We start from the raw sequence: 144,179 nt of genomic DNA, 5'->3' as shown, positions 1-144,179 counted from the left end.
GTTTGGTGAGAAATACAAATGGTAGAGCCCCCACTTCCTTGTCTCTTACCTTACCCTGGCTGTCTTTACTAAACCAGTCCTGTATATCCCATCCTGTAGTTCTCTGAAAGTCTGTTTACTTTCTGCATCTATTTATTTTTGCTATGTGTATCTAAAATAGAAACCAGTTTGTATAAATTGCATTCTTGATCTGTGTATGTATCTGTGTCCTTGAAGGAAAGTAAAATCAGGCAAAGCAGAAGATACAGAAAAAGAGGAGGGTTTTTTTTCTTATCTACTCTGACCACCAGCTAGGGACTCCAGACAAGCTGAAGAGGCTTTCTTGATAATTAGTGTTATAACTCCCCCAAAATGGGTCGGAGCCAGGAAGGGGAGGAGGAGAATTAAATAAAACCAGACCTTCCTGAACTCCCCAGGGCAGGAGAAAGTGAATCAATACAGTTCAAGGGAAAGGAGAGTTTATAAGTAGAGTCTTTCCCTGCAAGACCCTCTGGGGTAGTGGTCAGGGCAACTTTCCCTTCCTATTGTTCCAACCCAGAGGTAGGTTCCATAAAACCCCTTCCCATTTTCCCCTGGGTTGGAGCTGAAGGCATCAAATAAAGAAAGGCCTAAAAAGAAGATGTGGAAAACTGAGGCTGTGCCATCCCCACGAAGGGTAGGGGCCACAGAGGGAAAGAAACTAGTTTTCCTCTTTAGACAACCACTAACAACTACCTCACTCTGTTAGAATTGAAATATGAACATAATCATAAAGGAAAGGGTAGTTTATTAGCCTCAAGCATTTTGAAGTATAAATTAATCAGCCATACTTGAAAGATGAAACCATATTAGTCCTGTTCCTTTATTTAGTGATCCAGGGAATCACTTTATGTATACATTAAAGAAGAAAAAAAACTCCTGGACACCTGAAAAAGGGTTCAAAATTGCTAATATTCAAGGGAGTGACATATACAGTACAGAGAGTTCAGGTTCTAAAGTCAGAGCACCTGAATTCAAATTCTGCCTCCAGTGCCCAATACCTTTATGCCTTTGGAAAAGTCATTTAACTTCTTCAACTCTAAGTTTCCTCATCAGTAAAAATGAAGGTGTTGGACTAGATGGCCTCTGAGACCCCTTTTGCCCCTAGAACTATATGATCTGCGAAAATGATGCAGTTTTAGGAGTACAAGGGGTACCCCAAAATACTGAGGTTCAGGGCAGAGATGTCTGGAAAGAATTCGTGGACTTGAATGGTCTTACAGTCAAGGGGCAGAAAGTTTATTGTAATGCCATATAGTGGGCAGAGCTCTTTTAGGGAACTCTCAACCTAACAGGAGTGATGCTAAAGCTTATATAGAAAAAATACAGTGAATGGTGTGCCAAGTATGCTAATTAGATGGTGAACATACAGTTTCTGTACCTTGGGCACAGGCACCATTCACTACTGGCATGACCTGGGCGGGGGCGGGGGTGAGGGGTGGCTTCTAAGGGGTCTGTACATCTACTTCTGTAACAAGATAGCCTTGGGAGTTGATGTCTGTAGCTTGACCTCTGGATTGTATACCGTAACTCTGTGAATTAGGACATGACAGTTCTGCTGGGATAAGATAGTCCTGTTCATACAAAGGAAGTTCTATAGAGGTCAGCTTGTTCTTGTAACAGGGAGAGATAGTTTGCCTCACTGGGCCTACTCATCAATTATTGCCATAAATAGGGTCTTTGGTCTGGGAAGAGGTATGGTCCTAGGGCTGGGGTCTAAGCACCCCATCAAATATAGTTGTGAAATATCATGTTGTATGCCTCAAATTGGCAAAGATCCAAAAATCAAATTTAATGTTGGCACAGTGTTAGAAAATTGGTACATTGATATACTGGTCATGGACTAAAAACTGGTTCAGTTTTTTTGAATGCAATATTAAACAATACAAAGTTATAAAAATGTTCAGAGTCCTTTGATCCAATCATTCATCTATTAGGTCTATACCCAAAGAACATTATTGACAGAAAAAAAGGACTATTTGCAACAAAAAAAAATATATTCCTAGGAGTACTATATGTAATTGCAAAAAACTAAACAATTTGAAAATTATGGCATATTAAAGTAATGAGACGCAGCATGGAACAGTGGATAGAGAGCCACCCTCTAAGCAAGGAAGACCTGGGTGCAAATCCTACCTTGACGCCTTCTGGATTGTAACTGGTTAAGTCCCTTAACCTCTCAGAGCTCCAGGCAACTGTCTAAAAATATAACTTGTATCTCTAATAAAGGCCTCATATCTAAAATATATGGGGAACTGAGCCAAATTTATAGGAATACAAGTCATTCCCCAATTGAGAAATGGTCAAAGGATATGAACAGGCAGTTTTCAGAGGAAGAAATTAAAGATATCTGTAGACATATGAAAAAATATCTAAATCACTATTGATTAGAGAAATGCAAATCAAAACAACTCTTAGGTACCACATCTCTCCTGTCGGATTGGTTAACATGACAAAACAAGAAAATGATAAATGCTGGAGAGGATGTGGGAAAACTGGAACATTAGTACATTGTTGGTGGAGTTGTGAACAGATCCAGCCATTTTAGAGAGCTATTTGGAACTATGCCCAAAGGGCTATAAAAATGTGCATATCCTTTGACCCAGCAATATCACTCCTAGGGCTATATCTCAAAGAGATCACACAAGTGGGAAAGGGACTGTATGTACAAAAATATTTATAGCAGCTCTTTTTGTGGTGGCAAAGAATTGGAAATCAAGGGGATGCCCATCAATTGGGGAATGGCTGAACAAGTTGTATAAGGTATACACACACACACACACACACACGTATATACATATATATATATATGGTATAAGGTATATGAATGTAATGGAACACTATTGTGCTATAAGAAATGGGGAAGATATGGACTTTATAATAACGTGGAAAGACCTACATGATCTGATGCTGAGTGAGAAGAGTAGAACCAGGAAAACATCATATACAACCACAGACATATTGATTCTGTGATGACTAACTTTGATAGACTTGGCTCTCCTCAGCAATACAAGGCTCAGGGACAGCTCCAAAGGACTCATGATGGAAAAAGCTATGTGCATCCAGAGAAAGAACTGTGGAATCTGAATGCAGATTGAAGCAAACTATTTGCTCTTCTTTTTTTTTCTCTTTTGTTTTTGTTTTTTTGGTTTTGTTTCTTCCCTCTCATGATTCATTCCATTGGTCATAATTCTTCTTTGCAACTTGACTATTGTGTAAATAAGTTTAATGCGAAGGTTTATAGTAGAATCTATATTGGACTGCATGCCGTCTTAGGGGGGAGGGGGAAGGGAAGGGAAGGAAAGAAAAGAACATGTAAAACTAAGTGCTGTAAACTAAAAATAAAAAATCTAATTTTAAAAAATATATAACTTGCAGAGAAGTTACTAGTTAGTGATAGAAGGAACTTCTTCAACTGGGACTTCCCTATACTAATGAAATTACAGGCCTAGTTTTTATCACCGTGAAAGTAATGGAATGTTATTACATCAAAATAAATGGCAAATGCAAAAAAAAAAACCTCAAAGAAATATGAGAGATAAGAATAGTTAATATTGGAGCTATTTTGGAAAGACAGGCATGCTAATCTAAGTTGGTGGAGCTGTAAATATATTTTGGAAAGTAATTTGGAACCATGCTAAGAAAATAACTAAGATATCCATATCCTTTAACCACAGATTCTGCTGTGCATATGTCCCAAGAAGATCAATGATTTTTTTGTCTTTATATATACATATATATACATATATATGTATATATATATATATATATCAAAATATTTATGGCAATGCTTTTTATACCAAGATTTTTAACACACCCTGCATATACCTATTTATGTATTTTTACATTATCTTCTCTATTAAAATACAAGCACCTTAAGAGCAGAGAGTGTTTTGTTTGTTTTTTCTTTGCACCCCTAGCTTTTACTACAATGCTCGGCACATAATAAGAACATAATAAATGCTTGTTGATTAAATGAAAAAGGATTGCCTTGTGGCTGGGCCTGATTGAGATTGGATAATATACATTTACAGGGCTCAGTATTTGTGTGATTTCTACCATTTCTACTGAGTAGGAACAGAGGAGGCAGATGGTGGGAATGATCCAGCTGTGGCATTTGAATGATAGATTTAGAGCTGGAAGAGACCTTAGAAGTCATCCAGTCCAACTCCCTCATTGAAGAAATCAAGGTTAGTTGGATATATAGACTCCAAATTTAAAAGGAAGGAAGGAACAAAAAGGTGACAATTGAGAGGAAAGAGGGGAAATTGATTTGAGAGGAGAGGACAGTATGTAGTTGAACTGGTTAACTATAGCAGGAGTACCAAACTCACATAGAAACAGGGCCACTAAACTATACTATGGATCCCTGTGAGCAACATACTGTCTTAGGAAATCACATATTAACATTATCTATGTTCTATTCTATTTCATTTTGTTAAATATTTCTCAGTTAAATGTTAATCTGCTTCTAGCACAGAGACTGCAGCTTGCAGGCCAAGTGTTTGATACCTCTGAACTATAGAATCAAGATTTAAAGGAAGAAGGGCAAAATTTGAGTAGAGGTGATCCTGGGAGAATACAGAGGGGTGAAGGGATTACAGATCACTCTGAGAGTGAAGGATCTAATAAGAAGGAGTAAGGCACAGAGAGAAATGGAAAGATGAGAGTTTGTGATCTGATAAAGGAATTTCAGAATTTATGATCTTACTTGAGGGTAATGGTGAGATCGGAGATGTGGTCATTTCTATGTGCAGCCGAAATAAATTGGAGGAGTAGGTCATGGGAGTTACTATTGTTAAAATAAGGAATAAAAAAGAGAAAAAAAAACAGTTCAGCCAAACTAACCAATATAATAACCAAATTAGCATAATATGTAGGCTTTCATTCCCAAAGTCTCCCACCTCTGCAAAGAAGAAAGGAAATGCTTTATCATATCTCTTTTGGTGGGGCCAGGGGCAAGCTTGGTCATTATAACCCCACAACATTCAATTTCATGGAATTTTTTTTAGATGAATAGAGGGATTAATGTTCTTTTGATTTGTAGAAATTGTTGTTTACTTCCCTTTGCATCAATTCAAATATGTTCACTGTGCATGGCATTTTTGTTTCTTTTTACGAATCATTAAATAACAGAAATGTTTTGTTTAGTTGGATTTTCTTGAGGGGAAGGGTTAAGACTAATGCTTTCTTTCTTTTGCTTTTGTCCGTGTATTCAAATGCTTTTTTCCAATGGAAGTATTAAAAATATTTTGATTTTTAAAATATTATTAGAACTAGAAGATCTTCTGTGTACTATATAGATACTCTATGGAGCATTTTCTGGAAGGAAATAATACTAATCGCAACAAAAACAATAAATAAATCACATTTATGTAGGACTTTAAGATTTGTAAAGAACTTCCCTCAAAATAACTTTATGAGGGTATCATTATTATTCTTATTTTACTTATGAGAAAACTATGATTCAGAGAGGTTAAATACATTGCCCAAAATCACACAGCTAATATGCTTTAGAGGGAGGATTTGAATCTGGATCTTAATTGACCCCAAGTCCAACATTCTAGAATCATACAGTATCAGAACACATGGATGGGTCGCAATCTGCAAAGGAGACCTAAGACAAGCCTGCTTTCACAGAACTTTGACAGGAGAGTAGGAATATTCAACTAAAAACTTGATAAACAAGTATTTCCAAAAGGATTGGTGCATATTACAGTTGGAATCCAGGCAAGACTGGGTGTTCCCCCAGGGTTCTGCCCTGTTCCCTCTTTCTTTTTTTTCTCTACACTCTCTCTCCCTTGGTGATCTCAACTCCCATGGGTTCAATTATCAGTTCTATGCATACAATCTATATAACCAGGTTATTCTCTCTCCTGAGCCCCAGTTCCACACTCCCAACTAAACTAAATGCCTGCTAGACATCTCAACCTTTCAAACTCAGCATGATGTAAATGGAATCATTATAATTTCCCTACAATCCATAATGTCCTTCAAATTTCCCCATTTCTATTGACCTTCTCTTCATCTGAGCTCAAAAGCTTGGTGTCATTCTTGACTCTTCCATCTCCCTCAACATCCTCTATCCAATCTGTTGCCAAATCTTGTTGATTCTACCACCATAAGATCTCTCCTAGCCCTACCCATCTCTCTACTCAAATAGACTAGGTCAGGCTCTCATCATCTTTCACCTGGGCTATTTCGGGAGCCTCCTAATTGTTCTCTCTGTTTCAAGTCTTTCCTTTCTCCAATTCATCATCCACTATCAAATTGATAATCTGAAAACAGAGAGCTGAATACATCTCTCTCCCACACCTGCCCCCCAAAATAATCTTCACTGGTTTTCTCTTGCCTTTGACAAAATATAAACCCACCTTAGCATTTGTTTAATTTGTTGTCTTTCAGTCATTTTTCAGTCATGTTCAACTCTTTATGACTCCGTTTGGGGTTTTCTTGGCAAAGATCCTGGAGTGGTTTACCATTTCCTTCTCTAGCTCATTTTACAGATGGTGAAATGGAGACAAATAGGATTGAGTGACCTGCCCAGAGTCACACAGCTAGGAAGTGTCTGAGGCCAGATTTGAACTCAGGAAGAAGAGTCTTCCTGACTCCATGACCTGCACTCTACCCACTGCTTCAACTACCTGCCCCTTAGCATGTAATTCCAAAATTTTACTCCCATTCGTCTTGCCTATGTTACTCATAGTATTCTCCTGTCTGAACTTTGTTCCAATCAAATTGGCCTACCGTTTCCCTCCATAATATAGTGTCTTCAGTCTCTATGCCTTAGCACCAAAGATCCCCTCCCCCCATGTCTGGAATGCATTCTCTTTATACCTCCACCTCACAGAATCCCTGGCTTCTTTCAAAGCACAACACAAGTAGCCAAGGCTCTGTGATGTTTATCTTTATTCCTTCATTCCCACCCCTGTTATTGGCACTTTCTCCCTATTAAAATTACATATGCAAATAAACATGCATATGTAGGTTACTCTCTCCCTTTTAAAACTACATATTCATATACATAGGTATAGTCACAGGTTCACATACATATATCATATATATATATATCATGACATGTACCTATATTCACAGGTATAAACATGTACTATACCTAATGTATTTATATAGCATATATGATATATATTTGTTCATTTCTATGTTATATTGCCCAGATAGAATGTAAGCTTATTGAAGGCAAGGACTGTTCTACTCTTGCGCAGTTTTTTAATTCCCAGAGCCTAATACAATGCCTTGCACTTAACAGGTCTTTAATAGATGCTAGCTGAATTGAATTGAATTGGTAAAAAAGAATGAGCACTGATTCGAAGTACAGAGACAGTTCAGAGACAGACTTAGTGACTGCTATGTCTTCACTAAATCACTTTCTTTCTCCGGGCCCCAGTCACCTCCTGTAAAATGAGGAGAATGATATTTTCACTGCACACCTTACAGGATTTTTGTGTGGATAAAATGAAATCACGTGTGAAAAATGCTTCAAACCTAAGCTTTTATTTCTCTAATTTAGTCACAGTTTATCTATCTGTCTTCCTTTGACTTTCATTACTATAACAAAAATTGTAAATACATGATGGTGGACACTAGATGGAAGTAACTTTCCAAAAAAAAGGAACTCTTTCTTCTGCAGCTAACATGTTCTCAGCTAACAGCATCATAAAATGTTGCCTGAATGATATCTCATAACTGAATTGAATCTGGCAAAAGCTGAGTGCCTATCATGTGAAAAGCACTGTACTAAGCCCTAGGTGAGATATAAAGATTAAAACCATAATCACCACTCTTGGTAACTTTACAATCTCAGGATAGGGATAGAAGGAGAAAGAAAAGATAGTGTGGCATAGTTGAAAGAGGAATGGACTTGAAGTTAAAGGACCTGTGGAAAAGAACAGTTATTCAAGAAGACCATTTCTGAGGATGAAATCTGGATATATCATAGAATTAGAATATGATAAATATTTATTAAGTGTCTGCTATGTGCCAATCGTTGTGCTAAGCACTAAGGATACAGCTGACAGTCCCTACCCTCAAAGAGCTTACAGTCCAATGGGAGAAGACAACACTGGCTAAAAAGCCAGAGTATGTTATGATGATAGTGGAGTAAAAATCAAGCAGATTAGCAAAGGAAGACACTGAATTCTGAGCCTTCTATAAAGGAAAGCTATGGGAGGACTATAGTTAGAAATATATGAATAGTGATGGACTTTGGGCCAGGAATGGAGTACATTGAACAAAGGCAGGTAAAAATATGTTTTCCTAGAGTCTTTCAAATTCAAACAAAATGGTTTTAAGTGGAAAAAGAAAAATAGAAAACTGACTCCATCTATGCAACAAATTAAATTAGAAGGTGGTTAAAATATAAGAAGAATACTAGCAGTGGAGATGCCCAGAAAGTCACAAGAAATAAAAGTCTGGGAAAAGAACAAATCATAATCACTAACAATTTGTCAGCCACTCAACAAGCATTTATTAAGTGACTACTGTGTGCCAGGTGCTGTGCTAAGCTAAGATCATACTTAAGTTCTTAACATCATAGGATCACAGGTATGAGAAATAAGCTAGGTGAACCAGAGAAGTTGAGAAAAAGATTGTCCAACCTCAGGTATCTTGGGACCTGGGTGGGCTGTTACTGCTACTACTATACAAATAGTAACAATGGGTAGAATGTATATCATAATTTAAAATTTATACATCTTATGTATATTACCACATTTTCTTATTTGATTGAATGGAACCCATGAATGGAATATAACTTTAGGAGAATATGTTTTATTTAAAAGGTATAGCATAGGTAAAAGTGGGAGGGGCAAGGCACAGTAGTATTGTGTGTTAAGAAGGTAGACTAATTTGAGAAAATTCCAGAAGCAGACAGGGGAAGTGTGCTAGAAAATACTATGCATCTGTTTCTTCGTCTGTACGTAAAATGAGAGTGGTTGGACTTCATGATCTCTAAGGGTCTTTCCAATTCTACAGCTACGGTCCCATGATCCAATAATCCTATAAAGATTAAAGGAAGAAGAAATAGAAGAGATACTCTCATCAGACTAGGCTAGAGACTGACAAGACAAAATAGGTGGAGTATGGAAAACAGATCACTAACAGGATATACTGGGATAAGTCAATTACCTGGATGTGCTTTAGGGAATTTCTCTATGCCAAAAGCAGAGCAGCCAGTACATTTTTGACTTGCCTCAATCATAATTTCATCCTTCAAAATATGAGGATGGAAACAAGTGGAACTGTATTTTTTTTTCTGGATGAGACTTACCAACAAAGAGGGAGCAGCTACTGAAGTAGAAATGATAGGAATCTTTAGGGAGGAGTAACCATTCCATCTTGGAACGTAACAGAGAAGGGGAAAGAAAGGATATAGTCCGACATGGCCCCAAATTTCAAAAGGTTAGTCAGTCCACCAAAAATGTGTTGTCTTTATTATGTGTTGGTCACTGTGCTAAGTGCTGAGGACACAAAGAGGGACAAAAGACAATCTTAATCCTCAAAGAGCTCATAATCTAAAGGGGGGGGTGCGGGGCAAAAAGTAAGCAAATATCACAAACAAGCCATATATACAGGATAAATTGTTGTCATTGTGCTTGTCCTTCATTTTCGAAGACAACCATGACATCAGGGAAATGACATGACTTGTAATTGACTTTGATTTGAGTGAGGGAGGGCTATGCAAGGTCACCTGCCTCACTTTCTCCTCCAGAGCCATCTGGATCCACTGACCTGATATTCACCAGGAGGACTGGAGATGGCCCTGAATGCAATGGGAGATCCTGGTCCTTTTAGGCTAAGGTCTTTTCAGGTTCTCACTTTGAGTGAGGGAATGCCCATTCAGTGAATAGGCCTCTTTAACAAGTGAGTCAAGGGATGGGCCCTTTAATCAAAACTCAAAAAAAAAAAAAAATAAAACCGGGAGGGGAGGATAAATAGGAAATAAATAAAAGAGGGAAGGCACTAGAATTAAGAGCAGTTGGGAAAGGCTTCCTGTAGAAGCCTTGCAGGACCCCAGGAGGCAGAGTTGAGGAGGGAGATCATTCCAGGCTTAGAGGAAAGGTAGACAAAATGCCTGGAGCTGAGAGATGGAGAATTCCATGGATAGAACATTATGTGGGAGAGCATAAGGTATGCAGGGGTAGGGAACCTGTGGCCCTGAGGCCACATGTGGCCTTCTAGGTCCTTGGGTGTGGCTTTTTGACTGAGTCCAGATTTTACAGAACAATCCTTTTATTAAAGGGATTTGTTCAGTGAAGTTTAGATTCAGTCAAAGGGCTGCACTTGAGGGCCTAAAGGGCCATATGTGGTCTCAAGACCTCAGGTTCCCCACCCCTGGATGAGACAGGAAATATGGGGGGAGCAGGAGGGCTAGTTTATGAAAGGCTTTGAATGCCAAACAGAGGCATTTATATTTGATCCATAAGGTGATAGGGAGCCACTGAAGTCTACTGAGTAAGATAGTGGTACAATTAGAATTGTACTTTATGAAAATCCCTTTGGCAGTTGAATAGGGGAAGACCTGTAGCAGGCAGATTAACTAGCAGGCTATTGTAATAGTCTAGGCATGAAGTAACAAGGGTCTACAGGAAACTGGTGGCAGTATCAGAAGAGAGAGGAAGGATTATTCAAGAGATATTTCAAAGGAAAACTCAACCTTGGCAAAAGATTGGATAGCAGGTAGACTTCAGAAAAACCTGGAAATCTTATATGAACTGTTGCTAAGTGAAGTGACCAGAACCAGGGAGAACATTGTACATAGTAATAGCCATATTGTGCGATGACTGACTTTGATAGACTTAGCTGTCCTCAGCAATGCAAGGACCTAAAACAACTCCAAAAGACTCATGATGGAAAATGCCATTCACATTCACAGAAAGAAATATGGAATCTGAATGCAGATTGAAGCATACTATTTGCTCTCCTTTTTTGTTTAGTTTAGTTTTGTTTTGTTTTCTTTCTCATGATTCCTCCCATTTGTTCTAATTCTTCTATACATGACTAATATGAAAATATGTTTAATAAGAATGTATACGTAGAGCCTATATTGGAAGGCACACCATCTTGGGGAGGGAAAGGGGAAGGGAGGAGAAGAAAATGTAAACTTATGGAAGTGAATGTTGGAAACCAAAAATAAATTAATTAATTTATATAAAAAAAATTTTTTTAAATATTGAGGGTAGAGGGGAGAGTGAAGAGTCAAGGATATTGGGGGTGGGGAGAGAGTGAAGAGTCAAGGATGACACATAGGTTGCAAGCCTGATGGACTGGGATTGTAGAGAGTTAAGAAAAAAATGAGAAGAGAAGGCACCTATTGTAGATGGCCTTCTGAAGGAGTTTAACCACAAAGGGCAGAAGAGAAATAGGTTAGTAGTGAAGGTGGAAGGATCAAGTAAGGTTTTTTTTTTTTTTTTAAAGATAAGAGAGAGATGTGCCTATTTGTAAGCAGTAAGGAAGGAGCCAGTAGACAATGAGAGATTGAAGATACGTGAAAGAGTGGTTATGATAGTGAGCAATGCATTGGGCCAGACAAGATGGAATGGGACAGTTTGTGCAGGTAGAGAAGTTTGTCTTATGGAGGAATAGGGCCACCTCCTCATGGGAGTGTAACAACAATGCTACTTGTGCTACTGTGGCTGTGTAAGGCCAACAACACTAGCACACACAGGAGGGCTATTAGCATAGGTTCTTTGATCTGCTTTTCTAAGAAAGCAACTTTAAGGGGTTTACAATCTCACTTTAATTAAACATACATATATCATTCACTTAGTATAGGGGAAAAAGTCAGCACCCTGAACCTCAGAGAGAATACTAACAGAAATTGCGAGCATACATTATATAAACAGAACAAACACAAATCAGTAGACAGGTTTCTATCTGTCCATAGCAATACAGACAGTTACCAGAGAGAGAAGCATCAACATCTGGGTTTTCAAAGTGGGGGAAGCAGGGGTGGGGTGGGGGGGTGCTCTATGATGGCTACCCAGAGTCTCATCCAGTCAAATCACACGACATTCTTCCATGAGTGAGAGCCCCAAAACAAAATTCCAATCTCAGAGCTTATATACTCTGTTCAGGGTCAGAGGGCATCACAACCATGCAACTTAAACCCATGTGACCTAAGCCTTCTCATGGCTTGAGCAGGTCATCAAATACTTGTGATCCAATCAAAGACTTTTGATTCAAACAAAGGCAAGACTCAAAGGTACTTGATTGCTTTAGTGCTGAGAAGCACTCAAACAGAAGACAACAAAAAGTTCACTTGGACTGATATTACATTTGAAAGGTGTAATGGTAATCAGAGCAGGATTTTTTGCTGTTCTTCTCTTTTGGGATGCTAAGGCTATCAAGTGCCTTTAATGAGTCTGGCCTTTGTTTGAATGGGGCAAGTAAAGTGGGATCTTTTTTGTTTTGGAGTGTTTCTCAGCACAAAGGCAATCAGGAGTCATTAATTTGAAACAATGTCTATGATATGGTGGTAGTGATTGAAGAATTTTACCACACCCTAAATGCTAAGTTGGCCCCAGCCCTCAGGGTCCTGAACAGGGTATAAGAGCTCTGAGATTGGCATTTTGCCTTTGGGGGCACATTCATTGAAAGAGTGTTGGTGACAAGACTCTAGGAAAGCCATTGAAACAGTCCCCCTCCCCCGCACCCCCACCCCAGGTCTTGGTCCTTCTCTGGTAACTACGTATTGCTATGGATAGACTGGTTTGTATTATTTGCTCTGTTTATAATGTTTGCTCGTAATTTCTGTTTGTATTTGCCCCGAAATTCAGGGGGCTGATCTTTTCTCCCTGAACTAAGTGGATGATACATGTATGTTTAATTAAACTGATATTGTTAACCCCTTAAAGTTGCTTTCCTTAGAAAAGCAGATCAAAGAACCTGTGCTGGCAGCCTTTCTGAGTGCTGGTGTTATTGGTCTTACACAGCCACAGAAACTGCTAGCAACATTGTTGTACAAAAGGCAAGACTCAAAGGTATTTGACTGCTTTAGTGCTGAGAAGCTCTCCTTAAGAAAACACAAAGGCAAAAAGTCCCACCCTGATTACCATCACCAGGAGACAGATAAAGGAGGAGAATGTGACAGAAGGCATCTGGGGGATGTAAGATGAGGAAAGGGGAGAAGAGGGAGTTCATGGAAAATGGTCTCAATGTGTTTTTTTTTAAATATAAGTCAAGGTTCAGAAAAATATGAATTAGGGTTTTATAGACTAAAATTCTATAAGGGAAATCAAGCTAGAAAGGCTAGAAAGCTTTTAAGAATGAAATTTTGAACACATAAAGAAAAACAACTTCAATGAAAAAGAAAAAAGAACCGTCTAAAAAGATAGCCATATCACTTTTTTTGTTCAGTCTTTTTTTCAGTCATGTCTAATGACCCCATTAGGGGTTTTCTTAGCAAAGATACTGAAGATGTTCTTTCCTTCTCCAACTCGTTTTACAGATGACAAAACTGAGACAAACAGGGTTAAGTAATTTGCCCAGGGTCACAGCTAGTAAGTGTCTGAGGCCAAATTTGAACTAAGGAAAATGAGTCTTCTTAACTCCAGACCCAACACTCTAGTCACTGCACCACCTCGTGGCCCAGCTACATCACAGGATAATAAAACATCTGTCAGATTTTGTTACTGAGTGACTGTCAGTGATCTTTGAAGGACAGTGGAAAACTGAAGGAATGTTGCAGGACTGAAGAAGAACACATCTTATCCCCATGTCCAAAAAGAGAGAAAAGGAGAGTATCTTCAACTATAGGGCTCTGAGCTTGACTTTGTCCCTGACAAAAAATGAGAACATATTTTTAAAGGGATAGTTAGTGAAAAGGAAGCAACGATAGAAAAAAAAAAGGTAGCATGGCATCACCAAAAACAGGTCATGCCAAACCAGCTTCATTTCTTTTTTTTTTACCAGGATACCAAAATTGTTAGATAAAAGGAATGATAGGGATAATGGTGTAGGAAAAATGATTTATTATGTTGTTCAGAAAAGTTATTATACTGGCTGAATCCAACTGTATATGTTTAAAGATTGTCTGCACCCAGAGTGTCACCTGACCCTAGTAACTCTCCAGGAATGCTAGAAATAGCTACAAGGCATTTTGGGTTCCCCCAGGTGGTAGATCCACCCAAAGCATTCTTCTTTGGGGTTCCCCCAACCCAGGTCTTATTTTAGGTCCACCCAAGTGTGTGTTTTGGATTCCCTTGTGTCTTGACTTCACCTCAGTTTGGTTGAATGTTTATACTTACTCATATCTGTCTCAGTCTACCTTGCTTTTGAGTTTCCCTCTTGGCAAAAATTGCTTAACTGTGTACACGCGGCTCAGGTACGGGCACCCTTGTTGAAATCCTATACAATGTAAACCTTCCAGAGCCTAGACAGGAAGGAGCCACACCTCCTTTCCAGCTGACTCTCTTTTACCAAACAACCTAATAAATTTCTCTCTAACATTATTTCAGATTTTGGGAGTTGTTCTTACGAACAACATTAAATGAGCATTAAAAATTGTTTTTATATATGATTGTGGAAAAAATAAAATATTAAATTTTTAAAAAGGAAAAGCCAAAATTGTATGCTTATCAAATTTGTAGATGAATAAAATTTGGGGATCTAAAAGGCCATCTACTCTAACCCCTTCATTTTATAGATTAGGAAACTGATATCCAATGAGATTATGTCATTTGATCATAGTCGTCCAGCTAGTAAGTAAAAGACACAGGGGATCATGGTACAGTAGAAAAAAAGTATTGATTTTGGAGTCCAAAGTCCTGGGTTAAAATCTTGATTCTGATGCTTAATGCCTAGGAGATGTTGGGCATGTCACCTAATTTCTTTGTGCCTCAGTTTCCTTATATGTAAAGTGAGGCAGTTGCAACAAATGATCTCTGGGGTTCCTTGCAACTATAGACTTGTGATCCTGTGATTTGAACCCAGATCCTCTGACTCTAAGTCAAGAATAGTTTCCATATACCATGTCACTTTTCTTAACACACTTATCAGAAACTTAACAGGGATGAATGTAAATTCTTGGATTTATAACTTATGAACCTAGATCTACGCTTTAGTCTTCCATCACTATTGAAAACTCTGAAACCATGGAGAAATGTCTTGAAATGACTCCATAACCTGGGGTCTATTGCATAAGGTAAAATTTAAAAAACCAAGAAGAGAAATAGATAAATGGGAAAGGGTGTGTGTGTATATCAAATCATTACTTCCAAACCAAGAATTTGCTGATTCTGCTACTCCTTAAATATCAGTAACAGATTTAGAGCCAGAAGGGACCTTATCTAGTCCATTTCCTCTCTTACCCAGCTCCATTTTACAGATGAGGAAATCTAAGCCCAAATAGGTTAAGTGATTTGCTCCAAATTATGAAGGAAGTGGGTGAAAGTTTAGTGGTGGGGTTGCAAAGCAGCCGACAGGCTAAACCAGCTTGAGGTCTCAAACAACAGGCCTCAGATCCATCAGTGTCTTAGTGGGGTGTCCACTCCAAGTATGTGAAGATTTCCCCTGGCAGAATGAGTGCATGAGAACCATTTGTTCCAACAGCCATGGAGGCAGCTGAAACAGGCACTGAAGAGCCCTCAGAGCTTGGTCAGACATCTGAAGATGCCGTGGTCATCCACTGCATCCTGAGCCACGGCCAGTCATCTTGACTTTGGTCTTGCCACTGGACTTCGATGACTCTGGAAGGGAGAGTGAGGCTGACAATTTTTCACAACTCTGCCTCACTTAAATCCAGTTCAAGGGCAAATGAAGATGTCACCCATATCCTGATATCGTTGGCCCTCTTAGAAAAAGAAGGATCAACAACAACAGTGGTAGGATTGGAAACAATTAAGTTTACTAACAAAGAAGGGAAATGATGAATTTCATATTCTCAATACTACTTATTCAGTCTGTCTTGTGCATTCTAATTAAATTCCCTTTTTAGTCAAGCATGGATTAATGAAGCTGGACTCCTCCAGTGTTACTGTTCTCAAATCAGTTTCCAAGTTTCACATCATCATAATAATCATCACCAACATGAATATTTACTGTGTCCTGGTTTAATGGAAAGAACGAGGGACATAGAGTCAAGAGACCAGTGTTAAAGGACTGGCTCAGTTGTATCTTAGCCTACGATTACACACACATCATTTATCTATCTCTCGCACATCGGTATCATAGGGTCATAGGATTTAGAATTGAAAGGGAACTTAGAGGTTGTCTATTTCAACCCCTTCGTTTTATAAATGGGGAAACTGAGACCCAGAAAATGGACATGATTTGCCCCAAATTACACATATAGTAAGCAGAGAAGTTAAGGTTAGACCCTAAAGTCCTCTAACTCCAAATCTAGTATTCTATATAATACTGACCATAGTTATTTGTGTCATAGTTAGTTCTCTCACCACTAAACTGCCATTTCTGTAAACTAAGGTCTCTATTGTATATATTTTCATAGCCCCAAGATAAAGCACAGAGGCTTGGCCATAGTGTTGACTTAATGTTTGTTAAATCTTACAGATTTTACACTTACAGAGCCCAGTGTCCTCATCTGCAAAGTGCAGATAATGTATTACTTACCTTGCTGATTTTTTTTCTGAGGAAAGTGCTATATAAAATATGTTATATTTTAAAATAAAGAACAGCAAAATGAAAAATAAGATAAGATAAATTTGGCTACAGTTCCCAAAGAATTTCTTACATTTCCAGGGATTCCTGGATAGAAATCCTCAGTTTAAAATGCCTAAAAGAATTTTAAAATAAAGATCATAGGCTTAAGATCATTTGAGAGCAATTAATGATAATCACTAATATTTATATTGTGCTTTGAAGTTTGCAAAGTGCTACATATGTATGAGTCATATACAGTAGTGTGCTGGTAAATATATAACAGCCAACTCTCAAAAAAAATAAAAACCAATAGTTTGTGGGAAACATTTTTAACCTTTCTTTGCATTATTAGTATTTTCCCCATTACTTTCTAAGTCTAGATAATCAACAAAAGAAAAAAATTAAGCCCTGATTTGTAACATTTGCCAATTTCTGAGGCTGATCCTCAAAATTTAACAATGAACTTGGTTTGAGCTGACTCTAGTACATCACTGGTCTTATACACACACGCACACACACACGCACATACAATATATGTATGTATATGCATGTGTATGTTATGAGTACATGTCTGTATGTATATATATATGTGTTTCTGATTTCCAAATATATGTAAAAGAAATCTGAGAGCTGAAAAGTCAGGTAAAGCAGAAATGTTATCATTGTTTTGATTTGAGATATCAATAAAATTGAGATAATCATACTTGTCTTATCTCTTCATAGAGATGCAGTTTAGTTTGCTGGGAAGCCTGAAATGTCAGGGTACAGGACAGCATCCCCCTGGAATGAATTCACACACTCAAACCATCTCTCAGTCAAATGACAAGGTTTATCAAAACACCAATAGTGCAGGCTGAGATTCTTAGGGAATTTGATGGGGATTCCATCCACTTACTCATTTGGCATTATTAACTTTTTCTGTTAACACAATTAATTATTTCCTTCTTTCTTTCCTCAAATCTTATTTCAGTGTGCTACCCGTAGGGAGAGAAGTTCATTGGTTTATTTGTTCATTCATTCATTGATTCACAAATATTTTAAGTGCTTATGCATAAGACCCTATGCTCCATCATCTTGCCTTTGTCTCTTTCACTTTACATTTGATCCTTACAACTACCCTATAAGGGAATTGTTGTTATTTGTTATATCCATTTTACAGAGAGGCAAAGTAGGGTTGAAAAAGATCAACTGACTTTACTGGAGTTCCACACTCAGCAAGTATCTGAGGTAGAATTTTAAACTCAAATTTTCCCTAAACCAAACCAAATCCAAGGCTCTAATCACTATACCACCTAGCTGCTCTATAACAATTTCCCTAACAAAAGAGGAAACTGAAGCCCAGAGGTGGATCATCTTAGCCAAAGTCACATAGGTAGGATATAGGTCTTCTAGTATTAAAACAAGCAACCAAACAAAAAACCCAAGTCCCCTAATTCCAAGCCAAATGCCCTTTCTACTCCACCACACTCCTCTTAAAAGTCATGATATTTTGCACATTCCTTCACTATTAGGTGTATGTGTATGGACAAACCAGGATCCATCAGTCCCTAGGTGAAGAAGAATCGACATTTTTACATCAGAGTCTAAAGGTCCCCAACTAGACAACAAAAGGGAGTCCAGCAGAGAATTTTAACATTCACCCCACACTCAGATAGTTTTAAGTTCAAAAAGGCAAAGCTTATTCTGGGCCTTGGGCCTGGACTTAGCTCCCAAACTGATGCAATCAGAAACTAAGGCCAACAAGTGTTTACCAAAGGATATGTCCCAGGAGAGGAAGATTTCTAAATCTCCCTAAGTGAGGTACTACCTTGGGACCCAGAGACTAGATCCTGCTTACGTCGGTGTGTTATTGTTGCTTTTTTTTTTTTTAATTCTTTTCTGGCAGCAAGTGCCAGGAAGCTCCACCCTTCCCTTTCCCACTCCCTTTGAGTAAAAGAGGAAGCTAAACTCCTTGGTTTAGATGGTCTTCTTGGTGATGGGTGGGGCTAGTAACTCCTGGAAACTGGAAAAGAAAAAAGGAGGGAAGAACCAACTAGAAGGGGTTGTACCGACTGGGGAGAGGAAGACTCTGGAGATTTTAACCTCATCTTACACCAGGGAGACGGCATTTGAAAGACTGGGTTTCCTTTTCATCTAAAATAAGACCAGGATTCGCCCTTACAACATGCAGTTTTACTCAGATTTCACTCTCTCCCCTTGTTCCCGAGCTTGAAGATTTTATTTGATCTTTCTGAGAATCACAGTACAAATTGCAAGTTCATGCCCACAGGGTTTCTTCATAGCAGAATGGAAAAAGAAAAACTGTGAACTTTCTCAAGGATGACTCACAGAAGAAGGGTCATTAGATTTGCTCTCAGGCCCAGCAGGCTATAAATCCCAATGACCGAGATTATTTTCCCCACTCCACCCCCTCAGGGTGCAACGGTTACCTGGGGACTGGAGCCATCTGGAGAAATGTGCATTGTCTTCCCTTCTTCTTGGCTGCAAACACACACCCTTTGTATATTCTATGTCCCCTTCCTTATTACCTGCTTTGATGGGGATTCCATCCACTTACTCATTTGGCATTATTAACTTTTTCTGTTAATACAATTAATTATTTCATTCTTTCTTTCCTCAAATCTTATTTCGGTGTGCTACCTACAGGGAGAGAGTTTCATTGGGTTATTTGTTCATTCATTCACAAATATTTTAAGTGCTTATGCATAAGACCCTATGCTCCATCATCTTACCTTTGTCTCTTTCACTTTACAATCAGGTTGCAAGATTAAAGTTGGAGACAAATTCTGTCATTTCATATTTTCTGAGTGCCTTGAAGTGTTAGGTACTGTACAGTAGAATAGATGTATTAAAAATGCTGTAGTTCCTTCCCTTTTGTCAGAGGAAAGGGATGGCAGATAATCATAACACTTATAGAGCGAGTTAAGGTTTGCAAAGTACTTCCTATAGATTATTTCTGATCCTGACTATAACCCTATAATGGGCAGCTAGATGGAGAAGTGTATTGAGCATTGGGCCTGGAGTCAGAAAGACTCATCTTCCTGATTTCAAATCTAGTCTCAGATACTTACTAGCTGGGTGACCCCTGGATAAGTCACTCAACCCTGTTTGCCTCAGTTTCCTCATCTGTAAAATGAGCTGTCAGAAACAAATATCTTACCAAGAACTCCACCTGGCCATTAGTAAATTTAGGGAAAAAAGATTTTTATTTTACATCCTTTCAGATGGTTAACCTCTAAGAAAAAGGCACACCAAGCACTGGGCACAGCCAGTTTTTTAATTCCTCTTCTCGACTGCCAGTCCTTCCCACTTTGGGAACCTATGTTCCAGTCCAACCCAAACCTGAATTGGAATCCTCTATCCAGCCTCTGTTTGAATACCTCTTTAGTCACTACATTTTTCTATAATTAGGGAAGTTATTGCTTGCTCATTCTGCTTTCTAGATTCAAGCACAACATATCCAGTCCCACACTGATCCACATTCCATCACTTCAAATGCTTGCAGGCACTTATGTCTACCTAAGTTTTCTCTTCTTCTGGTTGAACATGTCCATTCCCTTGAACTACTCTTTGGGTTGTGATGATGTGGATCCCTAAGGATTTAAAATAATATTAAGGGTTCCTTTTTCAGTACCTTGTAAGACCCCTCCTGAGCCTGAGCGCATCTTAAAGTCTCTTCCCTTTATCTTGAAATGCCACCTGTTTTAACAATCTGGGTAGCAGCTTCTGTGGGGGTAGAAGATTCACCCACAGCCAGCACCCAGAAAGCTGCCAACAGCACAGGTTCTTCTGATCTGCTTAAGCAAGGGAAGCAAGGTGAAGGGGTTGACAAGCTTACTTTTAATTCAGCATTCAAATATTATTCAGTTAGTTCAGGGGAAAAAACCAGCACCCTGAACTTCAAAACAAATGCAAACAAATTACAAACATCAACAGACTTTGTCTGATTCAAATCCTAACACAGTTACCAGAGTTCAACAAAGTTTCAGCATCCGGGTTTACAAGCTGGAGGGCTCCTTAGCTACAGCTGCCCAGAGTCTCCTCATCAACACCATCCCCAGAGCCCTACACAAATGGCTCTGTCCTCCCTTCTTATAGGGCTTCAGACATCAAACATCATCTGAATCATCAGAGCTAAGGCTCTGGTGATTGGTTCTTGAGTTGGCCCCTCCCCTTGGGAGCTTCACATCCACATGGATTATGTTAACACCTAATGGGGTTTAGGCCTGGGGCTTAGCACCTAGTAAAGCTCACTGAGATAAATTGAGTCACTCAAACAAAACAAAGGCCATTCTGGTTATACCACCTAACTTACCATTACCCTGGGCTATGGAATTCTTTCTCTCCCCCATCTTCGGTCACAAAAATTCCAAGTTTCCAAGTTTCGGTCTCCCTTATCTTGTGTCATTGGTTGTTGCCCTCTACCTGTGTCCTTATCTCATAAGACTTTTCCTATCCCTAAATCTCCCACCCCCATAAGAAACCCTAAAATCACCCTGCAGGCCGTTTCTTTCTATATAAGTCTGGTCCCTTCCCTACATCAGTGCTTTTGTTTAGCTCCTTGCTAAATCTCAGGCCATCTGCTTTTGCATCAATAAAGCTCCCAATGGCTACAGAGAAGGTCTAAGTGAATTCTTTCATATTTGATGAACCAGCTCTCCCAACTCTGACCTCATCAGTGAGGTCTCCAGTTCTTTCACCACCTTCAGCACACTCTTCTGGATGGCAAACAGTAAGCTATAACTATTATTTTGACTAAATATATTAAATTATCAGTGTCATCAAAATGTCTGATTTCCAAATATACCCAAAAGGAATCTGAGAGCTGAAAAGTCAGGTAAAGCAGACATGTTATCATTGTTTTGATTTGAGATATCAATAAAATGGAGATAATCATACTTGTCTTATCTCTTCATAGACATGCAGTTTAGTTTGCTGGGAAGCCTGAAATGTCAGGATACAGGGCAGCATTCCCCTGGAACGAATTCACACACTCAAACCATCTCTCAGTCAAATGACAAGGTTTATCGAAACACCAATAGTGCAGGCTGAGATTCTTAGGGAATCTGCAACTTAATGAGTGTGAGACTGATGTTTATATGCAAAAAAAGACAGTGAAAAGATCTGGATGGGATTAAGGAGTGGTAAGTAGTCTGGGGTGAGCCTAGAGTGTCCTTGAAAGGACTGTCAAGTAAGCTAATTAAGTGATCTAGGTAGGCTGGGATGCCTTGGACAAAGGCACCAGTGATCTGGGCTACAGAAATATATGGGAAAATTCAGGGACGGGGTTGCTTTCAAAGACAGAGTCTTTTCCTTTTAGGGGTCCAGGTCCCATCACCCCATCAATAGGACTATGACAATGATAATAATAATAATTAGCATATCACACTTGAAGATGTCAATCTCAATTAAAGAGAAGGCAGCCAATATAACAAAAATCATGATCTTTAGTCAAGGCAAGGAAGTTGAAACTAGGGTTCCATGAAGCAGCAAGTGCTTGGGGAGCCCAGAGACAGGGGTAGATGTAAGGTTCTCATAAAGTATTTGAGCAGAGGGAGAGTAGCTTCAGGTTCAAGGCAGTTGGGACATTCCCTGGTTTCACAAGGTAAGTTGTTCTACATAAAGACTGAATGTTCATTGAGAAAGCTTGGGAATCCCTGAGGAAAGAGTTAGAATGTTTACAAAATTTCTGAGGAGGCTGGGAGTGATAATATCTGGTCAGCCTCAGGCAATTCATGGGTCTGGAAACAAGGTCTAAGACAGCTTCAGTTACCCGTGCTTTACAAAGGTTTGTGCAAAAAAAAAAAAAAACAAACAAAAAAAAAACTTTAGCAGTATGTTCTCTCATTTGATGTTATTATTGTTTCCATTTTAAAGATGAAGAAACTGAGGCCCAAAGAGATTAAGTGACTTACATAAGGTTACATGATTAGTAAATGTCTGAGGCAGGATTTGAACCTATATCCTTCTGATTCCAAGTCCATCAGAGGTTTCCAAAGTGGGCAATACCACCCCCTGGGGGGAGCTAGAATGATCCAGGGAAGCAGTAGTAGCCTCAGGTACAATTGGGAAGCGGTTTATAAAAATAAGGGGACGGGGAAGCATAAGGAAGAAAGAAAAGAAAATTTTGAAAAACTGTTCCTACGTGTTTCATCTGTGGTGTAACAGAGTTAACATCATAGTGATTACATTATTTTCCAAACAAACACACAAAATGCAAGTTATAACAGATCAGTGGTTAAGTGCATTGACAGGTCTTAACAAACAAGTGTTGGCAGGCAAGTGTGTAGCACAGTGTCACACACTGTTGGGAAGTCTAGCGTGCATCTGCAGGAATATGTGTGTGTAATGACTTGTTTACAATACGATACTATATGGTTACATGATGCAATATTGTATCATCAAAATTTCAATGCAGGAAAAAAGCCACAAATTTACAATAAATTATTAAATTTAAGATGTGGCATTTCACATATATATATATATGCGTATATATATATATATATATATATATATATACATATTTATATATACATATATATATGTATATATTTATATACAAATATATATATATATTTGAAATTACATAAAAAGCTGTTAAAGGGTTAAAGAAAGTAGATTTCCAGGGAGGCACTGAGTAATTTTTTTTTGAACGAGGTGGTAGGCCAAATGATTTTGGGAACCTCTGCACTATACCATTGTAAGCAAAGTGCAATATGTTGCTATAAAGGTTTATTACCTAAGTTGCTTCACTTCTACAAGTATCCAAGTCAATGACAAGTCTTTGTGCAGTAACAAAGTAGCATGGTCATCTTCATGGGCAGAATCCCTCCAGTTTTCAAGGATCATAACAAAGGCCTATGGATTCTGTCAAATAACTAGACCATGGATTATGATGAACACTGGAATATGAGTAATGAAGAAAGTCCCCAATGCTACCTCAGCCAGTCCTTTGGCCTTAGTGCTTCTCTGCCTCAGTTTCTTTTCTAAAAATATATTTTGATTTATTTCATTAAATATTTCCTTATATGTAAAAAAAAACCTTTTAACATTCTTTTTTTCCTTTTTTGTCTTTTATTTTTTTCCAATTACCTATAAAAACAATTTTAATATTCTTTAAAAAGAATTTGAGTTCCAAATTCTTTGACAAGGCAAGCGATTTGATATAGATTATACATGTGCAGTGATGCAAAATATATTTCCATATTAGTCATGTAGCAAAAGAAAACACAAAAAAAATTAAACAAGAAAAATTTTTTAAAAATTGAAAAGTATGCTTCAATCTACATTCAGAATTCATAGGTTCTCTCTCTGGAGATGGATAGTTGTTTTTTTTTTTTTTATCATGGGTACTTTGGAATTGCCTTGGATCATTTTCTTGATCAGAGTAGCCAAGTCTTTCACAGTTGATCATCCTTACAATAATGCTGTTGCTATGTACAATGTTCTCCTCATTCTGCTCACTTCACTTACTGAAACGATCTCCCTCTTTATTTCTTACAGCACAATAGTATTCCATCACAATCGCATGCCACAACTTGTTCAGCCATTCCCCAATTGATGGGCATCCCCTCAATTTCCAATTCCTTGCCACCACAAAGACAGCTGCTATAAATATTTTTGTTCAAATAGGTCCTTTTTTTACTTTTCTTTGATGGCTTTGGGATACAGGCGCAGTAGTGGGTCAAAGGGTATGCATAGTTTTGTAGTTCTTTAGTCTTCCTCAGTTTCCATGGGAATAATAATAAGCACCTCCTCACTTCTCTGGAAGTTATTCTTGATCAATAGCCTTCCTGCTTATGAGTCTTCTACAATTTATTTTTTATATTGGTAATTTGGTTTTCCTCTTTTTTTATATTCAAGTTAGCTTTTTTCTATGTTATTGCAATTGTGTGTGTGTGTGTGTGTGTGTGTGTTTGTGTTTTTAGAGCTCCTTACTTCTTAATTTAAATTTTGTTAAGAAGAGCTCTTTCATTTTCAGAATTTCTATTCTGGTATTTAATTGGTTTTTATTTCTTGGTTTTCTAGTTTTTTAGTTGTGTTCCCAATTCATCAATCTGTTCTTCCTCTTTTATTTATGCAATTACTCCCCTTTTCCCACTCTCTTTTCCTTGTTTCCCTGTTGAATGAAACGTAGTTCTACATCTAACTACGTGTCTGTGTGTGAGAATTGTTCCCTCTTTTAAACAGTTCAGATGACAATGAGGTTCAAGTTTTGCTAACTCCCCTCATCACTCCCTCCCTATTTGTATAGTCTTCTATCTGCACATCCCAGTCATATATTCTTTCCCTTCCTTTTTTCTTACTTCTCATAAGATCATCAATACATAATAAAACCACTCCTAGATCTTCTGTCTTATTTGACTCCTAGATCCCTGAAAATATTAAGGCTCTGAGCAGATATTTGTATCATTTCCCACTGTTAGAATGTAAACACTTGTTCTGTGTTTAGTCCCTTATGATTGCGTACTTATATTTACCTTTCTATGTTTCTGTTGACTTCTGTGATTATATTTCAGAAGTTCTACTCAGCTCTATATTTTCATCAGGAATGCTTAGAATCCCTCTATTTCATTAAAGATCCATTTTTTTTCCTTTTAGGATTATACTCAATTTTTCTGGGCAAGTTATTCTTGGTTGTATGACTTTATCTTTTGTTCTTCTAGGATATCATATTCTAGTCTTTCCACTCCTTTTTTAGTGGTGACTGATAAGTCTTGTGACTAAATTCTTGTATTTGTATTGCAGTATTTTCTTCAATGACCTGGAAATTATGGATTTTGGCTATGATATTCCTGGCAGTTTTCATTTGGGGGTTTCTTTTAGGAGGTGACCAATTAATTTTTTTCTCTTATTTTCATTTTGCCCAGTACTTTTAAGAGAACTGAGCAATTTTTTTAGGTGATTTCTCGAAATTTGATGTCTAGGCTCTTTTATTTATTTATTTATTTTTGGTCATGGCTTTCAGAAATTTCAATGATTGTTAAATTATCTCATGGTGATCTGTTTTCCCTCTCAGTTGTTTTTGAAATAACATATTCTTCCTCTTTCCCCCCAGTCTTTTGACTTTTACTATTTCTTGTCTCATTTAGTCATTAACTTCTATTTGATCCATTCTCACTTTCAAGGCGTCTATTACTTGGGTAAGGTTTTGTACCTCTTGTGATAACCTGAGTGATAGAACCAGGGTTCTCCAATTTGCCTACTACAGGAATTAGGTTTTTTCCCCTAAAAGATAACAATGCTGTCCCTGAAACCTGATTGTCCCCTTTCTCCATCCATTCACATAACTTTCTAGCTACCTAAAGGCATTAAAAACTCTAACTCAGTGGAGTCAGGGCCCCTCCAACTTGGTTGATTTCTGTAGACCCCACCCTGCTGACCAGGCATATTTCCATATGGAGATGAGGGGGGGTCACATTTACAGAGGCTAAGTAACACTGTGTCTTTATTGCATTTCCTGCTTTATTAGAGCACCATAAACTACCTTTTTTTTACTGTTCAATGACTTGCAAATATCTCATTTTGTCTCAAAGTAGAATCTGAACTAACAGGGTGCTGGTATTAGACCTGCCACTAACAAGCTGTTAGTTCTCTTTCCATGTCTTTCTTCCACAGCTAACATTTGTTTTGTTTTGTTTTTCAATATTTTTCTCTAGCACTCTCATTTCATGTATAAAATCATCTTAAATGATTTTATTTAATTTTTTTTGCAAGGCAATTGGGGTTAAGTGACTTGTCTAGAGTCACACAGCTAATAAGTGTCAAGTGTCTAAGTTTGGATTTGAACTCAGATCCTCCTAACTCTAGGGCTAGTGCTCTATCCACTGTACCACCTAGCTGCCCCTTAAAGGCTTTTATAAATTTTAAATATTCTTTAAAAAAATAACTCATGCTTCATTTCTTCTAGGAATTATTTCTTTGAATTCATGCCCAAGTTATGTTTTTCTTTGAGGCTTTGTTTGTACATGCTTTGGAACTGCTCTCTTCTGAGTTTGTTTTGACCATCTCTGTTATAACAGCTTTTTATGATACAATTCTTTTTTTGTTTGCTTGTTCTTTCGGCCTTTCTTACCAAATTCAGACTTTTTGTTAGGTCCAAGCTCTATAATACTTCTGGAGGGACTATCTGGACCATGCTTGGACCTGTTTTGTATTCTCTTGGGTTCTGCTGCTTCTTTTTCTGGATATTGAGTGCTTTCAGTGCATCTTAGATGGTTTGATCCAAGAAAAAGTCTAATTGCTGCTTTTCTGGTCTGAGTTTTGCAAGCTCCTAACCTGAGTTTGGGCCTGAGCAGCGCACCTGTAGCCTTAGCCCTGGTTAGAGTCCCTGTAAATTGCTGGTGGACCTAACTACAAGCAGCTAAAAGGCACTACAGGTGCAGAGTGACTAAACTGCAGGCTTCCCTTTGATAGAAGCTCTCTGTTCTGGTCTTCTTGCTACAGGCTTCAAAATGGACTGTGGATTGGATCTGAAAGCTCTCTCTGCTCCCAAAGTCAGAGTCACACAACTGCTGCCCTCTTCTGTTCCTAATATTCAGCCTCAGACCCACACCTACACCTACCCCTGTGTACATGTCTCCTTAGTTCATATTGGATCTATGATCCAGCTCTGGAGTATGAGTGACAGAACTGTCAATTGGCACCTGTTCTTGCTCCCTATGCAGCGTCATGCCCTTCTGTGCTGGATCGGAGATCTGTTCTTGATCAAGCACACAGCTGCCCACCCCAGTTCATTCCCTGTGTGGAAAGGCTCCATCTAGTTTCCTCCTCGGTAGACTCTGTTCTATGCCTATGTCTGCAGACCTTTTTCTCCCTTTGCCAACTTGGGCTCTAAAAATGAATTAATGTGATTTTTCCTTGGATTCCTTGATCAGGACTCATTTTTGGTGTTTTCCTTAGGTCTTTGTGGAATAGTTCTGTGGGGGAGCTGGGTCACAATGCTTCCTCTACACTACCATCTTAGACAGCCTTTCAGGATCTCTCCATCTCAAAGGTGAAGCAGAGATGGAGGCAAATAGATCTTTTCCTTCATTTTGCAAAAAGATCCTAAAAGGAAACTAAAACACCAAGTGAACAGAGTGCTGCTGGACCTAGAGTCAGATGACCTAGGTCTGAACCCTAGCTCTGCTGCCAACCCCCTGTATAACCATGAGGAAATCATTTCATCTCTCTGAGCCTCAGTTTCCCCAAATATAAAACGAGGAGATTGAACCAAATGTCATGAAATGTCCCTTCTAGCTCTAATTCTATGATGCTAAACTCCCCTCATAGAAACTCTGCTAGCGATATTCTAGCAAGCTGTATTTCCTTAGCCCAGTCACTGTCACAGCCTCCTCATCCTCTTCAACACTAGTCCTTCATTGTAATGATCAAATCCCTAGGTACTTCCCTTTAAACACTTCAGCCCCTTCCCCTGAAACTACATAGATTACTAAATCCTTCCTTCTTCAGTCTCTCAGCCTTTTCCCATCAAGCTTCTTAGCTGCCTATCTACATTTTTTTTTTTAGCTATTCACCCCTCCTCACATCCCTTAGAACCTTGTTAGAATTACAATATCTCCTAGTTGGAAGAGACTTGAACAAGAATCATTTTATAATAGAGAATCTTAAACTTTTGTGTGTCATAATGCCTTTTCAGTCTGACGAAGCCTGTGGCCCCTTGCTCAGAATAATGCTTTTAAATGCATAAAATAAAATGTATATGATTATAAAGGAAATTAATTATATTGAAATAAAGACGTAATTTTTTTTGCCATTCCAATTCACAAACTCCCCTAAAATTGATCCATGGTCCTTCAAAGTGGTTTAGTGGATGGATTGCTGGTCTGCAGTCATCTTACCATCTAGGTGACCTCGGGGAAGTCATTTAACTCAGTTTGCCTCAGTTACCTCTTCTGTAAAATGAGCTGGAGAAGGATATGGCAAACTACTCTAGTATCTTTGCCAAGAAAACTCCAAATGGGGTCACAAAGAGGTGGACACAACTGAAAACAACTAAACAATAAATCTGCCCACTTTGCTAAGCTGTTTTAGAACTGTGCTAAACTCTTTTTTTTGAAATTTTTTTTTTTTTGCAGGGGGGAAGGCAGGGCAGTTGGGGTTAAGTGACTCGCCCAAGGTCACACAGCTAGTAAGTGTGTCAAGTGTCTGAGGCTGGATTTGAACTCAGGTCCTCCTGACTGCAGGGCCAGTGCTCTACTCACTGCACCACCTAGCTGGCCCTGTGCTAAACTTTTTACAAATATTAAATTATTTAATCCTCACAACAGCCCCATGCGGTACGTGCTCTTATACTCTCTACTTTACAGTTGAGGAAATTGAGGCAGGCAGAAATTGAACATCTTGCCCAGAGTCACATAGATAGGAAGTCACTAAGATTGGATTTGAACTCAGATCTTCTTGACTCCAACCTCAGCACTTTGTCCACTTTGTCACCTAACTTTGGAGGACAGTGGGACTATCACTTCTCTTGTCCTGAGCACTATCAGTTTAGTCTAGAATCACATTGGCTTTTTCGGTTGCTGTGTCACAGTATTGACTCATATTGGGTTTGGAAACCAGTAAAATGTCCAGATATTTTGTCAAATAGCCTTCTACCTACCCTTCACCCAATATCTACCAGTAAAACGTAAAACACTAGTCACTAGGGGAATCCACCTAAGTATATTATTGTCTAATCCAGTGCTTCTTAAACTGCGGGTTGCATAACTGAATGTGGGGGTCTCAAAAAATTTGACAATAGTAAAGATTTCTGAACATACAATGACCAAAAATTAATTCAAAATCAAACGATAATCAGTCCAAGGTGTTTCTGGCAGCTCTTGCCCATGTTGCATCATGTGATCTCTCTGCAGCCTTGGCTCTGAATACACATGTGCACTTTGCACTGTGCATGCCTTCACTCCACGAAACACCAACGAACGCTGTCAGCTCACATTCAAGACTGTTGTATGTTATGAATTGCAGTGTTTTTACTGTACATACAAAGTTTTCTGCTCTTACAGAAACATAATAGTTTAATTATGGAAAATAAAGATGTTTCATATTTTCCTGCCATCACTCCTCAGCATGTAAGTATCAAATTAGTATATCTTTGGATTATATTGTGTTAGAAAGTTTGATTTTTAAAATTGCTGTTATCTCCTTCTTTTACAGAAACTTAACTGTTTAATTGCAGTAAATAAAGACAAAAGCCCTTTAACAATATTTCTCCACTATCACCACTGTATGTGTATATAAGTGTGGACATCAATTTTTTAAATTAAACACAAACCAATGTAATTTCACAAACTAAAGCTAGCATTTATTTGAGAAACTATTAGCAATATTTATTTATATTTTAGGACAAAAATATTTTCCAGTTATGGATAAATGGCTAACTTTAGGCAGAAAAGGTAAAAATAATGATAATGTGACAGAGTCTTCACTACCAGGTTGTATTACACCTAAATTGACAAGAAAAAGAAACTATGTCAAATCATTTTTGCAATATGGATTTACTTCTAATAATGATGATAGTGTGGAAAAAACCTCTTTGCTTAATTTGTAATGAAGGTTTGGCTGGAGAACATGAAACTAGCCCAACTAAAATGGCATCTTAATACCAAGCATGCAGCATACTATGATAAATTGAAGGAATACTTTGAATGACTTTTAGAATCTTTAAATAAAGAAAAACCAGTGTTGGGATTCAGTAGTTCGCTCTGGTTCCCTAATTTTAGGTTGAGTTCCAGGAACAGGTTGTTAGCTGTCAGCAGTAGGGGTAGGAGGAGGTAGGGTGGGGGGCACCTTGGCTCAGTTCAGTGGAGAACCAGTTGTTAATTCATTTGAATCCCACCACTGAAAAAAACAGTGTTTTGAGAAATTTGTTACTGTCAAAGAAAAGTATTTAATTGCATCTTATGAAACTTCTTATTTAATTGCACAAACTAAAGAGCCCTAAGATGATAGGAGAAGATCTCATGTTACCCACTGCTATTAAAATGTCAGAAATAATTCATGAGAAAAAGTATGGAGATGAAATTGGAAACATTCCTTTATCAATGATCCTGTTTCCAAAAGAATTTCTGAAATTAGTAATGAGCAATTCCAGTAGCTTATTACCAGGCTTAAGGGCAGCCCAAAGTTTGTAATTCAGTTAGATGAAACAACTGATATTTTTAACATGGCAAATGTTACTTTATGTAAGATATGTTTATTAAGGAAGCATACATGAGGAAATATTGTTTTACCACCCTTTGGAAGGGCACACAAGAGGGGAAGTTATATATCTTAAAGTCAATGAATTTTTCATAAATGAAGGTTTACAGTGGAAAAATTGTGTTGGAGTCTGTACAGATGGTGCTGGAGCAATGATGGGTGAGAATGTTGGGTTTGTAGCAAAAGGTAAAGGGGTGGGGGGGATGAACATATCACTTTTACTCACTGAATGATCCATCAGGAGGCACTCATAGCCAAGAAAAATATCACCAGAGTTAGATGTGCTTCGAGAGACTATCAAAACCATCAACTTCATTAAAAGCCATGCCCTTAACAGTTGTTTATTTTCAAAACTTTGGAAAGACATGAATTCCAATTACAAAAGTTTGTTACTACAGGCAGAGGTAGGATGGCTCTCAAGAGGGCCAAGTTTAAACATGTAAGAAATGAGGGGAGCAGTTTTGTTTCCACAGAGTTGAAAGCATTCCTCTTCCTCTCCCCACCCCTACTCCCCCAGCTTTAGCAGAATGTAAGTCAGGTGACTGATTAGAACTAGTTCTAGTCAAAGCTCTGGGGTGAAAGGTTAGACATTTGAGGAGGGCATGACATAGGCAGTCAGGGGGTTGTATCCGGCCAATGAAGAGCCTGGCGGGAGATTCAAAGGGGGAGTCAATAAAAGGACTGGCATTCATCTGAGTCCTTTGTACTCTCCTGTAGCCTGTTCAGGGGATGTACCCATTTATAATTAAGGCACCCCCAACCTCTACTGCATGGGTGGCATCATTTCTCAGGAGAAAGCAATAAAATTCCTTTTTGCCTTCTCTCAAGAACAGTCTCTGTCTATTTTTAACATGAGTAGTGGTCTCAGACCCACACAAATTATTGAAATTGAAAGATTAAGTTGTTATATTTTTGACTGAGCAGAAATCCAACTTTTTTTTTTCATGGTGACTTATGGCTTTCAAAACTGTGATATTTGTCAGATTTTTTTTAAAAAAAACTCAATGATTTGAACATGTTTCAAGGAAAAATTCTTAACATATTTATGTTACAAGGTATAATTGAAAGTTTTACTAAAAAAGTTAGCATATGGAAGAATAGAGTGGAAAATGTTTCTTTAAAAATGTTTACAGCTACAGATGATTTTATAAGTGACAATAACTTTACCAAAGTTTTAATTGTAAGAATTATCTTACTTTATCTGAAGTATCAGGAGACACAGTTTCAAAAATACTTCCCTTCAAATTTTGATTCTAAAAAACCAAGTTGGGTTCATAAGCCATACTCAAATGAAATTTTCACAATCAGTCATCTGCCATTAAAAGTTCAAGAAGAATTTGTTGAGTTATCAAGTGACACAGTGATACAGTCTAGGGGTGCTAGGAACCCCAAAATGCAAGGGTGCTGGGTGGTGGTCTGCCTTGAAAGAATTCAACCACTCAAGCCTTCTTTCAGTCCAAGTAGCAAGTTTGTTATGAAACTGGTTGGTTGGGCAAGATTCCTACTTAATCTTCAGTGTGAGAAATGAGGTTTTGGGGATCACTGGACTTCCTAGGCAGGGCCAAAGTCCTGAGGAAGAACCCTGTGATAATCCCTAAGGAAGGCTGTGCAGACCACAGGACTCCCAGAGGAAGACCAAGTGGTAGCCCCCCCCCCTTAATCTGTGGGAATCACAGGGCCTCCTAGGGGTCAGACCCTAAGGAGGACCCAAGTGATGGCCCCTTAGAATGGCAGTAAGATCACAAGGCTCCCGAGACAGGGCCAGAAGTCCCAAGTGATGTCCCCTTTAGAACGCTGTGCAGACCACAGGGTTCCCCAGAGAAATCCTGAGTGGTTGTCCTCTTAACATGGCAGTGGGGATCACAGGACTCCCCAACGCAGGATCAGGAAGTAAGCCCGAGATAAGCTTCTGCTGCTAATTGCTTTTCTTTCCTTATCCTTAGGAAAATCCATGTGATATGCCCATTCTCACCCAAAGAACTCAGGATCAGAATGGTGTAGTGCTCACTGGAACACTCACACTGATACAGTTGTAGGAGCAGGGGTAACCATTCCCTCCACTCCTGCTAGAGTTATGGTTACTTTACATTTTTTTAACTTTTTACATAGTTTTCCTAGGTTATACAGTTTATATAGGTAGGATAATAAGGATATGGAAGCAAAAGTGAAGTTAATTAGATTTTCCTTGTCTTAGTTTAGGATTAATCTACATTCTTTTCTCCCCTATGTTCCCTCTTTAACATATGCAAATTATGCAAATCAGTAGGCCTGGACTCTTGACCAAGACCAGACCCTAGATAAGCTTCAACTGGTTCAACCTTTGGCCTCTTTCCCCTGACTGCCTTCTCAAAAAGCATGGGCATGCATACAAGCCTCTGACCTCTCACCTGACCGACTTTGAGGCCTGGTTTCTGCTAAAGCTGGGGTGGGGGTGGGGGAGTACACCTTTAGTTCTGTGGAAACAAAACTCCTCCTCCTATTTCTTACATTCAGTATTCATGATACCAATACGAGTGGGCCAGATTCTAAGAATCTGGGCAATTTAAAGTGGGTAAAATTGGTATTTTTGTACAGCAAGACTGTGAGAACATCTAGATGGGATCAGGAAGTGGCAAGTGGGGGGGGGGGAGAGAAGAGAGGGGGCAGGTGGGGACAATGAATGCTACTTTGAAAGAGCAGTTAAAAGGATTATACTGGGATGGGCCAGATGCCTCAGGGAAATGCCGGCGACATGGTTGCTGAAATTTGTGGCAAAGTTCATGGACTTTTCAGGGGTCCAGGTACTATCCCCATCAACAGGTTTAAAACTTGACTTTCTAAAAAATTGTTAAATGAATATTGGCTTGGGATTAGGACAGAATTTCCAACAATTTCTGAAATGGCCCTAAACATACTTTTGCCGTTTTGGGCTATGTATTTATGTGAAGCAGCATTCTCAGCTTTGACAATTATAAAATTAAAATATCAATCAACTCTGAAAAATGTTGAAGATGCTCTACCAAGATTTAATTCCTTATGTAAAAATAAACAAGCACATCCATCTCATTAGTATGCAAGTTTGTTTTCATCTTTAATAAATGGTAAAATTATAAACCAAAGAATTGTTTTAAATTTCTTTACGATTTTCAGTAAATGTTTGATTTATATACCTATATACCCAGGGTCCCATAAAAATTTCTTGGGCGAAAAGGGGTCATGAGTGGAGAAAGTTTAAAAGCCCTGGTCTAATCTATACTTCTTTACCTTTTTCTACAAAAATAACCCAAGCAACTTTGACAAAGGAATTGTTAAAAACAGGGGAAGCTGTACCTACAGAATTACTCTGATCTTCTAGTTAAATACCCCTCTCATTCAGCCTTATTGGCAATCTCAGACTAGAAAATATCAATACTGTACTGTTTTAGGCACAAATCATCTAAAAACAAATTTTATTTAACATTAAAATAATACATAAGCCATTTTGGGCTGAGAGAAGGGAGGAGGAGGGGAGGAAGACAGAGACAAAGACACAGGAAGAGAAATAGTTTCCTCACAAAGAGGCACAGTTGTTCCATGCCCTTGGATGTGATTCTTTATCCCAAAATGCTCTCAGGTAACATTTATATGAATCTTGAACAAGGGAAAGATCTTAATAAAAACACAATTTGGGGCTAAAATTCCAAAACACTTAAGCAACAAATTTGCTTAAGTCGTTCTTTTCTTGGACCACTCTCCTGAAGTGCCCTCTCTAAAGTAAACAAAGGGAATTCCTTTCCTCTAAATCAGTAGGGTAGGGTAGATCCTCCCCCCAATTGTTCCTAGGAGATGGACAAAATATAGACTGTTTATCTTTTCAGGAACTGGTTATTACCTTTAATCGATTCCCCTAAGAAAGACTTTAGCTTTGTTCTATTGATTTTCCTAAAGGGAATACTGTAGTCTGCAAAGGAGTTTAGGCTAGAAGAAAAAAAAATCTATTCTTAATATTTTCAGTTTTGCTAAAAAGGAAGTTTTTTTTTAAAATGTTTCCTACAATTCTTTAGCTTTTCCTCTTTTTTTGATGGGGGAAGGCAGGGCAATTGGGGTTAAATGACTTGCCCAAAGTCACACAGCTAGTGTGTCAAGCATCTGAGTCAAATTTCAACTCCTGTCCTCCCGACTCCAGGGCCAGTGCTCTACTCACTGCGCCACCTAGCTGCCCTTTCCCTAGTCTTATAGAGTAGAATGTAAGCTTCATAAAAGCAGGTGCTTTTTCATTTTTGTGTTTCTATAACTAGCACCCAGCAGCTAGGTGGCTCAATGGGAAGAATGCTAAGCCTGGACTCAGAAACAATCTGGAGTTCAAATCTGGCCTTAGATACTAGCTGGATTACCCTGGGCAAGTCACTTAATCCCCTTGCCTCAATTCCAAATCTGTAAAATGAACTCAAGAAGGAAATGGCAAACCATTCTGATATCTTTGTCAAAAAAACAAAACAAAACAAAAATGGAGTCACAAAGAGTCAGACACTACTGAACAACAACATCTCTAGCATCTGACAAAAAAAGTAAGGGTTTTTCAAGGCTGTTGAATTGAAAAATGTGTGTGAAATGGAATTTTAAGGAGTCTTCCTTTTTTTTAATTAATTTTTTTTTCAATCAGCAAAAAAAAAGATTTCTTTTCCACCCACCTAAAATGGAAAAAGAAAAAAGAAATTCTCTAGCTAACAAATAAACACAGTTGATAAAAAGAAATTCCCACATTGGCTATGTTAAAATATATATGCATCCTCAGTCTACCACATCTCTTACAGGAAGTGGGTAGCATGCGTCATATTCTATTCTGCGTAATCATGGATAATTATTGCATTGATCAGCATTCTTAGGGCTTTTAAAAATTTTTTCATAGTGCTGTTATTGCATAAATTGTTCACATTGTTCTGTTCGCTTCTGAGAATATACTTTTCATGATCTCTTAGGGTGCAATAGTATTCGGTTACATTCATATGCAATAATTTGTTTATCCATTCCTCAGTTGTTTCCCCCTTAGTTTTCAGTCTGGTAAGGAGTTTTCCTACAACTCCACAGCAACGTGTGAAAAAGTTCCTTAATTAAGTGCAGAAATTCATAGGGCTTTAGCCAACGAACACCACACAGGAAATATCTAGTGATTGCAATAGCAATTTAGAGTGGGGGAGTAACTGAAAGGGGGTGCTACATCTAAATTGCCGATCTTTCATAATCATTCTTTGTTGTCTATCTTTGATTTCATCGTGTGTATAGGTCTTTTAAAAATATAAATTGGTTGGTCAAGTTCCATGGACAACCATGTTGGTCTCTTTATATGATAAGGGAAAATATTTAAATTAAAAAGAAAGGTGAGGGTCCTCTCCGGCTCGTCGTCGTCCTCGGCCGAGCGCTTGCTCGTGAGCGCTCGGCCGAGGGATCCCAGCGGCCTGGACATCAGAGAAGCCCGGTCGGAAGCGCAGCGCTGCCCTTCGGTGAACGTCCCCAAAACCCGCAGAACTTTCTGCCAAAAGTGCGGCAAGCACCAGCCTCACAAAGTGACGCAGTACAAGAAAGGCAAGGATTCCTTGTACTCGCAGGGGAAAAGGCCATACGATCGGAAGCACAGTGGCTATGGTGGTCAAACAAAACCAATTTTCCAGAAAAAGGCAAAGACCACAAAAAAGATTGTACTGAGGCTTGAATGTGTGGAACCCAACTGCAGGTCTAAGAGGATGCTTGCCATTAAGAGGTGTAAGCATTTTGAACTGGGAGGAGATAAGAAGAGAAAGGGCCAAGTGATCCAGTTCTGAATTTCATTGTTTTCGTCTTATTAGGAAAAATCCATTCCATTCCATTCCTTGGTTTTGTGTTTTCTGTCTTGGAAAGGAAGAGGCTTGAGTAAAACCAAGTCTTCTACTATGTGAAGCTTTTCCCATGTGGGAAAAGTTCTTGAGGATGTGACTGAGTGTTGTAACTTTACTCATCTACTTAATGAGATTTGTGTCATGGAGAGAGAGCCCAGCTGGACATTTCTGGGGGCCTGGGGGCCTTGGTTATTAGTACTATGGCTAAAATAGTTACTGACAGCCTGGATTCCCAGACAAATTGGGAGTGGGGAAATTAAGGATACAAAGTAATAAAGATAGGGATAGCTAGCCCCTATTTTATAGGCTACCAGCAAATCAGAAGTAATTAATTCACCTTCAGGGATTGCCCTGTTTTTAAAATATTAATGAAGTAGTTTCCCATATCTATTTGGGTTGTTAGGATTCTTTGTGGAAATTAATAATGATTGAATTGCCTGGCCATTAAAGGGATGGCCTATTAATTGAAAACTCATTTGTACCTTGCTTTCAGAGTATTAGTCAAGTGACTTCCCGTATCTGAAGGGATGGCCTGTTAACTGAAAACTGTTATCAATTATGTTTTAGGGGTGGGTGAAATGACAGCTGGTCAAGGCTTGGAACAGTAAAAAAATGGAGGTCATTGTTTCTTTATTTTACATCATTTTTTGTATTACATAAACCCATATTAGGCTTTAAGCCCTCTCCAGGGCAGAATGTTTGTCTGTGTCTATCTTTGTATCTTGGCACGGTGCAAGCACCATGCCTTTCACACTAAAGGTGCTTAATAAATGTTGAGTCTTCCTAAAAAAAAAAAAAAGGTGACTATGAAGACATTTAAAAGATTGCAAACATCTTTAAATAAATATTACTAGACAAAGGAACCAAAGCAGGGTGTTCCAGAATGGTTTAAAAGAGAAATCTTGGGAGAAGAATTTATATGGGAATAAATGGGAGCATGAATGGTATACAGAGCAGAAATAATTAGCAGAATGAAAAAATTTGAATCCTTATTGGCAAGTCTCTCTAAAGAAATGAAAAAGAAAAACAGATTGAGAATACAATTACACGGAAGTGCAGGATGATTTGGTAGAAGACAAAAATCAATAATGTTAAAAGAAGATGATCTCTACACAAATAAAATACATTAGATTTTAAAGACAAGATGTATAGAAACAACTTAAGGATCTGTGGCCTATCAAAAGAACACGAACAAGTCAAAAAATCTGAATACCATAATGGAAAATAATACAAGAAATCGTCAGGATTTCTGAACACAGAAAACAAAGCATCAATTAAAGGATTTAAAAATCCTATGCTTTCAACTCCAAGATGCATAGCAGTTAAATTTAACGATTCCAATGACAACAAATTCTACTGGAGACCAAATACAAAGGAAAGGAAATTTGAAAAACACAAGACTATTTTGCACCCCACTGAAATGGTAACTGTCAAAAGAATTGCCAACTATTAGCAACCATTTGAAAGAAGTATTCAAATCATTAATCATACAAATCAAGACAACTTTGAGGTTTCATCTCACACCTACCAAATTAGCTAAGACATGACAAAAGATGGAAATAGTCAAGGTAGGAAAAAAAGATGGTCACACCAAGACACAAAGACTGTCATTTGCCTTTCTTTATATCCCAGCAATTAAAAAGGTGTCTAGCTTGTAGTAGGCACTTAATAAATGTTTGTAGACTTAACAACTTGATTTGGTCCAACTATTCTGCAAAACAATTTGGAATTACACAGAGAAAGGGATTTAAAAGATCAATGTCCCTTGATCTAAACATTTTACTAAATTACATACCCCAAGGAGGCCAATAATAAAAAGACTCCATATACCGCAAACTATTCATATCAGCATTTTTTTTGAAGTAACAAAGAATTGACAACAGAATAGATGCCCATCAACTCAGATATGGTCAAGCCAGGTGTGTTGTGGTACATGAATGTAATGGAATATTGCTACACTGATAGAAATGGTGAATAGGGTAAATAGAGAAGCATGGGAAAGCTGATATTAACTGGCACAAAGCAGAAAGGAACAGAACCAGGACAACAATATACTGTACATGTTGACTACAAACACACAAATGGAAAGAACAATTGAAACTGAAGTCTGTGAAGTTATAATGGCCAAGCTTGGTCCCAAAGATGAAATAGAGAAGGCACCCCCTCTCCCTTCTTTGCAGAGTTGGGGGGACTATGGGTGTGGCACACTAGTAATGTCAGACATATGTTGGTTAGTTTTGCTGAACTATTTTTTTTTCATGACAATGGCTTCCTGAGAGAATAGGATATATTGAGGAATGTGAGTGATGTAAAAACAAAAGATATAAACAAAATCTTATTTAAAAAAAAAAACGAAGAGAAAAAAAAAACTGCACTGCCCAAATCTAGATTTTGTGCCAGGCTTCCTCAAACAGAAATTCCTAGATGGTGTAATAACTTTCTCACAAAATTCCCATCATTACAGCACAGAAAAGAGCTCTTCCCGGACCTGGAGCAGCCACTTGTTGGGGACGCTGTGGTCGGGGGCGGGCTGTGAGGTTGGTTCAATGTTTGCACAAGACTAGCTGAGGTCCTCCCAAATCTGAAGCAACTGTGATTCTGATTTTGCTTCCGTGATTCTTCTCAACCCCCTCCTCTTCCAGAAACCTCCAGCCCTTTTCTCTAAGTCAACTCCTCAAAGCTGCACCCCACCTGTGGCTCCTTCTACTCTTCCCAGGGCCCTAAGCTCCTCTCCACCCGGAGAAAGGAGTCTGAACTCCACGGCAATCTACAAGTGAAACCTATGAGGGGAGCTGGCTGGGAGGCGTGACCTTTCCGATGCCGGAGCTCTGATTGGTCCGGCGTAGTGAAGGGGTGGGGCGTGGCGGGGCGAGGCGGAGTTGGGGCAGGGTCCGGGAGGGGGTGGCGGACGTTAGAAGGCGAAGAACCGCTTCACTGATTATCTGCAGCTGCAGCAGCGGGGACTAAGGCGTACCACCCAGCGGGACCATGTCTGACAAGCGGCCTGTAGCGACCGACCCAAAAGGCAGGCGGCTCGCGGACTCCTTCAATGGTGAGTTCAGGACTGCGAAGTCTTCCTACTGAAACCCACTTACCCCCCCCCCCCCGCCTTCTTTGCATTTACTACCCCAGGCACCACCCCATACCCCTGATGCCCCTAAGTTGTTACCAATTATTGAGGCGGGGGAGAAATTCATACTCACAAATTGTTAGAGCCGAAAGAGACCTAAGCTCATAGGGTGTCAGAGCTAGAAGAGAATCTCATACATTAAAAGTTAGAGAACATCTAGTCCAAACCTTTTATTTTTACAGATAAGGAAACTGAGGACCCGAGAGGGTAAATGAATTGCCCAGGATCACAGATCAGGTCTGCGTCAGAGCCACCATCTTCATTTAGAAACCTCCCCCCATCTGTCAGCCTTCCTAATGTACTCTCTCCCCCACCTCCCAATCGCACCCCCCCCCGTCTCTCTGTCTCTCTCTCTGTCTCTCTCTCTCTCTGTGTCTCTCCCTCTCTCCCTCTTCCCCTCTCCCCCTCTCCCCCTCTCTTTCTCCCCCTCTCTCCCTCCCCCCCCACACTCTCACCCTCTCCGTCTCCCTCTGTCTCTCTCTCACCCTTTCACCGTCTCCGTCTCTCTCTCTCTCTCTTTCTTTCTCTCTCTCCCTCCCTCTCTCCTTCCCCCTCCCCTCTCTCGAAATATTCACAGCTGTCATCCTCAAATAAATTCGCCGCTGGTTCCCAAACCCTGGTACTCTTAAGGATTTACACTTTCACTCGCTTTGGCAAATCCAATCCCCACTCCCACGGTCTTGTTGGCTGCCTTAGAATCATGGCATTTCACAGTGGATGGAGAGGTTATCTGGTCTAAAAGGTTCGTGGAAGATGAAAATGACTTGCTTGGAGACACAGAGAAGATTAGTACTAGACCCAGAACTTAATCCAAGGTTTTAAGACTCCCAAATCAAATTCCTTTTCCAGTATTAGATGATGACTCTCTTACCTCTTCTATCTCCCATCTCTCAATCTTCAGGGACATACATTCTCTGAAGGTATACTAGACCAGGAGTAAGTAGACCCAGCTCTGCTGCGTACTAGGTCTAACATTCCATGTTCTAAAGGTCCTTATAGAGATCCATGCCATGATTATATGATTCTTCTTTCCACCCGGAGTCCTCAGGTAATCTTTATTATTATTCCTCCAGGCAACACTATACAATACCTCCACCCTCCTGGAGCTGAGAAATGAATCCCTGCTTCCCCTCAGGGTCCTTTGGCTTTACGATAGACTAAGCTCTAGTTCTTTCTCCCTTCTTAAGTATAGGTCATTATGCCTATAGGGCCCAATACTGTACCTGTGAAATTTTGCCCTAGGTTTCTCAAAATGTGTTGTAGGAGATTATTGTCTTTGACATTATCCCACTTCACTCTCAGCTTCCTTCCTTCTCTTCTTTTCATGCCCAGTATCCAGTTCCTACCTCAGACTAGGCAAATAACCTCTCTTCCGTTCCTAATATGTTTTGTACCTCAGTTAGCCTTCAGCTGAACCACTTAGGGTATGAGGTGATAATGACTTAAGATGTTGTTACCCACCCCCACATCCTCCTCACCCCAGTAACTGCATTTTCTTAGGACACTTTTCAGGTCAATAAACATTTATTACGTGCCTACTGTGTGTCAGGCACTGTGCTAAATTCTGGGGATACAAAAGAGGCAAAAGACAGTCCCTGCTCTGAAGGAGCTTATAATCTAGTGGGGGAAACAACATTTAAACTATCTACAGGATAAATAGGAAATAATTAAGAGGGAAAGCACTAGAATTAAGAGGAATTAGGGAAGACCATCTGTAGAAGGTGGGTTTTTAGTTGGAACTTACGGTAGGCCAAAGAGGTCACTCTTAAGACTAAAAAGCTAATGCCATTAATAGTAACATTTATAGTACACATTGGAAATGTTTCTTCACTGCAATCCCATGAGATAAGTAAAACAAATGTTATTATGCTTATCAGAAGCTTCACCCAGAAACAAAAGTGGTCTCTTTAATGCCAGTGTCGTACCCAGTATGTCATATGGCCATGAGAAATGGACTCACGGTGTCTCTCAGAATGACAAATAAGTATCACCATGAGGGCATTATAAAGGTAGATGTGAGCTGCCTGCAACTCATCATAAATAAGGAACTCGAAAGAACTGAAGTAAAGGATAATCAGAGATATTTATGATCAGAAAAAGGAATTGGGTTGGTCTGAGGGCAATGATAAAACATGGAAGGCTTAGTCTGCATCCATTGAATGGAACAGCCAAATCAGTAATCTCACAGGTCCATTTGAGTATAGGCCTTATACCTGAAAAAATCCCAGTTTGAGGTCACAGGGCTAGTAAATGTTAGAGCTGGCCTTGACCTCCAGGCCAGTCCTCTCTTTGTTACACTGGGCTGGCATGATATTAGCAGAAAGAATACTGAATTTAGAATTTGAATGATAACACATTATCTCTGAACACCTAGCCAAGTCATTCGACCTCTTTGGGAGTCAGTTTTTTAACCTGTAAATAAACTTGCTTTCCAAGGTCCCTTCCAGCTCAAAAATCAAGCCAAAGGAATTCATCTCTAATGGTGGGAAACTTCTGGCAGAATAAGATAGTGAAGGAGATAATGTTTGGTTAGTAAGTGAGGAATTTCCAGCATGCCTCCAAAAAGACCACTAATGTGGCTACTGGTTCTGCTTACTTGTAATACTAGTAGTCTGTTCATTTTTCTCATTACAAAGGGCTGTGTATATACGTAATCTCATTTGATTCTTACATCAACCCTGTGAGACTAGTATTCCACTTTATGAAAGACAAAATGGAGACTCAAAAATTAAAGTAAGTTTCAGAGCTGGGGTTGGATTTTGAGTCTTCTGTCTCTTAAGCTAACAACATAGTGTTCTTTTCTCCTAAGCAGAGCCTGATTTTCTCTCCACCACACCCACCCTTGCCCAGCCACCAGGCTTATCTGCTCTCTCCAGATATTTTCATTCCTTACCTGACTGCTGGGCTTCCCAAGATGGACAGTTGGTTCCCTCTCCTGATCAAGTGGTGAGGAGAGTCTCATAGGACCTTAAGATATACTTTCCTTCTCTATAAATGTAAGAAGCAGGTAATACTAATATGGTTATCCCCATTTTATAATTGAGGAAATCAGGGCTCAAAGAAATGAATTTTCTTGTCGAAGGTGAAACTGTAAAGTGTGAAGGGCTAGAATTTGAACCTAGGTGTTGGGTCCAAGTCTGTTGACTGCAGAGGCAGAGGACCTAGTTTCAAATCTTGGCTCTGCCATTTACAAACTGTATGACTTTGGGCAAGTTATCCTCTCTGAGTCTCATTGTCCTCGCCTGTAAAATGACAGATGGTGGACTAGATGGCTTCTAAGGTTCATACCTCATTGATATCACCAACTCTTCCCTGAGCCCATCTATGATGCCTCACTGTTGCCACAGCATCTGTCATTAGGTCAAGAGCTCCTTGAGAGCAGGGCCTTTCCCACCCCGACTCCCGACATTTTTTTTTTCCGTTTCCTACCCCTTAGCACAGTACCTGGAACATAGGTGCTTAATAAATATTTATTGATTGACTATCATGGTCCTCTCTTGGCTCTGAATCAGTAATAAGATGACATCTGTTGAAATGGAGGTATTTGGAGGTGTGTGTGGAGATAGACTACGGCCATAAGATTGGGTTTAATCTCTGTGTCAATGCTATCCCTAACCCTGCTTCTGTGAGCTTTATTCATTCAGTGAACATTAAGCACCTACTTCATGTGGAGCCCTGTGTTTAGTACAGAGGAGAATAGCAAAGTTTTAGGTAAGACACTTTCCACCAATATTTACCCTTTCTGTTGATTGACTCTGAGAAAGGGGACACTTCAGTGTTCCAAAGATATAAAACATTTCCCAGATGTGAAATCGAGAGATGCAGGATGGTTGTGAGTAATCTGCACTATATTTCAAACAAAGAACTTCAAAGAATAACTTGATTAGAGGTTGTAATCAGGGAAAATGGATGATTGAAAAGTAAATTGGGCTGGTCATGTAAGAGTAAGGGATGATAAATGGACAGCCTGAGTGTTGGAGCTCTTAGGCCCTATATTAAATACTGCGGATGCAGATACAAGCAAAAGCAAGACATCCTTGCCACCAAGAGCTTCCATTTGAATAAGGAAAAACAAAGATCTGGAAAGGGGAGGATGCAAGGGTATGTACTGGTGCCAGAAAGTGGCCTGGCAAGATAAAGGCTTAAAGTTCATCTCTCAAAGCTGAGGGATCTAGGGGCAGAGTCCAGGTTACCCAAGGGGAAATGGTAGAAAGCGATGAATGGTGTAGAAAATGATTGCCATACACCCGGCTGGGCCAGGAAGTGACCATGTTATTTGTTTTAAATAAGTGCATCAGGCAGGGGGCAAACAAAGCATTATGGGAGAGCCAACAGGGGAAATCCTTACTGTCCAGGGAAAGGCTTCCTAGAGGAGGTGGCATTTGAGCTTGGGCTTTGAAGCATGAGTAGAAATTCAAAGGTAAAGAGAAGTGAGGGCATCAAGGTGACACAGTGGATAAAGCACTGGCCCTGGAGTCAGGAGGACCTGAGTTCAGTTCCAGCCTCAGACACTTATTAGTTGTGTGATCCTGGGCAAATCACTTAACCCCAATTGCCTCCAAAAAAAAAAACGGTGGGGGAGAGAGAGAAAAGTAGAGAAGGTGTTTTAGATATTGGGAAAAAACATGAGCAAGGGCACGGAAGTAGAAGAGAACAAAGCATAGGATCATCATTATTATTTATAGCAGGACAGGATATGTTCAGGAGGCAAGAGACTAGTAAAGTCTAGAATGAAATAAACTACCTGGAGGGGAGTAAGAGGAGAAGCTATCATAGAGTCAGAGCCAGAAGGAATCTCAGAAGCATTTATTAAGCACCGACTATGTGCCAAGCACTGTAATAAGAGCTTTACAAATTTTATCTCATTTGATCCTAACAACAGCCTTGGGATATAGGCACTATTATTAATCCCATTTTATTGTAGAGGAAACTGAGTCAGATAGAGGTTAAGTAACTTGCCCATTGGCACACACCTTTAAGTGTCTGAGGGCAAATTTGTACTCAAGTTTTCCTGACTCCAGGTCCAAAGCTGTGCTATCCATCTGCCTCACCTCAGTAAAGAGATGAAGTGACATGTTCACTACACAGGTAGTGTCTGGTGGGAACTGACCTCTAAGTCCTAAGTTTTCCTCTAATGTAAAATGGAGGTGATAATGCAGTCATTAGCTATCTTAGGGAGTTGTGAGGTGTAAAACTAAAGCTGTATGTAAATGGTTGCTAATATTAAGACAAAGTCTGTGGCCCAGAGAGGAGAGAGAATTGGGGTTTCTGGGAGATCCAGTAACCAAGAGGGGACTAGGTCATGATCCATGTTCTAGAGCTGTATTTCTCTCATAATGTGGTCTGGATCCCCAGGGTTCTTTCAGGAGGTCCATGAGGTCAAAGCTATTTTCATAATGATTTAAAAATTTTTAATTGCTAATATGGTAAACACATAAAGCTTTTTGGTGGGTGCTCAATAATTTTTAAGGATGTAAAAGGGTGGGGCAGCTAGGTGACTTAGTGTATAGAGCACCAGCCCTGGAATCAGGAAAACCTGAGTTCAAACTACAGACACTTCCTAGCTGTTTGACCCCAGGCAAGTCACTTAATACCTGATTGCTTGGGGTGGGGGGGGAGGGGGGGGAGAAATGTAAAGGGTCCTGGGACCAAAAAATTTGAGAACCACTGTTTTAGAGGAATGGGAAATGGTAGAGAGAGGGAGAGATCTGAGACTTGAGAAGGAGAAAGAAGCTGAAATCTGAAGGACAAGAGATCTGGAGCTTGAAAATCCTCTAGGAATCAGAGGGAGACCGAGAGAACTGTTTTCTGTGGAATTGACATGTCTGGGTCCTTGAAGGGAGAATGAACTAGGACAGAAGTTTCGTGTCTGGAGCACCAAAAAAGCAAAAATGAAAGAACTTTGGTTTTGAAGTCACAGGACCCAGGTTTGAACCCTGGCTCTGCTCCCTACACCTTGGTGACCTTGAACAAATTACTTAACCACCCAGCATCTCCATTTCTCTTCTTTAAAATGAAGGCAAAGAGACTGTGTGGTTAACTTAATAAGCTCTGAGGTCATCTTCTAGCACTAAAGCTATAATCTAGAATCTTTATGTTCTGGGACCTGAGCAAGGGAATAGGTTAGGATCCCAGAGGGGAGAAACAACAACAGAGGACTAGTTTCTATTAGAGATGTGAGGTTGGGACCTGAGAAGGGACTAGACAAAGATCTGAGTCCCAACTCAGAACTAATTTTAGAGGACTGAGATATACTCTCATTGGAGCGGTATTAGGTTGAATTTTGGGGACAAAAGGAGAGAACTGGTTTGGAAAATGTGAGGTCAAAGCTGAGGGGGAACTATCCCAGGCTCCTGGTCCCAAAGGAGAGGGCAAGGAACTAGAGAAAAAGAGAACTGATTTTGGCATAGGGGGAGGGGAGGATGGACGAGAGAGATCTGGGGCCTGAGAGGGGAGAAGGAAGTAGAGAGAGGACCTATATCTAGGAAACAAGAGGTATGAGGTCCCAGAGAAGACGAGGCCAAGGAGCCCAGATCTTGAAGGAGGAGCCAGTGGGTTTCTGGAAGACTGAGAGATTCTTGTCCTGAGCTGGGAGTGAGGGGTTGGCATGAGATTAAAAAGGTTGAGCAGAGAAACTGCATGCATGGCTACCTCCTCAGCATACAATGCATGGGATTACTTTGCAGGTTGGTCTTGAAGGCCCTTCCAGCTTCAAGATTGTGTGAGCATCAATATTGATTGAATAGTCTTTAACACCCAAACTGCCTCTTTATTACACTGGCTGATTAGATGGGAGATATGAGTAACATAATTTATAAGGCAGCTGTTATTCCTTTCTAGTCTGGTCAATGGGATGGGAGCCCATATTTGAATTTGATAGGGTTGGGACATACCCATCATTTTCCCTAGTTTGGGCTTCTCCCTCACCTGCAGACATATTGTTTGTTTAATATTTTATTTTTTCCCCAATTACACCCTAAAAACAATTTTTAACATTGGTTTCTTAAAATTTTGAATGCCTAATTCTCTTCTTTCCCTCCCCCATCATCTAGAAGGCAAGCAATTTTACATAGGTTATACATGTGCAGTCATGCAAAACATTTCCATATTAGTCATATGAAAGAAAGAACAGACCAAAAAAATCCCAAGAAAAATAAAGTTTTTAAAAAAAAAAAGACACCTGCAGAAATTTAAGGATAGATTGGCATCTAGTCCTAGCTTCACAGGGCATAACAGTTATCTCTCAATCATCTGCCTTAATTAATTGCATCCTGAGCCTGCTCTGTCACTGTGAGAACCCTAGTCCTTCAAAGCTTGGGATAGCAGTGCCCCACCCATCCCCTAAAAGCTGAGCTTGTCCAAAAAGTTGCTCTTCTAGTGTCTCTCTTGGGCAAGAAATTAAAGTCATAACAGGCCTTAGGCATCTGTTTTTTGTAGGCCCTTTGGTGGATGCATTTTTCACCTGTTAGTGTATACATCATTTCTGTCTTTGTTATGTGTAAATATGTATTTCAGAAGAGATCTTTGAAGTAGCTCTTATTACATGAATAAAAGGTCTAAAAAAAGTTTGACTGCAAACTGGGCTCTTGGCAATAGAAGTCATCTAACTAGAGGTTGCTTAGCAAGCTACCTCAGAGACAACAAGGAAGGCCATTTTGGCAGAGCTGTAAAGTTTACAATGTTCATCCCTCACAATAGTTAGGGGAGGTGTTGTTTTATTACTGTGGAAGGGACTCTCCTTTCCTGGAGGCTTTACCATTTCAAGTATTATTCCCATTTCATAGGAGAGAAAACCAAGGCCCTATGTTCTAAGCGCAGGGGTGGGGAACCTGTGACCTCAAGGCAATGTGTGGCCTTTTGAATTGGAGGCCAAAGGACTGAACTCAGTCACTGATACTCCTGTATCTAAGATCTCCTCCAAATCTATGATGTCATGATTGTCTAGAGCAACTGTCCCTAATTCCAGAAAGCACCGTGTAAGGCAGAATAGATGAGCTACATGTCTGCACTTGGCACCATCCCAAGTTTACTTTGCACTTTGTCAGTTTAAATTCTTGGAGACAGAACGTTAGACCAGAGCGACCCAGGGATCTGACCTAGTATGGCAATTCTTATAATGTAACCTAAATCATAAGACCAAAGCAGGATTCTCTTTACATCAGCATTTCTGAAATAAATAAAAAGGAGGGGGGAAAAAACCTCAGAAAATGTCAGGAGGGCCCAGCTTAACACAGCACCTCATAGATTTGAGAAATTCAGGAAGCTAACATTTTTGGATTTGGGAAAAGAAACGATTCTAGCCCATGCCCACCTTTGCTAGAAATTAGGAACTAGGAAGAGAAATGTAGGCAATGCTTTCTAGGAAGTTCTTGTGTCTCCCGGAAGAGGAGGCAATTTCACAGACCTACAAATTCTTAATAGTATAGTGGAAAGGTTTCCTGACCCGTTGTCAGGAAATCACTTTGTGACCCTAGTAAAGTCACCTCTTTGATCATTTCTTTCCTTATCTATGAAATGACTGGGTTGAATCAGATGACTTCTGACGTCCATCAATCTAACATCCAAAGTTTTAATTCTAAGACCCCCTCCTTCACTCCCTATCCAGTTCCAACTTTCCATTAAAGATAGCAGAGCATCAAAACTTTGTAATGAAATAATGTAGTTTGATTGCAGAGAAACTTAGTGATAGGTAGCATTATAATTAAGAACCTGAGCAAATCCCCTTGAGAGAATCCTGACAGGAGAATAAGTAGGATCATGGGACTGATTTGTTTATTGCATTGTTTGTTAGCAAAGATAAAATTGTGGAAAACTTTAACTACTTCATGAATTAATCTAAGTAAATAAATACTCAGCAGGTCATAAATTGTAGCCTGTGTTTAAAAAGACCCCAAACCTGAACTGGCTTTATGACTAAACATGTTCTGGGAACTGCTTGAAATCTTAGTTCATAGAATTTTTATCACTAGACCTGAAAGGTACATTAAGACATACTAATAGCAGTAGTTCACATTCACATGGTATTTTACAGTTTAAAAAGTTCTTAGAACATAATGTCAGAGTTGGAAGAGACCTTCGAAAATGGATAGACCATATAAAACGTAGAATGTTAGAACATGGAACATAGAATATTGGATATGAAAATATTGGAATTCGGAAATTACATAATTCAATGCTCTCATTTTACAAATGGGAAAATAGAAATCTAGAGAGTGATTTTAAGATAGAAGCTTGAGAGGCCAGGGATATATGGTGGACAGAGAAGTGGGAATTGAAAATAATCTGGTTGTAGTGTAGTAAAAATGTACTATAACAAAGAATTCCACTGGTCTCATCCCTTTGTACTTTATAAAGAAAAAATTTCGAAGATAGATATTTATAGAAAGATTTGGATGAAGAATAAAAATATAAAGATGGTTTGCCCATTATCCCGATTTCTCTAGTTGGGGGAGGGTTACCATGGATCCTGTTTCCTGTTTAGTTCTGGTCTTACTGGAGACCCCATCCTATTAGTATTTTGGAGAGCAAATTAACATTAATGCAATCTTAAATTGGTAGTTGGGATGAGAAATAATCATACATACAGCTATTAATTAATGCTACAAGAAGCTAATTCCTTCCTGTTTAGCATTTTATAGAATTGGTGTTTCTTGTATCTGGAAGGAAATGTATCTAGTTATCTAGTGGGACATTCTTATTTTTCTCATTCTCACTTTCAAAGGAAAGTGATGCATTCCAGTCACATAGCTAGCCTTTGGCAGAGGTAATAGCAGCCTTAAAAACAGCTAATTAAAATGAGCACAATGTTAGTAATGATTTGATATATAAACATTTATATATGGTGAATATGATTCTGGCATTTTGTTACTTTACAACAAAATTTGATAATATTTTTGAGTAAATTTTATTGTCGAATGTATATTAATGTATCTGTTCTATGTGTGTGTGTGTCTGTGTGTGTGTGTGTGTGTGTGTGTGTAGACAGACCACACAGTATCCCAAAAGTCTTCGTGCAGAGTACTGTCCTAGGTATTGAGAAAGCTATACAGGTAAACAAGACTGGGTGCCTTTCCTCAAGGAACTTGTAGTCTGCTAGAGTAATATGACAAATACACGATAAACCACATCCTAAACAGAGCTTAAGTGTATTAGAGAGCTAGAAAGTGCTACAAATATTGGGAAGAAGTTTTTTGTTGGGGGTTGAGGGATCAGTGAAGGTGAATAGCATGGGGTCATTCTGTTCCATTGAAGAAACATTTATTAAAGGATATTCCACATGCAAGGCCCTGTGCTGGAAAGGTAGTTTGAAAAGAAGTGGTAGAATTTCTGCCCCCAAGGAATTTACCATTCAGAATCATCTCATCATTAGAATAATAATATTAACAACTTAAATTCCCATAGATATTTAAGGTTTAAAGTATTGTCCTTGCTGTACTCCTATAGAAGGACTATTTCCATTTTACTGATAAGAGAACTGGGGCTTGGAGAGATTAAATGTTTTGCCCCAAACCATATGACTAAATAATAAATATTAGCTTGGAGAAATCCAACTCAGATCTTCCAACTGCAAATTCATTGTGCTTTCTGCTATGAGTTCTAGGAGAGTAGAATTTCATTATACTTTCGCATTTAAAAAAAAAAAGATATATCATTTACAGAAAAGGATAAAAAATTAAATTTTTGGAAATTGTTTTTAATATAAGAGAGAGCCCTGGATTTGGGATGAAGAGCTTCTTATGAGCTGTTTGACCTTGGGTAAGTTTCTTCCTTTCTCTGAGCCACAGTTTTTTATTCTGTAAAATGAGAGTTCTGGTTAGTTTATCCCCTAAGGAGGTCCTGCATGCTGTGGCATTCTAGACTCTAATGTCCATTCTAACTCTTAAATCCTCCTAAGGGAGATGAGTAACATCCACTGAATGAATGAATGAGTGAAGTGAATGAAAAGGCATTTATTAAGTGCCTACTGTGTGCCGAGCACATATAGAAAAGAGAGACAATCTGTGCTCTCAAGGAGCTTCAGTTCTAATAGGGAGAGGCCACACACATAGAGGAGGTTTCTGTAGCAAATTGGATGGAAAGGCCCAATGGTTCTTAGGGTTTAGGAGCAAAAGCAGATGGTCATATACATTTTCTGTAGTCTCTTTTCTTTTGGTAAAATGACATCCTTTGGGGCAGCTAGGTGGTGCAGTGAGTAGAGCACCAGCCCTGGAGTCAGGAGGACCTGAGTTCAAATGTGGCCTCAGACACTTGACACACTTATTAGCTGTGTGACCTTGGGCACGTCACTTAACCCTAATTGCCCTGCCTTCCCCCTCCAAAAAAAAATTACATCCTTTTCTGAAGTTGAGCTATTGGACAATGCTAAGGACTTTTTGAGTAAGAGCATTATTTTCTAGGTCTTCAGTAACTGAGGCTGCTGAGGAGTTGAAAGGTTGCAGCACCTCCAGAGGGGTTGTCTTTCCACAAGCATTGCTTGCTTGGCCAATTGCCATGTGAGCCTGCCTAGAAACCAAGAGGGGTAATTCTCTTCTCAGGGTCTTGGGTTTCACTGCCTGTCAGTGGCAGTTGGTTGGTAGTTGGTGGTGTCCAGGATTTGCCCCTTCACAAGTGTTCCCCTCAATAATGGCCAGCAGAGTCAGGATGGAAGCAGGGATGTCAATCTGGGTGGTGCTGCTTAGTCTTACCTCCCCATCAATAGCTGGTGGTAGTGGCAGTCAGGCCCCCTGTCCCCAAGGGCTGCCTGTCTTCAATGATGGCTAACAAGATTGGGTTAAAAGCAGGGCTGGTGGGTAGTGGAATGGATACTACTATTCCCGTGGTTCTTGGGCACAGGGTCCTGGGACTGCCTCCAGCTGGGTCTAAGGGAAGTGTAGGTCGAGGTGGCAATAGTGTTTTCTCCCTGGAATGTCTGGCTAGTTAACGTTGGGAACTTTTCTGTTTATTCTTCGTGTGTGTCTGTATGTATAATTTATTGAATTTGTGTTTTTAACCTCTGTGTCTAGAAATTTCTTATAATAGAACTGTCTCTAATCAAAAATGGACTTTGCATAGTGATACCATGTCAGGGCTTATATTCCCAGTTGACTTATCTCTGTTTATCAAGAGGGACGTAGTTAGTGTTCATAATAAAAAGGACTTCTCTTGTTTATCAAGGCCTGGGAAAGAGAGACAGATCATCAGGAAGAAGGACTTGATGTGCCAGTTCCTCATTTTCGTTTCTTCTCTAACCCCATTCTGACTGCATGAGATCTCACAGCTGGGCGATCAGTTGGACAGCGTAGAAATATTAGAATAACTTTCTCTGAACCTCCATTTTCTCCTTTATAAAATGAGGATACTAAGTATTGCACTACCCTCCTTCCCAGGGCCATCGTAGGGAAAAGGCTTTTTAAGTTGTAAAATGTTATCAAAATGGGAGCAGTGTGGGGGTGACTAGAGTCCTGGCCCTGGGGATTAGAAAAACTGCAACTGACTCCTTGCTCCCCCACTTACTTGTTAACAACATGACTCTGGACCAGTCATCTTACTTCTCTGTTTCCTAATGTGTAAAATGAGAATAGTAATACTTCCACTGCTTGGCTCCCTGTGAAGTGCCTAGTATGTGACAGGTATGTTATATACTGGTGACATTTTATGAAGGAAGAAAACAAGATTCAGAAGTTGATCCAACTACCTGTGGTTCTATGGAAACCCGTAGCTCCATTAAGATGGCTGAACCCGGGGTCAAGAAAACCTGTGATCCAATATGGCCTCATGTTTAGCAGCTGTGTGACCCTGGGTGAATCACCCAACCTCTATTTGCCTCAGTTTCCCCACTGTCAAGTGGAGGCAACGATAGCACATACCTCCCAGGGTTATTGTGAGGACAATATGAAATAATATTTGTGAAGCATTTTGCAGACCTCAAAGCACCATGTAAATGCTAGTGATGATGATGATGAAGATGATAAGGATAAGGAGGAGGAGGAGGAGGTTTGGATCTGCCCTCCATGGGGGAGAGAGTACTGCACTGACGAAGCTCTGGACCCTTGAAGAATTTCAGTAATTCCATTAATAGGACAATAGGTCCTATTAATTGGGGACTATTGTGAATTGTATCCAAAAGTGTGTTTTTCTTATCCCTCAGAGGGGAGACTGAGTCCCCAAGCACATTGTTAGTCCTAATGTTTTCTCTATAGTGTGCTGGCCCCATGTGGCATTTCACTTAATATTAGCAGGCTTGAGTAAGAGAGCAGAAGAAACTCATGACTGAACTGTGGTTCTTATCTCTCACTGGAGGAGAGGGAATCTGAGGCCCTGCTAAGAAGCTGGGCCTGCAGAGGAGAGGCCCAAGCCATAAGTGCTTTCCACTACTTAAAAGGTTCTTGTGTGGAAGAGGGTGGCTTTGTCCCTTTATTTTGCTCCCTGAGAGAAAGAAGAACTAAGAACAATGGGTGGAGGTTAAGAGGAAAGGCTTACAGTCAGCTGAGTATAAGGAAAAATTTCACTTAATTAGAGCTATCTCCAAATGGGCTAGGCCACCCCTGTAGGCAATGGGTTCTCTTTTCCTAGAGGTCTTCACGCTAAGGCTGGGTAACCTCTCAGGCATTGTAGAGGAGAATTCTTAATTAGGTGTTAAGCAAATTGGCTTCTGAGAGGTCTCTTCTCACTTTGATATTGCATGAGTTTTCTGTGATTCGGGCTTAGGATCCCTGGATTCTAATCTCTGTTTTGTACTTGATGAGCTCTAAGTGGCCTGAGTTACATTATGTGCCTCAGTTTCTTAGATGTCAACAGAGATAAAGGTTTTCCACGATTGTGCTTTCCGAAGAGGCTGTATTGATGTGGCTTTAATACTTCCAGATAAAAGGTCAAGATAAACCTTGATTTTTACTCATGCAAGTCTATGGCAGTATGGTATAATGTAAAGAGCTCTGAGCTTCAGATCCAAAGACCTGGGCCTAGGTCTCACTTCTGTCCTTTATTAGCCCTGTAACCAGAGGCAAACCACTTTACTTCTGGACTTCTCAAATGGAGGCATTCACATTTACATGAGCACTTCATCTTTCGGCCCCCATAACAACTCTGTCTTTCGGGGCTGTCATTATTCCCATTTATTTTATTGATGAGGAAACAGAAGTGACATACCCAAGAACACATAGCAAGAAAGTGTCCCAAGTCTTAACTCCCAAGTCTATTGCTTTATCTACTACCTCCCAAGGTTGTTATGAAGATGAATTGAAATTATGTATGAAAACTGCTTCGTGGAACTTTCGCAGAGCTATGTCAGCATCAACTCTTGTCATGGCTTCCCCTTGCCTTATTGGTTAAATAGAAGGGCGTGTTGACTTTTTATTCTGTGCTTTAACATTCTGTGTTCTTACATCCTTTTCTGCACCAACATTTTATGTTGTGACACCGTTTTCTAAGTTTTCATTGATACATTGTGGTGGTAGCCCTTCCTTATTTTATTCATAACACAACTTTTATCTGCCCATATCCTTAGTTTGTGATGTCTTCAACTCATTTTCTCTCTCTTTCTCCTCCCCCTCTCTCCTTCTGTCTGAATCTCTTTCCCTCTCCTCTCTTCTCTCTTCTATCCCTTTCTCTTCCTCCTCTCTTTCTTTCTCCTTTTCTTCCTAAATTCTTAAGTCACTCCAGGGAACTGAAAACCTTACCTATTGTATTTCAGTTTGGACTAATACAATGATCACAAAAAACTTTTGAATAATATCCTTACAACAATCTTTTGTAGTAGATAGTGCCAGATTAACACCCTCTTTTTAAAGATGAGGAAACTGAGGCTCAGAGATGTGAATTGACCATAATATAATCAAAATAAAGTAAAACAAACATTTCTATTAGGCATCAGTTTTGTTCAGAGTACCTAAGGTCACCCAGCTGTTAAGAATCGGAGTAAAGATTTGCACCCAGGTCTCCTGACTGACTCCAAATCTCATGCTCCTTTACTCCAGTGTAAATGTCATTCCCAGGCCCCCTACTCAATTGTCAACTTCTAGGAGGCTGGAATAGTGCAAATATTGAATCACCCTGAAGTGGACACATATATTTCAATTTGCATTATTTGAAATGATAATTATGTAAGATATGGTCACTGGTTCCAGTCAAATGGAAATACGCAGTGTGAATTCAACTAACGTGACCTCTTCAGAGTATTCTTTATTTTGTACCAATAATAAAGATGTAGCTGTATTTCAGTAGAGATGTGATCTCACTAGTGTCTGCACCCTCTCCATAGCACAGATCATCACCCATTCTTACCTTCTAGTCTTGTGTGACTCTTGTCCACATCTTCCCATAAGTCCTCCATGGGAGATCACACCAACTTTTGGGTAACTTCATCTCTCTTTCTTGGTATTACATAGGCACCAGGGAAGGTCACAGGCTCTCTCTAGCTATGTGACTAGCGTACCTCACTAATTGTACATTTCCTCAGAGATAGCTTTCATTGCTCTTGGTGTATAGTTCTTCGTTAGTAACAAGCTACAACCAATATGCACTTGCCATCATCATCAGCAAACATTTATTAAGTGCCTACCATGTGCTAAGCACTGGGGATACAAAAAGAGGCAAAAGACAGTCCCTGCCCACATAGAGCTTACAATCTAATGGGGGAGACAACATGGAAATAAAAAACAAATTAATTATAATTATATATTATAATATGTTATATATTATAATATTATATGTTATATATTATAATTATTACATATTATAATAATATAATTTTTAATTATATTATAATATATAATTTATAAAATTAAAATTATAATGAATTTAAAATGAATAACAAAGCAAGCTACATACAGGATAAATAGGAAATAATTAACGGAGAGAAGTAACATTCTCTCCATTGCTTTTTGGGTGACCTGCAATTTTCATTCTTTGGAGACTCCATTGTTCAAAGCCTTATGGCATCATAGGAAGACTGTATCAGTGCGTCAAGATTCTAGGATCAATGTGGGAAATCCCAAAGCCATCTCAGATAACCCATTTTACTGAGTTATCAAACAGGTTTGTAGCTGATTCGGTTTCTTCACTGAGCGTTCTGTTAGGTTGAAAGTGGCAAATTATGTCACTTGGTGGGTAAAGTTTATCCTTGACTTGTTCCAAGGCCAATGTTTCTGGAAAACATTGCAATTCTAGAAAACAAGCTCGGGGGGGCCACTCCACATATCTTAGTAGCTAATAGAAGCTTTAGCTGCAGAGGTTCTAGGGCAGATGCCTTGCTAGCGGTCACACAACCGGTAAGCTTCAGAAATTGGATCTGAACCCATTATCCAATTCCAGATACAACATTCTATATGCTATGCCACACTGCCTCACTATCCAGTGGAAGTGGTATTACAAAGATAAGGATTTGTGTCTTGTTTACCTTTACCTACAGCACTCAGCACACATTAGGTATGCACACATTAGGTATTTATAATAAAAGTTTTTTGAATTGACAAATTCAGGCCTTGGAGTCGGCAGATCTGAGTGAAAATTTTACTCAAGACACTTGGGGTGGCCATGGATAAGTCACATCATTATCCTGAGGCTCTAATTCGCCAGTGGCAGTAATAACACTTAGACTACTTGTCTCACAGGTTTTCTGTAAGGAAAGCACTTTGCAAATGCTTTAAGTAGGGTAGGCATAGGTGTTACTTTTTTTTTTTTTGATCTCACATCATTTATTGACCCATACTCTTCCCCTTAGGATAAGTCTCTCAGCCTTCACCCCCCCCCATTCCCCTCAGACAATCATCTCCAGCTGCTTTGCATATTAGATAACTTGCTTGGCCATCAGGCTTCTGCTGGAGGCACTTGAAGCTGTAGTAATTGCTGGGGCCCAGGACCCATCCTCTCTTCTTGGCGTACTCAGTCATCTTCTTGGGGGTGGTGAAGAAAAGGATTCTCATGGCTTCTGCAAACAGGATCTTTTCATAGGCCTTGTCAATGCAGCCGGCAATCTCATCCCTTATCGTGTCCAGCAAAATGTCAATGAAGAATGTGTAGTTCTCAGCAGGGATATATCCCTTGGCCAGGAACACCTTATTGTAGCTTCCTTCCATCAGGTACTGCTCTAAGGACACAGGGTGCTTGATGTAGACTTTAGTCTGGATGTCCGTAGCAGGTAGCTGCTCCAGCTTGGTGTGGAACTCGGCCACTTGGTTCTGGGACAGCAGGAAGGGCAGATTGAGGTCCAGAAGCTGGTGCATGTAGGCCGACTCGGGGAGCTGCTCCTTATAGTCAAAGTAATAGCATTTTAGCTGAGCCATGTATCGCTCAAAGGAGCATATATCCTTCCGCAAGATGCTCCACTGGGCACCAATGTCCAAGATGTCACGGGCCAGAATGAGCTGCTGTTTGGTCAGTTTTGTGCCCGTGGTAGGCAGGAAGTTGAGCTCCAACAACACCAACTTGAGGCGGCCCAGCTCCTCACTGCACTTGCTCAGGTTGGGGCTCTTGCAGTTCCACTCACCCTTGAGCTGCTGGTACATGCCGGCAGCTGCCATCTTAGCGACCATGACATAGCACCGGCATAGGTGTTACTTTGAGAAAGAATAAAGCCAAATGTAGAGCAGATTTTGAAATAAAACCCTAAAAATTAAAAGCAATTTACATTTCATTAAAAAATAAAAACATTTTACCATAATTCTAAACTCAGCCTTGTATACTTAGGAAGCTCAATTGCCTGGTGATGCCTGCCTCAAGATATGACTAAGAACATCTCTAACAGCATTGTCACAGTACAGTGGGAGAAATGCTGGATTTGGAATCAGAGCTTAAAACCTCATCTCTGCCACTCTGTGTGACTTAAAACAACCTGGACTCAGTTTCCACACTTCAAAAATGAGGGAGTTGGCCTAGATTGAAAAGAATGTAAAACCACGTATTTTACTCAGTGCCAGGTACAGGTACTGTGCTAAGCTCAATTGTCTCCCTTGCTCTTTGGGTGACCTACAACTTTTATTCTTTGGAGACTCCATTGTTCAAAGCTATATGGCATCACTGGAAGACTGTATCAGTACATCAGGGTCCTAGGATTTGTACAGGCAGAGTACAATAGAAAAGCTAAATGGTTTCTGCTTTCAGGGAGGTTGCATTCTAATTGGGGGAGACTGGAATGAGAGGTCAGTTTCATGGCAGATGGAGAAAGGCCAGTTGGTACTTAGGGTCCATCCAGAAGGAAAAGTAGTAGGGCAGAAGTTAAGGCCAGGTGGACCTTGGGAGACAATGTCGTGGCAGATAGTTCCCAGCCAGTCACTGTTGAGAAGTGCTCCAGTGGGGGTCATGGTGGACTGGGGTTCTTGGTTCCCTCAGGCAGAGGTAGTTGTAAGGGAAGGGGGTGAACATCCAGATGATAATGTGCATCTAGCACTTGGAGGGAACTGCACAGTGGGGATTAGAGTGGCAGGGGTGAGGTGATGTTGGACAGGTACCTTAGACCTGTTGTTGCTGGTCCATTGGGTACTAGTTGGCATGAGGGTGACTAATAGGCTGGAGCAGAGGAAGAAAAAGGTCTCTTGACACTATTCATGCCGGTAACCCATAAGGTTACCTTTAGATCTAAATCTATGGTTCTGTTTCCTCATTCTGATTACTTTACTATTGATATTGCATGACCTGGCACATGTTGCCTGACTCCTGGGCCTCTTCTTTGATAGTTTATCTTTGAAGGGTGTTGCCACAGAGAGCCATACAATTCTTGATTGGATAGGCTGGCCCTTCTCTGGGTGTGGTAAAATACCCATGACTGTAAGTCAGGGGTTGGATAACCTTGTTAGGCAGGGGATAGTTAATGAAATTCTAATGACAGGAAGGAAGTATTATCCTCTGCCTGATCAGTAGGTTTATTAGGTTCTCCAGACCTTAATTTGTTTGTTTTTTTTTTTTGCTGTCCTCAGCTTTCACATTTCAGTTCCCCATATTGATTGAATTAACAGCCTCACCACTCCTAGTTCCTTGATTGAGCACCCTTTCTGCTCCTTCACCAGTTTTGTCCAGTCAGATTCCAAGTCTTGGAAAATCTTTGTCCATGGTGTATTGCCCATCCATTTACTTCTTTTTGCTTACACAACTGCACAGGTGTTCAGACCATTTTCACCTACAGTGTTGTGGCAGCCTCCTAATTGGGCTCGCAAAGCTTCCAGTTCCTTCTCTCTAGTCTGTCCTCCTCACAGCTGCTAAAATAGTCTCCTTAAAGCTCAAATCTGACCATGTGACTCTCCTGCCCACAGAACTTCAGTGGCTCCCATTTCACTCTAGCATAAAATACAGACTCTTCAGCTTGCCATTTCAAGCCCTTCTCAGGGTAGCTTTACTACACACTACTCCCCTCCATGCTCCCTCTGTTCTAACCCAACTCGCTTCCTCACTGTTGTCCAAACTCACTATCTCAGAATTCCAGCTCCCAAATAAATCTCCATCTCTTCCAACTTTGCCTAGACCATTTCCCTATGTCCTCTTGCCTCATCACAGCCTCTTAGATTCCCTAGCTTCTTTCAAAGATCAGCTCATGTCCTATCTCCTAGAGGAAATTTTTTAAATTTTTCCCTGTAGTTGTCTAAGGTTCTCTGTGTTATTATCCCCTTTTTAGAGTGGAGGAAACTGGGGCAAACAGAGATTCAGTGACTTGGCAAGGTTCACACAGCTAGTAAGTTTCCGAGGTCAAATTTGAACTCAGGTCTTCCTGACTTAGTAGCTGTGTTTGTAGCATAGTACAGTGCTTGGCACATAGTAGGCTTTATATAAATGTTTATTCCCTTCTTCCTCCGCACCATTTTATGATCTTGAATGTTTCCCTCTCCCTCTCCCCCAATTTCCTTATCTGTTAAATGCCTGTTAATACTTGCATTACCAAACACAGAATTTAACTTGAGAGTTAATCATAGCTCCCATTTCCATCGCACCTTATGATTTGCAGGATCCCTTCCCAGCAACAACCTTGTTTTATATTCCTCCATTTTACTATAAAAATAGTGGTTTAGAAAAGTTAAATAACTGGGACAAAAGCTGGAGACAAAACTTGAATAGAAAACAACTACCTCCATTCCCACTATTCATTTTTCTATATGATGCTTCCTCTTCTTAGACATGAATTAACTCCAACTCTCCTCTTATCATCTTGGACAAGGTACTCAACCTTGTTTCCTCATCTATGAAATGGGATTAGTAATAACTGCACTATTACCTCCTGAGGCTATTGTAAGGTACAATCAAAAGCACTTTGTAAACTTGAAATGGTGATTATAAGTGTGAGCTTTGACCTTTTTAAAAAAAGGCAAAATTGGTTTCCAGGAAAAAGCCTGTTCATGTTCAACTAGATTGAATGAGTGTTTGACACTGTAATCAAGAGGGTAAACATTGTCTTTTCAATGCCTCGTATTCCTTAGCTACTCACTCTCTTAGGATTTACAGCTGTACGATGAAAAAATGACAAACCATTATACACTGGAGTGTTGAAAAAAGATATGTAGTCTTTAAGAATGTTCTTAGTGGTCCAGTAACACCAAACAGTTGTTTCTCAGAGATACCATTGTATTGGCTCTTTCTAACAAACTTTTCTGAGATCTTAAGATATGAAGCTTTTAACTTTAATTGAAAAATCTAATGAAAGTTGTGGACCCCTTCTCAGAATAAGGCTTTTAAGTGCATAAAATTACAAAGGAAGTCAAGTCAAGTGAACAAGTATTATTTATTAAACACAGTAATATTGTGGAGAGACATCTTCGAAAGACTCGGGAATTCTGATCAACTATAACTCCAGAGGACTCTAGATGAGTCCTCTACCTCTGCATGGAGGTAATGGACTCAGTACAGAATGAGCCTTTTTTTCCCTTTTGGACATCGACAAGGTAGAATTTGTTTTGCTCAACAGTGCATGTTTGTAACAGTTATTTTTCTTCCTGCTTTCTTAGTGGTGGGGGAAGGGGACGTCAAGGGGAGTTGCCGAGAGAATTCACATCTTAAAATTAAACAAAATTAAAGGAAAAAAGACCGTAAACATTTATCAAGTGCCTACTATGTGCAAGACACTGCATTAAGCACTAGTGATACAAAGAAGGGCAAAAATAAGGGAGTTCACAGTCTAATGGGGAGAGAATTACTTATAGTTATAAGTATATATTGAAATAGTTTCACATTGAAATACATTTAATATCATTGAAATAGTCATCAGTGTTTTTTAAAGTCCACAGATCCTAAATTAAGAACCCTTAATCTAGTCTAACCCCCTTATTTTACAGAAAAGGAAACAAATCCCAGCAAGGTTGCATCCTTCCTAGATCACACTAATGACAGAATCAGGATTCTAATCCAGGTCTTCCATCTCCAAATCCATTCCTCTTTGCCTTTCAAGACTTCTTCTTAAATAAATTGATAGAATTTGCTTATCATTTTGGTGAATTATTTTTATTGTGATGTACTATCTGGAAGGAAATTACAATTTCTTTTTCTACCTGTCAAAGCTTGCAGTCACATGGCAGGTGAATCTGGGGACGTTTGGTAATCCCGAAGACTTAGGAGGTTAGAAATATGTCAAGACGTGTCATCTAACTGGGTCACTAATGAGAAACTGCAAATGAAGTAAGGGGTAGAATGGTTCCATTTCAAAGGAGTGGGAAAGCCTAGAAGTGAATCCTCTGTAAAAATCTCTAATTCCTGGCTTCTCTGTTTATATTTAACCAGACATTGAATGTCATGAATTTAGATAGGCAGCATGTCATAGTCAAAAGAATACTAGATATAAAGTCAGAAGACCTAAGTTTCAAACTCAGGCATCATCTATAAAATTATGGGGGTTAGAGGGTGTAATTTCATATTCAGGGTTAACCATTTGCTACCCATATGACCATGGGCCCATTTCATCACTGATTTTTCATTTTCTCAACTATAAGATGAGGGGGGTTGGACTGAATGACTTTTAAGGTTCCTTCCAGCACTAACATTCTGTGTTCTATGCCCAAATATGTTTCGTAAACTAACCTCAGAGAGCTACTTAATTTCCTTTTCATCACTGAACAAACTTGGGTTTTAAAAGAACATCATTTCTTAGGCTTCTAGAGAAGAAAAAAAAAGCAACCTGAGTATCTGGGCAGCGTTCAGGAGGGTGAGGCACCAGGCTCATGTACCTGTAGGCAAATTTATGAAGCATTCATTGAGGACAGGCCTCTATTCTCGTAGACTGTCTCTCTTCCTCCCTCTCCCTCTGTCTCCATCTCTATCTCTCTACCCCCCTCCCCCCATCTCTGTCTCTGTCTCTCTCATTACGCATCCTTCAGTATTTAGTGCATTGCAAATTTTCTATAACGGTAGAAGAGTTAACTAGCTGGTGTACATCTGTTCTTTGTTGGAGAGCCTCAGGAGGCCAGACTTAGGCCTGGCAGGGAGCCTCCTGCTGTCTCTTGCCATAAAGAATGTTGTTTGGAAATAAGAGGACTTACTCTGTGGGAATCTCAGATTGCATTATCGGAGCTTCTCCAGTGCATTCCCAATTTGGATACAGCTGTCTTGGGAGGTTGCCACTGACACCAGACCATTGGTAATTAGGGCTTTTGGTTTCTGGTTTATGATAGCAAAAAGGTTTCATACAAGTTTTCTCCAAAAACACCACATTGGAGACTTTTCTTATAATCTCTCATGGAATTGATTTCTTCTTGTAAAGGATCATGTAGAACTCTCTATAGTCACCTTACTATCACATAACATTTGGGCTTAGAATCAAAAGGATCTGGGTTTGAGTCCCAGTTTTGAAGCTGTGACCCTGGATGGTTCACCTGTTCAGGCCTTGGCTTCTGCATCTTTAAAATGAGAATGCCATTCATATGGTTGTTCTGTAGAAACCACTTTTTAAACCTTAAAGTACTATAGATATGGGAACAGTTACTACTACTAATAATAAAAATGGTAATTATTATTGTATATATTATATAACACACTTGCATAATTATATTATTAATAATCAATAATAATAATTAATAATAAAAGTGTGTGTTATTGATGACAATGATAAGAAGTCCAAAGGGCAGACACCACCTGCGCTTAGGTTCAAACACTGCTTCTAATGCTTTCTTTGGAAGATAGAATTTTGAGCCCTTGATCATTCTAGAATATAAGATTTGGGCATTTTCCAAGTAAAATAGCTCAGTGGCGTCTTCCTCTGTGACTTCTAGCTTGGGAGATTTCACAACTACTTGGCTCCATCGCATCATTAGACTGTAGACTGTATGGTACGAAAGGAACAGTCTTCCCTCCAGCATGCATTTTCTTGCTGGGTCTGAGGTACTGCTATGGGAAATTTAGTTCCCAAAGCTTTTCTGGTGTATCACAGACTGGTTGGCTACTCAGTCAATTCTCATGGCTTGTGGGCACAGTACCGATTGCATCAAGCCTTCCCTGAGCCGTACAGTCCTTTCTTTACCCCTTGTGGTTCCTTAGCACTTTGTACCATTCTTATGTACTAATTTGTATTGTAATTATTTGTGTGTTTTATCTTTATTTTAATATGCTTCTTGGAAATGGCCAATATGGGAACTTGTTTTGCTTGATTATGGATATTGGTTACAAGGGTTTTGTTTTTCTTAATTTTTTAATGTAAAAATAATAAAATAAACTTATTAAATTCAAGCCTGACAGTAGAAGATGAACACATGAACTTGTAAAAATAAAAAAAAAACCATAGAATGTAATGAGGTTGTGGAACTGGAAGGGACCTCAGATCATTTATTCTCATTTTTCAGGTGAGGATACTGAAACTGAGAATAATTTATCTAAGGTCACACATGGAAGCGAATACCAGAACTAGGACCTAACCCTAGGTCTCTTGACTCTCTCAGCACAATATATTGTTTATTGAATGAATGTTTGAATGTTTGATTTATACTTATAAAATGTTAGAGCAGGGCCAAAGATGGTGGCTGGAAAGCAGGGACTGGTGTGAGCCCCCTGCCAGGTCCCTCCAAACACTGATAAAAAAGGCTCTGAACAAATTCTAAAACTACAGAACCCACAAAATAGCAGAGGGAAGCAGGGCTCCAGGCCAGGACAGCCTGGATGGTCTTTGGGTAAGGTTTATCCCATGGAGCTGGAAACAGAGTGGAGCAGAGCCCCGCGTGAGCCACACCTGGACCAACCAGACTGGGGGCCAGGCAGAACAGGCATAGCACCCTGAATCAGTGAGCTGTGGCAGTTACCAGACTTCTCAACCCACAAACACCAAAGACAATAGAGAAGATTAGTGGGAAAAGCTGCTGGGACAGAGTGAAAGGAGTTCACAGTTGGGCAACTGCCCTGGGGCAGCAGAAGTAAGACAGCTCTGAGGCTGCTTCCAGACCTACAGCTGCAGTTGCTTCCTGCCCCAGGCCCACCTAGTGGGAGGAATTAAGTGGTGGATCAGAGCAGGAGTACAGAGCCAGCTTAGATCTGAGTCCGGTCTGGGTTGGTGGTTCTTGGGGGAGGAGTAGCACTGGTGTGGCAGAGCTTGCTGTGTAGAAATACCTCTAAAAATAGCAGCACAACCCCTCAAGCTTGGGACAAAGTACTCTATGCTCTACAAGCAGTCATACCCCAACGAAAAACTCAAGGGTCAAGTAAGTTGGCTGGGAACATGGCCAGGCAGTGAAAACGGATTCAGATTCAGACTCAGACTTTGGAATCGTTCTTTGGTGACAAAGAAGACCAAAACATTCAGCCAGAAGAAGTCAACAAAGTCCAAGAGGCTACATCAAAAGCCTCCAATAAAAATATGAATTGGCTTCAGGCCATGGAAGAGCTCAAAAAGGATTTGGAAAAGCAAGTAAAAGAAATAGAGGAAAAATTGGGAAGAGAAATGAGAGTGATTTGGGAAAACCATGAAAAACAAGTCAATGACTTGCTAAAGGAGACCCAAAAAAATACTGAAGAAAATAACACCTTAAAAAATAGGCTAACTCAAATGGCAAAAGAGCTCCAAAAAGCCAATGAGGAGAAGAATACCTTGAAAGGCAGAATTAGCCAAATGGAAAAGGAGGTCCAAAAGACCACTGAAGAAAAAACTACCTTACAAATGAGATTGGAGCAAGTGGAAGCTAGTGACTTTATGAGAAATCAGGATACTATAAAACAGAACCAAAGGAATGAAAAAATGGAAGACAATGTGAAATATCTCCTTGGAAAAACCACTGACCTGGAAAATAGATCCAGGAGAGATAATTTAAAAATTATTGGACTACCTGAAAGCCATGATCAAAAAAAGAGCCTAGATACCATCTTTCAAGAAATTATCAAGGAGAACTGCCCTGATGTTCTAGAGCCACAGGGCAAAATAGAAATAGAAAGAATCCATTGATCACCTCCTCAAATAGATCCCCAAAAGAAATCTCCTAGGAATATTGTTGCCAAATTCCAGAGCTCCCAGATCAAGGAGAAAATACTGCAAGCAGCCAGAAAGAAACAATTTGAGCATTGTGGAAACACAATCAGGATAACACAAGATCTAGCAGCTTCTGCATTAAGGGATCAAAGAGCTTGGAATATGATATTCTGGAGGTCAATAGAGCTAGGATTAAAACCAAGAATCAACTACCCGGCAAAACTGAGTATCATGCTCTAAGGCAAGATATGGATTTTCAATAAAATAGAGGCTTTTGAAGCTTTCTCAGTGAAAAGACCAGAGCTGAATAGAAAATTTGACTTTCAAACACAAGAATCAAGAGAAGCATGAAAAGGTAAACAAGAAAGAGAAATCATAAGGGACTTACTAAAATTGGTTTCCTTTGCAATCCCATGTATTTTACTTTATGAGTTTAGAAGCATTTTTCTGTGAAGGGATCTACAGGCTTCACCAGACTGCCAAAGAGGTCCAATATCCAAAAAGTTAAGAACCCATGGTTGGTCTGGCCAACCCCACCTCATTTTACAAAGAAAGACATAAAAACCCAGAGAAATAAGGTGAGTGAGTGGCAGAGTTGAAACAAAAATCTAAGTTTCTTGATAACTAATCCAATGTTCTCCCTAATATATCAAGCTGGCTTTTCTAAATTCTGTGGTTTCCTATGGTGTCGTCATACTACAAGAGTGATGCTCAAGATTCTGTTTGGTCTTGATGACCTGAACTACACATTTCTTTCCTGCAGATAACCCCAGCAAGGGCCTTGGTTGTTGTGGATGGATTCTGGTGGCTGTATCCTTCTTCTTCACAGTTATTACCTTCCCATTCTCAGTGTGGATGTGCATAAAGGTAATGGAATATTTATTTTAGGAAGCTTTAAAATGGGGATTAAGTGACTCCTTGTTGTTTTGGATAAGGAGACTTTAATCAATGGCCAGGATTGCTCTGTACCACGGGATCACAGGGTTTAGAGCTGGGAGGGGTCTTAGACACCACCTAGTCCAACACTTTCACTTTTTACAAATGAATCAGCTGAGACCCAGAGAGGGCAGGCTACTTTGCCCAACATTACAGAAGTAGTAAGTCCAGGAGTCAAATATAGTTCTTATGATTCCCAATTTAATGCTCTTTTCAACGTATCACTTTGCCTCGTATTCTTTGCTCTCCCTTTTGAAAAATGAAATCTTATGAAGTCTTAAGAACTTTTTCTTGGGCCCACTTAAGATTTCCCCAGCAGGGCTAGAGTAAGAATCTCTCAGTCAACTTTCCTGAAGGGGGCCTCTTTGGCTTGAGGGATTGAAGAGCTTCTGAGATGGGCGTTGCCACCACAGGACACAGTCAGTGATAAGCTGCTGCAAATGTCAGAAGACCCACTAAGTATTTTCCAACTTTTTCTTCTCCTAAACCAGACCTTTAATTTCATTAGTACAGGGAACTCTGGGTAAGGAAACTACTAAATAAATATCAGCAACTGCTCTGCAACTTAGGGGTCTTAGAGTGTTGCCTAAGGCACAAAGATGTAAAATTTATTTGCCCAGGGCCATACGGCCCTGTGTTTCAGGGGATGTTCTTCAACCCACATCTTCTGTGTTGGGAAGAGATCTCTATTTACTGTGCCACACTGCTTCTCCAACAGAGAGCTTTAAGAAGCACGTTTTTTCACTTAGTGCCTGACACTTGGAAAGAAACAAAAGAATCTACAAGGCCTTAATTTTTTTTCTCTCCTGGCTATATAAAAATAGTCAAGCACTAAATCATTGAACTTTGAGTTGGGCAGGACCTTTGATACTTTGATACTTTGACCCCTCTGGAAGTATGAGCCTCTCATGTAGTATCCCCAACAGTGGTGATAAGACAAAAATATCCTATGGTGGTAGTTCTTTTGTATCTCAAGTCAAAATCTACCACTTTTCAGCCTGCCTTTTACCCTCTGTCATTCATCCTTCACAGAGTCACATAGATCCTCCAAATTGGCAGGAATCTCTCCAAGTCTCAAGTGAACAAGAATACCCCTTACAAACTTCCACAAATGATCTACCCTCTTTGTAACTTCCAGTGATTTGGTACTCTCTAGTAGGACTTGAGTTCTGCCCCACCAGAGCTAAGTAGAAACCCTTGTTCCATTCTTCCCCATAGCAGCTCTTCAGCTGTCTAAAAACAATGAGCCATGTCCCTTCTTCTTCCCTCTGCCCCTAGTCTTCTCCAGGTTAAATACTCCCGGTTCCTTCTATTTTACTTCTAGATTTTATCTGCATAAAAAAGTAGTGTTTGATGACTGACTCATGGAGTTGGGGTTGTGATCAGAGAGTTAAACCATATAAAAATTTAAATTCCCTTTATTTCGTATTCAGGAAACATTCATTAAACTTCTGCAGGATGCAGAGCCCTGCACTAGGCATAATGGGTGGTGCAAAGAAAAGACATCAAGGAGCTTTTAATCTCTTAAGAACTTAATTTGCTGCTTCCTTTTCTAGATCATAAAGGAATATGAGAGAGCTATCATCTTCAGACTGGGTCGAATTCTACAGGGAGGAGCCAAAGGGCCAGGTGAGTGCCAGCATCAGGAATTGTCTTTAGCAGAAAGGGACATTTTGCTTCAGTTTCCATCCATTCCCGTTACCTGCAGCATCTGATACTTGTCTCCACTGCCATACATGGGGAAGAGTCCTAAATTCATTTTGATTCAGTAAATGTCTATTAATGCTACCCTGGCATTATGTCATGTATTAAGTACCTACCATGTATAAGATGGGCTTGTTGTTTTTCAGCTGTTTCAGACTCTTCATGACCCCATTTGGGATTTTCTTGGCAAAGATACTGGAGTAGTTTGCCATTTCCTTCTCCAGCTCCTTTTACAGATGAGTAAACTGAGACAAACAAGGTTATGTGCCTTGCCCAGGGTCACATAGGTAGTAATTGTGTGAGGCCAGATTTGAACTCGGGAAGATGTCTTCCTGACTTCAGACCCAGCACTCTATTCACTGTACCACCTAGCTGCCCAAGATAGGCTCAACTTGTGTGTATAAGACTTGGAGCTCAGCTCCAATAGACTCATGATGGAGAAAGCAATCCACATCCAGAGAAAGAATTACAGAGTCGGAATGCAGATTGAGGCAAACTATTTGTTCTCTCTTTTTTTTTTTCCTCCTTTTTTGATTTTGTTTCTTCTTTCTCATGGTTCATTCCGTTGGTTATAATTCTTCTTTACAACTTGCCTATTGTGTAAATAAATTTAATGTGAAGGTATATGTAGAACCTATATTGGATCATATGCAATCTTGGGGGAGGGGGGAAAGGAGAGAGAGGGGGAGAAAATTTGGAACTCAAAAACTTGTGCAACTGAGTGTTGTAAACTAAAAATAAATAAATAAATGAATGAATGAATGAATGAATAAAAGACTTGGAGCTCAGTACAAGGATGAAAATTAACATAGCCTCTTTGCCTGAGGGAGCTTAAGGGAATGGGATGGAAGAGCCTCTCAATGCTAATAACTAAGTCAGAATGTGATAAATGTATTGAAGAGACCAGCGAGGAAGAAGAGATTGAAAAAGAGAAGGATCTTTTGGCTGAGGAGTGTGGGGGGAACACAAATTTAGGTATAGAGATTCTCTGTTGAAGGAAAAGGAGAATTTCAGTAGCTGGAGATGTAGAGAAAGTCTATAAGGAGGCAGCCACCCAGAGAGGCTGAAGAGAACAGGACAAGATCTGGAAACTGAGGAATCCAGTTTGGCTAAAGTGTTGAGGTGTCTTAAATATGGCTAGAAAGATGGGACCAAGTGGTGGAAGACTTTGTATCATAGACCCTTAGTAAATTGTGTGACCCTGGAAAAGTCACTTAAGTTCTCCAGGCATCAATTTACTCATCTGAAAAATGAAGGAAGGGATGGGTATAGTGACCTCAAAGTTGGTTCCAACTCTCTATCCACAATCCTGTCCTCTTTCTACCATTCCATTCTGCCCCCAGTAGGGAAGTGGGAGCCGTTTCAGCAGCAGGATGAGGTTATGGGACTCGTGTACTAGGCATATTACTATGTCTGCAAAGGATCATTTGATAAGAGAAGGAGACAAGCCAGGAAGGTGCTACAGTAATCCCTAGCCTAGAAGAAACCAAGCCTAGGCTCTCTTCCCTTTTTTTCCTCTTGTCTCCCTCCTCCCCTGACCTATGATATCTCTTAGAACTTCCTTTTCTGGGGTGCACTTCCTACAGTGACCCCTGTGAGGGAGCCTGGTGTAATGATGATTTTCCTAATAGATAGTTTGGTTTTGGTCCCTGGGAAAGATTCAACCCAAGAGTCCAGGGCATGGTCATAGAGCAGTTTTAGGGGCTCATAAACTGTTAGAGCCTAAGAGACCTTGGATGTTTTCTCATTCAACCCCCTCATTTTACACAGGAGAAAACCAAGACCAAAAAAGAGGAAGTGACATATACTCAGTCACACACTTAGTGATTGGCTGAACTGGGGCTTCAGCTCAGCCCTGACACCTAAGCCAGTTCTCTTCCTACCATACCATGAAGATGGTGGGCTTGGCTCCAAGGCCAAATTATTTTATCTAAGGAGTAGATGTGCAGTCAAGTAGTGACTTAGTCTTGAATCCAAGTCATGTTGCATATTGATGTCTAAACCTACCTTCTAGGTGTGGGGAGTCAAACATTTGGGACCAGATGTAACTAATACCTAGCTAATTGTAGCTAACATTTATATAACGCTTCAAGGTTTGCAAAGTACTTTATGTCTCTTACCTCATTTTATTCTCACAATATCCTGTAAGAAAAGAAAGAAGGAAATAAGTATTTATTAAGTGTCCACTATATGGCAGGTACTGTGCTAAATGCTTGATTCTCACAACAACCCTGGGAGGGAGTAAAGTGAAGTAGGCACTATTTATTATCTTCATTTTACATATGAAGAAACTGAGGCAAAGAGATTATATACCTTGCCCTAGGTCACATAACTGGTAAGTACGCAGAATAGACAGCCAAATATGAGATTTATTGCTTCAGAAGACCCAACTTTCTCCCAACTGCTCTTGGGTGAAATTAACCCAGAAATATGACGTCCTAAGAGCCTACTTCTTTTTGGGAGAGAGGTGAGGGACTTTAGTTGTGGAACACAGTATCTGTTGAGCTCACTGGTTTTGTTTAACTGGCTTTCTTTGTTACATGGTAGAACTTGCTTAGGAAGGAAGATGGGGCAATAATTTCTGGAAAAGACTGTCAATGTACAAAGGGCTTCAATAAAAATTATAAAAAGAAAAAGAAATATGACATTCTATTGAAGAAATCAGAAAGGCATTGAGACTTGTCCAAGGTTCTTGGACAAGAAAAATGTATCCATTGATGGAGAATGACCTTGCCCAGACTGGCCCCTTCCCATGTCAGTCTAGACATAAAATTGGTTAGATTTGTTTCTCTTCTGATTTAATGACAGAACAAAGTCATTAGATGTCATTGTCTCTCATTAATCATCTGGCTCTTTCCCTGCACAGGGCTCTTCTTTATCCTGCCTTGCACTGACAGCTTTATCAAAGTGGACATGAGGACCATTTCATTCGATATTCCTCCTCAAGAGGTGAAGCTTCTCTTCATTCTTAACATTTCTCTTCTTTGGGTTTCCAGTGGAAAATATGATTTGCTGCACTGTGCCCTTTTGTTCTTAGATTCTTGACTTTTTTATTTTTGGCTGCTTAAGATGAATTCTATTGTGTCAAAGTTGATGTTCTCAGCAACCCTCCCACGTAGATAGGATTGGTACTATTGTCATGAGATCAGAATTTCAACTTATAAAGGACCCCAGTGGCCACTTTTCTAAACCATAGCTGAAAACAAGCTCCCTCTACAGAAGAGCTGACGTGGTTCATATAATCTCTACTTAAAGACCTCCAGGGAAGGGAAACCCATTACCTCCTGAGACAGCTCATTCTAGCCCATTTTGGACAGCTCTGATTGTTAGAAAGTTTTCTCTTACATCAAGCTTTAAAGTTTCCACATCAGACAGAAGATGAAAAACAAACAACAAAAACAGGCTCAGAAAGGAAATTATTTACCTAAGGGCACATGATGATTTATAGCTTATCCTAGAATGTTGAACCTGGAAGGACCTTAGAATGTAGAATCCTCAGGTCTAGAGCTGGAAGGGGGACCCTAGTCTAGTCTCTTTAGAAAAGTTAAGTGACTTGTCCAAGGTCATGCAAGTAATAAGTAGCAAAACTGGGTTTCAAACCTATATCCCATGGCTCCAAATTCCCTACTTTTTCCACTGTGCCACAGCTTGTGTTTTATATCATTTTAGAGCTAGTTGAACTATCTGGTCCAACCCCCTCATTTTACAGATGAAAACTGAGCTAGGAGTTTATCCCAAAGGTTGTGACTTACAGATAATACAGTGAATCATTGATTGGGCTGGATCTGAAGCCCAAATCTTCTGCTTCACTTCTCTTTTCACTACCCTATCATAGGCTTGTGGCAACAAAGAGATAGACTAAGAAAAATTGGGAGGATGAGAAGGAAGAATCCCTCTGAGGCCATAGTTTTGGCGGTCAGTGACTAAAACCTGTTCCTTTGTCTACCAGGGCCTGTCTCCATTGATGTTTGGCCTTATTTCCTGAGCCATGGGCAGGGAAAATCTTATTGGGCAACAGTGAAAGGTCCAGGACTGACCTCTTAGTCTGTCCCCCAGCACTCGGAGCAAAGGGATTATTGCCAATGGAGTTACTTTTTGAAGGGCTGACCTAGCTTGGTGCATACACTGATGCCCTTGAGCTGGGTTACTGTTAAGATGCTGCGTTTCAGCTGCCTTTCCTGTCCTCAGGAGACTGATCAGTGCACTTGGCAAAGACTTCTATTTTCTTTTCCCCTAGTGAATTTACTGTGAATGAAGGTAAACATTCTGCCTGAGATAAACAGTGGGCTAAGGCAGTGGAGACAAAAAGAATGTTAACATGGATTAAAAAAGTCACATTGGCAAAGATTTCTTTGGAGTTATAGGATCACAGGTATAAAGCTAGAAGAAACCTTAGGTTATTTAGCCCATTTTATAGGTGGAGAAACTGAGGCCTGGAGAAGTTTAAATGACTTTTCCAAGATCATACCAGGTAGTAAGTGACAGAGGCAGACTTTGAATACAGATCCTCTGACTGCCCCAGTCTTGCTGCTCCTATTTTATTCCAAGAAACCACTGAATCTATATTCACAAAGTCATAAATTATGGGTTATTAGTTGGATCATTGCTTAGATGCCTGATTATGTGATTATTTTATCATCATCACTAAATTAATATATGTTATAAAAATTTATTTGGCTAATGTTACTATTAATAATAATAATGCTTCCTTGGATTTATAGAATGTTTTGGAAGAGCAGCAGGGTTGAAGGCCTGAAAGGGACCTTAGAGCACAGAATGTGAGATCATCAAAGGTAGAATATTTTATTGGGAAAGGAATTTAGAAAGGAGAATCATCTATAAAATGTGAAGTCCCAGCCTCCCACCCAAGGTTGTTATGAACAAAGTGTGTCATAAACTAGAAAACTATAGAATGTGAACTGTCATTTTACTTCTCGATGAAATGAGGTCAGAGCAGATGGCAGTTTTCCCATTTTATAGGTGAAGGAAGTCCCTGAGACAAAAAGCTTCCTGACCAATCCAGAGAAAGCTGAATGCACAGAAATGTTGCTAGAAAGACCCGTGGTCTCCCCAGACTCGTAGAGGGGTCAGAAGGGACTTTAGAAGTCATCTGATCCAACCCATTTGTTGTATAGTTGAGGAAACTGAGGTTTCAGGAAGAGAAATGAATTGCCCAGAGTCAGCTCATCTAGACTTCTTTGTCAGAGGCCATTGTTTGTTGGGCTTGGTTCTCCCCTTTGCCCATTTTGTAGGTGGAGAAGTCAGGTCTCCATTGTTAGTTGGGAGGAAGGCTACAGGGGACTTCCTCTTCTTAGGTGAAGAGCCGTTTCCACCTAAAGCCACAACCCTAAATAATGTGTTCTTTTGCCATTTCCTTTTAGAGTAATTTGGGTGATACAGTATCCTGCTTATTGCTGAACTGGCTCCTTACAGAAAATTGTCTTAACGGAATGAGGTGGGGCAGGTCTTCATACTCCATGGTAGAGTCCTCCGGATGAGGAGGATAAGAGGAGATAATTCTCTTCCCCTTCAATCCAAAAGATTTCTTTCTTCAGAAAAGATTAGGTGACTTACACGCAAGTTGTAGCAGGCTGAAAGTCTTCCACTTTTTTTTTTTTTGTCAGAAAGGTGTGAATCTGCTTGAGTGTGTTTCCCATCTTGGTTATGATCCAGACCCAGGCAGAAGGCCTTCTGTCCTCCAGCTCTATCCTACCCCTCTCCAGATAATCCTGGCATTCTGCAGTTAGAGATAATCGGTAACTTCCTTACTTTGAGGATTCAAAGAAGTACTTGGAGACACTTACTTAGCCTGGAAAAGCCTGGGGAGGGGTGGGGATGGGCAGAACTAAAAGCCATATGGGAATGTGACCAACAAGCAAATTCAGTCTTACTATAAGACAAAACTTACTGACAATTAGGCTAAACAGCCTCCGGAGATAGATTCCCCTCCCTGGAGTGCTTAAGGCTGGAGCTGGACAAATACTCAATTGAATGTAATCCCAGAGGAGGATTCCAGCTTAGGTATGGTTTGGACTGAATGATCCCTTCCACCTCTGAGATTCTGTGATTCATTCTTTTGTCCCCTATTAAAACACAGGTGCTCCTTGTTGATTGAATGATATGATAATCATAGCTCACATTTCTACCCATCAGTCAATTAACAAGCAAGCATTAAGCATCTGTTATACCAAGCAATGTCCTAGGTTCTGAGATAGAATACAAAACCATGAAACTGTCATTACTCTATGGGATTCAAATTTGATAGCATTTTAAGCTTCACAAAATTCCTTTTCTCACGGTAACCCAGGAAGGGAAGTCTTACGTTTAGATAAGAAAACTGAAACTCATGGAGTTGAATTACTTTGTCTGATGTAACTGGGGCTAAGAAGTATCAGAGCCAGGATTTGAACTCATGTCCTCTGATTCCTAGGCTGACTGTCTTCCCGCAAGACCTTGGAAAATGTAAAGGACAGAATAATTTCAGTCACCTCTACTTCATCCAACATTATTTAGCTCTTGTTATATGAGCACTGAGGAGCTAATGTTGGAAAATCATCCAGTTCCTGCCTTCAAGGCGTTTATATGCTACTTGTGGGGAGGAGAGACGGGATCAGAGGGCAGGGTGAAGGGGAGATAAAAGATGGACGCACATGTAATACAAGGAGTGTGATATGGGTTAAAAAAAAAAGGATCCAAATTGCCCTAGGAAATTTTGAGGAAGGAAGGATAACGGTTCTCCATGGTGTCCCTTTTTCTTCTCTGAAACTGGCACAGGCCTTCATCAGCTCACATCTAGACTATTGAAATAACCTTCTGGTTAATCCCTCTGCCCCAAGTCTCTCCCTAACTCCAACCCCCTTTCACTCAGCTGTCACTCATAGTGTTCTTCCTAAAACACAGGTCTGGCCATTTCACCTCCCTATTCTCTAAACTCTAATGGCTCCCTGTTACCTCCAGGGTCAAATATTAAATCCTCTCTTTGGCTTTCAAAGCCCTTAACTGTGGGGCCCCTTCCTACCTTTCCAGTATCTTTATACCTCACTCCTTTCCATGTACTCTTTGGTCTAGTGACACTGGCCTGCATACTTTTCCTCACCCAAGACTCCCGGCTTTCTCTCTCACTGATCCTCCTGGTTTCTTTCAAGTCTCAGCTAAAGTCTCACCTTCAAGACTTTCCCAATCAGTCTTCCTTAATCTTAGGGCCTTCTTTCTGCTGCCTAAGGTGAGGAATCATCACCACTCTATCCAGTATAGATCTTGCGTGTACGTAGTTGTTTGTAGGTTGTTTCTTACCTTTAGCCTGTGAGCCCCTTGAGAACAGACTGTTTTTTGCCTTTCTTTGTATCTCTAGCACATAGCACGCTGCCTGGCACAAAGGAGGCCGTATCTTCACACGATAATAAAAGCTAGTTGACTGATTTCTGACTGGGGGGATAATAATACTTATAGCTAACATTTACATAGCACTTATTATAACTAGGCACCATCCCTAGTTCCTGAACAACAAAGAACTCATGGAAGAGGTCACACCTGATCTTAGACCTCGAGGTCATATCTGAGCTTAGGCCTTGAAGGAATAAAGGAATTGTACTGGAAAAGCATTTTTTGATTTAAAAAAAAAGGTGTATCATTCATTATTTCCTGCAGCATATACTTAAGATTTTGTCTGTTAATGGACATAAAGTTCTCTTTTCTTCCTATAGATTCTCACCAAGGACTCTGTGACTGTCAGTGTGGATGGAGTGGTCTATTACCGTGTCCAGAACGCCACCCTGGCAGTGGCTAACATCACCAATGCTGACTCAGCCACCCGCCTCCTGGCACAGACCACCCTGAGGAATGTCCTGGGCACAAAAAATCTCTCCCAGATCCTCTCTGACCGGGAGGAGATTGCCCATAACATGCAGGTTCGTACAGCAGTCGCCCTTTCTGGTCTAATCAGTCGTTAGGAATTGGTTTGTCACTTTCCTTTCCCAGAGTTGGGAATTAAAATAGGCTTTGGAAATGAGGGTAGGAGGGCAGCTAGGTGAGCACCGGCTCTAGAGACCTGAGTTCAAAACCAGCCTCAGACACTTGAAACTTAGTAGCGGTGTGACCCTGGGAAAGTCACTCAAGCCTGGTTGGATTATAAAAAAAAAAAGAAAGAAAAGAGGGGTAGGGTGGAGGGGGCAGGAGAGTTGGAAAGCCCCACAGTCCTTGCCCTGAAATGTTCTCCCATGTAGCTGCCAAAGTGGAGGAAGGGAATGGTGAGAGAGCGTTTCTTGCACTAGTAATGGCTTTTATTAGCTCCTAGGATTTAAAGGTATTACCTAGTCCAACCCCTTAATTTAATGGATGACTGAAGTCCAGAGAAGCCACGTGGTGGTAATGGAAGGAGCAATGGACTTGTAGTCTGAAGACTGTTCTAGGTTAATTCCTAGCTGTTGATATTTGCTACCTGTGTAATCTCAAGAAATTAGAGTGCCTCTCAGGGCCTCTATTTCTTTATTCATAAGGTAAAAAGGGTTGGACTAAATGATCTTCCACCTCTGACTCTAGTGATTTAGATCTTGTTCTAGTGGTTCATAGCAATAGCCAAAAAGAATTTCCCCCTTGTAGGGAATTCCCCTTTGGTGATGAGCTTCTGGGAAATGAGCTTGGCTGGTCCTCAGGCAGCAGCCACTCAGTCTGTTGTCAGACTCAGACGCAAAGCCCTTTGTGTATAGCATCAGGACTTCGGATCTGTGTTCTTTTCAATGTGGAGATTCCCTCCAAACAAATCAGTCAAATCAATGAGCATTACTAAGAGCTTAACTATGTACCAGGCACCGTGCCTGTGAGAGATTGCAGCCCACCCTCGCCTTGTCCTGTGTGACTCTTGCCTATAGTCTGCCATAAATCCTCCATGGGGGGTTGGTCCATTCAAAATGCTCGATGCTTTTCTCCAGATTTCTCGATGTCACAAAGTGGTTTTCCTGAAGCACAGCTCTGACCTTGTCACACCTCTCCCCTGTCCCCGCCTACCATTATAGCTTCCTGTTCCCTGCAGGATCAAATATTAAGATCTTCTGCCTGGCTTTTAAAGCTCTTCATAACCTGGACCCTTCCTCCCTTTCCAGTCTTTGTCTACTTTCCTTCCATATACATTATGATCCCACTACACTCTCCTTGCTATTCCTCATACACTGCTCCCCATCTCCCAACTCTATGCGTTTTCACTGGCTGTCTACCATTCTTGAAATGTTTTTCCCTCCTCACTTCTTTCTCCTGGCTTCCTTCACAAATCAGCTCAAGCCCACCCTCTATAAGAAGCCTTTCCCAATCTCTGCCCCCCCACCCCCAGTACCTTCCCTCTGAGCTCACCTCCCATTTTCACCATATATGTGTATATGTGCATGCATGTGTATGCATGTGTGTGTGTGTGTGTATACACACAATTGTTTTCATTTTCTCTTCATTAGAATGTATTCTCCTTGAGAACAGGGACTGTTTTTGCCTTTCTGTCTCTAGGGTGCCCTTAGCACCTAGCAAGTGCTTAATTAATTCTTGTTTATCCATTGCCCGTGGTCACATAGCTAGTAAGTGTCAGGGATGGGAATTGAATCTGAGTCTTCCTGATTCCACTTCCAGCAGTTTGGCCAATATACAATGGGGCCTCTCATTTTACAGTTGAGGAAACTAAAGTCCATAGAGGGGAAATGACTCCTCATGGGTTACAAAGGTAGTTAATGCTGAAGATGGGGCTAGAAACCAAGTCTCCTGATTCTCAGATCATTGATCCCCCATTATTCTGCACACACAGGTAACAGACTGAAAACTCTACAACTTCCTCTCTCCCTCCCCATCCTTTTCCATACCAAGAGCTAGAGTTACAAACCATCCATGGGACTTGGCAGCCGCCTCAGGGACCTTTGCCTCACCCCCTCGCTTTGCATGCTGGGACTTTGGGCAAATTCACTTTCATCCCTTTTGTCCCCAACAGGCCACTCTGGATGATGCCACTGATGACTGGGGGATAAAGGTGGAGCGAGTGGAGATTAAAGATGTGAAGTTACCTGTGCAGCTGCAGAGGGCCATGGCTGCAGAGGCTGAGGCTTCCCGGGAGGCCCGAGCCAAGGTAACCAACAAACCACCCTGACTCTGAGGAGGAGAGAGCAGCTTTGCTCAGGCAGAGGTCTCTGTTCCTTCCTACCATGTGTTCCCCGCAGATTTTCTCTCTCTTTCATGCCTTTGCCTACATCATCAGTCATTGCTTTTCTTGCTGTCCTCTACACCAGCTCCCATTTCTATAACAATGTAAGTCTTACAAAGTACCTACCTCACGATCTGTGGGGAAGTAGGTCACACAGGGATTAGGATTCCCACTTTAGAGATGGAGAAGCCAAAGCCTAGATTAACTTGTGCTCCTGTAGCTCTTTAAGGGCATCCCCGCTAGGAAAGTAGTATGGGAATTTTTGCGCCCGTTTCACAGATGAGGAAACAGACCTGTGGGGAGAGAATCAAGTTTTCAGACCTTGCCCCTGACACTAGAGATGGCTGTAACCTGCTTTCAAGAATAACGAGCATTTATTTCTATGCTAATGATGTTGTAAGCTGTTTCTTTAGCGCTATCCTCACAATAATCTAGTGAGGTTCTGAGTTCAAGGATTATTTTCCCTGTTTAACAGCTGATGAAGCCAAAGTTGAGAAAAGAAAGTGACTTGCTCCAAATTACCTGGCCTCTAAGTGGACGAGCTTGTCTCGTGACTCCAAATCTAAGCAACCATGTATGATTTAACGGTGAGCAACAAGCCGCCTCTGGACTTGGTCACTGTGAAGCCGAGCACACACCCTAGTTGAACATTAGTGAGGACGCAGAAAACCATCCTGCTCCTATTCAGATGACATGCTATTTGCTTAATTGCTGGCTTGGGAAATCAAATTTGCGGTGGTTTTCTTGGAACATTTCCTGTTCCTTTCTCCCCTCCCTCCCTTTCACTTCATTGTTTTTTTCTATGATATATTGAGTCTGACTCACTTAGAATGTGTAGTGCTTATAACAACAATGAAAGGATCCTTAGTTGTGGTTACCTTTAGGTGTTACCTAACCAGATGCCCGAGAGTCATAAGTTTGGTTCCCATAAACTTAGGGCTGGAAAAGACCTTAGGGATTGTCTAGTTCAAGCCTTTTATCTGGTAGATGGGGAAACCTAAGGAGGCTTAGAAAGATGTAGCACATTAACTGGGGCTTACTCATGGTAGTAGTAACAGAGCCAAAATTTTCCTATCCATGAGAATGTTTCTGCAAAAAGGTTTAAAAATCAGACTCTTGAGGGTATAAGAATCCTCAGTGGAATGGCTAGTCCAACCTGACCTGTAGCAAAAGGCTTCCTACATATAACATCCCTGACAAGACGTCATCTGCTTGAACCAGCATCACCCATAGTTTACGCTGAAGGAGACCTCACTGTAGCACTAAAGAAGCTTTTTGCAGGGGTTAGCATTGTTAGCAAAGCACTTCCTCGTTTTGCGCCAAAATCTGCCTGCCTGAATTAGAATTCTCAGCATTGGTTCTGGTTCTGCCTCCTGAGGCAATCTAATCCTTCTGGCTCGTGATGAATGGCTCTGCAAAGATGTAAAGACAGGATTCGTGTCTGTGCCTTAACGTAAACTTTCCTCCATGCCTGGAAGGTACTCCATCTTCATCGCCTTCAATCAACCAGTCAATATTTATTAAGCATTTACTGTGTGCCAGGCACTGTGCCAAGTGCTGGGGATACAAAAGGAGGCAAAAGACAGTTCTTGCCCTCAGGGAGCTTACAGTCTAATGGTAGAGACATCATGCAAACAAATATATACAGGGCAAGCCACGTACAGGATAAATAGGAAGTAATCAACAGAGAGACGGCACTAGAATTAAAAGGGTTTGGGGATGGCCTCCTGTGGAAGGGGAGATTTGTAGTTGAGACTTAAAAGGAAGCCGGAGAGGTCAGTAGTGAAGTGGAAGAGGAAGAGTGTTCCAAACTTAGGAGACAGCCAGAGAAAATGCCTGGAGGTGAGAGATGGAGAGTGTTGTACACACAACAGCCAGGAGGCTGGTGTCGCTGGATCCAAGAGCACAGGTTAGGGAGTGAGATGTCTAAAGACTGGAAAGGTAGGAGGCGGCTGGTTTAGGAAAAGGTTTGAATGCCAAACAGTGTATTCTGTATTTGATCCTAGAGGCAATAGGGAGACACGGAAGTTTATTAATTAGGGATGGTAACATGATCAGACCTGCACTTTAGGAAAATCACTTTAGTGGCTGAACAGAGGATGTCCTGGAGTAGGGAGTACTCCCCACTCATCATCCTTACCTTTCATGGCTCTTCCCATAAACCACTTCTTCCCTGAATCCTTCTCAAATTACCTCTTATTTATTTCTCCTCCATAGCCCACAATGAAAATCTAAATTGCTCCAGGGCAATTTCATTTTTGTCTTTGTACCCTCAAGGGCCTAGCATGGTACTTACATTTAGTAATTGCTTAATAAGTGTTTATTGAATTTATTTATTTACTTTTTGGTACTAGGCCAGTGATTTCATCAGTGGAAGATTCCCCCAGTATGAAACTCCCCCTACCAATGTAGATTGGCATCTGCTCTGCAGCTTACCGTGATAGAGTTGCCTGCGATTCAGGGAGAGGCTAAAGACTTACTTGCCCAGGGTCATATAGCCAACATGTGGCAGAGCAGGACCTTCTGGCCTCTGAGGCCAGCTCTTATCCACCACAGTGTTTTCTCCAGGCTAATCATCCCCTGTTTTTTCATGATTTCCAGTCCTTGCATCATTCTGGTCACCTTTTTCTAGACAAGCATCAGCTTGTTAGAGCCTCCCCAAAATGTGTTGGCTGGGCATTTACCCACAACAGATAACAGGAAGGCCTGCTTGGCCTTGCCAACATGCAGGTTGAATTGGTTTCAACCACAAATATTGTCCCATGAAATAAGCTACTCTCAGAACCCTGAAGCTTTCCTAGTGAGTGACCTATTAATAGAGTGATTCTGTTCAATAATGCTTTAGTATGTGTGGACCCCCACCCTCCGTCCCTAGGGCTGTGGTGAATTGATGCTGGGTCATGGGGTCTATGTAAGCCTTTTTAGCTTTAAGGTCCTGATAGATGGAAAATCAATCCCTCAGGGGTGGGGGTGGGGGGGAATCTGCAGCTTAAATTCTCTCTTTTCCAAAGAGAAGTGGTACAATGTAATAGGAAGAGCTCTGACCTTGGAGGAGGGAGGCCTGAGTTTCAGTACCAGCTCTCCCTGACAATAGCTTTTTGACCTTGGCCAGCAGTCACTTCCTCCCTCTGAACTTCAGAGTCCTCATCTGTAAAATGGGGCGATTCGTATTTGTACTTTACTGAACCTTACAAGGTGGTTGTGAATTATGAACTTGTGAAATCTTAGTAATAGAGAAATGGGAGTTGTTAATTGTGATATAGTAGAGTCAGAAGACATGGATGCAAATCATGCTACCTTTCTTGCTAAGGCCCCAATTTCCTCTTCTATGAAGTGAGAAAGTTGGACCGGGTGATTTCCAAAGTTTCCTTGCAGTTCTAAACCTCCTGTCTCCTAATGTGACAGTAAACGGACACAGTACAGTGAGAACATGAAGAGGTTCTAAGCAAGCAGGCTGCCAGCGTATGAGTCACTGCTCAGATAAGGATGAGCTGACTAGGTGATTCATTCCTGTTCCTAAGTGACCACTGCCTTTCTTGTGCTCCAGGTCATTGCTGCAGAAGGGGAGATGAATGCTTCTCGGGCCTTAAAAGAAGCATCAATGGTCATCACTGAGTCCCCAGCCGCTCTCCAGCTGCGCTACCTGCAGACCCTGACAACCATCGCTGCAGAGAAAAACTCAACCATTGTCTTTCCGCTGCCCATAGACATGCTTCAGGGCATTGCAGGGATAAAGCACTAGGCTTGCCTAGGACTGGGCAGAGCCAAGCTGCCCAGAAGGAAGGCTGAGCTGGGGAACCAAAGTAGCCTTTAGTCTGCAGAGTGAATGGGGTGAGGGAGCTTTCACCCCTTTCTCCTCCTTCCCTTTCTTCTCCTTTCTGTCCTGATATGCCGAGTTTGATGTGCGTAGACTATCTAGTGATCATAAGAACAAGCCAATGAATCATTAGCTTTGGTGACTTTTGAAAGAGATCAGACAGCTGGATGATTTATGATATTTTATGCTTTTCATGCTTTTGATAATCCTTTTGTAGCTCAAATATCTCTTTTGGTTGAGTCCGTCCATTGCTCATCTCGGCAGCCCAGGGAAAGGGCAAGCACTAACACCTTCCCATCACCCTCACTCTCTTTCCCTTACCCACATTTACTAAGCTCAAGCTAGAAAGTGATACCAGCACATAATGAAAACACAGAGTATTAGAACGTGAAATGGTAGGGCTGGAAGGGACCTTTAGGGATCCTAAGAGGAGTACGTTGGACCAAATAATCTTTAAGACTCTTCCTAGTTCTAAATCTAGTTCTATCCCTTCATTTTACATGGGAAAAAATTGAGGCCTAGAGAGGAGAAAAGATTTGCCTAAGGCCACACAGTGAGGGAGTTGCAAAGCCACTAGGATGCTAGGTCTCTTGATACCCAGGCTGGGGTCCTCCTTTCTGCTCAACAGCTGTTGCCTCCTGCTCTGATAGGGGACTCTATTCCAAACTCCACACTAGTTATCTTATAGGAGGCCTCCGTTCAAAGGACAATTTCTCAGTGGTCCCTTTCCCTAACTTCCCCCGTTGAACTCAAACTGTATTTTGAACTCGGTCCCCTTTGTTGAAAGAGGCCTCTTGCTTCTTCATCATGGGGAGAGACTAGAGTTTTCAGACCCTGCCCTTGATACCAGAGATGGCTATATTCCGCTGCCTTGAAAGACGTCACTGGCTTCTTGTTGTCATGGCTGCAGACTGGTAGTCATGGAGATGATAACATCAGAGCCCCATTTCTGCCATTCAGAAAGATTAAGCCAACCTTTCTAAACCTCTAAGATCTTTTTATGAATCTGCCATCACTTCTGTCCTTTGCAAAAAGAAGTTTGTTTTTTTCATTGATCTGAGTCTCTTTAGTGAGTGAGCGACGTGTTGGCCTTCTTACAAAGCAGCTGAAACCCCTTCCCAGAAGTGCTTTATTATCTTAGACTTTCCTATCTTCAAGCATCAGGTTTAAAATCGTTTTGTATTCTGATTTTTTAAAATGAACCTTTCTCTAACTTCTATAAGCCGACTTTTGTAGATCTCTTTCTGTACCTTTAGAACTCGATGTGGTTGTCTTAAAAAAAAGTTACAGGAGAACAATGTGCTTTATAGACATCATGATTTCATGTTATGTATATACTACCGTGAGGTGTCCTTGGTTTGTGAGGACTTATGGAACAATTTCCCTACCTTTGCTGAGGGTTCTGTGGATGGAAACAGCCTCTATGTGTTCCTTGTACCCACTGTTAGATTTAAGGGCTAAGTGGGGAGGGCCCAGGGAATAACCCCTGGAAACTAGAAGTTTAAATACGCATTCAATTCCATTTCATCAGTCTGCCTCACTTTTTTTCCCTTCCTGTATTTCACACTGAGAAAATTAATTAATACCTAGTACTCTTCCCACTGATAAATAGGCAGTGGTCTATTTCACACTTCCTCTGAGGCTTGGGGCTGACCTGGAAACATCCTAGGGTAAAGGCTTCTTTACACAAAATCCTCTGTGCTCCAATTCTCAAGTTTAGACATAGTCATTCATTCCCCTGGCTGATTTGCCATCATTTTTTTTCTTCCTCCCAGTTAGGGATTTTTTTTTCATTTACTTTGTGGGTCTCTTGGGCTTTTTTCTTTTTTAAATATAGAACACAAAATTCGTAGTTATATTTTTTTAATTTAAAGTTTTTATGTTTTTGTTACCCACTTCTAAAAAGGCTTTCCTACCCTACCCTATCCCTCACCCCTTAAACAGGTCTGTTGACCAAAGAAACTATATATTCTGGCTGTGTGCTCAGTTCTCTGTCTCACACTTGTGGAGTTTACGATTTTCCCTGGTTGCTTTAACTCTAGATCCCAAGCTGCCTTCCCTTGTCTATTTTAGAGATATCACAGAACAATAGCTTTGGGTGGAAAAGCTTGTTTAGGGACTGGACTGGAAGCTGAAGACCGAGGATTCTCCCAAGGGGACCTTAATAAATTATCGTGTGCCTCTCTTCCTGGTCCTGTTGTCTTTTTGTCTGTAAACATCCATGATGCACACAATGTATTCTGTAAGCCCTTCCACCTTGGAGGTTGAGGCTGGTAGATTTCTTGAGCTTGGGGGCTGTGAGCTGCAGTACACTAAGGCAGTTAGGTGTCCTTCCACTTTAAGTCCACCCTTAATACACAGTGAGCCCTTCAAGGTTGACTGGGAGGGTGGCCAAGGTTGCCCAAGCTGGAAGAAGTGGCTCATTTTGGAAAGGGAACAGGTCAAAGCTCCCGTGCCAGTCAGAGTGGGATTGGGCCCACGAGTAATCCACTGCTTCCCATGTAGGGGAGGCTCAATCTTTAAAGGAAGGGCAGGGGGTACACCATCCCAGAATCCTGATTGTTCTGGTTTTCCAAATGTTTATGCATGCTGATGACCAAAGAAGGAAGAAACTTGGTTTAACCTCATCTGGCATCATCCCTAATTGCTCAGAGCCTATTACATGTGCAAGGGACCTTAGCACTAAGAAGGTCAGAACTTGGGCCTCAGAGCAGAGAATGTTATGCCTGGAAGGGACCTTCGAGATAATTTCATCCAACCCCTTAATTTTATAGATGAAGAAATTGAAGCCCAGGGAAAGGGCAGGTACTGACTGACTGACTTTCCCATCACCCTCACTCTCTTTCCCTTACCCACATTTACTAAGCTCAATCTAGATAGTGATACCAGCACATAATGAAAACACAGAGTATTAGAACGTGAAATGGTAGAGCTGGAAGGGACAACAGCTTTTCAGCTTACTTTGGCTGAGGCAGAATTTCCTTTTCCACCCTCCCCAAGAAACTCTTAGTTACTTAGAATCCTTTCAACTACACCAAGATGATACACAATATGATCTGCTTTCCTAACTTACCTCATTCCTCCTTCTGGACCCAAGAGGAGGAGGGCCCAGGGAATAGGCTCCCAGCAACTAGAAGTAAAAGTAAGCACCTGCAGTCTTTGATTTGAACTTCATAGATGTTTGCTGGCTCCTCACTTTTTTTCCTCCAATCTTGTATTTCCCTGAGACAAACAGTGTGTGATATTTTTTCCACTGATAGAAGAGGCAGTGGTCTACTTCACACTCAGTCTGAGGCTCAAAACTAACCTATAAACATCCTACAGTGGAGGCTTCTTCCTGCAAAAACCCTCTGTGGCTCCATTTCTCAAGCTTAGACATAGTCATTCATTTCCCCCAGCCAATTTGCCGTAATCTATTTTGTTCCAGTTAAAACTTTTTTTAAAACTTCCTTTATGGGTCTCTGGGCCTTTTTAAAAATATGTAGAACAAAATTCACAAATATATTTTTTAGTTTAGAGCAGACCACAGATTTGGTCCCAGGCTGTACAGCCCATGAGCTAGGAATGATTTTTTACATTTTAAAATACAATTTAATGAGCCAAAAAAAGTTTTTACATTTTTAAATACAAACCAGTTTATGAGGTCAGTATGGTTTTTACATTTTTATATACCATCTAATAAATTGTACTTAATTATTTTTAAGTAAATTATATTTAAAAATATAAAAACCATACTTAGCTTCCCAGCTGGTAGGATTTGACCCACAGGTCACAGTTTGCCCTTCTCTGGTTTTAGAGTTTTTATTTTGTTGTTGCTCTGTTTTCTAAAGGCTTGCCACCACATCCCCTCACTTTGGCCTGGTGACCAAGGAAACTACATCTGTACTAGCTGAGAACCTTGGCCACAGGTTTTCCACCACCAGCCAGAAACTAGGGCCCCGGAGACAGACGTTTGTTTTCCAACCAATCAGATAGACAAACCTTAAAAGGAGAGTGGTTGAGTTACCATCAGGAAAGGCAGAAGCCCTTTGAAGACAGATCTCTACAATGCCAAAAGTTAAGATTACCCCGATTCCATTTCTAACTACACACCACAAATTCTCCTTGATAAGGTATCATTTTACCTGGGAACTAGTGCTCTCCAAGCCTTTTGAAATCCTTTAGAGACTTTTTAATCCCCTCAAATGGATGTAGATAAGATTGATCTTGTGTTTGAAGCCTCCAGATATTCATTCAAATATGTCACCTACTATGTGCAATACTTGGAATCCTTAAAACCCCTGTGCCATTTCCCACATTACATCATTCTCCCTTTCCAATTCTGGGCCAATCTCATTGTCTATCCTACAGCATCCATCCAAGGCAGGGGTACTGATGGAACTAACTTACGAGCTTAAATCCAACACAAAAGCTAAAACCTTTGGTGCAAAGAACCTCCTAGTGATGTTATTTAGGGGCAGTTTGATGGCACATTGGATAGAGCATCAGACCTAGAATCAGGAAGACCTGAGTTCAAATCCAGCCTCAAACACCAGCTGTGTGACTCCCTGCAAGTCACTTTTAATCTCTGCCTCCTCTTCCTCTTAGGTAAAATGGGGTTTATAATAGCACCTACCTCTCAGGGTTGTTGTAAGGATCAATTAATATAAAGCTCTTAGCCCAGTACCTGGCACATAGCGAGTGTTATATAAGTGTCTATGACTGAAAGTGATGGAACGTCGTGGTCTCAGAAGATTAAAAATTTGTGAGTGGCACAAAAGTAACTGCAAAGACACAGGGTGGGTATGAGCAGTTACCAACAATGTCTCGTAAAGGAAGAGTGTCACAAAGGCGACCCCCAATGACTTGAAGGGAAAGGAGATGGACTGGTCATGTAGAGAGACAACAGGAAAACAAACTTGTAGCCCAAATACTGCCCATTTAATAACAAAATTGTCAAGCCAGAGTACAGAATCTTTAGGGAGGTCCTGTATGGAGAATTTCACAAAATCTGAGAGCTGAAAGGGACTTCAGTGTCTAGTCCAGCTTCTAAATGAATAGAATCTCTACTATAAAAATACCCCAAACAATGGTTGTCCAACCTCGGCTTGAAAACTCCCAAGGAAAGGGTATCCACCACCTCTCAAGGCCACCCATTCCTCTGTGGCAAAGCTTTAATTATTAGGGAGTTTTCCCCCACAACAAGCCAGATTGGCCTCTGTAACTTCTACCCATTGCTCCTGGTTCTGTTCTCTGAGGTGGGACAGAACAAATCTAATCCCTTCTCCACAGAAGTCCTGTAAGTAACTGGACAGCAATCACATCTCCTGAGTCTTCTGTTCTGCAGGCTCCACGTGCCCAATTCCTTCACTTGATCCACATGACATGGACTCAAGTTTCTACATCATCCTGATCCTACCATGTGATGAGAAGGGGTGGGTAAATTGTGGGAAAGGGCAATAGGACAGAAAAAAATGTATCCTCCAAGAGACAGGAAATGTCACTCACTTTTCTATTTATATCTTTGGAGCTCAGTACAGTGCTTGGCACATAGTCATATGTAATAAATTCTCTTCCACTGTTTTATCTCTTTGTGGTCCCCTAAATACCTCATCTTGGTCTCAGTCTTCATTCATGTTGTTCTCCCTGGTGTTTATAGAATGTCTGAACTTGATCTCCAAATATAAAATGTTGGAGCAAAGAATTTAGACCTTGAAGGGACCTTAGGGCAGAGATATTAGGATTAAGGTAGCTAAGTGGTGCAACAGATAGAGCAGTGAGTCTGGAAGACCTGAATTCAAATTTGGATTTGGCCACTAACTCTGTAACCCTGCGGAAGTCATATGACCTCTGTTTGCCTTGCTTCCTCATAAATAAAATAGAGATAATAACACTTACTTCCCAGGGTTGTTGTGAAGATAAAATGGGATTATTTGTAAAGCCCTTTGCAAACTTTAAAGTAGTGTGTAAAATGCTAGCTCTTATTATCATTAAGGCCACAATTTAGCTAAAGAGGGAAAATAACCTACCCAAGGTCAAACAGCTTGATAAGTTTCAAGCACTGTTGGAAAGAAACACCCTCCTCTAAGGAATGGAAGGAAGCCAAATTTAAAGGAGAAAAAGCTTAGTCACTTTCCCAAGAGAGTTGGTCTTTCCCTATTCTCCCTCTCTTTTCCTCCCTGCTAGAAACAGACAACCCTTAGCTGTAGCTCATTTAGCAGGACTCCCTATTCTCTTGGAAGGCCTCCATGCTGAAAATATCCTCCCCACTGACTTGCCCCTGGCACTGCCCTTCTTTCCTGCCTCGGCCTATAATTCCTATCTTTAGAGTCACTCCTTTGAACTGAGATCCTGTTTCCAGAGTTAAAATGTGCAGTGCCTGGGCATAGAGTAAAATCCTCTAGCTCTCTCCTATTAACTGTTAATTAACTGTTAATATATGTCTTTCCAAGTGTTCCAAATCACTTATAATAAAAGAACTGCAAAGCAAAACACCCCTGAGGTTTCCCCTCACACCTGTTGAATATGCGATGACAAAAGACGGAGGTAGTTAAAATTGGAGGGCTTGATCGAACAGCTGAATCAGTTTGAAGCCGTGTCTGAAAGAACCAACCTACCCTAAGGAGTGGAAAGAAGACTCTTACGGAAGCTTATGGAAAGACAGGCACACTAACGAATTGTTGGTAGAGCTATGAATTAGTGTCACTCTTTTGTAAACCATGGCCACAGGTTAACAAGCATTTATTAAGTGCCTACTAGATACCAGGCACTGTGCTAAGCTCTGGAAATACAAAGAAAGGCAAAAACAGTCTGCTCTTAAGGAAGCCCACAGTCTAATGGGGAAGACAACCCACAAATAACTATGTATGAACAAGATATAGAAAGGATAAGTTGAACATAATCTCAGAGGAAAGGCAATAGCATTAAAGGGATATTGGAAAAGAATTCTTGTACAAAGTAGGATTATAGTTGAGACTTGAAAGAAGCCAGGAGAGCGGAAAGGAAGAGTTAAGAAGTAAATTTCAGGCATGAGGCACAGCCATTGAAAATGCCCAGAGTATAAGTGACTTATTCAAAAAACAAGGAGTCAGACTTATAAAGGAAGATGCTATCCATCTTCAGAGAAACAGATGACAAGTGGAAATAAGCATAGCACAGTCTTACATGTATGTGTATATATATATATGTATGTTTATGTGCGTGTGCGTATTGAGCTTAATCGTAGCCTTTTGGGGTAAATGGACGGAGAGGGGAAAAAATAAAGTAAAAAGTGCACAGCAAACAACAAAAGAAAACCTACAAAGAACCAAAGAAAAGCTGGACAGCTTTGAAAACAACATGTAGTATTTACTATATAGGTTTTCTTGAAATGGAAATTTTTGTTTTATATTGAACCCCCTCTTGTGTTCTGCTGTGTATATGGCAATTTTTTTCTTTTCTTATTTTGTATTTTAAGTTTAAAATAAATTACACGTATGTGAAAAACATTTAAAAATCTAATTGCCAAAACAACAACAAAAACAAACAACAGGGATGCCAGTTTCCACTTAATTATAGAGTACATGTAGGGAAATAAAGTGTATAAAGACTGGAAAGGTAGGCTGCAGCCAGATTATGAGGGACATGAAAATCCAAACAGCATTTTATATTTGATACTAGAGGTAATAGGGAATCACAGGAGTTTATTGAATGGCGGGGGAGGCGGCACAAGTCAGACTTGCACTTTAGGAAGATCAATTTGACGGCTGAATGGAGGATAGACTATAGAGTGGAGAGAAGTTTGTGGTATGTTGACCAACCAGAAATCTATTGCATTAGTCTAGGCATGCAGGAGGTAAGAAGGGCCTGGACCAGGGTGGCACAATGTCAGAGGAGAAGGTTGGGGGACAAACATACAAGTGATGTAATTGACGGAACTTGACAACTGATAGGATGTGGGAAAGCAACTTGCAATTCTGCAGATAAGTACATATCCTTTGACCTAAAAATTTCACCGCTAGGCCCATACCCCAAGGAGGTCATTGACAAAAAAGAAAGACTATATACACCAACATTTATAGCAGTACGTCTTGTGCCAGCGAAGAACTGGAAACAAAATACATGCCCATCAACTGGGGACTAGCTAAATAAATCTTGGCATGTGACTAACAGAATATTACTTTTCTATAAGACATGACAATATGATAAATACAGAGAAGCACAGAAAGATCTACATGAACTGATGCAAAATGAAGTAAGCAGAGCCAAGAAAATTATGAAGAGATGTAACGACTATGACAATGTAGACGGAAAGAGCAGTCACCACAAAATAATCGAAAATAAGTGTTGCAAAATTACAAAGAACAAGTTTGGCCTCAAAAAATAAATATAAGAAGACACCTCCCCCAACTCCTTCACAGAGATTTGGGGGGGGCGGTGAGGGAGGAGGTACACAGACATACAACATGATAAGAATGGTAGCATATATGTATCACTTTAAAGTTTGCAAAGCACTTTGCAAATATCTCATTTTATCTTCACAACAACCCTAAAAGGGAGATGCTATTATCATCCCCATTTTACAGATATACTAATGTAGGCAGTGGATAAACACAAATAATAAGTATTTGAGGCTCATTTGGAACTCAGGTCTTCCTGATTCAGGCCCAGTGCTCTAACCACAGCACTACCTGGCTGGCTGCCTCAATAGCCACAGGAATGTTGCTTATGACACCATATTCTTTTTGCTGTATGGATTGGTTTTGCTGAATTTTTTTTTCTTCTTAGTTTTCTTTATATTATTTATTATAAGGGATGTCTCTGGGAAGGAGAGAGGGGAAATCTAGATGACACAAAAACAAATAAAGCAGTAAAATCCATTTTTAAAAAAAAAAAAAAACTTATATCCACTTCCGTTTGGGAGTATGTTTGCTGTTGTTCAGTCATTTCAGTCATGCGCAACTCTTCATGACCCCATTTGGGTTTAGTATCAATCAATCAACAAGCATTTTACCAAGCACCTGCTATATGCCAAGCAGGCCACTCCTTGCCTCCAAAGAATTTACACTCTACTGAGAAGAGTAATATAGACTGATATGTCAGATTACCTAGTTTACAATCCACACAATCAGAATGTCAGAGCCAGAAGGAATTTTAAAACACAAAACCTTACACGATAGACTATTTGAGCTAGGACCTTAAAGGTCATCAGCTCCAGTCCCCTAATCCCCGATACCCAACACTCAAAGGCTAGTTCTTAGGCAGTTACTAAGCAAGTCATTTAACCTGTCTGCCTCAGTTTTATCAACTGTAAAATTGGGATAATAGCACCTACCTCTCTGGTTTGTTGTGAGGACCAAAGGTGATAATATTTGTAAAGTACTTAGCTTGAGCTTGGTACATTATTATTACTGCCTCCTATTTTGCTAATAGGTCACATAACAAAAAAGCACTTTGCTCACAAAGGCAAGCAGTTTAGGCAAGTAACAAGAATAGAGAAATCAAGTGACTTGCCCATGGTTAAACAGCTGGTGTCAGAGCCAGTACCCAAACCCAAGTCTAACTTCCAGACCAGTACTCCACAGTATGGCCTCTAATCCCCTTTCAGAGAGGTTGGACTTACTCCCTTTTTCTGGTCCCTTTCAACTCTCAGACTGTGGAATCTGCTAAAAGCTTGCAGTCTCAGAAGGGGCATTTATCTCCCTTCAGCCCATAAGCCCACTTGTCAAACAGTTCACTAAAGCACCAATGAAGCCATAACTCACCTAACTAATATGTCGCCTTAGTAAATCAAACAAATGTGTCAAGGGCATAACAGTTTCCATCACATATTTTCCCTTCTGCTGAGCCCCTGGAGAATATCCAGAGACAGGAAACCTGGTTTCTCAATCCTGTTTCCTCTCACAGGGCAGCCTCTCAGAAACTGAGCCCCACTGAGCCCCTCCCTTCAACACGAACAAGTGAATATGCCATGAGCCCAAGCCAAGAATTAGGAGAGGAAGGAAGTAGGTATTTTCACCTGCATCAGGGTTTCCTGCAAATTTCTGGCACAGTGACCACATTCATTAATCACCCCACTCTTTCTGAAATCCCTAGGAGGCCCCGATGCAAGCAAGTAATGTCCTTATTACTGGGGGATGGATTAAAGACACTGCGATGCAAAGCAGAGGGTACTGCGTGTGCAGCAAGGATATCTGATCTGGGTTGCAGTCTCAGCTCTGCCCCTTGCTGTGTGACCCTGGGCAAGTCACTTCTCTGGACCTCAGTTTCCTCGCTTGTGAAAAGAGGGTAATGGATGATTAGATAGTCTCTAAGCTTCTATCCAGCTCTAAAACTATGATTCTAAGGAGGTTTGTGACTAGGAAGAATTTTCTGTTTCACAGAATCTCAGAGTTAGAAAGCAGGAGCTGTCTGTCTCTGGAAGTCTTAAAGCAGAAGCTAGGTGACCATTCATCAGAGTAAAGGAGATTCTTGTTCACATACAATTGAACTAACTGGAAAGTGTGTTAGATTTGGAGTAAACCAATCCGGATTAGAATTCTGCTCTGCCATTTACAAGCTGGGTGTCTCAGAGATGAATAATACATGACCCTCGGTGATTCTTTTTTCTTTCCCAGCTCTCTTCTATCCCAATCTCTTAATTCCCACCCACAATCTTTCCTTTCTCCTTTCTTTTTTCTCCTTTTTCTCCTGTTACTGGCAATAATGTTGAATTTGAGTGAATATGAGCAAAGGATATTTAATAGCCTTGCATTTCATGTTCTTAAATTTTAAAGCAGATTAAGCTTACGTTTCTTTCTTTCAAAAAAGGATCCTACATTAAGCTACATTTTATTTTCATGTGGTCCCTTATTTCAGTCTGTAGGCCAGTGGAACTTGGGTTTCCTGATCCCTGCCACAGAGTGAATGATCCTAATTGTTGTCTCCTTGGGTTTTTGCAGGGAGCCAGGGGCAAGTTTTCCATTCAGAGCAAATTCTACCAATACTCAATACTCAGGCCATCCGTGGCACAACAGTGCTAGCTCGTGCTTCCCGTAGCATTTTCAGGCTTACAATATGATTTTTTTTTCTCCCTGTGGCTGCATTTCACAATTGAGACTCAAGAAAAAAAAAATAACTTGCCTAAGTTCACACAGCTCCTGCCAAAACTAGAACTTGAACCTGGTCTTAAAAATAAGGTCAGGAAAGGGCGAGCAAGGTCTTTAAAGATCTCCTGAACCACCTGGACAAATTAGGGAAAGAAGAGTTTAAAATACTATAAAGTTTCAAAAAGGAGATGAGGTGACCAACTGTGGGTAGGGAGGGATCTTTTTTGCACAAGTGTGACTTTCCAATATGGATTATATTAATTGGGAGGAAAAAGGTTACAAACAAAGATCATTTTTAAAAATAGCGCAATCGTCTGCTTTAGATATTTTAAGTTTAATTGACATATCTCCCCCATTTTCCTAAAGACTGTAGAGTTCTCTGGGCTTTCATTTCCTTCTCTGTAAAATGACTGGGCTGGACTAGGCAATCCATGAGGTTCTTTCCAACCTGGAACATAGTACTCTATGTTCTAAACTTCAAGTAGGCTACTTGAGGGCAGGGATTGTCCTAATTTGGTATTTGTGATCCCAGTGCCTCTCCAAACTCTGTTCAGCCTGTGACTCCCCAGATTACTTACAGACCTCTTCCCCAGAGGCCATCTCAAATTGTCATCACCTCCATCTCTACAGTCTCCTCCTTTGATTGAGGGGGAGCTTATTCTTGGAATCTTCCTTGAACTGCTTCTTCACTTTGTCTCCTCATTGGTTCTTCTCCCAACAGGTTGCATCTCCCCCCATTGGAATGGAAACTCGTTGGAGCAAGGATTGTCTTTCTTATTCCTTTTATTTGTATTCCTAGTGCTTAGCCCAATGCCTAGCATATATCAAGTCCTTAATAAATGGCTACCAGTTGGTTGATTAACATTTTATTTTTTAAGATCCCTTCCAATTCAATGGTCAATAGTTCTAAGAAATCCATTGACCTAGCTTTGTCTATTCAAGCCATCATACAAAAAAATTGAGTAAGCATTTATTCACTCTTACTAAAAGAAACATTTAGGTTGTTACATGTCCCATGTAAGCTTTATTATGTGAAATCTCCAGAGCACAGAGATTAGGATATGTTCAATTACTGCACAACTATTAGGCTACTGTAAAAAAAAAAAACAATAAACACCAAAAAAAGGAGGAAGAAACTGCCATGAGTCAGTCTCTTTGAAAACTGGATAGGCAGCTATCAAAGGCACCAGAACAGGCAGGGCTTGCTTATGCTCCTCAGACGTCCAGTTCAGCCATGGCCCTGTCCAATGGGTCCACATCCCAGTAGCTATTGTCCCAGCCAAGGAACCAGCCCATGAATGAGGGTGGCTCAAAGCCTTGCTTCACAATCGTGACTGGTGTTCGACGATCCCGGTTTGCAGGATCGGTTTCAATATACCGCTTAGCTGCAGAAAGACACACAGAGAGGGAAACAAAAACCAGGGGTTATTAGTATCTTCATCCTTCTTTGCTGATGGCCTTTTAGGACAGAAGTTGGCAAATTATGACATATGGCCTATGTTCAATTGCCTGTGGGCTTATTGCTAATGTAGAAATGATGGAAATTTTGGGAGGAAGTGACTAATCATTATTAAGAGAGTTCACGATAGAAAAGGAAAACCCAGACAGAGTCTGATGGGCACACCAGATTTGGAAGAGCAGATTTCAAAGAGATCAGAGAAATGGCAAGATCCTATGCCCTGAGATTCTAAAGGGAAAGTCAGCCCCCCTGGATGGCATGCTCTTTTACAAATATATATATTTTAAAATTTATTTTGTTAGCTATTTCTTAATTACACGTAAAAAAAAAATTTTAACATTCATTTTTTTAAAAGTTTGAGTTCCAAGTTCTTGCCCTCCCTCCTATCCCTCCCCTTCCTTGAGAAGACAAGCAGTTCGATGGGGTGCTCTTAATAAAATTCTGATGACACAAACTCAAACAATAAGAAAGGAAAGTGGGATATGTCTAAAGAGACACATGTGGATGCAAGGAGAAATCATCAGCCAAATCAGACCTTTTTTAAGGCATGCATAGAAGATGAAAGTAAGGATAAGTAACTGAAGAATTGTTGTTCAGTCATGTCTGACTTTTCACGACACCATTTGGGGTTTTCTTGGCAAAGATGCTGGAGTGGTTTGCGATTTCCTTCTCCAACTCATTTTACAGATGAGGAAACTGAGGCACAGTTAAGTGACTTGCCCAGGGTCATTTGGCTAGTATCTGAGGCTAGATTTGAACTCAGGTCATCCTGACTCCACGACTGGCACTCTATCCACTGCACCACCTAGCCACCCATAACCTGAAGAGTAATATAAACACACTACATGATATTCTGGCAAAAGATATAGAATATATGATGAAAGATGGGTTTGAGCATTTAGAAAGGGGAGTAGTGATCCCTGAGACCCAGCACAGCTTTAAGAACAAGTCATGGCAGTTCAACCTGATTTTTTTTTTGGTACTGGACCAGAAGATCAGGAAAATGTTGTAGGCACAGCGTACCTAGATTTGATCAAAACATTTGGCACAGTCTCTCATGATTATCTCATAAACAAGATGGAAAGATGTGTGTGAGATAACAATATTAGTTAAATGGATTATGAGCTAAGGAAATGATTGGGCCTAAAAAGTTGCCAATAGTATATGAAGGCGAACCTGGAGGGAGATCTCTAATGAAACATCCTAGAAGGCTGTGCATGAGTGAACGTGGCAGCCAAATTGGCAAATATTAGATTGGACTGAATTCATAAAGGCACAGAGTCCAAAACTCAGCAGGTGACAGTCCTCCCTGCTATCTGCCCTCATCATACTACCACATCTAGAGTACAAGATTTAGTCGTGGATGTCATGTTTTAAGAAAGACATTAAAGAACCAGAGTGCCCACTTCTAGGACTGTATCCCAAAGAGATCAGACAAATGGGAAAAGGATCCACATGTACAAAAATATTTATAGTAGCTCTTTTTGTGGTGGCAAAGAACTGGAAATTGAGGGGATGCCCATCAATTGGGGAATGACTAAACAAGTTGTGGTATATGTATGTAATGGAATACATATATTGTGCTATGAGAAATGATGAGCAGGTGGACTACAGAAAAATCTGCAAAGACTTATATGAACTGATGTTGAGTGAAATGAGCAGAACCAGGAGAACATTGTATATAGTTACAGACACACTGTGCGATGACTAACTTTGATAGGCTTAGCTCTTCTCAGTAATGTGAGGTTCTAAGACAACTCCAAAAGGCTCATGATGGAAAATGCTATCCATGTCTAAAGAAAGAATTACAGAGTCTGAATGCAGATCGAAGCATACTATTTGCTCTCTCTCTTTTTTGTTTTGTTTTGTTTCTTCTTTCTCATGGTTCATTCCATTGGTTCTAATTCTTCTTTGCAATATGACTAATGTGAAAATATGTTTAATGCGAATGTCTATGTATAGCCTATATCAGATTGCATGCCGTCTTGGGGGGGGAAGAGAGGAAGGGGAAGAAAATTTTGAACTCAAAAGCTGGTGGAACTGAATGTTATAAACTAAAAATAAATACACTTTTTTAAAAATTCAAATCTGAAAAAAAATAAAACTAGAGTGCCTCTCAATAGTGTAAGAGGACCTAAAACCTTGCCACATAAAAATCATTTGAAGGAATCAGAGATGTTTAGCCTGGAGAAGCAAAGACTTGGGGAGGGGGAAAAGGGGAATAATTGCTATGTTCAAATATCTGAAGGACCATCATGGGAAAGGGAGATGAGACTCATTCTGCTTGGCCCCCAAGGGCAGAACTAGAAGCAGTGAATGAAAGCTACAAAGAGGCAGCTTTCCCCTGGATTTAAGGAAAATCTTCTTAAACAATTACAGTGTCCAAAAGTTAACGATGACCATTTGTCAGAGATATAGTAGAGGAGGTTCCATGTTTAGGCCTGGGTTGGACTGGATGATCCCAGACGTCTCTTTCAACCTGGATAGTCTGCTTTTACATATCATTGCCATTTTGTTTCATTGGATAAAAGGATGTTTAGACTGGAAGGTGCATTAGGATATAAAATATTATCGCTGGAAGGGGTCTTAGAACCTAACAGTAGTAAGAGCTGACAGGCATAATGTCACTCTAAGGTTGACAAAGCATTTTATATACACTGTCTCAATGAGCTATGCTACAGCATACAATTCAGAATGTTCTAACACAGAACATAGAATAGAATGTTCAAGCTGGAAGGAGACCCTAGAAACTCTCTAGTATTCTAACATCCTTCTTTCCAGCAGAGGGAACTAAAATCCAAAGAGAAGAAGGGTCATAGTACTACTAGAAGGTGGTAGCCAGGACTGGAACCCAGGCCTCTTCATTCTCACTCAGTCTAGTGCTTTCCCCACTATTTTCTTTTTGAATGTTTTAGGTAGAAGACAGTGATGCTATGGCCTTACCCACCCAGGAGAACCAACCCCGGACCTCTTCCGCCCCACCCTTCTCCCCATCCCACTTCCTACTGAAGTACATCAAAACAGACAGAAAGTAACAGAAAGTTACCAGATGTTAAGGCTTCTGTCTTTTCCTCTTCTTGAGAGTCCTTTCCAACCCAGACATACACCTGTACATTCAACATGAAGGAAGATGAGTTACATACAGAGGAGGGCAGCTGCCAAGGTTAGAGCTGATGAGGGAGGGTAAATACTATCCTTTCAGATATCACTTTCCTTTGTACTTGGGTCTGGGCTGAGTCCTCAATCCTGGAAGCATAGAGGGCTCTATATCCCTATTTTAAGTGGGGTCCCTTAGGCTGTATACTCTGTGGGAGAAGTAGCTGAAGGTTCTGCCACAAGGAGGAAGGTGAGAACACAGCATGCAGAGCTTCCACTAGGGCAAGGTGGTCTGGATCTTGTCCCGGTGTGCAAAAGCTTAAAGGGTGCTACTAGTACATGTAGTTCTTCAGTAGCTAGAAAGCTGTCTAACCCTCCAGCTCCTCCCCACACAAGCCCACCTCCCGAAGAAAAGAACACCATGAGAGCCCAGAGACAGTTACTATATAGGCTTCTCCAAAGGACACAAAGCAAGGGTCTCCCTGGAGGCCCTGGAGGCCTAGTAAAGGAAAGTTAAATCTCACCATGTCCTTAGACTAACCTTGGTGGGGGGAAGTGCACTTCATTTGCTGTAGCCTCTCCCAGGCAATTAAGCACAGTAGAGGTGTTCCCTTTGGGAACAATGGGGCCCATGTAGCCAAGCTAGCTATTCTTCTATCTATCTTCTCTCCCTCCCTCCTCCCTTCTCCTCTCCTCCATCTTTCAAACCTGATCCCAGGTGTCCAAGAGCATGACATCATCTGTAGCCAGATCTTCTTGCATAAATTCCCCAGGAACCTCTTCAATCTGGAAAGAAGCAGGAAGGATTAAAGAGGCAAAAAAAAAAAAAAGAAATCCCTTTTCTTTTCCAGGCTCTTGCCATTTGGAATCATCTAAAGATATTCATATGCTATAGGCACTATAGGGGCAAAATCTCCACCTTCTAAATAAGGAAACTAAGTCTCTGTGATATTAAATGATTTGAATATACAGCCAATAAAATGGTGGAACCAGGACAAAACTCAACAATTTCTCAATCCTAGTCCAGTGTTTTTCGCACAACATATAGCTGCTGGCCCATACTCCTTCCTTTGCTAAACACTTGGTGGGAGGAGGCTCTCAGCTTGGTCCAGTCTGAGGAGCGAAGTCCATCATCTCCCTTTCCCCCCTCCCCAAACTGATGAGTGTTCAAGGCAAGTGGGAGTAAGGAGTGCATTCAGTAACTTCCTTGGGGTAGCCTTTCCCATGGTAGCAGAGTGAAAGCAGGTCTTCCTCCCCACTCAGAGCAAGATGTAAAGGCCTCGAACGGCAGAAAGACCTTCCCGGTTGTCAAGGCCACACCTGGCTGGAATACACTGCCAAGGGCAGCAATGAAACATTTCATTTCAATTTTTTTGAATGCCATCAGTTCCTTCAGGGTTGCTCCTTACTAATAATAACAGCTAGCACTAACAGTGTTTAAAGGTTTGCACATTACATACACTTTATACATGTCACCTCATTTGATCTTTACAACAACCTTGGGAGATAGGTGCTAGGATTACCCCCATTTTGCAGATGAGGAAACTGAGACTGTAAGAAGTTAAGTGACTTGCTCAGGGTTGGATAGCTAAGGAAGTGTTTGAGGTGGGATTTGAACTCAGATCAAGCGACACCTAGTTGCCTTGGGTGCCAAGTGATGCTGGGAGAGAAGCCAAAATCGATGTGGGTGGGGCCACACACCCACATAAAGCAAACCACTTCATCAAGTGTGAAGAGTTGCCAATACCCTTGCCATTGGGAATCAATCCACTGTATCTGTATTTTGGGTTTATTTGTTTTTGGCATGGACCTGTAACTTCAGTGGAACTCCTGATGAAGAGACTCCTCCTACCAACCAATGTACTCCATGCATTGTCCTACAATTTACAGCCTGAGACATTTACCCGGGACACTAAGAGGTTAAGTGTCTCGTGTCAGAGGCAGGATTTAAACCCAGTTCCTTCTAACTCTGAGGCCAGCTCTCTGTCCACTATGCCAAGCATGCCTTTCAATCTGTTGTGTTTTAGTGACGATGCATAAGACAGCTCCTCCTGTCATCAGGGATCTTGTGTCCTCAGAGTTTTGATTTCCATCCTTATAAGACTATTTAGACCAACAAGAATCATACTGTTGAAATGACTTTACACCCAAATCAACCAAAATAGGCATTTTTGCTCCTACTGTACACAGAGAGGCTTTAGTGGTCTCCTCAAGGATCATATAACTAACAAAGGATGGGCCTGTTTTTACCCCATGAATTTGTCTCAGGTTATGAAAATTCAGGGGGAACCTCCACACCCTCTGCCTACACAAGAGAAAACAGCATCTGTGTAAACTCAATCAAATTAACTATGTCTAGGGTCCAAACTGTCCCTATGCTCTTGGTCCTTTCTCTGAGAGGGAAAAGGCTTGAGGCCTCTTTTCTTGAACTCACCACAAAGCGGCCAATCTTGTTGGAGCAGGCAAAGAGACGAGGTGGGTGGGCATCCATCTTCTTGTCCTTCAGCCGTGGAGATGTGCGGTATGCGGCCTTCCCACCCAGGGCTTCCCAGAAGCTATCTGCGAGGAACAAACCGACAAATTAGCTGCTGTCTCCTTGGCTTGCTTTGTGAACATATTTCACCAGCTTTGGATCACATTAGTCCTGAGGGAAGAATCCTTACTCCACTAGCCAAACCAACTGTTCCCTAGGCCTCCCTCTCCCCTCCAAACATGGCCCCATTAATTCTTGTTTTTCATACCTAGGCCAAAAAAAAAAAGAAGCCTCTTACCTATGCCCTTAGAAGTTATTAAATGGTGAATATCACAGACCTCACAATACTACTACTAGGCCTATACCTCAAAGAGATCAGAAAATAGACTCATATGTAAAAGAATATTTATAGCAACTTCTTTTTGTGATGCCAAAGAACTGGAAGCTAAGGGATTGCCCAGAAATTGGGAAATGGTTGAAGAGATTATGGAATAAGCAGTAGGGTACTGGAGTCACAAGCAGGCTCCAACTGATGGAAAGACCAAACTGTTAAATTTTCAGTGTGAACATTTACACCCCAGAAATTTACAAATGCTACAAATCAGGACTTGATTGATTTTTTTGTTGTTGACCGTCTAGAGTTAAGAAAGTGATGGCTAAAAATGTTAATGATCCCTATTAAACCTAAAAGTGTGTTGTGGGCCCTTTTTATTTCAGAGAATCTATTGGTAACCATTTCCTAGCACACTCTTAGGAATATGAATGTAATGGATAAGTCACAGGAAATGACAAAAGGGGCAATTCTAAACAACCTTGGGAAAAGTTGTATGAAATGAGTAGAATCAGAAGAATTTACTCAAAAACACCACTATAAAGACCATCAACTTTGGAAGAATTAAGAACTCTAACACAATGAATAACTACCATTCCAGGGGACTGATGATGCCAATGCTGCTCACTTCCTTACAGACAGCTAATGGTTGGACTAAAGGGCAGAATGAGATACATATGCCTGAACATGGCCAATGTGGGGATTTGTTTCGCTTGACTGTGCATTACAAGGGTTTTTTTTCCTTTAATTTTTTCATTGGGGGAAGCAGGGAGAAGGAAAATACTTACTTGTTAATTGAAAAAAGAAATTTTTTTTTTTAAAAAAGAAGGCCTTCTACCACTAGCCCCTTTGCACAAGACAATCCTCTTACTGAGAGCCCCGGAATAACCTGCCCCTCCTCTTCTCCAGCCCATCAAAATCGTACCCCAGCTTCAAGGCCCAGCTGGAGTCTCACCTCCCCCAAAAGACCTTCTCCGATCACTGCAGCCCAAGCTGATCTCTCTCCCACCTCCAGATTCCTACGACACTTAAGTCTTGTGGCATTCACTAAAGACTGAGCACATAAAGATGCCTATTTCTTTGGTGATGATAAATATTCAGAGCATTTTCCTTACAACAACTCTGTTGAGTTCAGGTGCAAGCATTACCCCCATTCTAAAGATGAAAAAGATTGAAGCTCTGAGAGGTTGTCATTTGCCTACAATCTGGCACCTAGTAAAAGTCAGAGCCAGGATTTGAATGCAGGTCACTTGTGATACCACTGCACCACACCACAGATGCTGTTTCATGTGAACCATCAGTCAATAAGCAATGATTAAGCGTCTCCTATGCACCAGGCACTGTACTAAGCCTGTCTCCCAAGTGGGCTGTAAGCCACCTGCAGGCAGGGACTCTTGCCATCTCTTCTTATAGTCCTCAAAGCACCTAGAGCAGGGCTGAGCCCACTGTAGCCACTCACCAAAGTTGAGAGGGAGGACAGTTCATCCTGGAGACAGAGGAAGGGGTAAAATGGACTCCTTCCCCAGCTGGAATAAGGGGTGAGTCTGTGAACTGTAAAGGACTGGCTAACCCCACTGGCTATGCCAGCCGTCCCTGTCCCCAAGACTGTCCTCTCCTTTAGCACTAGGTCTGCATTGTGCCTGAGCAGGACAGCTCATCAAAGGTAAGGGGTAAGCAGCCACCAAGCAAACGCTCAGAAGGACACCCCAACCCCATGTCCATGCCAGGCCCACCCCTCACGGTCCCCACCTGGCTCACTGCCCTCAGCCACTTGCACAGGCCGAGCCTGCAGCACATTCAGCAGTTCCTGCGCCCCAGACTTCTCTGTATCACTGGCTCCTTCGCCCACCCACAGATAGGCAGATGATGGAGTTTTCAGAACAAAGGCGTCATTGGAGTTCAGCTCACTTGCAGCTGCATTCACCTGGGGGAAAAGTGGGGGAACCCCCCAAGGGAAATCATTCCATGTACTAACCACATTAAAAACCATCCTGAATCTCCCAGATGCTTCCCCCACAAACCCCACTCACACTGAGGAGAAAGAGTTATAAAATATTAGTCAAAGCAAGTTCTTTGAGGCCCAGGAGGATGAACTAGACAACCATTAGAATATTTGTAAAAATGGGGCTGAAATAATAACACCAGAGAGGCAGGAAAGTATCAAGGATTGGGAATGAGAGGATGGGCGTTCCATCCCAGTTCAGCCATCTACCATCTTTGTGACCGCTGGGCCTGAGTTTCCTCATCTAGGAAACAAGAAAGCTGGACAAGAGGATCTGCAAGGTCCTTCTAGCTCTAAAATCCCCTGATCCTCTCTCAGACCACAAGCCTCTCACTCTGTATGAAGAATCAAGGGATTCTTCTCCTATTCTGAATGAGGATTCACTCAACATTGACACTGAGGCTGGTTCCCTGGTTATCTCCCTGTGTTCTGTTCCTTTGGGGTTTGCCTTTCTTCTAGAAGGGAGAAGAATAGAATCATAGGGTTCATTGTTGGAAGGGATGCCTTACAAGGCATCTGGGAGCAGCCTGAAGGTCCAGACCATATGACCTGGCCAGCGCTTCCCAATGCAAGCTCAGGTCAGGCTCATGCTCAAGGATGCTGACCCTGACAAGGTAGTTTTAACAACAGGTTTTCTTATAATAACCCTATTAAGTAGAGAGCAGAGGTATGGTCCTCATTTTGCAGATGAGAAGCCCGAGGCCCAGCAAAGTGAAGTGTCTTGTGCAAGGTCACACAGCTAGGGTCTCATGGCAGTTCAAGTCTCTGAACTCAAAATCCCTTGTCCTTTCCACTACATCTTGCAACCTTGTGATGGCCTGGCTCTCACAGTGGAGGGTTCCTCTGCTAACATGAAAGGGAGGATTTAGATGTTCAACTCTCCCTCAGACCTAGCTAGGCCTTAAGGCTTCAAGGAAGACCAGCTTTGCTTTCCATTCCTGCAGTGACTTCAAAGTCTTGCTCACAGCAAGTCAGAGTATCATTGCATAGGTTCATGGTCACGGCTGCTACCTCTGTGGCGTTCTGGAGGGGAAGGTTTGGGGAGCTTGATCCCCTGTGCCTGCTTCCAACCCCAGGCTGGGAGAAGATGTGGGAGTTACCTCCACGGCCCTGGTGGCTCCGGAGCTGCTAGAGCGGACCTGGAAGAGGCGGGTGCTGGCGGGGGCCGTCTGCCCACCCTCTCTGGAAGTGCCGCCTTTGTAGATGATCATGGGCTTACCGCCAAATAGGCTCATCAGGTGGGCAGGCTCCTTGCCCTGCACAACTCGGCTCTAGGAAAAGGCAGTGAAGATAGGGCGTCAGAGCAGCAGTCAGAGGAGAGGCCTGGGGTGTGGATGAGAAGGGTGTCATCCTATCCTCGCCCCACCCCACCCAGAGGATCCTACAGACTTTTCCCTCACCAGACTCAGGGAAAGTAAAAAGGTATGTTTGTGTGTGGGTTGCATGTCTACATATATGTGAGATGAATTTTGTGATAGGGATATGCCTGTGTCTGCTAATACTTGCATGTAATATGTGCCTACACTTACGTGTACGTATGTATGTTGTATGAAATGGACGATGTGTTATATGCTAGAAATAGGTATACATATACATGCACACTGCGCAGAATATGCATGCAGTGTGTAAAAACATCATCATGTGTGTGTTTGTGTGTATACGTACATATATGTACATGCTGTGGTACCTATGCACAACTCCTTACAAACGCTACACACACACATATCCTTAAAATACTATAACGCACATATATGTACATATCTATGCATATGTGTGTATAAAGTGTGCATACAGTGTGAGGACATTACCAACTGGTTACACACATGTGTGCATGTGGAGAAGCATGAACAGATGTAAACATGCATACAATGTGAGTAGAGAGTAGTATTGAAGGTAAGCATGTGTATGTATATACACGTTTAGACACATACTTACGTTATGTGTAAATGGCATTCATGCATGCATATATATTGTGGTCAGAGTGCCAGGGCAGTTGAGCATCAGCTTAAAGGTGACTGCTTATGAGAGGCTTGCTCCTTCAAGGGAGGCAGTGGGCTATGGGATTCCGCACCACCACTCCCAGCACACTGCCCTCTACTCAGAGCTTTCCCTTTCCCTTTCAAAGGCACTGAAGATGTCCTGGGATTTTGGGGGGATGGGGGAGGCTACGCCAAAGCTAGACAGCTGCAAATGTCTCCAGCTCTACCAACATGGAGCAAGCATCACACAATGGACCTCTCCACCCCTGAGTAGGGCATCAGTTTCCTTTGGCTGTTGCACAGGAGGGCCTAGCTCTGGAGACAGAGCATGGTCAAGATTTGGAAGTGAAAGGCTATTCACTGATAACATTCACGTGGGATGGAGGAGAGGTATATTACCTGTACTGGAGTACCGCCTAACTCCTCATCCAGCTGTACTGTAAGGATGGCAGCTGCAGCACGCTCTTCCTGGCTGGAATCAGCCCCCTGCCTAAAATAATAAGAAGCATCAGCATCAGTATCAGCATCGGCACCAATATCCTCATTACAGAGGCAGCAAATAAAATAGAAAGAACATTGGCCTTGTAGTCAAGAGGCCTGGGTTCACAATCTAGTCCTATCACTAAATGACTACATGACCTTAAGACAAAGCACTTCATTTCTCTGGGTCTCACTTTTCTCACCTGTAACATGGGAATCATAATTAATTAACTCCCCACCTCTCAGGCTTGTCTTGAGGAAAACACAGTATAATGTGAGTTGTTCTAATTATTGCCACTTTCCATTTTCACAATGTTTTGCAGAGCCCTGTCTTATTCATTATCTCTACTCATCCATACATGGTTTCTTGGAGTCAGGCATATAATCCCCACTTTAGAGATGAACAAGGAAATTGAAACTCTAAGAGGGGCACCATCTCACCCAAAATCACAGTGAGTTTAGGGATGAGTTGGGTTGGAAGCAGGGCTTCTGACCAACATGGGGGCTAGCAGTACTCTCACATGCAAATCCTTCTGGAGCTCATGCTCTCCTGAAGGATACTGGCCTGGACCCAGAAGGTGACCAAAAAGGAAAAGGGAAGACGATACAGAAAGACTCTTGAAAGACCATGTAGCGTAGTGGACAGAGCCTTGAACTTGGGCACAAGAAGACTGAGGCTGGAATCCTGGCTTAGACATGTACTGGCTGTGTGCCCACGGGCAAGTCATTTAACTGCTCTGGGTCTCAGTTTCCTCATCAGTAAAATGAGGGAGTCAGACTCAATGGCCTCTAAGGTCCCTTCCAGCTCTAAATCTTGGATCTTCTGAGTCCTCACTCTCCAGCAGTGGTTTGGAATGAGCAGTCATTATAGAGTCCTTGCACAAAGGCCATTATCCCATTTAGCTCCTAAGTTGAAGATCTGGAAGTCTCAACAGCACAGAACCATAATATTTGGGGCTAGAAGGGTCCCTAGAGAGCATAGAAGCCAGCTCTCTCATTTTACAGGAACCTTTGGGGCAGTGGATCGACAGCCAGGCCTGAAGGAAGATCAGAGCTCAGATCCAGCTTTAAACACTTACTGGGTGTGTGATGCTGCCTAAGTCAATGAATCTCTGTCTGTTTCAGTTTGATAATCTGTAAAATGTGCATAATAATAGCATCTACCTCCCAGGGTTGTTGTGAGAATAAAATAAAATATGTGTAATGTACTTTCCAAACCTTAAAGTATAGATGCTAGCTATTACTATTATAATTATTATATTGCCCCAGTAGATTATAAGGAATTGTATTTTTTTTTGTCTTAGCACTCTGAGTAAATATATGGCAGTAGGACCCCCAGGTTCTGCTGCCCCAGGAGACCTCAAATGCAAAGACAATAATGAAACCCACTCATCGTGGACCATCATGATCTAAACCTAGAAGGAAGTATCTAATCCAACCCCTCTCATTTCAGATAGGAAAACCAGAGCCCAGAATGGGGAAGTCGTGTGCCAAAGCCTGGGGCAAAGGTAGAAACTAAAACCCAGACTTCCTATCTTTCAGGGTCAGCCAGATGTCCTTTACACCACATCATACTTTCTCTTAGTTCCATCAGTCATGGTGATTGACCAAGTACCCAGTTAAGAGTCTGGATGCCTACCAGTTATAGATGATTTGTCCCTGTCGGCCTGCATGCTGATAGTTGTACAGGATGATGTAGCTGTCACCACCGTAGAACTGGCCATAAGTAGAGGGGTTCACTGGAACTTTGTCAGCACCTTCAATTCTCCAGATCTGCCAAGGCAACGGGACAATCAGAAATATACACAATGCAGGCAGCCTGGGACATGGGCTTGGAGGAAGAATCGTTGAAGCTTTCTAACAATACAGTGGAAAGAGAACTAGATTTAAAATAGAAGATCTGGGTTCAAATGCAGACTCTAGCACAACATTCTAGTGCCATGGCCTTGAGTTGGGCACAGATCTTCTTTGGGCTTCGCTTTCCTCATCTGTAAAATGAGAGTTGAACTCAGTAACTGGCAGGGTCCTATTCAGTTCTGACATTCTGTGGCTCTGTGACCTTGGGCAAGTCACTTCCTCTCTCAGGGCCTCAGTTTCTATAAATAGCTCAACTTAGGCAGAACTGTCCAACACATGGCCCATAGGCCACATGGTGCCCACAATGCTCTTGAATATAGCCCAAACCAGACTAAAATGTTACTGGGAAATATTTAACAAGATAAAAACAGATAATATTACATTTTAAAAGTCAGTATGTGGCCTGCAGGGATCCTTATGTGTGGATTGGTGGCCCCATTTCTCTGAGTTTGATACCTCTGGAATAAACAGTCATTCTCTGAAGGGCCATTTACAACATCCTCCTCCACCAATTACTTGGTCTGCCGCAGGCTCAATGCTTGCCTAGAGGTAAGGGGATGGACTGGTTGAATTTAAATCTCCTCTGATTTCCCCATTAACATACTAGGAGATATTCTGTGTCAACGACACCCATCTGCCGCTCCAAAAGGGGCTAGCACCAAGCCTTCTAAATTTGTCTGCTGTCCTACATTGCCCTCTGGTGGCCCTGTGGGGACAGACACCTCAACACGATGGCCTTTCAAATTAAATCTTAGAATATTAGCGCTGGAACCAATATCAGAGAACATTTAGTCCAGGCAGCTCACCTTGTAGATGAGGAAACCGAGCCCCAGAGAAGGGAAAGTGCTTTGAAATAATGTGATATAGGGTAAAGAGCACTGGATTTGGGGTGAAAAGAGCTGAGCCCAAATCCTGAATGCCCCTTAACTCCATATAGCCTTGTCCAAGCTGCTTCCTCTTCTGAGCCTCAGTTTCCCCATCTAAGACACAACAAGAGGTATTAACAACTTCATCTGGATGTTATGAAGATCCAATTAGATGCACATGTAGAAGGGTTTGTAAAGTACTGAGTTCAATATAAATGTTACCCAGCAAATTAGTGGTTCAGCTGGGAGGAGAAATCAGGTCTCTTGACCTTGTTCCCTAAACCAGGCTGCAGGCTCCCAGCTACAAAGGATCTAAAAACTACTCTGGGGAAGGAATGAAGCCACTCAGGAACTTGTGACAATGGAATCTGACTCAAAGTCTCAGAGTAATCTTCCTCTAAAGGACAGGAGGGTATAATGTTAAGATTGCTACATGGCAAGTCAGAAGCCTCAAGTTTGGAAGCTGCTTGCGTGTCCTGGAGCAAAGTGTTACACCTCTCTGATGCTCAGTTTTCTCATCTATAAGATGGTCATCTCCCAAAGGAAAACACTGCAAGCCTTAAAGTCATCAGTGTTAAGGTTACAATGAAACTGCTGTGTACTGAAAGGTAAATCAGTCAGCTAAGCGGAGCAGTGGATGGTGCTCTGGACCTGGAGTCAGGAAGATCTGAGTCTGAATCTAGCCTCAGACCCTTACTAGATGTTAGATCCTGAGCAAGTCATTTAACTTGTCTGCCTCAGTTTCCTCATCTGTAAATGAAGATAATATAGAGCCTATCTCCTAGGATTGTTGTAAGGATAAAATGAGAGAATATCGATAAAGTGCTTTGAAAACTTTAAAGTGCTCTATAAATGCAAGCTATTGTTGTTGATTTAATTACAATATATTATACTATTATACATAAACATATATAAATATATATTTGTATACTTTATAATATAATTATATACCTTCTACATACCTTATGATTATAAATATATACTAATAAATATAATAATACTTTATAATATAATTATAAAGCTGGATCTATTTCTGTAACATGTATGGAATCCCCAAGATCAGTATGTTTCAATGGAAAGACTTGGGAGTACTCCCTCCTCCCTCCTCTCCACCCCACCCCCAATGCTTCCATCAACGGGATACCTGCTTCTGGCCAGTGCCATCATCTTCCATGCCATGCTGGGCAGCCATAGCAGTGGAGTTGTGCAGGGTGGCAGCATCGAAAGGCACCCGCTCAACGTTGGCAATGTGGCTGGAAATGTAGGCCACTCCCAGGCCCTGGGTCTGATCCAGCTCCCTCCAGTGCTTGAAAAACTGCTTGAACAGTGGGGTCTCACCACCTTGTGGAAGGACTTGGATCTAGGGAGGAAGGAGGCACAACACAGGATGATGAAGGGATTACTGTATCACCAGGACTCCTTAGGGTCCCAAGAAAACTGAACTAAGTTTAACTTTAAGAATCAATGAACTCTGCAAAGTGAAATGAGCAGAACCATTAAAACCATTAAAACATTAACAAGAAACAGAGTTAATAGCAACATCGTGTGATGATCAGCTATGAATGACTTAGCTCTCCTCAGCAATATAATGATCCAAGGTAACTTCAAAGGACTTAAGATGGAAAATGCTATCCACATCCAGAAAAAGAACCAATGGACTCTAAATGCAGATTGAAGCATACTATTTTCTCTTACTTTATTTTTTTCGTGGTTTTTTCCTTATGATCTGTTTTTTCTCTCACGACTATGACTAATATGGAAATATGTTTTACATGATTGCACATATATAACCTATATCAAATGGCTTCCTTTTTAGGGACAGGGGAGGGAAGGGAAGAAGAAAAAATGGGAACTCAAATTCTCGTAAAAATGAATGCCAAAAATTATCTTTACATATAATTGGAAAAAATTAAATACTATACAAAAATCAATGAACTCCTTTTTGCAGAAATAGGGTACTCTGGGTATGAAATAGTACATATGCTAGCAGGCATAGCTGATGTGTTGATTGGTTTTGCTGGATTGTTTTTTCCCCTCCTTTCTTCTTTTTAATTTTTGTTAGAAGTGATGGCTCACTGAGTTAGTGAGTGGGATATGGGAGAACATATAGAGAAATGAGGGCAACATAAAAACAAAAGATACCAATAAGAACAAGATTATTTTTAAAAAGAATCAATGAATTCTACCTAAAGATGCTCTGGATCAGATATAAAAGTACTTATATGTGTATATGCTATTTCAGCTCATGTTGCCCCAGCAACAAAAACAGCGCCTAACACACTGTTATGTGCTTAATAAATTCCTGGTGATAATTGATTGAATCATTGATTGACTTGGTGCCTAGAAACCCTAGAACTCAATGCTGTCATTGGACAGAGGACACGGACCCCAGAGATTCAGAGAAGGTTCACAGAAGGTCAAAATTAGAACAATAAAATTCTGAATTCAATTAAAAGAAAATGTATTGTCGACTATGTGCCATGCACTGTGCTAAGCCTTGGGGAAGATAAAAAAGTTTAGAGAAGGCACCTTCCCTACCCTCACTGAGCTCACATCTAGTAGAATATATATAGTATACATCTAGGGGTGGGTGTGTGTGTGTGTGTGTGTGTGTGTGTGTGTGTGTGTGTGTAAGTCTTTAATTCTAGGTATGTATACACACATATATCTATCTATATAGACCCACATACACACACAGAATTGAAGTCCTCCTCTGATGTCTCATTGAGTCCTGTTGATGATCCTGAGATCCCAGTTCTAGGTGTGCATATGCGTATACACACACACACACACACACACACAGAGAATTAAAAGTCCTCCTCTGATGTCTCATTGAGTCCTGTTGGTGACCCTGAGCTCCCAATTCTAGGTGTGCATATGTGTACACACACACACACACACACACACACACACACACACACATATAGACATATATAGACCCACATACACACACAGAATTAAAGTTCTCCTCTGATGTCTCATTGAGTCCTGTCGGTGACCCCGAGCTCCCAAAGGCTATATGGCTACAGAATGCAAGCTCTGGGGACCCTACCAAGCTGGAAAAGTTTCAAGGGCAGGCCTGGAAACAGACTATGATCTTGTCATCCAAGGAGCAGTCTAATTCAATGTCAAAAGGCTCATCACAATTCAGGATAAAGGGTTTGGAAGAAGGACCCACTTTGATGATACTATAATATAAGTAAGTGGCATTTCTCCTCCTATTGTATTAGCATTTCACTGAGTGTAGAGACCATGCCCCTCCCCTTAGGTGCTAGGCACCTGGCAATTATTTCATAACTCACTTGGTTACCTTGACTGACCCACCCTCCTTTTCCATTTTCTGTTGCTACCCCAGGGCAGCCTCCCCTTTCAGAGTTTTTCTATTTCTTTCTCTGTTTTATTGGTCCAAGCCTTGGGGCACAGGGCTGAGCATCCCATACTTGAACTGCTCCCCCCAGCCACAAAGGCCTCAGCATCTCACCTGGGTCTGCTTGGGATAGCTCATCTTGGAAATGAAGTCAGAGGCACTTTTGAGTGCAGCCTTCCTCTCCTCCGCGTTAGCCTGTTTGCCTGTGGGTGAGTTGAGGGAACCATTCAAGTTAGAAGATTCCAAGAGAAGAAATTTCCTGCTTGACCACTCTGGAACTCCCATGGGGAGGCTCAGCTCACAGACATAGCTCTGGGGTTCTGAGGGAACCCTGGACCTTCTCGACAACCAGTAGCATCCAGAACCTCAAGAGAAGGGATCTCTGCTCTGCTGAGACATTTACTATGTGGGTCTGCAACCAGACATAGCTGAGATTCAGATTGCTCCAATGTATCCCAGAAGGGACACAAGTCATGCAGTCTGAGCTCCAAATAACAGGTCCATTCTCCCCATCTTCATCTGTTTATTCATAGTTAACTTTCTTAATTCCTCTCTCTCAACAGGAGGTCACTATGCACCGCCCCCTCCCCCATGACAATTGCTGGACCAGGAGGTCTTATTCTACTATTCAGCCCCAGAGTCTGGCCTCTGGGAGACCAGACCCAACTGACAGTGGAGAGCTATTTCAATCCTACTGGGCTTATAACCAAAGGGCAGAAATATATTACATAGACACCTCTCCATACACTGGAATCACAGGATCATAGACCTATTAACTGGAAAAAAACTTCAAAGTCCTACTAACCCAATTCCTTAATTTTATAGATGAGAAAATTGACACCCAAGCAGGTTAAGTGACTTGCCCAAGATCATAGGGGTAAAAGGCAGAGACAGGATTTGAACCTAGGTCTTCTGACTCCAGAATCAATGTTCTTTCCACTGTACCTCACTGTCTCTCCAGGAGTCTCCAGAGAGAGTGGTTTGTAGTCTTAATGTGCACTATAAGAATAGAGTTTCCGTTCATGCTTCCACCCCTGTGCCCTCTCCTTCAGCAAACAAAAACAATTCCTGGATGGGGATAAACCACTCAACTGGGAGTCCTAGTACAAGTGAGATCTGAAATGCTCCCCACCCTAACCCTCATTTCTAGGGTACCTTTCCAGACGAAGATCTTTCCATTTGTGCCATGGTCCAGGATAAAGCAGTCATCAGAGCTCAGGGCTGCCTGACTGAAGGGGTTCTCATCAGCCACCAAGGACACAGCCATAGTCCCAGCACCATTGGAAACCTGTTAGGGAAGAGAGCAGGGAAGAGTCGGCATCTGGCTGCCCAGCCTTTGAAAAGGGCTCTAGGCTTTCTCCCTGATACAGCAGAGGCTCCACATTCACACATGGTTACCATCTCACTCCCAGACTCAGCCAGATTCAGAAGTGGGGCCCAAATTCCAAAGTTACCAGCCTCTCTCACTAGCTGCCTCCAAATGGGACCAAAGCACCCAGACAATTGTGTCTATTCTCCAAGTGTTAGAACAGCATGTTGAAACTTCCAAAGACACGGTTTTTGGTTATTATTTCCTTCTGTCTACACGACACATCAACAAAGGTAGTCATGGCCAAGAGTTGTTTATTCTCCCCAACTGAGGAGATAAGGGAACTGAGGTTTGGAGAGAAAGGGAGAAATTTGTCCAAGGTCGCACAAAGAGTTAGTGGCAAAGCTGTGACAAGGGCCCAGATTCCTTGATTCTTAGAGTTTAATGTTTATTTCTCTGCACTGTACTGTTTAAGCTCAGGGGCATTCCTGATTGCTGTACTCTATATTTGGAGTGGAACATCTGGCAAAAGCCATGGAGGCCAGGACCTTGGATGGGATCCAGTTTGAGAAGACTACAAGTTGAACTAGCAGTGACTCTCCCCTGACTCCTCTCTATCCCCACCAGGCTACACCTGCTTGGACCACTTTTCATGCTAAGCCCACGTCAGCCAGATCCCTTGTTCCAGCTATTTCTCCATACCTTGTAATAATAATAACAAGAAGATGGTGTTTATACAGTTCTTAAGCTTAGTATTTTCCATTCACAGCTTCATTTGGCCCTCACAACAACCCCAGGGAGTGAGCAGAGCAGATATCATTAACTCCATTTCACAGATGAGGAATATGAGGCTTAGTATTAAGAAGTTAAGTGACCAACCAGTGGTCACACAGCTAGAAAGAAGCAGAGCTGGACTTCAAGCCCAATGACTCTGCCTCCAAATTCAGGGTTCTTTCAACTACACCATGCTGCCTACCTTGTAGAGCTTAGCAAGTCTGCGATTGGTTGCATCCTCCTTGGCAGTGTCATCTGTTCCTTCAGGCAGAGTGGGCTTGGGCCCCAGGACCTAGCAGAGATGTAGAGAGGGAAACATAAGCCTGTGGACACAGGCCAACAATGTAGGAGGCTCCCAGTCATCTGCCCCTCCAGGTGTGGATGGCCTCCAGTCCCAAGATGGAACAGCCTGAATTGGACAGAACTAAGAGAGGTGAGTACAGGATTGCAAAGAAGAGGAATATAAGGGGAAAGTTCTTAACAATCAGAACCACCCCAGGGCAGATGGGCTATCTCAGGAGGCTGGGAGCTCAATATTACCAGAGGATTTCAAAAGGAGGCTGGGTGATCACTTCTCAGGGATAATCTTCTGAGGCCCTTTCCCACTATGAAATTCTGTGACATTTTCCCCCAAAGCCTCCTTTCTCCATGCTTATCTTGGTCCTTCCCCTTGCTAGTGGGAGCTGGACCACAGGCTGATCACTAGCAGCCACATCTCTGGATTCTTTTCTGTTTGGACATTAGACGGTAAGGCCAGGCCCATCAAGGGGTCATTGAGCATATGATTTATGGACTCTGACATGCTGGGCTTTCCTTTATGAGAGGGAAGAAGCAACAGGGCCCTGAGACACCAGACACAGCCCCCAAGCCTGGTCTCCTTGGGAAAGGAAACATTTTAGGGAGCTGGTCCCACCCTCCTAGGCAGGACATCCAACTGATGTCCCCACGGAGCAGTACACCCAAAAGGTGAGGCCCATAGTCCCAGCATGTACCAAAACGTAGGTGGGTTTCCACTCAGTCATTCTAAAAAACTGCACACCTTTGGGAGAAACTATAGGAAGAAGGCAAAATGCCTAATAGAGATAGTCCCTGGGACTTTTGGTTCCTCTACAGTTACACCTTGCACAGGGACATAATCTAAAAGGCAATGTTAAATCAACCCTCCTCTCCCCTCCCCCCCAGTAGGGTCACAACATCTGCCTCACTATGGGTCAAACGACAAGAAGAGAGGCTCACCTGGAGCATCCTCTCAGGCTCAGCTCCCTCCTCTGAAACATGCACCTTGGCCCGGCCACTCCGCTCATTGTCTCGGATGCCCTTGGACACTTGGGTGGCCTTGAGCCGCTCAAAACGGTTGCTGTCAGCGCCACACCACTGGTAGATGTCCTGCAATGCACAGACCAAACGTATGCTTCAGTCAGATTCCCCAAACCCAGGTACAGGGGCAGGAGAAGCTAGTTGTGCCAATCTTCTCTCCAATGTCCCAAGAGCAAGAAACAAAAGCAAAACTCAAGTTATGTATAAATATACACAAGGAGGCTCCCACATTCACCTATCTAGCCATCCTCCTACACTGTGCAAGTAGAATGGCCACACATGGTATCTGTATGCACGAAGATACAATAGGCACTTTCGGAAAAACCAAGGAAGACTTACATGAACTGATACAAACTGAGATGAGCAGAACCATGAGAACACTGTACATAGTAACAGCAATATTGTCCAATGACCAACTGTGAATGACTTAGCTATTGCCATGAAACACAGGTGCCTGTGGGAAGGACTCAGCAAGTGATGGCGATAGAGGGAGGCAGCGAGGACTGGGGAGGACACTTACATTGCCCAAGTCAAGGATGAAGCAGTCGCCCTTGTTGAAGCTATCCCATGAAACAGGCACCTCTGTGGCCCGGACCACCCGGCGTCCTTTGACCTGCAACAGTCTCTGCACAGCCACCTCGTTGGGGACCACGTGCTTGAAGCCAGAGGCCACACCGCCTTTCTGCAAGGTAAAAGGGAAGCATGAGGAGCACTACTTCTCGGATTAGCAGGGAGAAGTATAGAAGGCCAAGGTGAACTGAAAGCCTCCACTGCCTTTTTTACCCCAAAATTTTCCCTTAAGAATTCTCCTTATATCCATTATGAAATGTTAGAAATGCAACCCATCTGTCTCTCTGCACTCACTAGTTATGTGGGCTTGTCATTTAAACTCGTTAAGCCTCAGTTTCTTCATCTATAAAATGGAGATAATAATACTATTTACCTCACGGGATTTTTTTTTTTTGGTGAGGAAAATAGAGGGGGAGAAGGACAAGGAAGAAAAGAAGGAAGGAAGGAAGGAAAGGAAAGGAAAGAAGGGAGCACAGTGTAATAGAAAGGGCACTAGATTTAAATTCCAAGGACCTGAGTTTGGATTCCAGCTCTGCTATTAACTACCACTGACCTTTAGCCATTCACTTAACCACTCTAAGCCTTAGTTCCCTCATCTGTAAAGTGAAGATACTAATCCTCACACTGTCTCCCTCATAAGGGTGTAACCAGAATGCTCTATAAACCTAAGTTATTGTCACTATTAATACTGCTGTGGTTTGCATTGCTACTAATAAATCCTACACATCCATATAGTATGGTGGATAAAACATTGCTTGATTTGCAGTCAGAGGACCTGGGTTGAAACTGGGGCTCTGTTATTTACCCAATCAGTCAATGAGCATTTATTACATGGTATTGCTAGGTACTAGGGATACAAAAGACAAAAACAAGACAAGCACTGTCCTCAAGGAGTTTACATTCTAATAAAGTGATACTACATGTTCATAGATAAGTGAATAAAAGATCAACATATACATATATGCATTTATGTATACGTATAAAATGATAGGGTGGCTGGAACAATACCTAAGAGGGGGAATCTGGAAAGACCTTAAGGAGAAGGGATTTAAATTGAAGGGAGGAAGGAGTTCCAAGAAGTAGAGAGAAATTATGAGGAACAGTTTGTGCAAAGACTTAAGGCCAGGACGTTGGACATCATACACATAAGGAAGTAAGTAGAACACTGTGTGGGTGAGGGGGAGTAATGTGTCATCAGCCCAGAAAAACAGATAGGCTAGAATTATATGGTGAAGGACTTTCAATATCATCAGAGGAGCTTGAATTTGATTCTGATTTGTAATCAGGAGCCAGCAGAGGATAGAGGAGGGTTAAATCCAAATTTCCTTCATGCCAACATAATATTTTATCTTTTTGCCTCTTCTTTTTTACTCCTCCTAAACCTACTTCTCATTCTCTCCATAACCTCCAATCCCTCCATTCCTCAGTAGCATCCTAGGTCATAATCCCTTCTCTAGCCACACTCTCTTCCCTTCCCTTTCCTTAGTGAACCAGTTCAATGCCTCACTAACTTTTACCCTTGAATTCCTTGTTTCCTCACCCTATCATTGATCACACCTGGCCAAACCAAAACCTTAGACTACTCCCACTATCCACGTCCTTTGTTCTTACTCATGCTACTAAACGGAACTGCAGGAAATTACAAAATCATTCTGAGTAGGCCCACTGCAAATTTGTTAGCTAATATCAATTGCCACAAAACAATCTTACTACTCTTCCCCAAATGCATCCTACTCACCAGAGCTGCTATTCCCAATCTTCTCTCCTCAATCTTCCCATAGTATCTCCTTTCCCAATCCCCTCAGCCAAGGACCCTATTTCATACTTCACTTTAAAAATTGAAAACATTCAGTGAGAGCTCCCTTTTTTCTTTCTCATCTTACAACTCTCCAGTATCTTATATCTCTCTACCATCTCCTTCATTCTCTGATAATGAGATGGTCCTTCTGCTTCCCAAGGCCAGCTCCTCCACATGTACCCATGATCCCATTCCTTTCCATCTTCCCCAGCAGGTTGCCACCCCCTATCATCCCCACTAACTAATCTTCAGTCTCTCCCAATCCATAGGTTCCTTCCTTGCTGCTGATAAACATGGCCCTGTTTTTTCCTATCCTTGAAAACCCTCATTATAGTCTACCATGACCACCAGCTCTCATTCTTTATCTTTCCTTCTTTTCTCAGCTAAACTCTTGAAAAATGGAGTTCAACTCATCTACATTTGGTGCCTCTACTCTCTCTCCCCTTGCTCTCTTCTAAACCCTATGCAATCTGGCATCCAACTTTATCATTCAATTGAAACTGCTTTCTCCAAAGTTACCACTGATCTCAATTGCCTAAAGATGTCTTTTTTTCCTTCAATCTTTATGCTTAAAAACCAAAAACATCTCTTCAGCATTTAAGACTATTATTCTTTCCTCTTGGATACTCTCTGGATTTTCAAGACTTGGCTCTCTCTTGATCTCCCTCCACCTGATAGTTCCTTGCCAGTCTTCCAGGATCTTCACCTATGCCACACCCATTGACTGTAGGTGTCCTCTTTGTACTCTCTCACTTAGTGACTTCATCAGTTCCGATGGATATAATGATCTCTATGTAGATGATTCCCAGAACTATCTATCCAACTGTTTCTACAACATCTCTTCCATGTAGCCCATCTCCACCCACACAGCTATAACCTTAACCCACACACTTAGAACGTCTTGCTCATACTACTGCAATAATTTTCCAGACTACTTGCTTCAAGTCTCTCTCTATTCCAATCTATCCTACACACAGCTTCAGAATTAATCTTCTAACTATGTTACACTCTCTCCTCAACAAACTCCAATGATATTACCTCTATATCAAATATAGATGAAATAAAACTCTTCTGTTTGTCATTTAAAGCTCTCTGCAACCTGACCCCTGCCTAGCTTTCTAGTATTTTAACACATTATCCCCCTCTATATACCGTACGATCCAGCTGTACTGGCTGACTTGCTATTTCTCACCCGCGACACTCCATTTCCTAACTCTTGGTCTTCATACTAATTGTCCCCCCTACCTGGAATGCTCTCTCTCCTGACTTCCAACCCACAGAATCCATGGCTTCCTTTAAAACTCAGCTGAAAAGCCACTTCTGCTAAGAGGCATTTCACTGGCCCTCCCCACCCTTGCCAAGTACTAGTCCCTTCCCCTCTAAGGTTACCTTGTGTCTACTCTGTATGTATCTTGAATGTACCTATTTATGCCTACATTGTCTCTTTCATTAGAATGTAAAAATCTAGAGGAAAAATGCTGGTTCTGCTTTTTCTTTCTATCCCTAACCCTTAGCACAGTGCCTGGCACATTGTAAATGATTAAAAACTACTTGTAGATTGATATTTGGGCTTCATTTTCCTCTTCTGCAAAATGAGGGAACTGGAATAGAGAAATTCTTAACATCTCTCAAACTCTAATATTCTCTATACCAAGCAAGGTTCCTTTTTACTCTAACATTTGATTTTCTATGTTCTATCACCTTACATTCTAAGTTCCCTTCCAGTTCTAACACTCTATGTTCTACGGTCTTTCTCAGGTCTGCGGTCATTTGTTGAGTAAGAGGTTATTAAATTAAAAACTAATTATGTGCAAGATACGGTGCTAAGTGCTAGAGAAAAAAGAGGGAGAAAATAGCTCATGATCTCAAGGAGTTCACATTCCATTGAGTAGGAATATGGCATACATACAGATAAACACAATTAAAAAGTAGGCTGTGAAGGGTGCAAAGGTGAGATCGGGAAAAATTGTTCTAAGAATATGGCAGGAGAGGGAGATCATTTGGGGGAAGGAAAGAATTAGGGAAGACTGTATAGAAGAGGTGATAAGCTGAGCTCTTGAAGGAAGAGACTAATTCCAAAATGCAGAGGTGATGAAGGAGTGCATCATGGGTCTGGCTTCCCCCAGTCCAATGCAACAAAGCAAGAAACAACATGTTGATTTCAGGGACCAGCCAGTAAGACCAGCTAGGCTGGAACCAAACATGTAAGAAGGGCAAGGTAAAATTAGGCTGGAAAGGTAGGTTGGAGCCAGCTTGTGAGCCTGGGAAGGGCCTTAAAGGTCAAGTTGAGCAGTTTATATTTTATCCTATAGGCAACTTGCAGACAACAAAGATTTTCTTGGCAACTCTAGCTTTCTATGATTCTGTTTCTAAGTGGCTTACCAGCATCTTTCTCTACCCCTCCCTGTAGCCCAGGCCAGGACACAATTGCCTCCCTTCTGTTTTTGCTCTGTGGAGCCTTTCAGAGAGGCAAGTCTTGCATAATACTCTGCTCCTTTGGGATCTATAATTTATGAAGGAATCCAGCCTGGTGCCTTTTCCTACTATTGCTAGGAGAACTAAGTGACTTAAGTAAGGCTTGGAAATAGCAGAAAATATAGCTCCATTTTTGACCACTACATCCCTCTAGGTGCAGAAGAAAGAGTATAGAAATTGGGATCAGAAGATCAGAAGTCCCAGCTCTACTTTTTACTATATGTAACCTCTCTGTGCCTCAGTTTCCTCATCTACAAAATGGTAATAATAATACATTATCCTGCCTCACAAGTTTGTGTAGAATGTCTGTGAAGTGTTTTGTAGCTAAAACATTAATTTAAAATGTAACAACTATTTTTTCCTTTAAAAAACACATAATAAAAAACCCAGACCATTTCCTTTAAAATCCTTAGGGCTCTATTAACTATCAAAGCTCAGGTCCATTCCTTGATAATCATTCCCTGGCCCTCTCCTCTGATTATAGGCTCAGAAGAGACATTAAAGATGATCTAGTTAAAACTCCTCATATAAATAACAATATCTAGAATTTTTTTCACATCTAGATTCTTATGTTTAGGGCCAGAAAGGACCTCAAATGTCATCTAGTCTAAACCCTTCCTTTTGAAGATGTGAAATCAAGGCCTATGAAGGTTAAGTGACTTGTCCAAGGTAACATAGGGAATAAGGCGAAGATCCAGGATTCGAAACCCAGTGTCTTTCTGCTGTGCCACCCTGCGTCAATCTATCACGGTGACAGGTAATTTGATTAGCTATCATTCTAATTTGACAGCTGTGGACACTGAGGCCCAGAACTGAGTGATTTACCTAAAGGTCACACAGCTAGCTTCTTTCCTGCCCATCTCAAGTCTCCTGATTTCTAGTTCAGGCCTCTTTCTACTATATTATCTCCAGATTTTCACTCTCCCTTTTGGATTCCAGGTATGCCACTGTAGTTTGGGACTAGAGACTTTTCTTCACTGGAGGTCTGCTTAATGAGGTCTTTGAGCAGAGACTGGATAACTGACTGCTTGACATGTATGTTGTAGAGGAAATTACTGTCCAAGTAGAGAGTGGATTAATCAGTCTCTGAGGTACTTTCAACCTTTGAGATTCTATGTGATTTCAAATGACTTCATATTTCTAGTGCCTGGTGTACAGTAAGTGTTTAATAAATGTTTGTTGAAATGCATTCTGCCCTCTGGGGCCAAGATGAACAAATCTGCTTCCCGTTCTACATGGTACCTTTTCAGACCTGTAAAGACCATGATCATACCTCCTCTAAGTCTTTTCTTCTCTAGACTAAATACACCTGCTTTCTTCAACCCATCAATATTTGACAATAAACACTGCTTAACCTTAGGTTAATTCTAATAAATAACATATTATAAAAACAAATTATAATAAATAAAATAACATATTATATATTGATAAATGTTATTTATCTTTGATGATATAATATGCTATCCCCTATCTATCTTCATATAACATGATTTCTAGATTCATAGCATGTTGAAGTTGGAAAGTATTATCTACATCAGAGGTATCAAACTAGCTTCCCATAGTATGGCCAGAATCAGATTAAAATGTAATTGGGAAATGTTCAACAACATAAATAAAATTACAATTCAACACAGAAGATGTTAATTTGTGGTTTTTGAAGGCAATGTGTGACCCACAGTGATTGGTTTCTATTTAACATCATTGACCTAGGCCAAAACTTTCCATTTTATGGACCAGGAATCAGGCCCAGAGAGGGGAAGTGATTTACACAAGATTATAAAGCTAGGAAGTAGCAGAGCCAAGATCCAAGTTCGAGTCTCACATCTATGAATTCCTATCTGCAAAGTACAATAAGACTTCTATGCCAATTTCCCAATGCTTTGCCCCTCCCAGAAGCATCATGGGAAAACACACCCAGGCCTTTGTGATCGCCCACATAATAATCCCTTGTTTCTTTAGAAGTTTTGAGGCCTTTCCCATCCATCATCTCATCTGATCCTCACAAAAGCCCTTTAAGGTAGGCAAGGCAGGGAAGATTATCCCCATTTGTCAGATGATGCTGAGTGAAGCGAAGTCATTTATCCATAGTTATCTAAGTGCTGGAAACCCTGGCCTCCAGATTCCTAGGCCAGTGCTATTCCCACTACACCCTCAGTCTCCACCACCCCCACCTCCATCCCTTCCACATAATGAAAAATACAGGCCTCTGGTCCCATTCAGGAGGGTTATTCAATCCCAGCTGTGGGAATGAGCTAAGCCAAAGGAAGGATCAGTCTGGAGCCTTGGAGACCCAGACGCTGGGTCAAGTTCAGTTCAAGTTTCTTTCTTTCTTTTAAATAAGAGAAATAAGAACACAACATAGTTGCCTGTTGCTAAGGAGAAGATTCATCCAAAATCAAAGGTTCTCCAGGGGCTCTTCGCTAACAAGAAACTCTTTGTGAGTGAGATCTTGAGAAATAATGTGTAAATGAATCAGAATCAGGGTCAGGTTCCCCCTCAGAGACACTAAAAGTGCTTTGCTCACATTTAACAGCTTGCCGGCCCCAGGCCAGCCATCCCTTTGGCCAAGACTAGGTTTGTGCTAGGCTAAGTTTCTCTCAAATCCCCCACTCAGAAACAGCCAACAACTGTCTATGGGAAAGCCCATTTCTACCTTCTCCTTTCCTTGACAATATCTGGTGGGGGGTAGAACCATAGGTACCCAGAATCCTAGAATGTTAGAGCAAGATTGGACCATAGAATACAGATTACTGAAGCTTCAAGGGACTTGAGAGATCACGTCATTGACTTCCTCTGCTAATTACTGGCAAGTAATTCTGACAGTTGGGAAAAGGATGCTTCTAATCCTGAGAAATGCTTACCTTGTACTTGATGCCAGATTTGAAGTAGCCAAGGAAGGTTGAAGACTCATAGCCCTGGACCTCCCGGTGCTGAATTGCTTTTCCATTCAGGTAGTCATCCATCTGTACAGTGAAGATGGCAGCGGCACCACTCTCATCCTGAGAACATTCATTCCCTGTGAAGGAGGGGGAGCACAGTTATTATTAGCTTTGCCATAAACTAGCTGCAACCTTAAGCCAATCACTGCCCCTTCTAGAATCAATTAGCAGTCAACAAACATTTATTAAGTTCCCTCTGTATGCCAGTCACTATTCAAGTTGCAGGAATCAGGAAGGAACCATAGAATGTGAAATCTTTGAAATGATCTATTCCAACCCCACCTCTCTGGGCCTCAGTTTCCTTGCCTGTAAAAGGAAAGGGTTGAACTGAATGACCAGTACAATCTCTTCCAGTTATTCCCACTAGGATCCTCAGGCCAAAGCTTCCAAGGTCCCCAGAAACACTGTCCCTTGAAGGTGAGCTGAAGCATATGGGAAGACAGAGATCTCTTACATTTGTAGAGCCCTGTAGGCCATGCAAAAATGCATTCCCACTGATTATGGGTCTAGAGCTGGAGCACCACAAAGGCCAAACCCCTCATTTCACAGACGAGGAAACTGAGGCTCAGGGGGGATAAGTGGCAGACAGTTAGGTGATGAACTGGGCAGAGCTCTGGAGCTAGAATCTGGAAGACCCGAGTTCTTGTAAGCTGTGTGACCCAGGCAACTCACCCTCTGTCTGCCTTGGTTTCCTCATCTGTAAAATGGGATAAAAACAGCACCCAGCTCCCAGGGTTGTCATGAGGATAAAATGAGCTACTATTTGTAAAGCTCTTTATAAATCTTAAAGCACTATGTAGAAATATGAACCACAATTAGAGCCCAAGGTCACACAGGTGTCAAAGGCAGGACTTGAATCTGTCTTCTGGACTCCAGGGTCAGCTCTTTACTCTACTATGCTACCCCTTGATCACCTCCTTGGAGCCTCTATCTAAATCACATTAGAGTGTAAGCTACTTGGAAGTAAGGATTGCTTCATTCTTTGTGTTTATATTCCCAGCAATTAGTACTTGTTGAGTGATTCATTGACTGATCAATCCTCACTAAGTCCCCGGAAAATGGCCAGGAAGGGATAAATATCCCAATTTTAAAGATGGGGAAATAGAGGCTCAGAGAAGAGATAATAAGGGTCAAAGCTGGGATTCCAACCTAAATCTCCTAATAGGGCCTGAGAGGTCTCTAAGACTAGAACACAAACCTGGGTTCAGAAGATGACAGTTACCAGCTCCCTAGCATCCCACATTCAGGACCCAAAGTGGTTGTGTCGCCGTATCGGTTTTATATTTAATAAATGTTTAGTGATTGATTGTTATAGAATAATCTCTTTAACAGTCCCTGTGCTGATTTCACTATCAGACAATTCTCCCCCTGGCCTGGTGGTTCCCCAGGTCACAGGTTCTGAGCTTCGTCACCACCTGTGCCCTTCCTTCTCTATATACTGATTACCACTCTAATTACTATAGTGAATTATTAATGATAATGAGACTTTGCCTCTGATAAAGGTGCCAGAATTTCCTGTTGATGGCACTCACACTGAAGACTGGGAGGGAGATTTATTCTGAGCCTTATTTTCACTGCTTCTCTAGAAGCATTTTAAAATTAGATATGTTTTGACATCAGAACTGGAAGGGACTTTAGAATGAATGTTAAAACATATTAGGTTAGGTTGTTCAGAATATAGAATGTTGTTCTCAGAATGTTAGGGTTGGCAAAGACCTTTGAGATGTTTAATCTGACTCTCTAGCCCACGTAGAAATCCCCCTCCTATGACATCCTTAACAACCTCTTGTCATTTAGTCCCTGCACCGTAGGTGCTCAGCTCAGGGATGGGGGGAGGAGTTTGATGAAGGCCAGTTCCTTACCCAGCCAGAAGTGGAGATCATACTGCAGGGTTCCATCCCTGCGTTTGATGGTGTTCAGGATTAAATATGCATCACCAGTGAAGAAGTCCCCATACAGGTTCTTAGGTACTGGTACCAAGTCAAACTGCTCCACCCTCCAGATCTGCAGGCCAGGCTCCTTCCCTGCCTTCAGGAACTCTGCGTGTTCTACCACCATGCTGACAGGCTGAGGAAAGAAAAGGATGAAGAGAGGTGAGGAAGAAATACCACAAAGGAAGTTCAGCAAAAGTCCTCAGGTTCCAGGATCAGAGCCAATTTCAGTTTCAAATGAAGATAGAATGGTTTCCCACAGTGGAAAACTAAGATCTCAAACAGGACTCAGAGAGAAACACCTAATCTTTTGCAGTCTGCAACCAGTATCCTGGGAAGATGTGGGGTTTCTGTAGTGCATTTCCACAAAAAATACTGGGATGAGAATCAGGGGATTTGGACTCTATCCCTGAGTCTGCCACTAACTCATTTTGTACAAGTGACTTCTTCTCTTTTGGGCCTCAGTTTTCTCAACAGTAAAATGAGAAGGTTGGGCTAGCATACCTTTTAGCTCTAACATTCTCTGATCTGTGTTCTAATATTCTAGTTCTAAGACCCTATCCAGCTCAAACTTTAATTTTTTTGATTCATATCATTCTCTACCCCACTCTCCAACATGGAGGGCTCTCAGAATCCTGTCTCCAAGTCCTTTTCAACTTCTCTTTCAGCCTCCTTCCTCTATTTTCCTTCCTTCTTGATCTTCAAATGACTTTCCCAATTCCCCTCTTTTGATACCAAGCATCTCCTGGAGGCACAAAGGCAGAAAACTGAATTAGTGGCTGTTAAAACCCAGTGCCTTCAGCTGGGGGACCCATGATCGCTCTCCCCTCTACTCTGGGGCCTCCAATTTCCTTTCCTAAATATTTAGGAGATAGAAGAATTGTACTTCACACCCCAATTCCATTCCTTAGTTCTGATCAGAACTTACAGTCGAATGGGATTTCCTTGCTTCCTTTTTGGTGGAGCTTTTTAAAAACAAACAAGCATTCTGAAGTTTGGCCCCAAATGCATCCTAATATTTTAAAGAGCATTGGACTAAGAGTGAAGAGACCTAGGTTCTGGACACAGCTCTGCTATTAAATAGTTCAGGAACCTAGATATGTCACCTCACATCTCTGGATCTATTTTCTCATTGTAAAAGGAGGGGCTTGGAACGAGGTCCCTTTCAGCCCTGTTGTCTATATTTTAACATCCTCCATTCTGAGCTTTCTTCTGCCTTTAAATTTCTGCTGCCTAGAGTCTAACACTCTACATTCTAAGGGCCCTTCTAGCCTTAACAGTCTGGTTTTTTAAGGTCCCTTTCAGCTCTAAAATCCGAATCCCAAGAACCCCTGCCTTTTCTCCATGATTTTCTCCAGAATCCAAGTATCCTGGATTGGCCAGCGCAAATTTTTATAGCATAGCCTTTCACAAACCCCACAAACAACGACTTAAAGAGACCACCCAGACTGTGCCTGTTTCTGCCACAGCCTTCCCCTCCTCGCCCCCCCCCCCCCACCTCCTTCACACACAACCAGGACAAATCCCGAACTTTAAGCCCTACACGGCCCCTCCCGGAACGACCCACCCACACCCCAGCGGCAAACAGACTGATCGTGTTTGCAAATTCGGAGCACAAACATAGGCCAACCGGGAGATCAATCGAAATCGATCGATCGGTGGCTCTGCTGGGGCGAGGTCCATCCCATCGCTGGATACAGGAGGGAGAGAAAACTTTTCGCATGCACCCATTCACTCTGCCCCCAGGAAGAAAGAAGATTGCGGAAGGTGAGCAGTTGGTTATGCTGAAGAAGGCAGAAGAGTACTTCCAAAGGCGATGCTGTCGATTAGTAAATATCCCAGTATAACAGCCAAAGGGAAGGAAAGAGGGGTCCAGCTTGAAACCGCGACCGGAAATCATACTTACAAAGCAACAGAATAGTTTTTCCATTATAGACCTTAATTATGCCCCTTTTCCTAGCGTTGTATCTGAAAAAACTTATAATAGAGAGTTAAATGGGGTTGTTTAGGGCAGGAAGCTCACAACCCCGGCCTCCCCCCTTCTCCCTCTGTCCCTGCCTCCCTCCCCCCAGGGCGGCGCAGATCCATCCCCCCTAGCGGACTGGGAAGAGCGGGGGACGCCGGCGCCAGGCACTCACCCCCGCGGACAGCGCCACGGTGGCTGCAAGCAGGGAGACCAGCGAGCCCGGAGTGACAGCGGCATGCCCGAAGCCTGCCTGCATCAGAAGGCAGCCCAGAGCCGCCAGCACCAGAAAGCCTCGGGCCATGTCGGTGCCCAGGCTCCAAGGAGAGACTCAGGCGAGAAGACGGAGAGAAGGCTGGCTGTGTCCTTCTCCCACCAGCAGCAGGGCCGGTATATAAGGTGGCCCGACCCGCCCAGCCACAGTGGGGACCCGCCCCAGCTCCCCACGTGAGTCCAGACCCAGAGCAGCTGCCCCCTGGCTCTGGACCCAGAGCCCTCCTCAATCTAGCCTCTCCGTCCCAGCCCTGGGCCTTTTTTTGGAGTATGGGGCAAAGTCACTGGGAGGTGATGGGGAGGGGAGGGTGATGTTCAATTGACCCATGAAGGGACTCCAGGGATCCTTCAGTGAAAGAGACCAAGACCCATCAAGCCTTCCTTAGGATCACAGAATTTAGAGATGAAGGAGACCTTAGTAATCATTGAATCCAAACCCTTCATTTTACCCAGAAGGAAACTGAGTCCCAAAGAGGAAAAGTGGCTTATCCAAGGCCCCACAGTTAGAATATGGCAGTTCATATTTGAATCCAGGTCTTCTGACTCTAAATTCAATGCTCTTTCTACCTGAATGTCACCTCCATCTCTTATTTCCCTCAACCTCATGCATAAACACAGCCCATGTCTGTATAGCCCTTTACTAAGTTACAACGTACTTTACATATATTGTATTCTCACAGCATCCCAATGATGTTAATAAGGCAGGGATTGTTCCTTCCATTTTGCAGACATTGATAATAGTAATATTGTCCACATTTCTATAGCACTTTAAGGTTGTTTTTCCTTTCTTCACAACACAATGAGGTAGGGCACAGATGTCTTGATCAGACAAAGCCTATCTGTTGAATTGTGTTATTTGATCTGTTGACATTTTCTGTTGTAATTTCTATTTTCTCTGAAGTTCAGGGTGCTGGCTTTTCCCCCTGAATTAAGTGAATGATATATGTATGTTTGATTAAGCAGATCAAAGCACCTGTGCTGGTAGATCTAGTTCCTGGTCTTGTTGGGTCTTATACCTCAGCAGCAGCTGCTAGCCTGATGTGGGCATAAAACCCTCAGGACCCTAAGGGGAGTTGCTAAGACATCATGGTACATAGGTACCAAAAAGAGAAGCACCAGCATCTGGGTTTTCTTCAAAAGCCAGGGGGCTCCAGCAGCTACCCAGAGTCTCCACACTAACACTCCTCTGGTGATTGAGAGCCCCAAATAAAAATGCTAACCTCTGAGTTTATATACCCTGTTCAGGGTCAAAGGGCATCACAACCATTTGACTCAAACCTATGTAAACTAGGCTTTCCCTTGAGGTAAGCAGGTCATCAAAGACTCCCCAATTTAATCAAAGAAACAAAGACCAGACTTATCAAAGGCACTGGATTACATAAGTGCTCCAAAAGAGAAAACAGTAAAGTCCCACCCTGCTTAACCTTATATAATCCCCCGAATATGTATTTATAGCCCTTTACAATTTACAAAGTGCTCTCATATGCCTTTTCCCCAACAACAGCCCTCTGAAGAAGTGTTTAGTGCAAGCGATCTGCAGTCAGAAAGCCAAGGTAATTGAGTTCTGCTACCTATTACGATCACAAACTATCTGTACGACCTCAGCCAAGTTATCTAATGTCTCTAGACCTCATTTCCTTCATCTAAAGGACTGAGAGGGGAGGGAAGGAGGATTGAGAATTGGACTGTGATAACATTGCCTGGAATGGAGTAAATTCTTAGTAAATGTTTGTTAATTGATATCAGAGCCATTTAATTCAACACTCTCAATATACAGTAACACTGACAACGTGGTACTGAGAAAAAAAAAAGTGACTTGCCCAAGATCACACAGATATTAAGCAACAGAGTCAGGATATGAACCCAACTTTTCTGACTAAATCCAGTGGTCTTTGCACTGTAACTACCTGTAGAGCAGGGTTCCTTAATCCAGAGTCTATGGACCCCAGGGGACCTGCAAGAACTTTTTTAATAGATTTCAGAGGATCTGTGAATTTGGATGGGGAAAAATACATCTTTATTTTCCCTAACATCCAACTAAATTTTAGCATTTCCTTTAATTGTGAACGTAACCAATGAACTTTTATTCTGTAAAAGACTCCATCAGCTTCACCCAAATTCACGGAGGGGTTTATGACACACAGAAAAGGTTAAGAACCCCTGTTACTTGAAATGATCTTTTAAGATCCTCTCCATTTCTGAACACTATGAAATAGGCAAGATAAGAATTCTTATACCCATTTTACAGATGTAGAAATTTGAGCTTTAATAGATAACATCTTTATCCAAGATAATAGTAACAAGGCCATGATGGAGCTAAGAATGGAACCTAGGTCTCCTGTCTCCTAGTCCACTCCTCTTTGTTCCTCTTTACCATCCACACCCCAAGGATGCCTCTTAAGCTACAGTTCACCCAGGCTTACTCCTTTCTCCATTCCCCACCCCCACTCCACCTCCACTAGATCTGTTTCCTTTCCTGTAAAATGAAAGGGTTGGATAAAATGATCCCTGAGGTCCTATTCAGCTCTAACATTCTAAGATTAATAATAATAATTAAATGGCAACAATTCATATTTCCCCTAGCTCTTTAAGGTCTACAAAGTTCCTTCCCCACAACAACCTAATCTAATTAAGTTTTAAGGCATAGAGGGCAAGTATTCTTTTCCTTGTTTTTCAGATAATGAGACTGAGGTGCCAAAAGGAGAAGTGACTTGCCCAGAATCACAATCAGGAATCATCAGGGGAGACATTTGAACCCATGTCTTCTCCCTCCAAGAACAGCACAATCTAGGTGTCATGATAATTTTCTCTATGTCCTGTCTTCCAACTAAATTGTAAGCCCCCTGAGGTGAAGGATTGCATTCTAAATGGTTTTATATTTCTACATTATTCACCACCAGAATTGGACACCCAAGTAAGGTGCTTAGTAATAATGAAACAATGACTGACATTAATACTGCATTTTATACACATTACCTCACTGTCTCTTCCAAATAACCTTGTAATTTAGGTACTATAAATTGTAATCCTCTCTTTAAAGGTGAATGAATTGAAACTCAGAGAAGTTCAGTGACTTACCCATGGTTGCACACTCTTAAGCAGCATCAGAGGCAGGATGCAAAACCAGATCTCTCCTGCCTTTTAAGCCCAGTGCTATTTCTACCTTCCCCCAAAGCCCCCTCATTTATTTTTTTAATTTTTAACTTTTTAAGTTTAAAATATATTCAAATTTAATTTAAAATGTATTTTAAATCTTAAATTTATCTTATCGATCCCTTTTATATTTGTAACAGCCTTGGGAGGACAGGTGTACAGTTTGAAAAAGAAAAACATTTAAACCAAGGTTTTCTATATGGTAACCACTTGAGGAGCAGCTATGTGGTGCAGTGTATATAGTGCCAGCCCTGGAGTCAGGAAGACCTAAGTTCAAATCCGGCCTGAGATATTTATTAGCTATGTGACCCTAGGCAAATCATTTAATCCTGTTGGCCTCAGTTCCTCATCTGTTAAATTATCTAGAGAAGTAAATGGCAAATCACTCCAGTATCTTCGTCAAGAAAACCCTAAATGGGGTCTCCAAGAGTTGGACATGACTGAAATGACTGAACAACAACAACCACCACATCTTACAATACATACAACATGTCCAAGTAGCACCCCCTCCCAACTCTGCCATGAGTAGGGAGGTATTTTTCATTCTCTGTGCTTCCATTGCTGTAATCCAGTATGCTGTTTCCCTGGTTCTGTTTATTTTCTGCATCATTTTATACACCTCCTTTCAAGTTTCTCTGAACTCCACACATTTGTCATTCTTGCTGTGTGGTTACATTCATGGTCTATTCTTGTACCAATATTTTTTTTTCAGCCAGTGGACATCCACTTGGTTTCTAGTTCTTTAGTAGTTCAATGAGTGCTGCTTTGAATATCCCACTTCCCTCAGCATCTTTCCAAACCTCTTCTTTCCTCAAGTTACCTTATCAGTAACCGTCCCTCTCAGCAAAGGTCCAGTTCCTTCTCCTCAACTGTATACTTGAAGTCATTTTGACATTCCCACCCCCACTCCCCCAGACTCACCCTAGGACATAGCTGTACTTTTTTCTCCTTTGCTCCAGCCCTGAGATGAAGATATATGGCCCTTCTCCTTCCCAACTTCATCCCCTCAGCATGTGCCATTGATCCTATCCACCCCAGTTTTATTCAGGAGCCTGCCCCTTCAACCATTCCTTCTTTTCCTCTAGTTTTCTTTTTCGTAAACCCTAATTCTATTAATTTCTCTTGCTTTATGCATTGCTATCATTTCTAAACCCATCCCTTCCCCTCCTCTTTTTCTTCCCAGAAAGCCATCCCATATTTCAAAAAAAAATTTTTAAAGGAAAAATAATTGCCAATTCTGTAAAAATCAATCATGCAACAACTGTCAATACATGCAAAATACCATACCTATAGTCTCCCACCTCTACAAAAGAGGGAGGCTCTTGCACTAATTTTTTCAATCTCTCTTTATCTACTTACTATATCTTTCCCTGATGCTTTAAATATGACCAACTCACTTCTACTCTTAAAAAAAACCTTTATATGATCCTATCATCACCTCAAGCTCCTTTCCTATATCTGTTCTCCCTTTCACAGCCAAACAAATGGAAAAAGTAATTTACACTCCATTCATCTATTTTCTCACTTCACACTCAATTCTCAACCCTTTTGATCTAACTTTCGATCTGATCATTCACCTAAAACTGCTCTCTCCAATGCTCCCTTAATTGTCAAATCAGAGAGTGTTTTCTCAGTCCTTGTCACTTTCTTGACCTCTCTACAGCATTGGACACTGTTGGTCACTCCTTTCTCCTAGACATCTTCTCCTCCCTGGGTTTTTGTCACACTTCTCTCTTGTTCTGCTCCTTCCTGTCTAGTATTTCCTTCTCAGTATCCCTTACAGATCATCATTCTTATCCCATCCCTATGTGTGGGTATGCAGTACTCAGAGGTCTGTCCTGCACTCTGTTCTCTTCTACCTCCAAATTTTCTCTAGGTGATTTCATCAACTACCATAGTTTTAACTATCAATTCCATCTAAATGACACACAGACTTGCCTACACAGGCCCAATCTGTCTCCTAAATCACTCACATCATCAAATGTTTATTGGACATAGCTAAATGAATGTGCCATGGGCATCTCAAGCTCAACCTGTCCAAAACAGAACTCATTGTCTCTCTATCCCGCCTTCAAAAAACAAAATATCTCTTCCTATCTTTACTTCATGGAGAGGACCACCATTCCTCTTGTCATCCATATTCACAACCTCAGAATCATCCTTGACCTTCAAATAGTTGTCACTTCTGTGACTTCTATCTCAGCAATATGTCACATTCATCCCCTTCTCTTTGCTCACATGGCCACCATCCTAGTTCAGACCTTTAGTTCTTATCTGGACTATTGTAATAGCTACCTGATTAATCTTCTTGCCTGTGGCATCTCTTCTCTCCAATCCATCCTCCACACGGTTGCCAAAGTGATATTCCTTTTTTAATATTTTATTTTTTCCAATAACATGTAAAAACAATTGTTAACATTTGTTTTTTTTAATTTCAAGTTCCAATACTCTTCCTCCCTTCACCCCACCCCCTTTCCTTGAGAAGGCAAGCAACTTGATATAGGTTATACGTGTGCAGTCATGCAAAACTATTTCCATTATCAGGCACATCGCAAAAGAAAACACAAACCAAAAATAAAAAAAAACAAACCACCACCACACACACATGAGGAAAAAAGTATGCTTCAATCCGTATTCAGACTCCAACAATTCTTTCTCTGGAGGTGGATAGCATGTTTCATCATGAATCTTTTGGAATTGTCTTGGACCGCTATATTGCTGAGAATAGCTGTGATCTTCAGCGGATCATCATACAATATTGCTGTTACTGTGTATGATGTTCTCTTAGCTCTGCTCATTCGAAGTTATATTCCTAAGCACAGGTCATTCTCCCACTCTAGAAGTTCCAAGGGCTCCCAATTGCCTCTAGGACAAAATGCAAACTCCTCTGGCTTTTAGAGTCCTTCATAATCTGGCTCTTGCCTACCTTTCCAGGCATGTGGCATAGTACTCTCCTTCACATACCTTACATTTCAAACAGAACGGATGGTTTGCTGTTGTCCACATAGGACATGCCAGGGTTGGACCTGACTTTGTAAGACCTAGAATCCATTTCTTCCTCACCTCAGCCATATAGAATCTCCAGCTTCCTTCAAAGCTCAAGGAGTAATTTCTTCTTATTCCCTACCTCAATTCCATCTAGTGTTCTCCCATCAGAATCACTGTTTCCCTCTAAAAGAATGTTTCATGTTTGTTTTTGTATTTAATGTCTAGCAGCATGTCTGGCACGTAGTAGGTACTTAATAAATGCTTATAAAATTTAATGGTCTCTCCCAGCTCTAGATTTATGCACCTAAGAATTCTGATATGTATTAGATCTTTGCTTCAGTCTTTGATTTCCCTGGGGCACAAGCCCACTCTCTGGGTCAAAGGCTAATGAGCGACAGTTTACCCCCTTTTCTTGCATAATTCCCTACTGATATCTAGAGTGTTTGGACTCAAGTGCTCTTTAGACTGTGTTATGTTGCCTTCTCTAAACACTGCTCAGTAAATATTTGTTGATGAATCCAAGTGTTGGTTGGTTTTACAGATATGGCCCCTTTTCTCTCTTCTTTTAAAAATCTTTTTTTTTCTTTTTAACAAGGGGTGGCTTGTTGAGAGGGGGAAAGGGAGGCAAAGGGATAGATTCAGAAATGAGGATGATATAAAAACAAAAAAAGAATGGAAATAAAAATTTTAAAAGAAAAGAAAATTAGGGAAAGAGAGGAGATGGGAAGGACCAAGGGCACAAATTCTCTAACTTATGTTACAGAGTTTGGGAGAAGGGCCACCTCTTTCAGAATGGAGCAAAGGGAAAAAGAGAGTGTGTGTGTGTGTGTGTGTGTGTGTGTGTGTGTGTGTGTGTGTGTGTGTGTGTAGGGTTGGCAGGTGATGTGCAGGGTTGGAGCGAAAAGGGAAATCGGGATGGAAGTCCCATACAATGATCATTTCCAAAATACTCTTCACATTCTTAGAACTGACTCAACTCTACCCAACCCGCCTCTTCCCTAGCTACTGAGAGTTTCCTCAGTAAACTGTTCTTTGGACTGCTTCGTGTGAAGGATGGGGGACGGGGTAAAAGAGGTTACATATTTTATCTCCCGGCCATTAGCTTCAGAGTTGCTAGTGATGGTGGATCTTTTCCTACTGGATCTGTGATTTCATTAGTATAGGGAACTCTCAAAGAGGAAACTCTCTTTACCAATACAAATCAACACCTGTTCTGCAACTTTTAGGCTTAGAAAGTTGCCCAGGGCACTGGGAGATTAAACAATTTAATGCTTCCTTTCACACAAAAAGTATGTGTCAGACTGGACCTGAGTTTAGGCCTTGCTAATTCTGAGGCTGATTTCTTTATACATTGCCCCATCAACAACTCACCGTTTCTAAATCCTGCCTTTGACACTTCCTTGTTATAGGACCATTGGCAAATCATTTAACCTTTTTGTTACCTTTTTTGTAAAATGGGGTTTAAATGGGGCTACACTGTGCCTGTCTCATGGGGTTGTTATATATAGAGCTTGAATGTTTGTAAATTTTAAAGAGCTATGTGGCAGTTAACGATGACTACTTCAGTTATCTGGGTCTCAGTTTCGATCATTGCTGAGTGGGAAAAAAAAAAAGTCCTCCCCCCATCCTGCTCAAGAGGGATACTAAGAAAGTAAAGGTGAAAATAATGCAAGGAAGTACTTTTGCTTTCCCAGGAAGGCCTACAACTTAAAGGTGTTATATTAACCTGGCTTTCCTGGAAAGAGCCTTCAGTAATAGAATTATTATGTATTTATTTATTATTATATTTTTGTAGTAGAAAGAAGAGTGAACTTGATGTCAGAAACCTGAGAGTTCCAGGCCTGGTTGTGCCATTCAGAGACCTCAGGAAAATATAGAAAAGGCTTAGTGGAAAAAAACCCAGGCTCCACTTCTGGCTCTGTGTAACCCTGAGCAAATCACTGGACCTCTCTCAACCAGAGTTTCCTCATCCATCAAATGATCGAGCTCGATTGGATGATCTCTAAGATCCTTTGGATGTAAGAAGCTCCCTGGGATCAAAGGCTATTTGGTTTTTATCTTTGTAATTTCTAGTCCTTAACATAGGGCCTAGCATATAGATGGCACTTCATGAATGTTTGTTGAATAAATAAATGAAAACCTAGGATTATATGATCTTCCAGCCTGTTCCCTTCTCTGTAAAATTGGGGCAAAAATGATCCTAATGCCTCCTTTTCAGAGCAGTTTTGAAGAAAGCATTTTGTTAACCTAAAGAGTTACAGAACTAAGAGCCGCTGATTGTTGTTGTTGAGTCATAAAGCTTTATGGGAAACATGAGCTGTGATAATTTGTGTTATTGTTTCTGACATTCCCTTTCCAGAATTTTGCTAACAGGAAGCCTTTTCTGAAATGCCCAGCCAAGAGTTTCTTATTTTCAGTTGTTTATTTATTCCCCCTCCACCTACTTGGGAACAATCTGACCCTGGAGCAAGGAAAAGGGGGGGTGTGGTGTGACATTAACTAATTAGGATCACCGTGGTCAGTAAACTTTACAGGTTTCTTTCCTCATTCCCCTTCTCCATGCTCAGCCAGACATCCAGCCTCCCACTCATCTTCCTCCCTTTCCCAAATACACACACACACACACACACACACACACACACACACACACACACACACCCCCTCACAAGCTCCCTGGGGACCCAGCTACGTCTCCTAAGAAGGGTCTACAAGGGATGACTGTTCTACTCATCTCTAGTTCTAGGATTCTGGGGGAAGTGGAAAGTGGGGATTGGCAGGAGTCAACACCCTGGGAATGCCAGGGTAGAGGTGGAGGATGACCCCCCCCAAATCCAGCCTGGAGTCCCTTACATTTTGAAAATGGGGGCAGGGTGGAGATTTTAACTGAGGTCTCTTTCCAAGCAGACTTGTTTCCTCAGAGAATATTTAAGAACTTGCCTGGTTCAATGATTTTTCCCTGGAAGCTCCCAGACTTGGCTAGTCCTATTCTGCTGATTCAGGTGTTTGAGACTTCCCGCCCTTTCCCGCCCCCAACTCCTTACATTCCTGAATGAAAAAGGAGGCTTCTAGGGCCTAAAACTTAACTGTATTCCATGTATCAGAGGTGGTTACTTACATCAGCTATAGCCATCTACTTAGAGGGTTCCAAGATCCTCCAGAGGAACCCTATCCTAGTGGGAGAGGCTGAAGACTGGGAGAGAGGAAATCTGTCTCTGACCTAGAGATGTGTGTGAGGTAAATAAAATGTGAAGACTTCACAGGGAAGATATGTGTGTGTGTGTGTGTGTGTGCGCGCGCGCGCGCGTGTGTGTGTGTGTGTGTGTAGAGATATATATATATATATATATATATATATATATATATATATATATATATATATATATATATGTTTAAAAATCAAGAAATAGGGAAGTGGAAAAAATTCTGAGGCCATGAGAGCCTGATGGCTCAGCCTCTGGGAAAGTTTACCCTGAAACTTTCTGTTCTTTCTTCTGGTTCTGGTTTAAAGATTTGCTCAGTAAGAATAGGGTCACTGTGACCTGCTTTCCTTTACTGTAAAAGTATGGAGAGGGTCTCCCCCTCCCCTTAGCCTATTCTCCTTCTTTAGATTTATAGATGTCACTTCAGTTGTAATCATTAACTAAGGGAATGGGAATTGGAGTTTCTGTGCCTCAATTTCCCAGTTCTTTGTCTAGCTTTTGAGCTCAGATTGTAAGCCCACCTCCCAGCCAATGGCGAAAAGGGTCAGAGGTGGGCGGGAATTCTCTTGTGTTAGGTATAACTATGGGTGCTTTGCCCCTTGTAAAATCCCTTGCTGGATTTGTTCTAGCAGGAGATGTCCAATTCTTGAGAATTGAGAATTCTGTTCCCATCCTGAGATGGCTCCTTATTAACTTTTAATTGGTGAGGGTTTTCATTCCACACAAGAAGGCACTGCCCCTCTCTGAGGCCTCAGTTTCTCAATCTATAAAAGTAGGCAATTAGACTAGTCACTCACTAAGCTCACTTTCAGCTCCAACAGTCTGTGATCCCATGAGAAATATCTTCACAGCTATGCACTAAATAAAATCTATATCTAACTGTATGCTTTCATGGAAATCATGCTGTATTATACAGGGAGTCAGAAAAGCAGGGGAGTTCATCACAGAATGATCATGACCTTTGGAGTCAAGAAAACCAAGTATAATTTCCACTTCTGGTGTTTACTTTATCTTTGTGACTGCTAGTCACTTAACCACCCTGTTCCTCAATTTCCCCATCTGTAAAATAAAGAAGTCTGACTTGAATGCCCTGAAGGTCCCTTCCAGGGCTAAATCTGTGAGCCTATTATGGCCAAGGTCCCTTGTAATAACAGCTATGGTTGATCTAAATTCAAATCAAAGTTTTGACACTTACCAGCTATATCAGAGAGGTCACAGGTAAGTAGAAGGTTCCTTGGAAATTATCTTATCTAACTTCCTCATTTCATTGAGGAGGAGAGCTTGAGGCCCAGAGGGGAGGAATAAGTTGCTTCTATGCAGTGTCCTGTCCGGATAGGCACCAGAAACAAGAGCTAATATTGCTACCTAATTGCCTATATCTCAAAGTATTGGAGGCAGGGGGAGATACAGAGAGAGACAGAGAGAGACAGAGAAGGAGAAGGGGCGTTCTTTGCAAAGCTGGCAAAGGACCACAGAAATGTGAGTTGCCGTTCTTATGATTTGCCCTGGAGAATCATCCCACTATTCATAATCACACAGAAACTTTCTGAAGGCTTGCTTCTAAGTGGGAGATGTTAGTCCGGTTAGTCTGTGAAGAAGCTTCAGTTGCTTCAGAATGAATTCACTTTTCAGGAAAACAGTAAAATGGTCTGAAGAAACCCTGAAAGACAGCCCTTTACTTGTGGAAGCCTGATGAGTGATTAACAGCTCTGGGAGCGCTGGATCCTAAATTAAGAAAGTAATTTCAATCTGTGACTATCTCTAAGAATAATTACTGGTTAAAATAATTATAGGAAGAACCAAAATTACAGTGAAATTAAAGTAGAAGGTGGCAGAAGCAAGACCCATTGAATGCCATCCCCTTCACAAAGCCTTTCCTGAACTCCTCAGTTACAAAGAGCTTCTTTCTGTGAACCTCTTATAGCACTTTGCATTTATCTGTCATGCCTTTAAGTATGTGTGTGTGTGATTGTTATCTGTTTACATGCCACAGTAATAAGTAACATTTATATTGCAATTACTAAGTGCTTTACAATTATTATCTCATTTAGTCATCACAGCAACCCTGGGAGGTGAGCGTTATTATTTCTTTTTTACAGATGAGGAAACTGAGGCAAATAGAGGTTAAGTGACTTGCCCAGGGTCACATAGCTAGCAAGTATCTGAGGCTGGATTTGAATTCAGATCTCCCTGATTCCAGGATCAAGTTCTGTCCACTAAGAGAAATGATTATTTCTCTCCTATATTAATAACCAATTAATATGAGGGAGGGAACCAGATGTTTTTTACTATTTCCTTATTCAAAGCCCAGTCTCTCATGAGCATTTATGACCCTCCCCAAAGAATTCACCCTATCCAGACCATCTTTATCTAAGTGGAATTCTTACCCCACCATTGTTCATTGACTGTCCCAGACAGGAGTGGTCTGGCTTGACAGGAGTCTCTCTTTGTCCATGACTTATATGATCAAGGTCTTGTCCCCAGCCCCTCATTTGAATAGGCCTACTTCTCATTATAATATTCATTCTCTCATTAATAGTTAACCAATCTGAATTTATTTCTGCCTACCACTCTTCCAATGGCAGATGAGCATTGAGCACCTCCATGACTGTCTTTGATTTAGGAGAGAAAGCCAAATGGCCATCATTTTATTAATTATCTACTAGCCATAATTAATAAAATTGATTATTAATTACCCAGAAACTATGTCTCTTGGACTCTTTGTCATACCACTATAAGCTATAGTCCCTAATCTACACCATAAATTTTTAGAGCAGAGGCTGGGTCAAAATCCTATCTTCTCCAGGAAGCTTTCCCCAATACCTCTTAATTCCAGTGTCTTCCCTCTGTTAATTATTTTTTTATTTTTTCTGTGCATAGCTTACTTGTATACATTTGTTTGCATGTTGTCTCCCTATAATATCGATTAAGTTGGGTGTCTTTGATTGAGTCTTATTAGGTGCTAAACTCCAGACCCAAACCCCTATCTACTAGGTGCTAAGCCTGTGTGGGCATGAAGTCCTCGGGGGTCCTAAGGGGAGTTGCTAAGACTAGAGCCAATAGTAGGAGCCTGAGTTCTGGTGGCTCAGATGACGTTTGATGATGGCTAAAGAGTGTATAAAAAGAGAGAACAGAGCTATTTGCAAAGGGCTCTCACTCTTGAAGGTGTGTTGATGTGGAGACTCTGGGCAGCTGTAGTTAAGAGCCCTCCAGCTTGTAAACCCAGATGTTCGGACTTTGTTAAACTCTGGTAACGATGCATTGAGATTTGAATCAGACAAGGTCTGTCTGTTGATTTTTGTAATTTGTTTGTATTAGCTCTGAAGTTCAGGGTGCTGGCTTTTTCCCCTGAACTAAGTGAATGATATTTGTATGCTGGATTAAAGTAAGACTGTTAACCCCTTAACGTTGCTTTCCTTAGTAAAGCAGATCAAAAGAACCTACATTGGCAGCTTTCTGTGTGCTAGTTGTTGGCGGGTCTTACACCCCTACAGCAGCTGCTAGCAGATTGTCGCAACACTCCCTCATTAGATTATAAGCTCCTTGGGGGCAGGAACTGTCTTTTGCATCTTTTTGTATCCATAGTGCTTAGCACATGATAGCTGGTACATAGTAGGTGCTTAATAAATGTTTATTGATTGGTTGGTCATATATATGTATGCCCAGTGCCTAATATGGTGCCTTGCTATTCAATTCATCAAGGATTTGTTAAGTACCTACCAAGTTAAGGCACAGTGCTGAGCATATGAAGACAAAAATGAAACACTCCCCGCTTCATGGTTTTGTTGTTATCGTTTAATTGAATTGGGCAGGTTGGGTGGCCCTTTTTAAATTATTCTTTCCACTATATGTTTCCATGCTCCTGTCCCTTAAAAACAAAGATCATGGAATCTGAACGTTGGAATGGAACTTGGAGGTCATCAATTAATTAATAAACATTTATTAATTACCTGATCCACTCCAAGCACTATGCTAGGCGCTACAGATATGAAGACCAAAGTGAGACAGACCTTCCCTACCCTTAGGGAATTTATATGGTGGGGCAAGGGCCTGGCAGAAACAACATCTTTGAAGATAAGTCAAGTCCAACCTGTACCTAAGCAAGAATCCCTTCTATATTTATCCTCAACAAGTGGTCATTCGCCTACTGTTGGAAGACTGCCTGGGGTGGGAAACTCACTACTTTGTTTGGCAATGCTAATCATTAGGACACTGTTTCTTACACTTCAGTTCTTCAATGCATCTCACCCAGTGGTGCAAATCACCACCCATTTCTGCCTTTTCATTCTACACAATCCTCAATTCTAGTCTTAGTTTTGTAAATCCTCCACAAGGAGTCCATCCAACATGCTGGGTGGGGCTTTCCCTCTATTGGGCAGAAATCTGTCTCCCTGTAGTTCCTAGTTTTGCCCTGTCTTTTGCTGTTTTGGAGCTGTGACAATTGCACCCTGTCCTTAGGGATCAGCCATTTCCTTTCCTACTTTCCTCATTACTAACCCAGACCCTGGAGAAGAAAGAGTCAATCTGGGGAAGGGAACAGAGGAAAGGAAAGTGGAGGGAATGGGCTTGAGACCAAGAGGAGCTGGTCATTTCCCAGCTTCAGGCCTATCCACAAGCATTTCCAAACAGGCTCTCTGGAATGAGCCTGGGGAATGGAGCGATTCTGATTCTCTCCAAGAAGGACTCAGGATGGGCGTAAACTTTGGCTGAGCCAATACCAGGGAACTATTTGGGCTTAAAAGGAAAGCATGGCTCATCTCCCAAACCAAAGCACAGACCTTAATGTAACATTTGAAAAAAAGAAAACAAAAATGTACTTCAGCTGGTCTACTCCCTCCCCCTGCAACTGCACACACACACCCTACCTCACTCCTATTCTTCCCTGACCAGATTATTATCTGAACTGGACAAATGGCTGACTTTTTGACAACCTTTCCCCTAGCTGGTTCTGGAAAAAAAAGGTTGTCCATTTTTAAAAACTTCCTCTCCTCTTATGGCTATCTGAGCAGCTGCTATTTACCAAAAATGGCCAGCAGGGGGCAGAGTGAGCAAAGTGAAGGGAAAAAGAACACATTTTTAAAGAGAGAAAAGTTCAAACAATTGCTTATAAATGATGTGGCTGGTGTCCTCACCCATCTGCTCACATGTACACACCACACTCACACACGCGCGCACACGCACACAGAGTAAGAATTATGTGTATATACATATAGATACACACATATGTATATGTATGTGTGTATGTGTATTAGCAATACCCTGAAGAGGGGAGGAATGGGGGAGCTTTGGGAAGACTGAAGAACCCAAGTGGGAAACGACCATTTAAAGGAAAGATCATAAAATTATATAGTCACAGAATATTTGAGCTGGAAGGGACCTTAGAAGACAGAATGTTAGAACACAAAACATGGAAAAAATGGGAAACCATCTTAAAACAGACTTTTAGAACATGGGAACCTAGAGGTAGAACCCTAGAGCCAGAATATGGAACCCTAGAGAACATCTAATGTAAGGTTTCATTTTATAGATAGGGGAACTGAGGCCCAGAGGGGGCATTAATAATTTACTTAATGTCACACAGATACTAAATAACAGTTCTAGGATTTGAACCCTGATACTCTGGTCTTCTGACTTCTGGTCCAACACCCCTTCCTTCTCTCAGGAAACCTATTTTGATGTTCTAAATCATTACTGCCCTTACCCCAGACATTACTTTGCATATGTTAGTATGTTTTCTCACATGATTTTATTTCCTTTTCAAGACCAGAGACTGGCTTTTGTCTTTATATTTACTATATTTGTTGAATGAATAAGTGAATTCACCCCCTGCTTCCTTAGAGCATCATGGGACTTGTATTTGGCTCATATTTTTGTAACCAGAAGAAACAGAAGTTATAAAAATGCTGCTTCTGCTCAAATGTCAGGAAAACTTAGTCATAAGTGGCACTAAAGGGTAAGCCTACTGAAAAGGAATGGAAAAAAAAAGCTTACAACAAAGGACTCAGCAACTTGGACTGGGTTCTGGAAAGCGATTCTCCTCGTAGGGTGAGGCCCCACCTCACTGGACTTGGTGCAGCTGGATTTGTTTTCGGAGAAGGGGAAGAGTGGCACACTGGGAAAGGGAGCCAGTTTGGGGATTCCTTTTAGGTGTGGGGTAGAATAGAGAGCAGCTGAGGCCTCTCCTGACTCTGAAATTGTGTGATTTTGTGCTTCTGTGGTGACCTTGGATACCTTTGCAAAGAGGCCACAAGCATCAGCTAATATGTGGCATGACAGAAATCATAACCATTCTTCTGGAGATTAGATTTCCACTATGATCTCAAATCCATGTGACATGGAACAAGCTGTGAATACTGGTATAATGTAACGAGGAGTTCTGGGTCTGAGTACTCTTTGCACAGGGACGGACACAGGAGGTGGCTTGTTTCATGCAGGTCAAACCACATTGCCTTGACCACCATCTCTCCCTTCTGCCCCTGATGGAGACAGCTCAGGATCCTGAACCCACCAGCTTTTGGAACAGCAATGCTTCCAGCCCAGTGCCCACAGTCATCCTGCTGGGAAACAACCCTATGAAGCTACAATCTGGGTTCACTGGGAAATAGGATGCCCCACAGCTTTAACTATCCAAGTTTCCTATTAAACTGATTCTCCCGTGCTAATGTAACCATAGAGCAGGGCTTTTTAAACTTTTTGTGTTGTGGAGCCCTTTTCACAATAATGAAGGTGCTTTTAAAAAAATCATAACTTGTAGGAAATGCTAAATTTTAGGTTAGAGGTTAGTAGAAGTGAAAATGTAATATTTTTCACATCTAAGTTCAAAGACTACCTGAATTCCACCTGTGAATGCCAAGTTAAGAACCCCTTCCATAGAGTAATGTGAACTATAAACAAACTGCCTGTGATCCAAATGAGTGTCATTCTCCAAAGTAGTCCTCTTGGGAGAGTGTACACTTCTACCAAAAAATCTGGCATTGCTTAGAAGTTCAGAGGACCTCAGAGTTCAACCCCTTCATTTTATAGATGGAGAAACTGAGGCCCAGAGAGTTCGTGACTTACAATGGTAAAAAGTCCCAATCCAAAGCTCTTTCCATCACACCTCATAGTCTCTCACACTACTCCACTTCTGGAAATTCCCTCTGGAAATAGGTGCTAGCAGCTGGGCATTCCTGCAACCTAATGACTGGAATTCCTAAGGCCTAGATTTGTGTTCAAGCTCCAGCACTGACTAGCTATGTGACCACAGGCAGCAGAATGAGGATTTTCCTCCTCACCCAGCAGATTCCCCTATTACTCACCCAAGCAACAGGATCCCCGATATCTACTTCCTCTGCCATTGCTTAATTTCTTTCTAAGCAGACAGAAGTGATGGTGTGACCAGGAGAGGGCTTGATGGGGGATGTCACAGTCCAGTGGCCTCTGTTCCTCATGTCTTTCAAAGGACCTGCCCACAGCCCACCCATACTCATACACCGAGAAATGCTCTGCTGTTAGTTCCGTATCTCTTTACTGTCCTGGTAACTAGTTTATCAACTCAGTCCTATAAATAACCCACTGAGTTGAGGTCTTAAATAGACATCACATGTTCACAACTCTAGGGCATGAGGCAGAGCTAGGCAAGAGTGAAAGGCAGAGGGAGGATCATGGAAAAGACCGTAACAGTGAGGGAGCATGGAGCATCATGCATGGGTCATCGCTTCAGGAAAAGGTTTTCCTCAGGAAGAAGCAATTTTTAAAACCTTAAACAGGAAGCCCATTTTCCATGCCCAGATTAATTTTTTTCCCTTGAATAATAAGAAGAAAAAAGGCAGTGGAGAAAGTTCTGAATTAGACATCAGAGCTGTGTTGAAGTCAAAGTTCTCCCACTGACTTCCTGTGTAATCTTGGGGAAGTCATTTTACCTCTTAGGGCTTGGTTTCCTCATCTATATTACGAGGAGGGTTTGACTCCTGGTATTCTCTAAGATCTCTTTGAATTTGACATTCTATGGTTCTATAATTCTGAATGTTACAAAAAGATGTTCCACAAATTAAGACTTATCTTGAAAATGATTTCCCTGGCCTACGTTGTACAGACTTTGCCAGTAAAGAGTAAAACAAAGCTTGTGTCTGGCCCATCTCAGGCACGAGAGGCTGGAGAAGGATACTAAACTAGGGCACTGAGCAGGGGCTGGAGCAAGGCTGATGTAGAAGTACAGTGTCCATTTTTAGGGAGAGTGAAAGCCTGCAGAAGAGAGTAATGCTGGGAGATGCATATGTGAGCCAGGAGATCAACAGTGAGAGCCTAAGACCAAAGCATTACCATGGATGGAAACGCAACTAAACAAAAAATGCCCTCCAATTCAATTCAAAGAACATTTCTAGTATGTACAAGGCAGAAAGAGTCCCAAGCACAGCATTAACTGTCTTCCACAGGCCCAAGACTAGAAAACAGAAGAAGGGAAGTAGCAGAGTCCAGGGCAAAGACACTGGACCAGGAGCCAGGAGACTTGGGCTCTGGTCCCAACTTTATCACTAACCAAATGTGTGCCCTTGACCAAATCATTTCATCCCTCTAGGCTTCGGTTTCCTTACCTTTACAATGAAGGGATTGCTGAGGCTCTACATTTTATATTCTTAGGTCCTTTCCAGTTCTAATATTTTAATATTCTGCTTTAAAGTCCCTCCTATCTGTAACATTCTGTGCTCCAAGTTCTCTTCCAGTTTTAATATTCTAACATTCTGTGTTTTAAGTCTCACCCTATTCTAACATATTATGATTCTAAAATCCTAATTA

The 144,179-nt window shown here is 41.3% G+C and overlaps 4 protein-coding genes across 5 annotated transcripts; 2 read left to right on the top strand and 2 right to left on the bottom strand.

Annotated features, from left to right (window-relative positions):
* The first annotated feature begins 33,568 nt into the window (after nucleotides 1-33,568).
* On the top strand, nucleotides 33,569-37,021 carry LOC118842181 (60S ribosomal protein L36a-like). Its single transcript, XM_036749794.1, has 2 exons — nucleotides 33,569-33,617; nucleotides 36,148-37,021. Exons 1-2 carry the CDS (start codon nucleotides 33,569-33,571, stop codon nucleotides 36,612-36,614), a joined length of 516 nt encoding a protein of 171 aa, XP_036605689.1. The 3' UTR covers nucleotides 36,615-37,021.
* A 2,522-nt stretch (nucleotides 37,022-39,543) lies between these two features.
* STOM (stomatin) lies at nucleotides 39,544-83,945 on the top strand. Its single transcript, XM_036750939.1, has 7 exons — nucleotides 39,544-39,720; nucleotides 65,895-65,998; nucleotides 67,624-67,696; nucleotides 70,638-70,720; nucleotides 75,475-75,678; nucleotides 77,733-77,867; nucleotides 81,490-83,945. Exons 1-7 carry the CDS (start codon nucleotides 39,657-39,659, stop codon nucleotides 81,682-81,684), a joined length of 858 nt encoding a protein of 285 aa, XP_036606834.1. The 5' UTR covers nucleotides 39,544-39,656; the 3' UTR covers nucleotides 81,685-83,945.
* Nucleotides 56,534-57,287, bottom strand: LOC118843341 (26S proteasome non-ATPase regulatory subunit 8-like). Its single transcript, XM_036750940.1, is given in 2 exon segments — nucleotides 56,534-56,585; nucleotides 56,587-57,287. Coding segments are annotated over 2 exon segments (747 nt in total). The 5' UTR covers nucleotides 57,282-57,287.
* A 9,709-nt stretch (nucleotides 83,946-93,654) lies between the features above and the next one.
* GSN (gelsolin) lies at nucleotides 93,655-142,920 on the bottom strand. 2 transcript variants are annotated; one of them, XM_036748644.1, is made up of 17 exons: nucleotides 142,703-142,920; nucleotides 123,759-123,963; nucleotides 121,819-121,973; nucleotides 114,635-114,796; nucleotides 114,034-114,183; nucleotides 113,000-113,089; nucleotides 111,870-112,002; nucleotides 110,829-110,917; nucleotides 108,492-108,707; nucleotides 106,264-106,397; nucleotides 104,544-104,634; nucleotides 103,266-103,436; nucleotides 101,913-102,087; nucleotides 99,794-99,918; nucleotides 98,068-98,145; nucleotides 97,310-97,370; nucleotides 93,655-94,189 (listed from the first exon to the last, which is right to left on the bottom strand). In XM_036748644.1, the coding sequence occupies exons 1-17, from the start codon at nucleotides 142,739-142,741 to the stop codon at nucleotides 94,020-94,022; spliced, it is 2,244 nt and encodes a 747-aa protein (XP_036604539.1). In that variant the 5' UTR covers nucleotides 142,742-142,920; the 3' UTR covers nucleotides 93,655-94,019. The 2 variants fall into 2 exon arrangements, with proteins under 2 accessions (XP_036604539.1, XP_036604538.1); XM_036748643.1 differs by lacking the exon at nucleotides 142,703-142,920 and adding an exon at nucleotides 125,966-126,230.
* Between the last annotated feature and the right edge of the window lie 1,259 nt (nucleotides 142,921-144,179).

This window comes from Trichosurus vulpecula, chromosome 3, assembly GCF_011100635.1.
Source record: "Trichosurus vulpecula isolate mTriVul1 chromosome 3, mTriVul1.pri, whole genome shotgun sequence".
Taxonomy (NCBI): Eukaryota; Metazoa; Chordata; class Mammalia; order Diprotodontia; family Phalangeridae; genus Trichosurus; species Trichosurus vulpecula.
The sequence above is the reverse complement of the archived record's forward strand: the minus strand, read 5'-3'. Positions and strand labels throughout refer to the sequence as shown.

Coding starts and splice junctions, on each gene's coding strand:
- STOM (XM_036750939.1), top strand. CDS start 39,657: ATGTCTGACAAGCGGCCTGTAGCGACCGACCCAAAAGGCAGGCGGCTC. Junction 75,679..77,732: donor AGATTGCCCATAACATGCAG/GTTCGTACAGCA, acceptor TGTCCCCAACAG/GCCACTCTGGATGATGCCAC. Junction 77,868..81,489: donor CCCGGGAGGCCCGAGCCAAG/GTAACCAACAAA, acceptor CTTGTGCTCCAG/GTCATTGCTGCAGAAGGGGA.
- LOC118842181 (XM_036749794.1), top strand. CDS start 33,569: ATGGTTGCTGAAATTTGTGGCAAAGTTCATGGACTTTTCAGGGGTCCA. Junction 33,618..36,147: donor TGGACTTTTCAGGGGTCCAG/GTACTATCCCCA, acceptor TTATATGATAAG/GGAAAATATTTAAATTAAAA.
- GSN (XM_036748643.1), bottom strand. CDS start 126,094: ATGGCCCGAGGCTTTCTGGTGCTGGCGGCTCTGGGCTGCCTTCTGATG. Junction 108,708..110,828: donor GCTATCCCAAGCAGACCCAG/GTGAGATGCTGA, acceptor CTTCCTCCCTAG/ATCCAAGTCCTTCCACAAGG. Junction 104,635..106,263: donor GGACAAATCATCTATAACTG/GTAGGCATCCAG, acceptor TTATTATTTTAG/GCAGGGGGCTGATTCCAGCC.